This window comes from Ictalurus furcatus, chromosome 4 (assembly GCF_023375685.1).
Source record: "Ictalurus furcatus strain D&B chromosome 4, Billie_1.0, whole genome shotgun sequence".
In the NCBI taxonomy this organism is placed as follows: Eukaryota; Metazoa; Chordata; class Actinopteri; order Siluriformes; family Ictaluridae; genus Ictalurus; species Ictalurus furcatus.
Genome location: NC_071258.1, coordinates 24,576,712 through 24,720,890, shown reverse-complemented (window position 1 = coordinate 24,720,890; position 144,179 = coordinate 24,576,712).

Below are 144,179 nucleotides of genomic sequence, written 5' to 3'. Positions count from 1 at the left end.
AATGACACACAGACACACAAAATTCAAAGGGCAAGATCTCTCTTTTATTCAAAAAAAGAGTATATACTCAGTATATACAATGGGGGAAATATATTTCCAATTAAGCTATTCACATGTAATTTTCACCAGACATCAGTATTAACTGAAGAAATCTGCAAATATAAAGAATTCACAACATTAAAGTCCATAAATAAAGTTGTGTGTAATAAAGTGGAATGACACAGGAAAAAAGTATTGAACACGCTAAGAAAAAGCAGTTCTTCAATGCAAGGAAAGGCAAGGAACCAGCTGAAATATGTATGTAATTATACCCCCTATCTGTGCAGATTAATATCAGCAGGGTTAATAAATTGATGGTCTGTAAAAAAGGATTTTCATTACCAAGGTGTCAGAAAAGAAACATCTCATTATCGATAAAAGCAAATAGCTCTCCCAAGACCTTCACAACCTTATTGTTGCGAAACATATTGATGGAATCGGATACAGACGTATTTCAAAACTTCTGAATCCTCCAGTAAGCACCATTGGGGCCATTATCCGCAAGTGGAAGCAGCATCACTCAGTCATCAATTGGCCATACACAGGGGTTCCTCGCAAGATTTCTAACCAGGGAGTCAGAAGAATAGTCAGAAGAGTAGCCCAAGAGCCAAGAACCACTCAGAAAGAGCTCCAGAAACACTTGGAGGCAGCATGTGCCATTGTCACAGAGAAAACAATATTCAATGCACTCCACTGCTCACGCTCACCCTGCAAGACTTCATTACTAAAGAAAAGGCATGTCGAAGCTTGTTTAAAATTTGCTACAACTCATTAGGAGAAGCCTGTGAAATACTGGGAGAGTGTAGTCTGATCAGACGAGAGCAAAATTGAACTTTTTGTCTGTCATACTACACACCATGTTTGGAGAAGAAATGGCACTGCACATCACCCTAAAAACACTATACCAACAGTGAAGTTTGGAGGTGGAAGCATCATGGTGTGGGGTTGTTTTTCATCACATGGTACTGGCAGACTTCATATAATTGAAGGAACAATGAATGGAGCCCTTTAAAGGGAGATTCTTGAGAAGAACCTGCTGCCATACACCAGGATGATGAAGATGAGATGTGGGTGGACTTTCAAGTAGGACAACAATCCAAAGCATACAGCAAAGGAAACTCTCAATTGGTTTAAAAAAAAAAAAAAAAATCAAGGTATTAGAATGGCCCAGCCATTCACCTGACTCGAATCCATTTGAACAAGATTGAATCCAATTGAACAAGACAATATGTTTAGAAGAATGGGCCAAAATCACACCTGAATACTGCGACCCATTAATTTCTTCATACAGGAAGCATCTTAAAACTGTCATTACAAACAAAGGCTCTTCCACTAAGTATTCAATAAATTTCAGTTAGTGTGTTCAATTCTTTTTTCCTGTATCATTCTACTTTATTACACATAACTTTATTTATGGACTTTAATGTTTGGATTTCTTTACATGTATGGATTTCTTGAGGTAATGTCAAAATCTGGTGAAAATTTCATGTGAACAACCTCATTGGAAATATATTTACTGAATTTGTTTCTGACTAGTTCAGTACTTCTTTCCCCCACTGTATTTATGATTGTTAGTTTTTCCAATGATTTTTGAAGCTGTAAAATTGAGGGACTCAATTGAAAAAAAATATATATATTTTTATTAAATCTCTGGAATTAAAGCTGACTTCATTCACATCTTCATTGTTTAATTTCAAATCCATTGTGGTGGTGTACAGAGGCAAGAGTATCAAAATTGTCACTGTCCAAATACTTATGGACCTGACTGTATATGGTGTGATATGTTACAAGATGTGTGAACAAAACTTTACATTTAACTGCACAACAATTACAGTCAAGAGAATGTCATATTCTTGGAAGAAACTGTAGGATCAGGTTATGAAATCTTTCAAGGAAAGAAGGCTGGTGGTGAGACTCAGTTATGAGATGTACAGTGCTGTGAAATCCTGATTTCTGCTGTTTTTGTGTATATCTCATGGTAAATTGATTCAGAAATTAAAACAAATCAAACATTCAAACAAAGGCAACCTCAGTGAAAACAAAATACAGTTTTTAATTGAGAATTTTATTTATTGAAGCAAAAAAAGTTATCCAATACCAACTGGGCCTGTGTGGAAATGTATTTGCCCCTGTAGTTGCTAATTACCACAAATCAATAAAAATGTATTTGCCTCTATAGTTGCTAATTGCCACAAATCTATGAAACTACATTCATTATGGGTTCAGCTGGACTAGACGCAACCAGACCCGATTACTGCAAACCCTGTTCAATCAAACTCAACACTTAAATAGAACTTTTTCAACAAGTTGGTTTAAGTTGGTTACCCAGTAACACACTATGCCAAAATTGAAAGAAATTCCAGAAATGATAAGGAAAAAGGTGAACAAAACACAGTGCCCTCCATTAATATCAGCACCCTTGGTAAATATGAGCAAAAAAAAAAAAATCTGTTTATTGTTTGTTTTGTTAAAAAAAATCAAGCGTGGACCTCGAAATTTGAAGGATCTGGAGAGATCCTTTTTCACAGCCTTCCTTGCTCATATTTACCAAGGGTGCCAGTATTAATGGAGGGCACTGTACGTGCAGGCACACAAATGGAAAAAACAGAGCTTTCTAAAAAGCTTTGAATTTCTAGATAAGTGCCTTCGTCACTTATTATCCTTTGTAGGATCTCAGGTCGAACCAGGCAGCAGAAATGATAACAGAGAGGGATAAGACATTCCACTTAGACAGCCCTCGACCACTCAAACCACAATTCAATGATGCTGTCAAGACTGGTATCAACAAGTCTGGTTGTAAACACTAACGGTCTTTGTCAGAGTGGCCATCTGGCCAGATGTTGCAGTAAAACCATAAATCAACCCCCAGTATGTGTGTGTTTGCTGAGTGATTTTCTGAAGGATAAGAGTAAGGAAATATAGGTAGAATGTTGTGTTTATGTTAATATTTTGGGGTCAAAGTTTAATCCACACATGATAAAAAGCATGGAACCATCCATCTGCAGAGACAATGGGCTGATTAACATCCAGGGTGGAGCATGGGGCTTACACCCCTCCCTAAGACAATCTCTGGGTGGTTGGAACCCTTAGAGGGCTGGCCTAGCCAGAAAGAGTTAAAATCCCACGACACCCAAGAAACTCTCTCTTCTCTCTTCCTCTTCCACTCTGGGCTCATTCAACAGAGGCAGGGGTCTCCAGAGCCATCAGAGAGTTCTCCCCAATTGACTCCGGGGAGATCAAACCAGATCAAGTGCTCGGAGATCCCACCAGAGAGCCGACAGCTCTCGAAACATCCCTCATACCAGACGCCGTTTCATTCATCATTCTGGTTGGTCTTCCAAGACACCACTCAAACACCGGCCAGACCATGACGTAACGAGGAAATCCCCAAACAGGCAAGCACAATTCATCCAGACTCTAAACTGATGCATATAATATTAAGTTTAAAGCCCTTCTAAAGAAATGAAATTAGATTAATAAGTGATGGTTCGTTCAGGTCATGGTCTGTGAAATAACATACTGTGCAATAAACTCGGAAGATCATTCATTCTGTTGAAGCCATTTTCACCCCTACTTGCATGTGTGTGTGTATGTGTGTGCGCGTCTGTGTGTTTGGGTTAGATTAGTTTCTATGTCATAGAATAGATTAATAGTTTAATAAATTCTTGTGTATTCTCAAATATACATGTCTTATTGTTTACAAATGTATATTGCCTTGACTTGCCGATCTTGCTACATGCTCTTAAAATGATGTTTCACTGTATTTAGGATATTATTGCCGATGGCCATGGAGGTAATATCTAATGCATAATTAATGAATGCGCTAAGGTCAGTTTATTGCTGGATGTATAGTTAATCAAAACTAAATTAGCCAAATTTCCCCTTTCGAGCAGATATGCTAGTCTCCCCTACATATTTCATGGAGAATACAGGTAGCTCAATTTAATTTTCGTTACATATAATGGTGGAGAATGCAGCAACTTAACCCAAACAGCTAATTTTCCCTACACTATACAAACCAAATTTTCACAAATTTGTCCATTATTCAGTTTGCTTATCGGTATAGTGCAAGTGTAAGCTAATTTTCTGTCCATAGCTGGATCTTGGAAAGGAAGAAGTAAAACTTTTAGTTTTTGTAGTTGCTGTTATTGAACGTACAGTGGTGTAGTCAAAATCAGAGGCTACAATTCTGACACAGCTATTTCCAGCTACAAAAATGATAATCAGAACAAATCATAATTACAAAAATCACTGTTACTGTAAGGTATTATAAAGCCAGAAACATAGTGTTTCTTAGCTTTTAACACATCTTAGACTTCATTCATTCATGTCACACTCTTCCCACTTCCTTTTTGTCCTTTTGTCTCCTCATTAGTTTTCATTTTCCGCCTCTCAACGAGGACTTAATCCAAGATTAAAAGCAGGAGATGCCATTTTAAGCTCTTAATAACTTTTTGTCTCCAATACTTGTCCACTAAGCATCCTGTTTAAAGAAGATTTTGTGGAAGAGCTGCATGGCTAAGCAGGACTCATGTTCAGGTGAAAAACATTATAGTTAAAGAAAGGTGAAATGCCATGCAAGTAATAGACCAGTGTGTAAAAACTGCTAAGGTGCTTTCAGAAGTAACTAATGAATAGTCCATATGCAATAATCTAGAGAAATTGCTACAAATTGCTTCTTGAGTTTTGCTTTGAGGGTTAACATTGCTAACCAGTAAGGTAGGGTTAAGGGAGAGCAGCAAGGTGGTGCCAAAATCAGAAGTAATTTTTTATTTTGTCAATTTAATAAATCTGTTTTGGTCAAATATTTAAACGTTGTACATGTTTAAAAAGAGTAGGTGTTATTAAATAGTGTTCAAATATTGACGATGCCATAGCTATCCATGGCTGGGATTCCTACAAAGCAAAACTGGATGTGTTCTCTCTGTGGGAGGGATGACATTACTGTCTCCACTCTCAATCCAAGCACCACTAGTGACACTCATGTACTGTATGTGAAAGAAAGCAGTTAGTATGGCATTTGGAGAGAAAATGGGGCGATTCATGTTACAATTTAAAACATTTCTACTTGTCAGAATAACCTCTAAACAGGCAAACTTTAAGAAACTTGAATGATGAATTTTAGGTAAAGAGAACATACAGTGCTGATTTCTTCTGTTTTTGTGTATATCTCATAATAATAGTTTTAGACTATACAACATACAACATAACACAAAGGCAACCTGTCACGGTTTCCCCTTTAACAGAGAGCATGTGAGTCACGCATTCGTCTGTTTAAGTCATTCGTCTAAGACATTCATCTGTTTAAGTCACTCTGGTTTTTCCGCTCCCAGTTAGTAGTCATAGCTTATGTTTCGTGTTTTGTATATCGACCCTGTTTTCCATGTCCGCGACCTAGAATCCTGCTTTTCCCCGTTTATGCTTGTTTGCCGATCGCCTGACCTTTTACGTGTTTTGAATTACGTTTCTGGATTACGATTTGGATTTATCTACCTGTGTCTCTCTTTAATAAAACTGTTGAACTGCACTTGCATCCGTCCCTACCTGCATTACGTCTCGAGATGTGACACAACCTGAGTTAACACACAATGAATTATTTATTTATTATTTATAAAGTTCTACTTAAGTTTTGATTTGATTTAATGGGGCTGGAAGTAATCAGGCCTGGTTGCATCTAGTCCAGCTGAGCCCCATTATGAATGCAGTTTAATAGATTTGGGGAATTAGTAACTACTGGGGCAAATACATTTTCAAACAGGCCCAGTTGGTATTCGATAACTTTTTTGCTCCAATGAATAACATTAACATTTAAAAACTGCATTTTGTGTTTGCTCGGATTGCCTTTGTTTTACCTTAGATTTTGTTTTAATTTCTGAAACATTCTAGTATGAGACATACACAAAAATGTCTGGGTTATGCATGTAACCCTATTCTATGAGAATGGCACGAGATGTTGCCTGAGCTTCATGCTGTGGGAAGCCCCCTTGCGCACAACCAGTATCTGAAATCTGTGTGAAACTGCTGTAGACAGGTGATGTGGCATTTTGTGTGACTATAAAATGACATCTGTAAACCATGTCATCAACCTCTATTACCTGAAGGGAAAATGCGATTCACAAGCATGCCCTAGTAGGAGAAAGCTACGCAACATCTTGTTCCCATCTCAGGAAACAGGGTTACATGTGTAACCCAGATAATCCCTTTCAAAGGGAACCCAACATTGTGTCATACTGAGGGTATGGCGGTTAAAAAACGTCTGAGTCTGAGGCTCAATGCAAGACACTTGAGCCTGGGGTGGAATCCATGTCCAAACTGTAATATTGATTGAATATGTGTGGCGTAGACCACCCCGCCAAAGCACACACATCCTGTAAGGGTACCCCTTTGGATAAAGCCTTCGAGGAGGCAACCCCCTAGTGGAATGAGCCCTTATGCCCAGAGGCATAATGAGATTGTGCACCACATAAGCTATTGAGATTGCTTCCACTGTCCAATTAGAGATGCACTGCTTTGACACAGCATCACTCTACTTTTGCCATCAAAGCAGACCATCAAAGCAGCTGCTCCGACTTACACCACTGGCCAAAGCGGTGGACGTAAGTACAGAGAGCCATTACTGGACATTAGGTGCAATTTCTCTTGTTCCAATGTGAGGAATGGAGGAGGGCAGAAAGCCTTTAACACTACAGGCTGGGCAGCAGACGTAGGCACTTTAGGAATATAATCCGGCCTCGGATATAGGAAGGCCTTGGCTAATCCAGGGGCAAAGTCAAGGCAAGAAGGGGCAACAAAGAGAGCTCGTAGATCTCCTACTCGCTTGAGACATGTCAAGGTCAGCAGAAGAGCTACCTTTAGAGTCAGAAGCTCCTCTGAGGCTGACTCTAAGGGCACAAATGGGGCATGTGACAGACCTTCCAGGACCACAGACGGGTCCCAGGAAGGTATGCGTGGTCTGCAGATGGGCCTCAGCCATCTGACACCACACATAAACCTCAATGTTAGAGGATGTTGCCCCACAAAGGCTCAATCAGTAGGGGTGTGACTGACTAAATTTGTAGTCACGTAGAAGTCTGTAGAAGGAGCCAACCCTGCTGAGAAACATCCCTGTAAGAACTCCAGGACTGTAGCTATTGTTGGGTCTGGGTTGAAACTGATGTTCCTCACACCACGAGAAAAAACGTTGCCACTGTTTTCCTGTGGATGTTGCTCTAGTGTTCAACATGGCCTCTATAACCTCAGGTGAGAGATCAGAATCTATGAACTGGTGTCGCTCAGGGGCCAGACACACAGTATCCATTGTTCCAGCCGAAGGTGATAAATTAACCCTCTCAGCCGCATGTGTACCATGGGCTCCAGCCCTAATGGTGCGGGAGGAGTGAGGGCGAACCACGGTGGGCAGTGTGTTGTCTCCTCGGAGGCGAACACATCCACCTCTGCTTGGTTGAACCTTGGCCATGTGGACTCCACCACTTGTGGATGGAGTCTCAAATCCCCAGGTCTCAGCCCATGTCTCGACAGGATGTCTGCCCCCACATTCCGGTTGCCCAGAATGTACATTGCACTCACTGATAAAAACTTTCCCTCTGCCCAGAGAAGAATTAGTTGTGCCTGCCTGAACAGGGGGCATGAACATAACCATCCCTGCTGGTTGATATACAGTATCTCACAAAAGTGAGTACACCCCTCACATTTTTGTAAATATTTGATTATATCTTTTCATGTGACAACACTGAAGAAATGACACTTTGCTACAATGTAAAGTAGTGAGTGTACAGCTCGTGTAACAATGTAAATTTGCTGTCCCCTCAAAATAACTCACCACACAACCATGTCTAAACCGCTGGCAACAAAAGTGAGTACACCCCTAAGTGGAAATGTCCAAATTGGGCCCAATTAGCCATTTTCCCTCCCCCGTGTCATGTGACTTAGTGTTACCAGGTTTCAGGTATGAATGGGGAGCAGCTGTGTTAAATTTGGTGTCATTGCTCTCACACTCCCTCATACTGGTCACTGGAAGTTCAACATGGCACCTCATGGCAAAGAACTCTCTGAGGATCTGAAAAAAAGAATTGTTGCTCTACATAAAGATGGCCTAGGCTATAAGAAGATTGCCAAGACCCTGACACTGAGCTGCAGCACGGTGGCCAAGACCATACAGCGTTTTAACAGGACAGGTTCCACTCAGAACAGGCCTCGCCATGGTCGACCAAAGAAGTTGAATGCATGTGCTCAGCGTCATATCCAGAGGTTGTCTTAGGGAAATAGACGTATGAGTGCTGCCAGGATTGCTGCAGAGGTTGTAGGGGTGGGGGTCAGCCTGTCAGTGCTCAGACCATATTCCGCACACTGCATCAAATTGGTCTGCATGGCTGTCGTCCCAGAAGGAAGCCTCTTCTAAAGATGATGCACAAGAAAGCCCGCCAATAGTTTGCTGAAGAGAAGCAGACTAAGGACATGGATTACTGGAACCATGTCCTGGGGTCTGATGAGACCAAGATAAACTTATTTGGTTCAGATGGTGTCAAGCGTGTTTGGCTGCAACCAGGTGAGGAGTACAAAGACAAGTGTGTCTTGCCTACAGTCAAGCATGGTGGTGGGAGTGTCATGGTCTGGGGCTGCATGAGTGCTGCCGGCACTGGGGAGCTACAGTTCATTGAGGGAAACCATGAATGCCAACTTGTACTGTGACTTACTGAAGCAGAACATGATCAGTATGCAGTATTCCAGCATGATAATGACCCCAAACACACCTCCAAGATGACCACTGCCTTGCTAAAGAAGCTGAGGGTGAAGGTGATGGACTGGCCAAGCATGTCTCCAGACCTAAACCCTATTGAGCATCTGTGGGGCATCCTCAAACGGAAGGTGGAGGAGCACACGGTCTCTAACATCCACCAGCTCCGTGATGTCGTCATGGAGGAGTGGAAGAGGACTCCAGTGGCAACCTGTGAAGCTCTGGTGAACTCCATGCCCAAGAGGGTTAAGGCAGTGCTGGAAAATAAAGGTGCCACACAAAATATTGACACTTTGGGCCCAATTTGGACAATCTCACTTAGGGGTGTACTCACTTTTGTTGCCAGCGTTTTAGACATTAATGCCTGTGTGTTGAGTTATTTTGAGGGGACAGCAAATTTATACTGTTATACAAGCTGTACACTCACTACTTTACATTGTAGCAAAGCGTCATTTCTTCAGTGTTGTCACATTAAAAGATATAATCAAATATTTACAAAAATGTGAGCGGTGTACTCACTTTTGTGAGATATTGTATGTACTGTACCAAACTGTCTGTCACAACTAACACATGGTGACCTCTCAACTGAGGAAGAATGAATTTCAGTGTTAGGAATATGGCCCACATTTCTAGGCGATTTATATGCCACTCTAGATGAGGGCCGCTCCAGAGACCGTGAACTGGACGGCCGTCTAAGACCACAACACAGCTCATGAGGGAGGCATCTGTCATTACCGTCTTCTGATAAGGAGATGCGCCTAGAGTGTGACCCAAGGCTAGAAACCGGGGACACCTCCAAATTCTCAGAGCTCATAAGCATCGCTGCCTGACACTGATTACTCTCAGGGGTTTCATCCTTGGATAAAATCCACAAATTTTCAGCCACCACTGAAATGGTCTCTTGTGCAATAGGCCCAACAATATGATGTTGGCTGCTGCTGCCATAAGCCCCAACAGTCTCTCGTAGAGGCTAGATACGATGCCCAGCTTTATCTTGCTCAATGTTGATAGGATTGACCCTTAGTGTGTTGGTGCTAGATACGCCCTCATCATAGTAGAATTCCATATAACCCCTAGAAAAGTTGTCCTCTGCACTGGAGAAAGCATACTTTTCTTGGGGTTCAAACTGATCCCCAAGCTCCTCAACTGGGTGAGAACATCTCGATGTTGAATCACCAACTCCCTGGATCATGCTAGAATTAACCAGGTAATTTAGTACATGGATGCTCTGGTGTCACAAGGGTGCCAGAGTGGCATCCATGCATTACATGAAGATGCAAGAGGATAAAGCTAGACCAAAGGGAAGAACCTGACATTGGTACGTGTTGCCTCCATATGCGAACCTCAGGAATTTCCTGTGACTGGGCAATATTTCCATGTGGAAATATGCATCTTTTAGATCTATCACCACAAACCAGTCCTCGATCTAAATCTGAGGAATGATATGTTTGAGTGTCCAACAACTTGAACCTGTAGGTCTGAAGAGTACAGTTCAGGTGATGCAAATCTAAAATTGGCATCTAAAATCTTTTTTTGCATACCAGGAAATAATGGTTGTAAAAACCTCCCTCCCTCAGAGAAAGAGATACATGTTCTATGGCTCCTTTGTCCACGAGAGATCTTGCTTCCTGTGCTAAAGCCAGTCTCTGCTCTGTGCTGACTACTTTGGTGAGCACATCTGTAATCTGGGGGAGTCGAACTCTGAATTGGACCCGGTAACCCTTTTCTATGGTGGACAGAACCCATATAGACACATTTGGCAGTAGTTTCTAGATGGTCTTTTAGTGACATTAACTTTTCCACATTCTGTTGGAGGGAAAGCATCAGACTTTCGTACCTTGTGACAGCTCGCTGACCAGAGAAGACTGAAAACTTGGGATGACATTGTCTAGGAGGCACCCTACAGTAATACTGGAGTCTAACTGCCATAACAACCTCAAGTCCCCTGATACCTCCCTCCATGGCCCATCAAGACCAGTCCTTCTTTGCCTGCATGGCATTCATGATCATTCTTAGATCAGGCCTACAACAGGCAGCAACTGTGGCCACCTGGTCCACCTGGCTTTCTCTGGGCGGAGCTGGGCCACCACACTTGCCTTCTGTGCCTCCCTCACCCTAGTGCTGGCCCAGGCTCCACTCATGGATGCCTGGGCAAATTTGACACGACGGGGAATGAAATGGCTGAACGCCATCATTTACTATTTTGCCAGAAGGTTCAACAGGGGTGTCCAGAAGGGAGACCTTATACTTATCCCCCATTCCTGATGGTTTTAGACACAAGCGCTTCTCCACTGTGACAAATCCATGGTGCGGTGAAGCTCTGCCACTGCCTTGGGCCCAATTCCCTCCCCACTGTCAGGCTCATTCAGCAAGTCTGCTTGGTAGGCCTGCAACACTGCCATTGTATGCAGTGACCCACAAGCGAGACCTGCTGCCACATAGGCTTTGCCAACCAGTGGCGAGGTGGCCTTACATGGCTAGGATGGCAAAGCTGGCCACCCTAAATTCCCTGCCATCAATGAAGAGAGTTAGCTCGAAAGCGCCTCCTCCACCTTCAGCATAGCCAAATACCCATACTATTCATTCCCCATGATGGCAGAATAATCTGACATAGTGGGGTTATAAACAAAGCTGGTGTACAGGTTTTTCCAGAAGTGCGATATTTCATCAAGCACTTCTGGAAAAAAGGGGAGTTTTCTGTGGTATGAGGGAGATTTATTTTCACTGGGGAGAAAGCGCTTGTCCAGCCTCCTACGAATTCATTTCCGTTTTATAGTGATGTCACCTGACCATGGCAGGCCTATAAATAGGCATGATTTCACAAAGACATTAGATACCGGTCGCGTGCGAGGGCACTTCCCACAGCGTGAAGCTCATGCAATGTTGAGTTCCCTTTGAAAGGGAACAGAAGACATCAGGATGGGAGCAAATAGTTTTTCACAGCACTGTAGCTACATTAAATTTTTTTATTGCTATAATATAGTGTGATAGCGCATGTTGTCAATATCAAATGTTAATCATTAAAAGACAACAACTAACACTGTTGGGAACTGGACATGTCACTGTCTGAATAAAATGCATGGTTTTGTGGCCATTTGCAATGGTGAAATACACACACTGTGAACGGGATAACAGAAGTCATGATATGAATGGCACAAGTTTTGGCAGTATGTGTCAGTGTGTTGGTTTCTGTCTCACTGGGTTTTGTCAGTGAAATATTTTCAAATCGTGATTACCTGAGGAGAATATGTGTGCAACCCATGATGCACTGCAACTGATTTCCCATAGGTCCACAGAGCAGGAGTGACACCTGCAGGTGTGAAGTGAGAAAGAATAATCACTCTCTTTTTTTCACTCTTATGATTTTCTGTCTCTCATTTTCTCCCTTTATTTGTCCATTTGTCACTTAGTCTCTTTCCCTTTCTCTATCTATCTATCTATCTATCTATCTAACTGTTTTGATCTAATCATCTCTTTCTTACTCTAAGAAGGACAAGTGCACTGTGTGATCAGGGTGCAGTGGCTCGTGTCTCCCACTAATTAAAATGCACAACAAGGATTAGTTGACAGAATCCAATCAGGGTTGCCTGTGAGAAGAGACAGCACAGCAAGTGCACACACACACACACACACACACACACACTGAATAATGGACAACACACAATAAAAATTATTCTCATCTTGGCAAGATAAACATTAACAGGGAAAAAAATGCCTAATGTGAATTAAATGGCATTGTTAATTACACATGACATCATGCAGTGAGTGCATACAACTAAAATCCTGTTGGTTCCTTTAAACATTCTGTTCACTCTTTCCCTTCAGTATGGCCACTTTGTTGCAATTTTAGCATAATTTAGTCAAGAATTTACCAGCAATTATCTAACAATCTGCACTAAACCTGCACAAAGTGACTGCAGTTTTTGGTAAGTCATAAAAATAGAGAATTCTTGGCAGTTCAACAGTGGTAAATCTCTCTCTCTCTCTCTCTGTCTGTGTGTGTGTGTGTGTGTGTGTGTGTGTGTGTGTTTGAGAGAGAGCGTGAGAGAGAGAGAGAGAGAGAGAGAGAGAGAGAGAGAGAGACTGTTAATGATCTGAAATTTCACATAAGTGACTCTGATAGCATGATTTGACCAAATCACATAAAACAAACACATCGTGGCCAAATGCTGTATTAAAACAAGGTTGTGTGTTCACAGTGTTTACCAAAATTTTCTGTATGAACTAGTGTTGGGTCCGAGTCCACCTTTGTCAAGTTTGAATTGAGACCAAGTACTTATCCAAACGAGTCCGAGTACGAGTCCAAAAGGGGCTGAGTTGGACTCAAGTCCGAGTCGAGTCCAGCTGAGTCCAGAAAGTAATTAAATTGAAAAATTATTTGATATTGCAACTGTAAACTCAACAGTGAGCTGTGAAATTAATATTGTAACCTTCACAAACCAATGGCAACATAAATGTAACAAAAATTACATTACATTAAAAAACACTATTACATCTTTCCGTTGCCACTTAATATTTTTATTTCATGTCATCAGTACCTCAACTAGTTTCCTATCAAAAAATGGTTTCAAAGAAAAAAAGGATACAGACATATATGTAGAACTTTTATCATATTACAACTGTATGATGTTACGTTATCCAATGTATTTCTGTTTGCTCTATGTGCCATTTGTGTGTTTGTCAGTGGTGGGATGAGTTTTCTTTTGTCTCCTCCCCCTTCTCTAGGTCCCGCCTACTGCATGCGTACGTTCTGGCCTGCTACTGGACAATCACGTCTTGTCCATGCCTGCTCCGGCCTTGTGCGACAGGATTGGTTTCCTGCACGCTTCCAGAAGTGTACTTAAGCCTTGTCAGTCTCCATCCCAGGGCAGATCATTGCCATTGCGTTTTGTGTAGAGAGAAGAACTATTTTGCCTGTGTATAACTATTTCGCCTGTGTATGACTTTTTCGCCTGTGTATGACCATACGCCTGTTTTGACTTTGTTTACGATCTGCCTCATTACGATTCATGTGATACCCATGTGTGTATATATATGTACATATTACTTTTATTAATTAACCCACTAATAGTCACGTTTGTAAATAGTGTACGGTTAAGAGTGGTTGGTAGGAAGTCAGAGCCATTTGTGTTGATTCTTCTTTTCTCCTGTTTTTGGGTTAGCTAGGGAGTGAGGGAAGACGGTGTATTTTTGTTTTCTTTTCTTATAGGTTAGTTAGTCTTCTTTGGTAAAGTTAGAGGGAATTTTTGTTTATTATTTTGGCCTGGCCGGCTTCTGAAGATTTAAACCATCTTCAGGTCTCCGTTTGGCGAATAAACTAAACAAATGCAATCATGGTCTCGCCAACCCTTTTCTTTTTTTTTATTTTTGTATGTTGCGGCCTGACCTAGACCGGGTTCGTAACAATGAAAATACAAATTAACCTGTTTTGTTATTGTATCACAGTATTGTGTCCTCTAGTTCAAGTTGACGTTTCATTTATTTGATGCCTCTCCCCCGCAGTTATATAGGCTTAGAGAGAGTAGAGAGTAGAGTTACATTTAGCAGCATAACAACAAGCTTTATGCTTTATTACTGCTTTTAATCTGTCTATGAATGACAACAAACACATTTCTGAACATAGAACTGATCTTTAATTCCTAAAATGAAAGAAAAATCTCTATCAGTAGGGTTTATGATATTTACTATGTTAAGAAGTACATTTCACATTCTGCATGAAATTCAAGACTGGAATCACCAAATGCTAATGTTTAGGGGTAGGCGATATGACTACAATCTTATTTCACAACAACGATACGTTTTCTCAGGTAGGTCTATCAGTAGTATTCAAGTAAGAAATACTACGGAAATTGAATTTCCGTAAAGCAATTAAATATAAAATAACAACGTTAAAATAATGTATGACATATACAGTGAATGTATGACATATACAGTGATTCTTATTAAATTTACTGAAGTTATTCAGTAAGAGTGATTTTCTCTTTGTCTTTTGTTGTTTGATTAACATTAATGACAGAGACAGCAGCAGGTTTATTAGACTGCTGTCACTTTAAGACCTAATGCACAGATCCTGTATACTGTATTGACACACCTCTGATTTTCCCAACTGTTTACATTGACTTAAGACATAACCGACTGTGTTTGTATGAATACTTGGCCAGATCTGCATTTTGACATGATGTGTGTCTTTATTTGACTGTCTCAGTGTAATAAGCTACTAAAGAGAACTCAATAGACTCTATGCACAAACATTGCTTATGTAGTTCCTGTAGATTCTCAGCCAGCGATTTTACTTCCGTATTGCATGTTCCTATTGCCTATAGCAGTGTACTAGTGGCAAAACTCTTTCATATGTATATATATATATATATATATATATATATATATATATATATATATACAGAGAGAGAGAGAGAGAGAGATTTTTTTTTTATATTTATATGTTTACCCCAAGTTGCTCCTGATGACAGGAGTGTGTGTGAGAGAATGGGTGAATGAGAAACAGTGTAAAGTGCTTTATAGTACCACTAAGGTTAAAATGTGCTGAATAAGTGCAGACCATTTACCATATATATCGTTATAGTAATGGCTTCCAGAAAGTTAAAGTATCAACATAATTAGAACTATCACAAAACTTTTAAACTGAGGCACTTATGAACCCATTTACTGACTATGCCTGTCTTTGTAGACATGTAGAACCCCCACACAAAAAAAAACCCTTCTATTTGTGCATTTAATTCAGATTTCAGCTGTTTTTTGTGGCCTCCTACTCTCAATCTATGGGGTTTCTCGGACTTCCTCATTGACCTGAAACATGTTGCCCTCACAAAGTTGTGTAACTCAATGTAACTCAAAATATATCATTTGAAGCCCTTTCCTTCTTGGGTGTAACAGCTGACTGCCTCACAATATTATTAACGTCATTCACAGAATCTGGGAAAGCTCTTGTAAACAGCGAGTGTTTACCGTGCCATCTTCACACAGTTATCGGCAATAGCAAAAACTGCTTCCGGCACAACACTGGATGTAACTGAGCTGGCTGAGACAAAACGTGGAAGCAATAGTGCATAGGGTCCATTCAGTACTCGCACAATGATGCAGCGTTCTGTGCACACATCTGAATCATGGTGAGGCAGGGAGATATTAATTAATTTCTTGTTATCTTAATATTATGTTGTTAGATATTTATTATCTTTCTTTTCATGTTACACATGATGCGGACTTGATTGTACTCAGACAAATTTCGTTCATAAGAGTTCGTTCATAATTGGACTCAAGTCCAAGATCGAGTACCTCAACTCTAACAAAAATAGTAATAAGTTAATTACTATAAATACCATCACCAAAGGTGCATGTCAATGTGCTCCATCAGATGGTGCAGATTTAACAAATACATATTAGGCTTATTAGTAAGAAATGTAGTAAAAAAAAAATTAAAAAATGGCTATACTCAGTATTGGAATCCATTTCCTAAACTCCTTCACAAGACAGAAATGTGAAAGAGGATGAGTGGGATCTAGCAGGAAGTTTTTAGAGGCTTCGTGGTTATCATCACAAGGTAACATCCTTGCTATTCCTAAGTGGCATGGAAAAATTTCTGGTTTTCAAATTGCCTATTCAGCCATATAAGCGTAAAGTGAGGGAAATAAAATTCTACTTTATTACACATAACTTCATTTATGGACTTTAATGTTTGGATTTCTTTAGATGTGCGGATTTCTTGAGGTAATACCAAAGTCTGGTGAAAATTTCATGTCAGTAACCTCATTGGAAATATATTTACTGATAAAAATGTTCAAGCGTTCAATACTTATTTCTCCCACTGTAGCAGTCTCTCTGTTGATATTCTTGGGACATTACTTCCTAGTTTTTCTCAGGTTTTGGGAGATACAATCAACAATGGTACGAAAAATGAATTAGTCTGGGAATTTGTGTCTTAGAGAAGTTAACCGATCTTTTTTGAGATGTGTTGCTGATGCTGACATCCTGTTGCTGGTGCTGCCATCCTTATGGAGGTTTGCAAATAGAGTCTCTGGATTTTCAGTCAGGCACTTGTTTTTGTAAACTTTTCATTTCATTTGAAATATATTTTGGGTAGTTCAGTGGAATCACATTTTGGGCTTGTGTAGGCCTAGGGTTATGGGCCATTGGGTTGGGTGTGGCTTTCACAACTTCCTTTTCACACCTCCGTCATGTTGGTTGGCTGGTCAGGTAGAACTGAACACTCATAAAGCAAATGTTCAGTAGGGATAAAGACATTGAAGTGAAAAGTAAAAGTAATAATATTAATAATTACTTGAGTAAGAGTAATAAAGTATATGATGAAAAGATTATTCAAGTTACTAGTTACTTTGGATCTGATTAAATCAAGGGAAAATCCTGAATTTCAGACTACATGGAGAACTGTGTGTGTGTGTGTGTGTGTTTGTGTGTGTGTCCTGACATGCTTGCTTCTTCCCGCTCTCCAGGATGCTAAAAACGTTTGTTGTGTCAGACAACTGCAGTGTGTCATGAGGCTCACAACCTCGTTATGCGTGATTTAAACTAATTATTTTAAAATTACATACAGTATCTCACAAAAGTGAGTACACTCCTAACATTTTTGTAAATATTTGATTGTATCTTTTAATGTGACAACACTGAAGAAATGACACTTTCCTCCAAGGTAAAGTAGTGAGTGTACAGCTTGTATAACAATGTAAATTTGCTGTCCCCTCAAAATAACTCAACACACAGCCATTAATGTCTAAACCGCTGGCAACAAAAGTGAGTACATCCCTAAGTGAAAATGTCTGAATTGGGCTCAAAGTGTCAATATGTGGCACCATTATTTTCCAACACTGCCTTAACCCTCTTGGGTATGGAGTTCACCAGAGCTTCACAGGTTGCCACTGGAGTCCTCTTCCACTCCTCCATGAAACCATCACGGAGCTGGTGGATGTTAGAGACCTTGTGGTCCTCCACCTTCCGTTTGAGGATGCCCCACAGATGCTCAATAGGGTTTAGGTCTGAAGACATGCTTGGAGAGTCCATCACCTTCACCCTCAGCTTCTTTAGCAAGGTGATCATTCTGGAATACTGCCCTGCGGCCCAGTCTCCGAAGGGAGGGAATCATGCTCTGCTTCAGTATGTCACAGTACATGTTGGCATTCATGGTTCCCTCAATGAACTGTAGCTCCCCAGTGCCGGCAGCACTCATGCAGCCCCAGACCATGACACTCCCACCAGCATGCTTGACTGTAGGCAAGACACACTTGTTTTTGTACTCCTCACCTGGTTGCCGCCACACACGCATGACACCATCTGAACCAAATAAGTTTATCTTGGTCTCACCAGACCACAGGACATGGTTCCAGTAATCCAGGTCCTTAGTCTGCTTGTCTTCAGCAAACTGTTTGTGGGCTTTCTTGTGCATCATCTTTAGAAGAGGCTTCCTTCTGGGATGACATCCATGCAGACCAATGTGATGCAGTGTGCGGCGAATGGTCTGAGCACTGACAGGCTGACCCCCCACCCATTCAACCTCTGCAGCAATGCTGGCAGCACTCATACATCTATTTCCCAAACACAACCTCTGGATATGATGCTGACTACGTGCACTCAACTTCTTTGTCAACCATGGTGAGGCCTGTTCTGAGTGGAACCTGTCCTGTTAAACCGCTGTATGGTCTTGGCCACCATGCTGCAGCTCAGTGTCAGGGTCTTGGCAATCTTCTTATAGCCTAGGCCATCTTTGTGTAGAGCAACAATTCTTTTTTCCTGATCCTCAGAGAGTTCTTTCCCATGAGGTGCCATGTTGAACTTCCAGTACCTAGTATAAGAGAGTGTGAGAGCGATGACACCAAATTTAACACACCTACTCCCCATTCACACCTGAGACCTTGTAACACTAACACATCACACGACACCAGGGAGGGAAAATGGCAAATTGGGACCAATTAGGACATTTTCATTTAGGAGTGTACTCACTTTTGTTGCCAGCGGTTTAGACATTAATGGCTGTGTGTTGAGTTATTTTGAGGGGACAGCAAATTTACACTGTTATACAAAATGTACACTCACTACTTTACATTGTAGCAAAGTGTCATTTCTTCAGCGTTGTCACATGAAAAGATATAATCAAATATTTACAAAAATGTGAGGGGTATACTCACTTTTGTGAGATACTGTATATTCATTAATATTTAACAGTAATGGAGGAACGGCAGAGAATGTAGCAAAGTAAAAGTACATTTCTGTGATTAAAATGAACTTAAGTAAGAATATAAGTATGGCCAGTTAACTATTAAAAGTAATTTTTTTTTCAAAAAGTTACTGAAGTAAATCTTACGAAGTTAATGTACCACGTTACTACCCACCTCTGAGTATCCGTGATAATCAGGATGTGTAAATCATGTTGTGAATATACTCTTTCTGTAAGAACATATATGATAAATGTTGCCACATGTTTAATTTAATACCTAAAATGTTTGAATATTTGGTTTAATTTTGATAAATTCACACAGTACATGTACTATAATTATAGAATTTAAATTAACATGGGTAAACAGTGTGTGGTAGAATAACACAGTGTTAATGTGGCTGTTGCAGAACGTCAGCAACCGGGGTTAATTTCTCAGCTCAGGTGAAGTTTAAGTTTATTAAGGGCATTGAAAATATATGATCAAATCATTTTTGATGTATAAAAACAAATTATGTTAATGTAACTCTATTCAATCACTTTCCAATGTATGAATTTGAATTAAGTAAATTCAATGGGCTTTTTCTCAGTGTGTGGACTTCTGTGTTCACTCTAAAACTGTTTTTAAATAGTAAAACTTTTAATCTAAGAAAAGAACAAAAGTTTCCACTGGTAATAAAGCAGAAGATGGAATTCATTCAATATTACCTTGAGGAACTTGTACAGAGAGAAAAAAAAAAAAAAAAACCCAAAACAACGCTAATTAAAAAAAAAAAACAAAAAAACACTAAACTGAGCTGAGGCTCAAACCCCGATTGCTGGTGTTTTAAACCTTGCATGTTACAACTGAACTACCCTAGCACACATACTGTAGCCTCATTAATTTAAATAATATAGTTACCTATACTACGTGACTTGACCACGCTCACGCTTGTAATTAGAAACTTGTTTAAATTAGGTTAATCATAAGTTTTTATGAGAAACCTAACATTTTTATGTAAACCATGTGTAATATTTTTATTTTAATTTAACTGACCACACATTCAATTTTTTTCAGGGTCAATAACGTTTGTGGTGGAAATTAAACAACACCAGTAGACTCGTCCTTATTGCAGACCATACAGGAAGAGAAGAATAAGAGCTATCTGGTGTGCTTCACTTCATCCATGATACATATACCGAAGGTGTCAGTTTATATATGCACGTCTGCTACTTTCAACAAGGAAGTCAAAACCGTCAGTCAAACGGTCCTAACTTACTCTGTCGTTACAAGGTCGTAGCAGGTGCGCAGACATCTCTAAGAATAATAACATGTTTGTGTCTGCATAAGTTCAGCATAAGTTCAGAACATTCTGTACTTCTCTAGGCTAGATAACATGACCTTACATTGCCTGACATACAATGGGACATGTAGAGAGATGAGTCTTACTGACATATAAAATACAAGAACTTAATAAATTTCACTCACAGGTTTAATGTGCTCTGCTGCTTGTTGCAAAATGTCTCTGAGAGAGGTTCACAGATCCGCGGGCCAAGCACAAGCAGATCATGGGCTTCAGTACAAGAAACAGCACTGTTTGGTTGGTAAAAGAATATGTGCTTTATACACTATATGTTCAGGCAGAACTATTGTATCTACTAGCAAGCCATATTTAATCAAATAAAACATGAATGCCCCCTATTTCCAGTGCCCGCAGCATGCGCGTTATTCTGTGTGATACCGCATGAAATTGTAGGATACTGTTTCCTTTGACGCGCATTTTAATGGACAAATCTGTACATGCAAGAAAACCATCAAACACATACAATAAGTTATTTCTGCTTAAAAGCTATACTAGCTTCTGAGGTTAAGGGCTTAATTACCTTTTCCACAGTAGAATATCACATCTATTGATATTTCTGTTGAATAAATGATTAAAATAGCTATTTTTCCTTGTGGTTCGGTTCAAGTATATCAACTTCATTAATAGGCACTCAAAGATGATGAAATGTTTGCTTGTCCAAATATGTCAAAAGAAGCCAACAATTTCGATGGGTGTACTTATTTTTTCACACGACTCCTAACTTGGATCACTCCATGGTTCTTCACCACTAACATTTCTTTAGTGTTGAGGATGCAATAAGGCAATTTATGACATGAAATGAATTAATGAATTAATTAATTCACTCACTCATAAATTCATTCACTTTCAGTCCTTCAGTAACCACTTTGTCCTATTCAGGGTGACAGCTGATCAGGAGCCTTTCCCGGAAACACTGGGCACAAGGCAGAACTAATCCCCAGATCAAATACTTCAGAGTTGTTTCTCCTATAACCAAGGAATAATTGAGGAAAACTTCTTAATATATTTTTAAATTATCTGATTTAATTAAAAACATTACCCTTATTCTTGGCTTGATCATAGTCTACTCAATAAAATACAGTGTACAGTAAATATATATGACTAGTTTAAATAAGCTATTGTTTTCTTACAAATTCTGTTGGCTATAATCTGCCAGCTTCTATTAAATTTTATTAAAGCTATGGCTTTAATAAAACTCAATGGATTTCCACTTGTTGTGAATGTCACATATATTAATGAGAAGTTTAAGCTTGACAGAGAAGAAAAAAACAGTGGTTCTATATTTATTGCCTTTAACTGAAATATAGAGATTTCTCCAATTGATTGTCGCCATAGCCTCAATGACTATAGCTTCATGGGAATTAACAGGAACATGTCACACCTTGCATTTTGTTAGTGGAACACACTGAGCCTAGAGCAGTAATAAGGGTGTCTGGCTAATTTTATGCGAGGCTAATCAAATAAGCTTGGACTTTATGAGCATTCTTTGTGAAATACCCCCTTGGATCTGTTAATAAAGTGCTTGCAACTGCAACCAACTGCCTCTGCCTTCAATGACAGTTGGTGTCACTTTATGATGTACACCAGACTCAAACCCCATACAAATAATAAACAGACTCAAGGAAAAGAAACTGACTGCACATGTATCACATGTCCTAGATGCTTAGATGGAAAGTAGAAAAATGGAATAATGTGTGTATGTGAAGGTTCATAGTAAGTGAATCCATAAATCCATGTAGAAATCTGTGCAAATAGCTTTTGCACTTGTAATTCACTGTTCAGTACTAACATTCTTCACTTAGTTAATGTAGAAATGGTTTCTGAGCTTTCTATCCTCTGGTAGTCATCCTCCATATCATGCTCCTCCTCACTTTTCTGACCTTTTTACCTTTTGCAGAGCAGAAACTTGTTTGTCTGAAGCATTCTCTATAACTAATCACATCCATCAGATGGCTTTTCACTTTGGAATATTAGCGGTCTGATTAATGGGCTTTAGCCCCTCATGATCGAGTTGTTTATTCTCTACTGAATTCTCGCTGTACTCAGTGAGGCTCAATAATCAGTTCAGTGTCATTCTTTAGTTTTTAAGATCCCACAGTGATGGCCCACCAGCCGGAGGTTCAATAAAGCTGGCACCTCGACTGATGTTCCTTATATGTTGCAGGCAGCTTATAAAACCATTAATGACCCATTAAGTAGGTTGCCTTTGCCTAGATTTTTCCTACACTTCTCTCTTTCACTTTCTCTTATCATTATTTATAGTGAATCACCAATATTATTAATTTTGTAGCCCTATGTGGGATTTCATAATGACACAAGGAAAACAATTTTTAAAAACCAAAATACATGAATAGTTTGCCCAAAAATTATTTACACACCTACCCCAAATCTAGTCATTCAGCCAAGATGCTGTACATGTTTCTATATTATTTTTAAACATATACCCTTAGTATATGTTTAAAAATAATAGTATATAGTAGGTACCGGATAAACATAGTAGGTACAGGATAAACATCCATCAGATGATATCATTGGTGATTCACACATAAAATGTACTTGGAAAATTGTACAATCATGAGACATTTCTGAATGAGATGACCATTTCAATATATGATTGTAATACTTCATCAAGTATGTTTAATTTACTTCTTTAGTCTAAAATATATCTAGTATGTTAGTTATGACAGGTGTTATCTCACTGCCATAAATGACACCAGATGTTGTTGCAATATTTTCCTCACCAGTGACAATCATTTACATTTACATTTATTCATTTAACAGACGCTTTTATCTAAAGGGACTTACAAATGAGAAAATACAAGCAAAGCGATATATCAAGCAGAGAACAATACAAGTAGTGCTACTATACAAGATCTTTCATTGAGTTCTAGAATAAGCAAAGTGTGCAGAGTAGAGGTGTAAGTGCCAGAGTAGGTGTTTTTATTTTATTTATTTATTTATTTATTTATTTTTATAGGGGTTGGTTACGTGTTCACGGAAGAGGTGGCTCTTTAGCTGTTTTTTTGAAGATTGTGACAGATTCTGCTGGATTGAGGTTGGAAGTTCATTCCACCACTGAGGGACAGATAGTGTGAAGGTTCTACCTTCAGGAGTGTGTTGCGGTAAGGGGGTGCTGTTCCAGACAAGGTCTTGTACGTGAGCATCAAGGCCTTGATATGGGTATGAATTTGATGTCCCACAATCCACAGACTGCATCAGGTTACTTTACATCTCTTAAAAGTACAGTGCCTCTTAAAATGATGCACCATGGTTTGAAAACATGATGTCTTTCAATGGCATGCTTTATTTGCATCATACTTATAGCTACAATGTTGCCACTATTCATTTGATTTTTTAGCATGCATTATTATGGTTGATTATTGGTATGATAATTGTGGCTGATTATTAGCAATCTATTAACAACAACCAATATGTCTTGTCTGGTATGTGTGTGATTGTTGTTTAATTTCCTAAGCATTGGGATAAAGTAAATTTGAGTACAGTGTTATTACATCCATGTTATAAAATTCATAATCAAAGTCCTTTACCTTGTGGAAAGTTTGCAAAGCACATAACTCAAAGACCAGTATGTTAATTAGTGTCAGAGTAGGACATCCAGTTTACACCCCTCCTAAGACTATGTTGACTGTAACAAACGCTTTAGGGTTGGCCCAGCTAGAAGGGTTTAAAACCCCCTGAGACAAAGGAAACTGTGAGTTCTTGTCATTCTAAAACTACAGTGAGTTCTCATCAGCTAACACCTAGAAGAAATTCTTGTCAAGCAAGAACTCCAGAAGTTCTTGCCCCTCAACATCACAAGGGGATAACACTTGCTCTGAACCTCAGCTAAGTCTGTAACGACCGGTTTGACCAGCCAAAGAACTGCTCCCATGCTCATCAAGCACCCCTTTTGCAACCCGCCTACAAGACCCCACTGGTATGCCTTCATTCCATACTTCAGCCTGATTGGTTTCCCAAGATGCCACTCCAAGAGCCAGCCAGACCTCTGGCAAATCCAAATTGCCAGGACTCTGCTCAGAAACAATGATGCAACGAGGGAATCCCCATCCAAAGTGACAATGCAAATGCAAGTGCACTACCTCCAGATTCTCAATTAATTGGTGCATTTAATAACAAGTTTAAAAGCCTTCTAAATTAAACAAAAGTTTTAATTGATAAGATTTTGGTTTGTTCAGTTCATGGTCTGAGAAATAGCATACAGTTCTAGAAACATGGGATTTCATTCATTCTCTGTCCAAAACCCTTCTTTGTGTCATGGATTTCCCCTCGTGCTGAGTGACGATGCATTTAGCGCGCATGAACTGCCCTAAGCACAACAGCGTGCACTTCTTTGCTTTCATTGACACTGACTTTGTTTACTTTTGACACGTGTTTCTGTTCTGTCTCTGCCCTTGTTATGTTATTGGTTATTTCCTAATGTCTCAGCTGTTTTGTGTTATCCATTTGATTACGTTTAGTATTTAAACCGCTCATGTTTTTGTTCAGCTTGAAGTATTGTTTCTGTTTTGCCATCACAAGTAAAGTGGCTGAAGAGCCAACACCCCCCCCCCCCCCCCCACACACACACAAAGACAAGGCTGCCAGACAAACGTGCCAAAAGAGAAATGGGACAAAACAAGAAACAGGACGAAACGAGGGAAAGCTAACGCATTGCAAAATGGCAAAACCCCTGGCCCAGACGATTTCCCTGTGGAATTTTATAAAGCGTTTGTTTCCAAATTAGCTCCGCTTCTTTGGAAAATGTTTGAAAACTCTTTAAAGAATGCAAAATTGCCAGTCTTTAGTTCATTACGCTTCTTTTGAAACCAGGAAAAGATCTGCTTGATCGCAGTTCTTACAGACCACCTTCTTTGTTAAATGTTGACATAAAAATAGTTGCTAAACTGTTAGAATCTATAATGGCTACTATTACAACAGACATCGTTTCTCCAGATTAGACAGGCTTTATTTAGGGTCTTCACTCATTTTCTAATATAAGGAGGCTGCTCCAGAGGTGGTGGTATCCCTGGATCCGGAGAAGGCATTTGATAAAGTGGAAATATTTACTTACAATATTGAAAAAAAAATGGTTTTGGGCCAAAATATATATCATAGATTCAGTTACTGTATTCTGCTTCTAAATTATCTATTATAACAAACAAACTACATTCACAGTTTTTTCCAATACTAAGGGGCACAAGACAGTGTTTCCCTTTAAGCCCTCTTCTGTTTGCTATAGCTATAGAACCACTCTCTATTATACTATTATCTTTGCAGTCTATACAGAGTATTGATAGAAGGGGCACAGAACTCAGGGTCTCTCTATATGTGAATGACTTGCGGTTATACAATTCAAATCAAGTGAAAAATTTCCCAAAAATAGTACAGATGTTATCAGACTTTGGCAGATTCTCAGGATATAATTGAAAACCTTCTAAAAGTGAGTGTTTCCCAACTCACTTTGGGAAGTCACTCTTGCCTTGCAAATCAAGGCAGATTCCCTTCCATTTTGCATTTCTGAATCTGGTTTTAAATATTTGGGAGTAAGTAAGTAAGTAAGTAAGTAAATTTTATTTATATTTTATTTATATATTTATTTATATATTTCACACAGCAAAGCTGACTAAAGTGCTGAACAGAGTAAGGAAAGTAAAATAGAAAACAGAATAAAACCAAATAATAACAGACAATAGAAAATAGTAAAACATAAATTAAAATGCCTGGGAGAAGAGATATGTTTTAAGCCTCTAAGTACATATTATGTGTACTTTTTCAGGTTTGTATGCAAATAATTTACTACCATTTTTAAACAAAATTAAATCTGATATTGAGAGATGTAACACATTGCATTTAACATTGCAGAATGAACCGCATAAAATCTATTGTTTTACCTAGGTTTTTATATTTGTTTCAATCTCTCCCAGTTTTTATTTCAAAGACCCTTTTCCCTCTCTTAATAGAATCTATGCTATCATTTTTGTGGACAGGAAAGAATCCTAGAATTTGTAGGGAGTTCCTCAAAAGGCAACGATCACAAGGAGGCTTAGCTCTTCCACATTTTATGTGCTTCTACTGGGCTGCAAATCTACAATTAGGATACAGTGCCCTCCACTAATATTGGCACCCTTGGTAAATATGAGCAAAGAACGCTGTGAAAAATGGTCTTCATTGTTTAACCATTAGATCTTTTCTTAAAAAAAAAATCACAAAAATGCTCTGTTCTCATGGAAATCAAGCAATTGCAAACACAACACAGGTTTATCAAAAATATCTTTGTTAAATATAGGTGTGCAAGAATTATTGCACCCCTATGAATTCATATGAGAAAAATATATTTTAAGTATATTCTCATTGATATTTTACATTTTTTAGTACACGTGGGTGACAAGAAACAGGGAATTGTTCAAGCATTACTTCCTGTTTCACAAGGGTATAAATATGAGGTAACACATAGACCAAATTACCTTTGCCATTCATAACAATGGGTAAGACCAAGGAATATAGCTGTAATGTGCAGCAAACGGTTTTTGAGCTTCACAAAATGGGAAGTGGCTTTAAGAATTTAGCAGAAGCATTGAAAATGCCTATTTCCACCATCAGGGCAATAATTAAGAAGTTCCAGTCAACTGGAAATGTTATGAATCAACCTTGAATTGGACGTGTATCTATATCGTCTCAACACACTGTGAAGAGGATTTTTTTCATCTTCAGTTTGCCAGATACTGCTGGAACTTCAAATCGGATCAGGTTCTATGGTCAAATGAAACCAAAATAGAGCTTTTTGGCTTTTTGGTGCACACAGAGAGGTAGCCATATTAAAAAGTACCTCATCACCATGGTTAAATATGGTGGTGGCTCTCAAATGTTTTGGGACTCTTTTTCAGCCAGAGGGCCTGGACATTTTATTAGGATAAATGCATCATGGACTCTATCAAATATCAAGATATATTAAATGAAAACCTGACTGCCTCTGCCAGAAAGCTTAAAATGGGCCATGGCTAAATTTTCAGGACAATGATCCAAAACATACATCAGAATTAACCCAAAAATGGTTTACTGACCACAAAATCAAAGTTCCTGCCATGGCCAACCCAATCCCCTAACTTGAAACCCATAGAAAACCTGTGGGGTGAACTGAAGAGGAGATCCCACTACCGTTTGAAGGATCTGGAGAGATTCTGTATTATGGAATGGTCTCAGATATCTTGCCATGTATTCTCCAACCTCATCAGGTATTATAGGAGAAGACTCAGAGCTGTTATCTTGGCAATGGGACGTAGCACAAAGTATTGACAAAAAGGGTGCCAATATTAATTAATTAATTAATTAATAATATATGCACCAGTCTTAGCTAGAGTCTGGGGTAAGGCAAGGAACCAGCTGAAATCCGTAATCTGTAGGATACCCCCTATCTGTGCAAATTAACATCAGCTGGGTTAGTAAATTAATGGTCTATATAAAGGCTTTTCATTACCAATGTGTCACACAAGAAACATCTTGTGATGGGTAAAAGCAAAGAACTCTTCCAAGGCCTTCACAACCTTATTGTTGTGAAGCATATTGATGGAACTGGATACAGACGTATTTCAAAACTTCTGAATCTTCCAGTAAGCACCACTGGGGCCATTATCCGCAAGTGGAAGCAACATCACTCAGTCATCAACTGACCATGCTCAGGAGCTCCTCGCAAGATTTATGACCTGGGAGTTAGAAGTATTGTCAGAAGAGTAGTCCAAGAGCCAAGGACCACTCGGAAAGCGCTCCAGAAACACTTGGAGGCAGCAGGTACCATCGTCAGAGAAAACAATAGGCAATACACTTCATTGCTCAGGCTCACCCCACAAGACTCAATTACTAAAGAAAAGGCATGTTGAAGCTTGTTTAATGCTTGCTATTTCATTGGAAATATATTTACTGAAAAAAATGTTGATGCGTTCAATACTTAATTCCCGAACTATATGCAGTAAGTTGGGAAGTATTCTTCTCTCTTCTCAGATGTGCCCACTGTAACAAATGTGTTAAAGCACGATATTGATGTTGGTGATCATCAACCTGTTACGCAAAATTCTTACAATGTATGTAAGATTATGAAGAAAGAAACTCATTACTTAATTGAGAATGGCTTAGCTGTGCCAAGTTTAAGGCCATGGTGTTCCCCATGTCTTTTAATTCCACAGCCAGATGAAACTTCACACTTTTGCACAGATTATTGCAAAGTTAATCAGTTGTCTAAATTGGATTCTTTCCCACTTCTGAGAATGGATGATTGTATTGATCGCATTGGTCAAGAAAAGTTTGTGACAAAGTTAGTCTTGCTTAAGGGCAACTGGCAGGTGCCACTCACTGATCGTGCCTCCAAGATCTCTGCTTTCGCCACCCCAGATGCTTTTCTGGAATATACGGTCCTTGCCTTTGGCCTGAAAATGCCCCAGCTACCTTTCAATGTTTAATGATTAAAGTGTTGGCTAATGTGCAAAATTGTGAAGCCTATCTTGATGATGATGTCTGCTACTCTGAAACTTGGAAAAGTCATTTTAAAGACTCTAGAGGAAGTCTTTTCTAGATTTCAAGATGCTAATCTTACCCTTAATTTGGCAAAGTGCAACTGCTGTCATGCTACCTATTTAGGTAAGGAGGTCAGCCATGGAACTGTTCGACCAGTCAAAGCTAAAGTTTGTGGCATCATTGATTTCCCTTCTCCTAAATTTAAAAAGTGAACTGTAAAGTTTTCTCGGAATGGCCAGTTACTATAGAAACTTCTGTAAAATATTTCAGATGTAGTGAAGCATTCACAGATAACATTCAAAAAGAACTTTATTTTGTTTGGAATTTTAATTGTCAAATTGCCTTTGATTATCTCAAAAATTTGTTGTGTAGTTCTCCTGTCCTTGCTGCCCCAGATTTCACCAAACCATTTAAACTCGAAGTGGATGCCAGTGGACCCAGTGTGGGTGCTGTCTTGCTACAAGAGGATGACCATGGAATCGACCACACTGTATGCTTCTATTACAAGAAATTCAATCGACACCAGCTAAATTATAGTACTATAGAGAAGGAAGCTCTGGCTCTTTTATTGGCATTACAACAATTTGAAGTGTACATCGGCTCCAGTTCACAACCTGTTTAGGTATTAACTGATTACAATCCAATTGTTTTTCTTCAGCGCATGTGCAATAAGAATCAGAGACTCATATGTTGGATACTCATTTGCCACAGTTTTAATTTACAAAACAGATACAAGAAAGGTGTTGATGCCATTGCAGACTCATTGTTGCAGTGTTATGTGTAAACCCGTTACCATGTTTTTTCTTAGGTGTGGGGGTGTTATTTATTTTTGTCTTGGTTATTTTTCTTTCTCTATTGCAGAAGTGTTTGTGTCCAGGTATGGTGCTGATTGGCTCCTGCAGGCTAATGAATGGTCCATCCTGATTGGTGCAGTTGATTCCAGGCATGCCTCACAAGCCCTGTTGTCGCTTCCTTCAGGGGGGGCATTGTGTTTTGTGGGTAGTAGACGGGGCATAACAATAATTACGGATAATTATTTGTATTTTTATTTGGAAATTTGTTAAAAATAAATTTTTGATTGAATTATCCTTTTGTCACACAACAGCTCAGCTAGCACAGTGCTTAACATTGATGCCTCACAGCTCCAGGGTCCCCGCTTTGATCTTGGTTTACTGTCAGTGTGGGGTTCTGCATGTTCTGCCATTTCCTCTGGGTTTCCTCTTGGTTCTCAGATTTCCTCCCAGTGACTGGCTATTCTAAATGTGAGTTAGTGAGTAAACATGTGTGACCAAGGTGTATACCCACCTTGTGCCCAGTGTTACCTTGATAGGCTCCAGATCCACTGGGACCAGGATAAAGAGGTTACTCAAGATGAATGAAAGAACAAATGCTCATTGTATTGGATTCTCATCATGTGGATATGTGTGTGAATGAATAAATGTAACCTGGTAAGATGGAAAAGGACCCCATTGTGAATTTGGGGAAGGATAAGAGAGGGCAAATGGCTGAAACCCCTCATCTGGGGAATCAGTCAAGGGTGAAATGATTTCTGCTCCTGTAGCCTGTTTGTAGTGAATGAGAGTTTCAACCATATTGCTGCTGAACGCAATACATAATTTTTCAGCTGGACTGCAGATTCTGAGCAGATACTGAGTTCCTGAAACCAAATCGGAATGAGAAAAGGTAAAAATAAATGTGGAACCATGTACTTCCTGTGAAATATTCACATTTATTATAAATAAAATGCTCAATATATTGTTCACTATGTGTTTTATTAGATATTTGTGGACTATTTGTTATTATTATTAATTTACTTAACATTTTTAGTTCTTAACTGTTCTTAATTTTACTTGTTTTAATCTTTGTTATTGTATCCAAATTAAATTTATTCTATGTGAATCTTATCCATTAAACCCATTCTGATGCAATTGCAAGGTATATTAAATTGTACACAATGAGGTAATCCTTAAAAAAATATTTACTATGTAATGCACTATTTAAAAAAGGTTAAATTTGGGACATGAAAAAAACACTACAACAGCTTGTTCATATTGAGGAAAAACCCTCAACCCTTTTAAAAGAGTATAATCTATAAAAATAATATTGACTAGTACTGTAATTTGTAACATACCTTTGCCAGAATTCATTCAGTACCTAATACCTAACATACATTCATGTTACCTGAAGTTATCTAACTGTTACCTGAAGTTATCTAATTTGATATATTATGTTTATTTTCATTTTTTAAACGTACAGTGCATTCTGAGACTGGATTTTTTTTTTCATATTTCTCACTGACAACACACTATACATTCTTTAAGAAACTTTGTCTAGAAGAGCAATATTTAATAGAATAAGAATATTCTATTGAGACGCACCGTTACACACGTATGGCTTAAAAACACAAAGTTATGGATTCTAAACACACTGTGCTTTACACCAGGCACATACAATATTTAAAAAAGAAGGAAATCTGTGGTGACACACACAAAATGTTATTTTCTGTAAATATTGAATATTGATTGGCTTCACATCCACTTTACTGAGAGCATAATGTATTTGAATACATTAGGATCCATCCATCCATCCATCCATCCATCTTCTATACCGCTTAATCCTTTTCAAGGTCACGGGCAAACCTGGAGCCTATCATAGGGAGCGTTGGGCACGAGGTGGGGTACACCCTGGACAGGGTTACATTGGATCCAACAGTCTGAATATATTTATAATGGACAATGGAGTAGGTTAGCTAGACAAAACCCTTTCTTAAAAAAAATACAAGCCTAACTAAATCACCCTAAACCATGTGGCAAATGTGCTATGGTCTCATGAGACCAATTCCAAAATGGATAATAGTTCCATAATTCAATAAGGTATGATAGGACCCCTGCCGTGAAGCACCCTGGGTCCTGACTAAGCTTACCAGTGAGGATGATTTAGAGGTCTTCCTCCTGACCTTTGAGCGGGTTGCTTGGTGTGAACAATAGGAAGAAGAACCCACTTACCACGTCCTTTCACCTGACCAAGCTTCCCACTACCTGACCCAAAAAGTGGAGCTCCTGAGTCGCTGTGGTCTCTCCCCCATAAATGCGGCGGCAGAGTTCCACAGTTGGTCCTATCAGCCAGCAGCCACTCCTCGGGCCCAAATGGATGCCCTACTGCATATCTCTGGAAGGTGACTCCAGCTGGATCGGCAGACTGCCACCAGCATGGTCGAAAGCCAGAACCCACTGCCACAAGCACAAGAAGAAGAGGCTAGCTGCCACCAAAACCCGGGTCTGGCCAGCTTACATGGCCCAAAAAGAAGGGCATGCTGCCGGACGAGCCTCCTCAGGTGAGACACCCACACCTTCTAACCCCAGTCTCCTCTGTGTTCCATCAGGTCGCTTGGGAAGGGAACCTCGGGTGCAGGCAAAAGGAGGATGCATGACTGACGAACTGCTGGGGCCGGGTGTGTCTGATTGACGCCATCAACCAGCATCCAGAGCAGAGTCTCCCTGCAGCCTACTTCCTCGTGTTCAATGGCCTTCTGTACATTAGGACTGCAGCCAACCCTGTGATCTCCAGGTCGTGCCGAGCCCCAGAACCCAGCCCTTGATACACCCACACAGCGGCCACCTTGGAGTCCGCAACATCCTGGTGAAGCTGCGTGATGGGTTCCTCTGGCATGGTATGGATGCCGAAGTCCAGCAGTGCCCCCAGTGCCAGTCAATGGAGCCCCGAAAACCACTTCCTATTATCCATGTCCCCTTTGAGAGGATAAGCATGGATTTGGTAGGGCCACTCCCAAAGTCTGCCTGGGGTCATGAGTACATCCTACTAATCCTTGATTATGCCATCAGGTACTCCTAGGATTTCTGGCTGCGGAAAGCCACCTCCCAGAACATTGCCAGAGAACTGGTGCCCTTGTTCAGCCATGTGGGTGTCCCCAAGGACATCTTAACAGATCGAGGTACGCTTTTTATCTCTAAACCTATGGGTGATTTATGTTGGCTGTTGCATGCAAAACACCTCTGGCCCTCTGTTTACCACCCCCAGACAGATGCCCTAGCAGAGCACTTCATTCAGACATTCAAGAGAAGTTGCTCCGATGAGTGGTGGATGAAGAAGGCCAAAACTGGGACATCCTCCTTCCCTACATCCTCTTCACCACCTGGAGACACCCTAAGCCTCTACGGGGTTCACCCCCTTTGAACTCCTCTTCAGCCAGTGACCGTGAGACATGGCCTGCGATGCTTGGGAAGAGCAGCTCTCTCCGTTCTGCTCATTGGTTGAATACATACAGGAGATGCAGGAACGGATTGACCAGGTTACCCCAATCGTCTCCGAGCACTTGGAGATGGTGCAGTGAGAACTACAGCGGACCTATAGCCAACCAGCCCAAGCCAGGGAATTCCAGCCAGGCAACCAGGTGCTCTTGTTACTCCCAAATGTCTCCTGCAAGTTCCTGGCCCACTGGCAGAGGCCCTATACAGTCCTCGAGAGGGTGGGGCCAGTGAACTACAACCTTAAGCAGCCGGGCAAGCGCGCAGACACCCAACTATATCATATAAATCTACTGAGAATATGGGTCTAGCTTACCTCTGTGCTGTCCACTTTCCCCACTGTTCCTTCAGGGTCCAATGAGTGTACCTCACCCCTACTCTGCACCAAAAGCTAACAGAGCTGGTGGACCAGTTTGCTGATGTTTTCTCATCCACCCCAGGCCTGACCCACCTGGTGCAACACAAGGAAGTTAGCTGGATGCTACAGGATGGGGTGATTGTGGAGTCCACCAGCCCCCGCTCTAGCTCCATAGTCATGGTCCCTAAGCTCGATGGTAGCATCCACCTTTGTAATAATTTCCAGATGCTGAACCAAGTGTCAGAGTTTGACAGCTACCCCCTTCCCTGAGTCAGTGACCTGGTAAAGTGCCTGCAGCACACACACACAAACACTTCTCCCGTCTAGGTACTGAATGGACACGACGATTTCAACACACTATTTGTTTTGGACAGAAAAAAGCACAACCTTGGCCTGCTCCATGGCCCCTGGGTCCCATCTCACTGCTGTTCCAGCCTGCTCATCGCGGCCCCCACCGGGAACACCATGATCCCCAATGCCGCTCCACTCAGCTTTATATATATATATAAATTATATGTGTGTATATATATATATATATATATATATATATATACATACATATATATATATATATATACACACACACACACACACACACATATATATATATATATATATATATATATATATATATATATATATATATATATATATATATATATATATATACACAGCATCTCACAAAACTGAGTACACCCCTCACATTTTTGTAAATATTTGATTATATCTTTTATGTGACAACACTATGTAAAGTAGTGAGTGTACAGCTTGTGTAACAGTGTAAATTTGCTGTCCCCTCAAAATAACTCAACACACAGCCATTAATGTCTAAACCGCTGGCAAAAAAAGTGAGTACACCCCTAAGTGAAAATGTCCAGATTGGGCCCAGAGTGTCAATATTTTGTGTGGCCACCATTATTATAGAGTAGAGTTGTAAGGTTGTTTTTGTTTTTTGTGGGGGACAAGTTATACTGCATATTCACTTGCATCTATACCTCTTGGAATCAACTCCAGATTTTTTATCCTTAATTTGTCATGAAATAACAAGGAAACAGGCCACAGGTTCATGATTAGTGAACTAATATGAATCTGGCCACCATCTCATTGAAACCATATCTCAGGCCAAACATGCATCAGAACTTACAGTCAAGCCCCTTTGGCCCAAAACTTGAATGGCAAAAAAAAAAGAAAAAGGTTACATTTATCCCAATAATGTTTACCAATGCACAGTATTGTCCTGTATTTTGTTTTGTACTATTCTGGTTAATATTTCTTGGTGTAAACTGTCATGTAATATGAGTGGATAGTGATGCAAATGTAGTTTAAGCATTTATTAAAGACAGGCAGACAGACAAATCCCAAACATGAATCAATATCAGGAGCAGAGATCAGGCAGAGGTCTGGTGATTTACAAACAACATTGTCTGGGTAATTCAAAAACATAAACCAGGAAACAGAGCAAGATCGAGAACATTACAGTAAAGATTACTTCACCCTAAACACAGAGACACAAAGTTATAAATTTTCGAACTAATTACCAAGCAAATGGAACAACCACTGACAATACAAGGGAGGAGACTAGACATGAACCAAAACTAACATGGCAAAGTAAACAAAAACAACATGGAAGTGTGTGCTGAGCGAGGGGGAAATCCCTGACAGACAGAAACCCCTGACAATCCCTGGTGGGACTGAGACAGGCTCGCCAGGGTCAGGTGGTGGGACTATGATATTGGCCTCTAGTAGGAGCATGGCGTTGGAGGCCATGCCATCGGCCTCAGACAGACTTGGGAGGCCATGCCGTTGGCCTGAGACAGAAGCAGTACTTGGGAAGCCATTCTGTCAGCATCTGGCATGAGCAGGTCATGGGAGGCTGTGGCACCAGCCTCTGGCATGAGCAGGTCATGGGAGGCCTTGCCATCAGCCTTGAGCAAGAGCAGGACTTGGGAAGCCACGCAGTTGGTCTCTAGCATGAGCAGGTCATAGGAGGCCACACCGTCGTGAACAAAAACACATCACCTCACAGAAGTGTATGAGGGGGAAGTCCCTGACATAAACACACCAAACAGGATGACAAAAAAAAATCATCCAGAGAATGACATGTATGCAGTTTGAGACAAATTTCTGACAATTTTTTTTTTGTCAGACAGCTCATAAAAAGTATGAAAGTAAAAGATTAGTTTTATTTAATATTATCGACAGCTCAGGGGTGAGTTTTATGGATTTTAAATTATGAAATGTGCTTACATGTTCAATATAATAAATTACATTGACATCTAGAATGTATTATGGAAGAGAAGCATCCCTCTCTTTTTGGTTAGCCAAGATAGATCACCGTTCCAAAACAGCTCTCACTGACAATATGAAATATTTCAAGAGCAATCAAGACTTTGAGGCCACTTGAGTTGTTGCAGCATTCATGTCAGAATTTATTAATGATGCTAAAGAATCTAATTCCTACTCACATGCGGCTGTGGGTATAATTATTGCTAATTATCAGATGCTGTTACTGGGGTTAGCTTGGACAGATGGTAGGTTCGGCTCACACAGGAAATTCATATGTGGGTATCTAGCCACCTGTTTTGTTAAAATTTGTTGGTTTTTTTTTTTCAGCAAGAAACATGAGTGAAAAAATAGAGAAATTCAAATAATCAAATTGTAATGCTAAAATGAAAATCATAAAATGATTTTTCTCTTGTCTGAGGTAATAATTAATGTACATGTAAATTACAGATGTAATGAAAGGGGATAGACACAGATTGTGGAATAAATGATGATCGTAATCAGTCTGATTTTCAGTCTACCTATCGCTGTGTGGCTCTATGGCTCTACACTATGTATTTGACTGTCTTGTACCTAGATTTTTGTAGAGAAGTAACATCTCAAATTGAATATTACCATTTTACATTAAATGCCAATGGTAAATTATCATGTGGTACACTGATAGAATAGACTCCATAGGGATTTGAAAAGCTTAACTTTTTTGCTTGCAATTTGTGTATGCAGTGTACCATCATTCTCAAACTGCCGCAGCCTCTGAGGACCATTGAGTGCAAAATGGATCCTCACATAATTATAACACAAAAGCAATGACATTTTCATTTTATTTTTGGATTACAGACTCTTGGTTTCATCTGACAAGCAAAATATATAACTGTTTTATTTTATGACTTCTACATTGTCAGTAGAAAAAATGTTAGATTTCCAGAACAATATTTGAATTTCTACATTATCACGTCAGTGCAATAAAACATTTTAGATTTCAAAACGTTAGATTTCCAGAAAATGAAATGTTACCGAAAAATGTTTGTATGTCAATAAAGAAAGCAGCATATTATGTAAAAAAACACAGTTCAGACAAAAAATCATAAGGAAGCTGTTGTGTTTTGCTGCAAAAATAAGAAGCAAGTGTGACAGTCAAAGTCTCCAGAAGAACTGTCGCTGGTTCTGTAAGATTCTCAGTAAAACTTACAAGCTCATTTCATTATAAAACTACACAAACTGTACCTGAGATTACAATTTTTTTAAAGCAAAGAGTTTTTACACCAAATATTGAGTTGTTTTTTTTTTACATTTATTACTGTTTATTGCTCTTTGTAGTATTTTTTATTAATGTAGACAATTTTACTCATATTCAGGATTGGGAGGGTATTCCATTACAGTTACAAATTACTTCATAATAAATGTAATCAGTAATGTAATGTGATGCAATCTGATTACTTTTGGATTATTTCAAAGTCACATACAGGGCATCCGGAAAGTATTCCCAGTGCTTCACTTCTTCCACATTTTGTTATGTTACAGCCTTATTCAAAAATGGATTAAATTCATTATTTTCCTCAAAATTCTACAAACAATACCCCATAATGACAACCTGAAAGACGTTTGTTTGAAATCTTTGCAAATTTATTAAAATATCAAAAACAAACAAACAAAAAAAACACGTACATAAGTATGTACATACAAACTTCTTTCATGTTGTCATTATGGGGTATTGTTTGTAGAATAATTTACGGATGCACTGTATGTGAATAAAGTCAAGAGAAAAGCAATATGATCTAAATACTTTTATTTAGAGCTGATTTTAGAGCTTAAAAACATGTTAAATTTTTGGATTTGTTTTAAGAAAATCAATAAATTAATTAATTAATAAAAGATCAATGTCCCTGAGTTGGTAACATTATATCACAAAAGTTAGGGTGACCATATTCGGGTTTTCCAAAAAGAGGACACTTTTTTAAGTCTTAATAGCATTCAAAACAGTGTTACTACGAATGCAGATTTTAATACACTGAAAAAGATTACATTCTTTTGAATGTCCATGGAATAAAATAAAATATTAGATGCCACGTGTGTACCTTCTGCCCCTTCTGTCATCATTTACACATTTGAATTGCCATGTAATATGAAGCAATGTGATAACATGAAATTAAAATTTACCTTATATGGCCATGGGCATTGTTTTGACTCAGGACAGCTGTCATTTGCTGCTATTGTCAAGCAACTGTTTGACGCTGTATACAACAGCACTTCAGCTTTGCACATTTGCTGAGAGTAAGCTAATGGTTGAGAGGCAGGAATTTGGCCAATAGTTGCTGCAAGACTTTTATAATCGACCAATCAGTGTGTGAGAAGGAGGGAATTACAGAGAGGAATTAAAGCAATGCAAATATGTGCACACATAATGCAGTTTTACACCACAAGCACATCATAATGAAACTAAAGCCAAATCCCGGACATTTTCTGTTATGAATCGAGACTCGATGCAGAAGCAATTGCGGATGAATGTCTTTATTTACAACCAGAACTTAACAAACAGGGATTGCGGTCTAAACGGGAACAGCTATAATCGAGGTACTAAACATGAGACTGAGTTCAAAGCATGGAACAAACACATGACACGAAAACACGACCGCTAGCATCCAGGTAGCTCACATATACTTGGCGTCTATACATTTAATACTGCGCGAAATGCGCAGCAACACGAGGGGTTTAAGTAACACACATAATCAAACCTGAACATAAACAGCTGAAGAATTAATACACACCCTCAAAAACCAACCAGTGACTAAACAAGGAGGAGACAGAACAGAAACCAAACAAGTGTACGTGTCCCTTCTTAACACAGTCACCATCGTCTATGTGCACTCACCGCGCGTGCACGTGCGCGCCCTCCGGCTCTCGGTGCACTTCGCGTGCCGCAGCACCTTCTGCAAGGGAGATCATGACATTTTCTCTAATTTAGAAATCCCAGCCGGACGTTTTTTTTAAGGTCTGAAAAAGAGGACGTGGTCAGCCTAACAAAAGCATTTCAGCAAACAATTTGTATTAATTACTACAAAATTAACTTTGTGCAAAATTTATTTGCACATGCACCAGGAGGTTGCTCATGTGAGTCATGAGTGGCAAGAGAGAACCAGAACTATAATCAAGCAGCTGTCTATATTGTGTTCTGTCAAAAGAGAAATAAACAATCAATTTGAGACAGATTTATTTCAGCTTTAATTTACTGTATCAGAATTCCAGTGGGTCAAAATTTTACATACAAATCGACTGTATCTTGTCTGAATGATTCCAGAATTGATGTAAATATTCTGACTGAATAAGTATCACAATTAAAAGTCAATTGGTAGTGTACCTGTGGCTGTAAATGGGATTCAAGTATCTTTACAAACAATTGCAAGCAAATAGAAAAACTCCTGGCACCACGCAGATGCTGCATCATTCAAGAAAGAGGTTCAACTGAATCTAAAAAAAAATCTGGAAAAAAAAGCAAATAGAAAAAATCCTGGCACCACACAGATGTTGCATCATTCAAGAAACAGCATCATTCAAGAAACAACAACAAAAAAAGGAACTGGTGAAGGAGTTGGAGGAATCAGATACCAAAGTATGTAATGCACTACTAAGAGAGCCCTATATCACCCTGGCCTGAAAGGCTGTCATATAAGAAAGAAATCCCTACTTTAAGATCAGTTTAAAAAAGCAAGACTTAAGTTTGCAGGTGATCACCAGCCTTTTGGAGGAGTGTTCTATTGTCTGATGAAACATAAATTAACTGTTTGAACAGCATCATAAGGAAGGAGGATTACCTAGAAATACTGAAGCAACATGTTAAGACATCAGCCAGAAAGTTACAACTTGTTCGCAACTGGGCCTTCCAGCATGGAAATGATCCTAAACCTACCTCCAAAGATGGAACAAAATGGCTTAAGGATAACAACGTGAAAGTTTTGGAGTGGACATCACAAAGCTGTGATGTGAATCCCATCAAAAAGAAAAAAATAATTTAACTGAAAAAGAGTGTCTGCTGAAGGAGGCCCAGAAACCTGACTAAGTCTCACCAGTTCTGTTAGGAGGAATGAGCAGAGTATTGTGAGAGACTTGTGGAAGCAAGTGTTTGAACCAAGTTTAAGCAATCAAATGGCAATGCTACCTAATACTAACAAAATGTATGTAAACTTTTGACCCACTGAAAAACTGATGTTGTAATTAAAAGCTAAAAATAATTCTGTCTCTTAGCTATCATTTTGAAGTAATCTCTTAGGGTAATAAAGTAGACAACCTACAGTATATTGCTGATGTGGTGAAGATTTCTGTCATTGAACATTTTTTAGTCTCGGGTGTCACTGCTTGTAGTTTTGCACTACAGGAGAGTCTTTAGGAGAGAGGATTTTGCACTTTCTGTTTTTTTTTTTCTTTCCAGTAACATAACAAGCTGTGAGGTTTTTTTTTTTTTTTTTTTTTTTTGCAAGTCAAGATGCCAAAAAAAAAAAAAAATGCACTGGTCAAAAGATTACTAATGTGAAATGGGGGAAGGGGGCAGGGCTTCCGGGGGTTTCCATTAATATCAGAAGTTATAAACATCTACACAACTGTCAATCATTCCAGATTCATATGTCAATTTGGATCTGCCATTTTTTGGAGAACAAAGAAGATTGGTCATTTTATATATTTTTGATGATAACCCATACCAGTGTACTCTGAAAAATAAAGAGCTCTTGAGCGCTGAAAAGTGAAGACTTAATAAACATGAGCCTGGAGCTCGGTTAAAACAGTGCTGCCAAAACCGGGTATTGGGGAAGACACCATTGCTGCCATAGATCCCTCCACATTTGGCAAAGTCCCTTACCATCCTCCAACCAAACCCAACATCAAGCGCTCCTCAACTAGTACAAAAAGAAGTAGCTGGGCCTAAGAGCCCTTGTGCAGGAGCAAGCCAAGAGCCAGCAGGTACTCCAGAAGCTGCTGCAGCCCATCACATCTCCAGTTGTGTCCCCTGCCACCGTGCCACACATGACGCTCACCCAGATGGCCTCTACATATGATCCAGAGGCCTTCCTGGAGCTCTTCAAGCATGCACCAGCTCTGTGGGACTGGCTGGAGGAAGAATGGGCTCTGTGTCATACCAGCAGAAACCAGCAACTCCATTTCCCAGAACGCACCACAAACTACAAACATGGCTGATAACAACTACACTTCCCAAACACATCCATGGACAAGTTCACCATCCCCAGAGTTCTAATTAGACACACCTGATCCCAATCACACACATACACTCACACTACTCCTTTAAGAGACTTTCATTCACTCATCTAGTTGCAAAGTATGCGCTCAGTTGCATTTTGTCCCTGCCATTACCAAGCCTTGATACCTTGTTTGTTTATTCTGATTTTTGACCTTGTTCTCGTTTATGACCTCATCTCTCTGTCTTGCCTTGTTTGGACCGTTTGCCTGATCGCCTGACCTCTGCCTGTTTATGTTTATTGATTTCTGCCTGATCGTTTGGACTTGTTATTTTATTAAACTGCCATACCTGCATTTGCTTCTGTCTGTGCCTCCATTACGTGACAGAATATTTTGCTGTAACATGGAAGCAGCAGGTATGACATAAGTGGTGACAAGCCATCAATGCCCACGGACGACTCATGAGAGAACACCACCAACAGCTCGCCTATCTTACCGAACAGGTCACTCGTCTTTCCCAGAGTATGCCGGCAGTCATTCAGACTCACACATTCTTTCCTCTGATACCAGCACCAGAGAAGTATGCAGGTGATCCAGTGCAATGCAAAGGTTTTCTCCTGCAATGCTCATTGTTCTTCACCTGCTATGCAGGCATGCCAGAAGCACGCAAGATCACCTACTTCATGGAACTATTAACCAGCAACACTCTCACCTGGGCAATGGCAGTATGGGAATGAGGTGGCAAGCCCATCTGTTCCTACGAAAAGTTTATGGGGTTGTTCCAACATGTCTTTGATCACACTCCTGATGGCAAGGAAATGGGAGAGGAGCTCCTGACCATATCTCAGGGTTCACACTGCGTACCAGAATATGCCCTCGAATTGCGGACCATTGCTGCAAGGAGCGAGTGGAATGAACCAGCACTGAAAACTGTGTTTCACAATGGATTAACCGGGAAGTAGTAACAGAGCTAGCCTGCTGCGCTGACCAACTTACGCTCGACTCACTCATCGACCTGTCCATGTGTCTCGATCGCCTGCTACAGAGCCTCCATGGAACCATAGTGAGGGAGCTTTCACAGCACCGTTTGCCACCTCGGAACCCATGCAGCTGGGGCATACGTAGCACAACGAAGAGGAGAGGGAGAGACATCATCGAGAGTTTCCCTGCTTTTACTGTGGACAAGACACCCATCTCATCCGGCAGTGCCCACTCAAGTCTTGTCAGGACACTGGGGAGAGTGGGGGCTCCAAACCCTGCTCCCACAGTTTTACCAGTCATAGTAGAATGCTTAGGGATATATTCTGTTCGACTCCAGAGCACCGTATCTTCGTCCAGAGCGTTGGTATCTTCATTGACCACGATAACGTGTGCAAACTCAACATCCCTGTCCGACCGTTATTCCAACCATGCAAGATCCAAGCCATCAATGGAGTACCAATCGGGGGAGGATTGATCTCGTACTGCACTGAGCCTCTCTCTCTCCAGATCGGCACCATCCATAAAGAAGCCATCAGCCTTTACGTCACCGTCTCAGCCTGACATCCTAGGATTAACTTGGCTAGACCAACACAACTCTATGATCTCCTTTACTGACAGACAAATCATGCACTGTCCTCCATATTGTCAAGAGCAGTGTTTCCAAAGTGCTGCCATTCCTGTAGCTACTACCACAATCAAAAGTACAGATGAACCGACCCCAGTTCACATTCTATCTGAGTAGCAGGATCTCCAGGAAGTATTCAGCAAGGAGAGAGCCAGCAGGCTACCACCACACCACCCCTGTGATGACTGTGCCATCACGCTACTTCTTGGACTAGTCCACTATGGTGGAGGGTGTATCTGCTGTCTTTGGCTGAGCGGAGAGCCATGGAGGAATACATTCAGGAGGCACTCCAACAGGAATACATCTGACATTCCACATCTCCTGCTTCAGCAGGTTTCTTCTTTGTGGAGAAAAAGGTGGGTGGACTCAGGCCATGCACAGATTACTGAGGTTTCAACCAGGTATCAGTCAAGTACCATTATCCATATTACCACTGGTTCCTGCAGCCCTGGAACAACTCAGAACAGCTAAAGTGTTCACTAAGCTAGATCTATGCAGTGCATATAACTTGATCCTCATCCAAAAGGGGGATGAGTGGAAAACTCAGTATCACTTCAGGTCACTATGAGTATTTAGTCGTGCCATATGGGCTCTCTACCACCCACTCAGTGTTCCGGTACCTAATCAACGAAGTCCTGAGGGACATGTTGGGGAAGAGTGTCATCACATATATCGACAACATATTAGTATGTTCCAGTTCTCTTGAAGAACACACCCTAATCGTATGCCAGATTTTAAAGAAGCTTCTCCAGCATCAACTCTACGTCAAAGCAGAGAAGTGTGAATTCCACCAACACACCATATCATTTCTGGGCTACATCATTAGCCCTGGGGGAGTTGCCATGCACCAAACAAGTTAAAAGCACTGGTGGGTTGGCCCATTCCTCACACAGTCAAAGAGTTGCAATGATTCCTGGGTTTTGCCAACTTCTACAGGCATTTTATAAGAGGATTTAGCACCATAGTACATCCCTTGATGTCCCTGCTGAAAGGAAAACCTAAGTGTCTGCCATGGAACCCAGCCAACAAAATGGCATTTGAACAACTCAAACAGGTGTTCACCACAGCTCCCCTTTTCAAGATCCTTTTGCTGTTGAGTTGTTCTGTTTTGTTGAGATTTTGGAAGATGCGCTGAAAAGCACAGGGAGAATAAATGCAACCCTGGAGCTCAGCTAAAATTCTGCCTGCCTCCCAAGGCTTCCTCCACACTCTCACACACCAGGTTCTACAAGCACATATAGAGATCAAATGAAGAAGGGGCTTAAAGTTGTACATAAATATATGTGTGTGTGTGTATACTATGGTACAATGGTGAGTCTTTTTTTCTTTATTCTGCTTGAGGCATCATGTCAATCAACCATCATTTGCTCAAACTCTTACAGAATAATTCACATCTGTTACTCTTTATGCTGCCCAGCTGCATTCTCTCTCTCTCTCTTGTTTCAGTTAGTTGTTATTCTGCTGAAATTAAAAGTCTTTATAGTCATTAGTGGAAAGCCTCAGAGAGAGGGGATGATAAAAAGTGAGAAGAAGAAAAGAGATAGCGTGAACACATATAGGCACCTCCTTGTGGGATCTTAACAGAGGACAATAAAAAAAAGTTGGCAGGGAATTTTAAGGGAGAATGAGCTTGTTAATCACTGCTGGGCTTACTGATTGTCTTTCACTCTCTGTGCTCTTTTGTTTTATCCACAATTCTAATGAAACGGTCTATTAGTTTTGTTTACTCTATGTATTAAAATGCGATCTGTAACTGCACACATTATCTCGATAGGAGAGCATCACATGTTAAAAATCCTTGGTGCATATGAATGCAGCATGTATTATTATTTAATCTGTATAATGTGTTCATATTAGGGAAAGTTTCTTAATATTATCATATATAAAAAGCCCTCAAACATCTGCTATAATTTAAAACTTGATCCAACAACAGGTCATCTCTGTTTTGATAGGGCTCTATGTTTTCATAAAACTATGTTCCAAGGATTCATTGTATCCATAGCCAAAGTACTCTCTACCCAGATTGCTTGTTTCCAGTCCCCTCTGCATTCAGAGCCTTATATTTCTAGGGTTTCACGTTCCCTCTTTTTTTCTGAATCCCATGTTCCCTCAATTTTATGCACATGATTATGTTTGTTTAAAAAAAGGTGTGTTATGCTTCTAAGATGTGTCAAAAATGATTAAATTTATATTTATTTAAAAGTTGCCATGCAATTCATGATGGTGAGCGGCAATGTTTTGTACATTTAACATAGAGTTAAAAAATAGAGAGTGCGCACTTGTGTAGTTTATTATACAAGTGGTGCAGCTATAGTCTTACCAATATGGTGTCCAAAACAGGAAACAATAAACTTTCAGTATGCAAAGAATAGAGAGCTGGAGTGATTAAACAAAGTCTGTAACCTGGGGAGTTTGAGAATGATCGATGGAAATATAATGAACTCAGTGGCAACACCTGAGAGTGTCATTTTCACCATAAATGGAGCTCCAAAGTTTCCTAAAATGCCCAAAATGTCTGGCCTCTTTCTCTGGTGCCGTAGATCACAGAAGCACATGTCTGGTGTCATTTTAGAGCTACTGAAGAGCTCTTTATGACATTAATAACTTGATAAGTATCAGTCATTGCGATCTGGATTAAGTGAGCTATTAGTACCTTTACAAGTGCAGATAATTCCTGTTCTCTCCATAAATGAATGCAATCATATGTCTAGTGCGCACTCTCTATATTTTAACTCTAAGAATAGGAAACCAAAGCTAGCAGCACAAGTACTAGGGCAGCATTAGTAACACATCTATCTAGCCTGCCACTGCTGACGTTGGGCTGCTGGAGATGCACGTTGGAGAGCAAGTTGAGGAGAGCTTGGCCGAGGTGTGTAAATTGGCAATGGGCCCATCAGTAACTAATCTCCCACATATTTTAATCCTGAACAAACAGCCTACTTAAATTCCGTGCTATGATGCAAAGGTTGAGGAGTATGTGTAGACAGATTTTGGGCAACTGATTATGATTATCGCCTAGTGATGTGTCATTTGCAAATCAACCAACTCTTTGAGATGGCTCTTTTAAATTAAAGTTCATCATGGTATCAAAAATCTGAAATGCGGTTTCATTTTTTTAATAAAGCTAAGACAAATAGTCTATCACATGCAGGGAAATGATGATCATAATTCATTGAATGAATCTTATCAAAGTCTGAGCTCTTGGGCACAGTATATGAATTTTGAGACAGTTCATTTCAAGAATGTTAAGAAGTGTGTTTATCTCTTTGTGAATGAGGTAGCATTGCTATCTGAGTGCACTGCTGCATTTTCTAATGATATGTTTATTATATTGGAAAGTTGAATATGCTGATTAACAGACAAGAATATTTTTAAAAATATATTTTGTAAAAATAAAGTTAATTGCAGACATGGCAGGAATAATTATGTTAATTTCAGAGCCATATCTCCCTGCAGTTCTTGCCTGGTTTACCACTGAAGCTAAGCAGGGTTGAGACTGGCCAGTACCTGGATGCATTTAGCATAACAGTATGGGAAGCGCCATTGTGCGCATGGCCGGTATCTGAAGCTTGTGTAAAATCATGCCTCTACTTAGAGGCCTGCCATGATCAGGTGATGTGGCAATTAAGTGTGTCGCATGATATATATATGGCACCTGTGAACCACGCCGCCAGCATCAATTATCTGAAGCGAAGATGCAATTCACAGGCCTGCCCTGGTATGACAAAGCTATGCAACGTCTCGTTATGCAACGTCTGTCATTACCATCTTGCAGTAAGGAGATGCCCCCAGAGTGTGACCCGAGGCTAGAAACTGCAGACACCTCCAAATACTCAGAGCACGTAGGCATTGCCGCGTGACACTGATTACTCTCAGAGGTTTCATCCTCGGATGAAACCCCCGACTTCTCAGCCACCACTAAAATGGTCTCATGTGCAATAGGCCCAACGGTATGACGTTGGCTGCTGCTGCCATAAGGCCCAACATTCTCTCATAGAGACTGGAGGTGATGCCCAGACCTAGCTTTATCTTGCTCAAAGTTGATAGGATTGATCCTACACGTGTTGGGGATAGAAATGCCCTCATCATAGTAGAATCCCATATAACCCCTAGAAAAGTTGTCCTCTGCACTGAAGAAAGCATACTTTTCTTGATGTTCAACCTGAGCCCCAACCTCCTCATGTGGGCGAGAACAACATCTCGATGTTGAACGGCCTGTTTCCTGGATTGTGCTAGAATTAACCAGTCGTCCAGGTAGTTTAGTACATGGATGCCCTGGAGTTGCAAGGGAGCCAGAGCAGCATCCATGCACTTTGTGAAGGTGCGAGGGCATAAAGCTAGCCCGAAAGGAAGAACCCGAAATTGGTATGTGTTGTCTCCAAACTCAAACCTTAGGAACTTCCTGTGACTGGGCAATATTCCAATGTGGATATATGCATCTTTCAGATCTATCGTCACAAACCAGTCCTCAAACTGAATCTGTGGCATGATAAGTTTGAGCGTCAGCATCTTGAACCTGTATGTCCGAAGAGTATGGTTCAGATGACACAGATCTAAAGTTGGCCGCATACTCCCATCTTTTTTGTGGACCAGTAAATGACGGCTGTAAAAAACTCCCTCCCTTAGGGAACGGGGTACATGTTCTATGGCCCCTTTGTCCACAAGGGAACTTACTTCCTGCACTAACATTGGGCTCTGCTCTGTGCTGACAACTGTGGTGAGCACACCTCTGAATCGGGGGGGTCGAGCTCTGAACTGGACCCGGTAACACTTTTCTATGGTAGACAGAACCCATGGAGACACATTTGGCAGTAGTTTCCACGCCAAATAGTCTTTCAGTGATGTTAGCTTTTTCACATTTCGTTGGAGGGAAAGCATCAGATTTCTGTCACCCTGTAACAGCTCGCTGACCAGACAAGGCTGAAAATGTGGGATGGTCTTGGCCAGGGCAGGCCCTACAGTAGCACTGGGGGCTATCTGCCCTAACAACCTCATATCCCCTGATACGTCCCTCTGTGGCCCATCAGGACTGTTCCTTCCTTGCCTGCTTTGCTTTTATGATCATTCTTAGATCAGGCCTCTTAGCAGGCTGTGGCTGTGGCTGCCAGGTCCCCCTGGCTCTCTGCGGGGGGAGGCGGGCCACCACACTCGCCTTCTGCGCCTCCCTCGCACTAGCACTGGCCCGGGCTCCACTCATGGATGCCCGGGCGAGCTCGACATGACGGGGAAGGAACTGGTTGAACGCCGCCGTTTGCTGTTTTGCCTCGCGAAACCTGTCGGCAATGGCATTAACCGTGCTGCCAAACAGACCGGAAGGTTTAACAGGGGCATTCAGCAAGGAGACCTTATCTTTGTCCCCCCATCCCTGACAGGTTGAGCCATAGGTGCCTCTCTGCCACAACCAGGCTACCCATTGAATGGGCGATATGACGGGCCATTTGTTTGGTCACCCAGAAAGATTAATCTGTGGTGTGGCGCAGCTCTGCCACTGCCTCGGGCCCAATTCCCTCCCCAGTATCGAGCTCACTCAGCAGGTCTGCTTGGTAGGCCTGCAACACTGCCATTGTATGCAGTGACCCACAAGCAAGACCCACTGCCGCATAGGCTTTGCCCACCAACACCGAGGTGACCTTTCATGGCTTAGAAGGTAAAGTTGGCCTCCCTAAATTACCTGCCGTTGATGGAGAGAGGTGGCTTGCAAGTGCCTCCTCCACCTTCGGCATCACTAAATAGCCATGCTGCTCACTCCCCATGACGGCTGAGTAATCAGATGTTGCGGGGTTATAAACACAGCTGGTGTATGGTATTCTCCAGAAACGTGATATATCATCTTGCACTTCTGGAAAAATGGGGAGTTTTCTGCGGTGTGAGGGAGCTTTATATTTATTTTCACTGGAGAGGAAGCGCTCATCCAGCCTGCTACGAGCCACTTCCTCTTCCCCGGGCCACTCGATATTAAACTTTTCAACTGTCCTAGTAATCACCTCAAGCAGCTCTTTATATGCTTGAGAGCTGCTGTCGGTTTTTGGTGCAATGGCACCCTCTACCGACTCCTCGGTGTCAGCGAGGGTGTTTTGGCTTTCCATAGGGTAAGGAGTAGTCGCGACGCAAGCTCCAAAGTCAGACGGAGAGCCGGACCCGGAAGACAGAACAAAAGATAGAGCCGCGCTCGTCTCCGGCTCCTCTTCCAAATCCATATGAGAACCCCACGACCTTAGCCGGCAGGCTGCCTCGGGAGCAGCCGGCCCAGATGAAAACCAACTCGCTTCGGACGAGAAGAGAGTGAGCCGAGAGCATAGTTGCCAAATTGTGAAATGTTCACAATGCTGACAGTCAGACCCCTCGAGGGCTGCTGTCGCATGCTCTACGCCCAAACACTTCACACAGAAAGCGTGTCCGTCTCCTCCCGTGATGAAATGGGAGCAAGGCATAACACACTTTCTAAAATCTTTTCTCGCTCATTCTTTCCCTCTATTTTCTTTTCTTTAAAAAAGGGATAGAAAAGTTTAGAGATTTTGAGAAAATATAGAGTAGAAATGAAGCGTTTATTTGTCACACAAACAACAGATATGCAGTCTCGCTGAAGATAATAAGGTTAGCGGGGTGGTTCACAAGTGCCATATATATATATCATGCGACGCGCTTAATTGCCACGTCACCTGATCATGGCAGGCCTATAAGTAGAGGCATGATTTTACACAAGCTTCAGATACCGGTCACATGCGCTTCCCACACTGTTATGCTAAATGCAACATCGAAGTTCCCTTTGAAAGGGAACTAAGCTTGCTGCTAGAGGTGGTATTAGTGAGGCCAGCAGGAGGTGTTCAGCCTGTGGTCTGAATGGGTCTATAATACCCCAGTATAGTGACAGGGACACTATACTGTAAAAACAGCCCAGTCTTTCGGATGAGGTCCTGACTCTCTGTGATCATTAAAAATCTCAGGACAGTTCAAAGAGTAGGGGTATACCCTGATGTCCTGGTGAAATTACCCCACTGGCCCTTCTTTATCATGGCCCCCTAATAATCCCCATTTCTGATTTGGCTATAACACTCTCTCCTCTCCACTAATAGCTGGGGTGTTCTGGCACACTAGGGCTACCATCCAGGTGGATGCTACACACTAGTAGTGGTTGAGGAGATCCCCCCTCCCGGCATACCATGTCCCCATACTACTTTGTCATGTAATGGAGGCACAGACAGAAGCAAATGCAGGTATGGCAATTCAATAAAATCCAGGCAGAAATCACGGTACATAGGCAGGCAAGGGTCAATCAATCAAGCAAACAGTCCAAACTAAGCAAGGCAAAGAGACAAGGTCGTAAACATGAACAAGGTCAAAACCAGAATAAACAAACACTGGATCAAGGCTTGGTAACTACTTCGCAAAGAGTGAATGCATAGAAAGTCCTTTTAACCTGTGGTTGTGATTGAACTGTGAATTGGATACAGGTGTGCATGATTAGAATGAAGGAGGGTTCTGGGAATTGCAGTCCATGGCAGCCATGTTTGTAGGCCGCAATGCAGGATGGGAAATGTAGTCACTGGTTTGCTGTGATTTGACAGAACCCCTCCAAATTACACTCCCTCCCCTAACGGTCCTAACACAGGCAGAGCAACCTCCTCAGCAGAGCAGGGAGGCGGAGCAATGTCCTCAGTGGAGCAACATCCTCAGCGGAGCAGGGAGGCAGAGCTCTGTCCACAGCGGAGTGATGTCCTCAGAGGAGCAGGGAGGCAGAGCGATGTCCTTAGTGGCATTGGAAAGTGGCGTGACATCCATATAGAACCCTGGTGTAGTGGCATCCAAGGCAGAGTAAGGAAGCAAAGCAGAGCTTTTTGGCTGCACTGGGAGGCGGAGAATCTTCCTTAGCTGAAAAGGGTGGCTGAGTGATTTTCTCAGGTGTTTAGGGATGCTGAGAGGGGTCCTCAGTCATGCAGAGAGGCTGAACGTTGTTCTCCATCAACTCTACCTGCTGAACTTGGTTGGCCATCTTGTCAGTCTCAAGCATGAGCATAACTTGGTTGGCCGTGATGTCGGCTTTGGGCGTGAGCACAACTTGGTTGTCTGGCTCAAAAAATTTAATTGTCAGTCGAAAAGAAAATACTCAGGGTAGTCGAAAAATCCATTGTATGGCTCTGGGGGATCCATCGCAACCCAGTGAGGAAGCTTCATAGAGTTGAGTCTCGGTAGGGTGTTCCTTGTTACCTTGGCATGATGTCTCCTACGCTTTTCTGCTGCTTCCATGTTATCGGCGAAGTATTCGGTCACATAATGGAGGCGCAGACAGAAGCAAATGCAGATATGGCAGTTTAATGAAACAACAAGTCCAATAAGTTCAAAGGATCAGGCAGAAATCACGGTACATAGGCAGACAAGGGTCAAGCGATCAGTCAAACAGTCCAAACTAGGCAAGGCAAAGAGACAAGGTCATAAACATGAACAAGTTCAAAACCAGAATAAACAAACACTGTCAAGGCTTGGTAATGACAGAGACAGAAGGCAACTGAGCATATTCTTCACAAATAGTGAATACATAGAAAGTTCTTTTAACCTGTGGTTGTGATTGTGCTGTGAATTGGATGCAGGTGTGTGTGATTGGAATGAAGGCGAGTGCTCTGGGAATTGCGGTCCATGATGGACATGTTTGTAGGCTGCAGTGCAGGATGTGAAATGTAGTCACTGGTTTGCTGTGATATGACACTCTTGGGAACTGGCTCAACGGTTGTCCTGCCACAGATACAACTAGACATGCCTGTATTAAAAAAAACACACACAAACATTTTCCCTTCAAATACTTTACCACTTTAGATGTAGAACTGATATGCTGTGGCAGTGCATTCAGGCCATCAGCAACTACAGGACATCACCCTCCTGTGGCTGTGATGCCTCCCTTCCAGATTCTCTGAACAACTTCTACAATTGGTTTGAGGTGCAGAATGACATGACAGTGAGGGAGACCACCCCTCCTCCCAATGACCAGGTACTGTCTAACCATGGTTGATGTGCAGAGTCAACCCACGGAAAGCTGCTGGACCAGACAACATTCCTGGCAGAGTGCTCAGAGGATGTGCAGACCAGCTGGCACATTCTACAGAGGGACTATCAAGAGTATCCTGAGCAGCTGCATGACTGCCTGGTTTGCACCATCTCAAATCGCAAGACCTTGTAGAGGGTCTCTCTTCCCTCCATCATAGACATTTACACCACACGCTGCATCCACAAAGGCACCAGCATTGTGAAGGACCCCACACACCCCTCACACAAACTCTTCACGTTCCTGCTGTCTAGCAAAAGGTACCCAAGTATTCAGGCCCTCATGGCCAGACTGTGTAACAGTTTCTTCCCCAAGCCATCAGACTCTTTAACACTCAGAGACTGACCACAACACACACATACACACACACACAGCTAAACAGTATCCCACTCCCCTTGCAATTTTGCATATTTTTGTATTGATTACCTGCATTATTTGCTGCTACTATAATTATAAAAACATTATATTTAAATTCTTGCCACTACTGTACTCTCTACCTGGCTGCTACCGCAATAACTGCTATGTCCATATATGGTATACTGTAAGCTTATCTGCTGCATACTATGTCATAATATGTTTACATTCACAGCAGTTTTACTATATTGTTATTATTTTGCACTACCTGTTATATCTGACACTTCCACACTAGAATTGTGTACTGATCGGCCCTACACTGTCACTATTTATATTACTAGGATAGCCTTCTTTCATCTCAGAAATATTGCTAAGATAAGAAATATAATGTCACTACATGATGCAGAAATATTAGTTCATGCTTTCCTCACCTCTAGGCTGGATTACTGTAATGCATTACTGTCTGGTTGTTCCAGTAGGTGCATAAACAAACTCCAGTTAGTCCAGAATGCAGCTGCAAGAATCCTTACTAGAACCAGAATGTATAACCACATCACCCACATCACTCACACTTATCCACACTGCACTGGCTCCCAGTAAAATTTCGTATTGATTATAAAATACTACTACTGACCTATATAGCACTGAATGGTCTCGCGACATAGTACCTGAGTGAACTTTTGGTCTTTTATGATCCGCCACGCCTACTTAGATCAAAAGGTGCAGGCTTTTTTTTTTTGTGGGGCAGTGGTGGCTTAGTGGTTAAGGCTCTGGGTTACTGATCAAAAGGTCAGGGGTTCAGGACCCAGCACTGCCAAGCTGCAACTGTTGGGCCCTTGAGCAAGGCCCTTAACCCTCTCTGCTCCAGGGATGCTGTATCATGGCTGACCCTTCACTCTGACCCCAGCTTCCTGACAGGCTGGGGTATGCAAAGAAAACAATTTCACTGTGTTCCACTGTATATGTGACCAATAAAGACTCATTATCATTATTTGTTGGTACCTCGAATAGTGAAGGCTACAGCAGTGGGGAGAGCTTTCTCTTACAAAGCCCCACAGTTATGGAACAGCGTTCCAATTAGTGTTTGGGACTCAGGCTCAGTCTTGGTGTTTAAGTATATGCTGAAAACATTTGTTTACTCAAGCTTTCTTTTACGAAAGGTATACAGTCTTATCCATTACGGAATAGTAAGCATACTTAACAAACTCTCCCTCTCTTTAGCTCCCACTCACTCACTCCTTAGGTCCAAGTCAAGCCTCCAGTCTCGGAAGTCCCAGTCAAGTCTCAAGTTCCTGATGTCATGCCCAAGTCTACCGACCCGGTCCCCCCAGTTCAGCCCACGCCCAAGTCTACCGACCCGGTCGCCCAAGTTCAGCCCACGCCCCAGACTACCGACACGCACAGCCAAGTTCTGCTCACGCCCGAGTCTGCCGACACGCACAGCCTAGTTCTGCTCACGCCCGAGTCTGCGGACTCGGCTGCCCAAGTTCTGCTTACGCCCGAGTCTACCGACACGGCCGCCCAAGTTCTGCCCATGCCCAGGGTTCACCTGGTGACCTCAGAGCCCCAGCCTGAGATCTACGAGGTGATCTCAACTCCAGAGCTGCAACCTCGATACGTGACAGAACGAAAGACCATTTATCAGAAGCAGCAGATCACCAAGATGGACGCCTGGTTTGCAGCATATGAGGAGTGGTATAGAGGACTATTGGAGCAGGGAAGTAGGACAAATGAACTAATCGCTCAGAATGACTGCATGCTCGGGCTGCCGCGGCGGGACAGACCATGCACCAGGTCACCACCGGCAATGTTCACAAAGGACTACGCCATGCCACGCCAACAGGAGGGGGAGTCTGTGGTCAGGGCGGAGACCAACTCCCACCCTCTCTCCCCAATTATGGCTCTCGCTCAGCCTTCATGTTCAGTGGAGAACGTCGCTCTGCCTCCACGTTCCGTGAGAGACGTCGCTCCATCTCCTACTGGACTCAAGGATTCCCCACTGTTCAGCTACCTCAAAGTCGCTCAGCCTCCCTGTTCAGCTCAGGTTGTCGCTCAGCCTCCCTGTTCAGCCGAGGACGTCGCTCCGCTTTCATGCTCCACTGAGGACTTCGCTCAGCCTGCCTGCCCTGCTGTGGTTGTCGCTCTGCCTTCATGCTCCGCCGAGGACGTCGCTCCACTTTCGCGCTCCACCGGGGACGTCACTCAGCCTGCCTGCCCGGCGGTGGTCGTCGCTCTGCCTACCTGTTCAGCTGGGGACGTCACTCCGCTTTCATGCTCCAACTAGGACGTTGCCCTGCTTCCCTGCTCTGCTGAGTACAGCGCTCTGTTTCCCTGCTCAGCCGAGGACGTCGTTCTGCTTTTCTGCCCGGCTGTGGTTGTCGCTCTGCCTTCATGCTCCGCCGAGGACGTCGCTCAGCCTGCCTGCCCAGCTGTGGTCGTCGCTCTGCCCTCATGCTCTGCCGAGGACTTCGCTCAGCCTGTCTGCCCGGCTGTGGTCATCACTCTGCCTTCATGCTCCACTGAGGACGTCGCTCCACTTTCATGCTCCACCGAGGACGTAGCTCAGCCTGTCTGCCCGGCTGTGGTCATCGCTCTGCCTACCTGTTCAGCTGAGGATGTCGCTCTGCTTCCCTGCTCTGCCATGTACATCGCTCTGCCTTGTTGTTTCGCCAAGAACGCCGTGCGGTCTCCAGGCTCTGCTTGGGACATTCTGCCCAGGGGGCCGGGGCCGCCAACGGAGATGGATGTTTCATGGCACTCCGGGAGGGGTGCCCTTGGGGGGGGTTCTGTCACGAGTTCCCCTTTAAGCAGCGCGCTGTGGAGCATGTAAGCGCGCGTGCATGAGCAGGTGCGCGAGCACCTGCTTTTCCCTTGTGGACAATCGTGACATTTCGACACGTGCATTTGTTTATGTTTCTGTCATGTCTCCTCCCCGTTCTGTCATTGGTTGTAGTCTCACGTGTGTCTGAATTGCCCTCAGCCGTCAGCCATTACAACGCTGAATATCTCCGCATATATACAGCGCAACTCCCAGCACACAACGCGGAATGTTGAATGAGTTAGATAGTCGATTAGTTTAGAGTCCTTACGATAGACAACCACAGTCACAGTCCATAGTTTCATGTTTCGATTCATAGTCTTAGACTTAGTCTTAGTTCATAGTTCATGTCATATTTAGTTTCGTTTGTTAAGTTCACGCTGGTTTCTCCGCTAACAGTCCCTCGCTGCTGTTTATGTTTCATGTTTGGTATATCGACCCTGTATCCCGAGACCACGACGTTGATTCCTGCCTTGCCTCGTTTATGCCTGTTTGCCGATCGCCTGAACCTTGCATGTTACTGGATTACGTTTTTGGATCACGTTTTGGATTTGTCTGCCTGTCTCTCTTTAAATAAAACTGTTGTTCAACCTGCGCTTGCATCCTACCTTATCTCCGTTGCGTCACGAAATGTGACATATATCCTGTGTTTATATGTTTCTGTAAAGCTGCTTTGAGACAATGTCCATTGTTAAGTCCTATACAAATAAAATTTAATTTAATTTAATTTAAATAATTTTTGTGCCTATTGTCCTGTTTTAGTAGTTACTATACTGTCTTGTGCTGTTTGCAGTTGTTGCTGCATTTCTATATGTAGAAATGTGTAGGTCTTATTTAGTTCTGTGTAGTCTCTTGTAGTCCTGTGTTGTTTAATGTATCTGATCTAATCATTGATCAGATATTGCTATATTATCATCTACAGAGTTACTTATAAAACTGTCTGGTTTTAATTTAATAGCGTGAATTTCACATCTAATATTATATTATTATAATATTTCCAACTTTACCAATGAAAAAATTAATGAAATCTTCACTGTTATATAATGATTGTGTGCCTGTTTCTGTTGTGGTATTATAGATAATTTTGCTATAATGTTGAATAAAAATCTAGAATTGTTTTTGTTTTCTTCTATTAAGTTGGAGAGAGATAGACTTTTCTAGTATCACTAAGAGATTGTCTATAGTTCAGGAGGCTCTCTTTCCATGCCGTCTGAAATACTACCAATTTGGTTTGATGCCATTTACGTTCTAATTGTCGAGTGGTCTGTTTTAAGGTATGTGTTTGATCGTTATACCAGGGTGCCATCTTTTTCTCTCTAATATTTTTCTTTTGAGTGGAGCTACCCTACCTAGGATGTAGTGGAGCGTTGACTAAGCATTCAGTCGCCTGATCGAGTTTCATCGGATCAGACAGTGATCCAAATATAATTGATGTCTCTGGGAAGTTATTGATTTGGGGTATTAGCTGACTTGCATGTATGTTTTATGTGGTAGCATGGCGAGGTGCAAATATTATGATCAATATGCAATTTAAATGAGATGAGATAATGGTCTGAGACAACTTCAGACTGTGGAAGTGTTACTATATTTTCTATGTTTAATCCATATGTTAGTATCAGGTCAAGAGTGTGACCACCATTATGAGTAGGTCCTATTACACTTTGATTGACCCTTACTGAATCTGATATGCACACAACCGCTGTCCTCAGATGGTGAAAGGAAATTCTCTTATGTACTCTCATTTTATGAACTGTATTAAGACACCTTGGATACGGGGAATACTGGGTTATAGTTTCTGTTTGTGTGTCTCTGTGCTATCAAATACCTATGATGAATATATACATTTAATTACCTCTTTGAATAAGCTGATCAACTGCCATCCTTTCTTATAGCTGGCACATGTATTTTCTGTCCCTTGAAAAGACTTGTTTTATAGTGTGCTGTGTGTTTTGTCTATCTGACTGGCCCCTGCACCAGTAGAAACCGTCCACGCACTGCTTGTTATCAATGTGTATAAATACTCTTGGTTTGCATGAATAAACTCAGATGTCTACTTGAGCATGCATTGTGTTAGTGTGTGCTCATTTGGGCTCCCCAGATCGATCTGAAACTCTCTGAGGAGTACCACACTTTCTAAGCACAAAACTAAAAGTTAATAGAAGTAATTGTAGAACAGGCTGGAAGGCATGACAGAAGATCTGAAAGGCATAATCTGAGATTCCTGAGATACATGGAAATCCAACAATTTGGTGTCAGAAGTGTGATTACTCCAAATCAGGGTAAGTGTTTTTCATTCTTCCCTGATGCGGTGTATTCCCGAACCCATTGGGGTATAATTTATAATTATAATTAGAGAATTGAGTGATTATCTGTCGCCGATAATCTGTACTCTTGTCTATGATCCTCTGTAACATCATGCCAGCTTCAGATCATTTCACTCCGTGGCTCCTTTGAGCCGCAGGTACAGGTGAGAATAGAGTGACTAGCACTGTTAAAATAAAAAAGACAAAACCTAGACAAACCTTATATTGGGCTGAGATAGATAATGTCATAGAATTTAAGAATGACCTCCTGCAATATATCGCTAAATTAAGCTCTGCTGCGCAAGATCTGACACAAGTCACTGCTCTCACAATGGGAAAAGGTAAGACTCTACCAAAATTCTTAGAACGGTTCACAACCCAGTGGCGACATGTAGCGCTTATGAATTACAACTCAGGCGCTGCTAATGTGACATTTGTTAATACTTTCCTGTCCTGCTGTCCACCATGTGTTCAGCAGGCACTTAAAATGCATTGTACTGACCATACTAGAATATCTGTCGCAGAATTCGCCGCTAAAGTTCGACAGTTGCAAGCTGATGGTTTATTGAGTGACGCCTGTTTAAAGAATGTCGCCGCCATGATGAGTGAACCCACTAATGACACTGAAGTTAATGTGTCTGCTGTCTCTGACACATCAGGGAAACCGGAGGGAGCCTGTGGGTCCGTAAAAGGCCTATGTCATTATTGTAAGAAACCTGGCCACTGGGCTCATGACTGTCGTGCTAAAAAAACGAGATCAACAGCAAGGGAGAGGTCAAGGTGGCCGTGGTCATGGTTTTATGGTAAGAGGTGACCTGTAGTATTTTCCTGCACAATATGTCCCATATTATCATCCTGGTCAGTATCAGCCCGCTCCTCAGATGTATGACCCACCTCCCGCTGCTGCAGGGATGATGAGGTCCCAATCAAACCATCAATCAAATACGTTTCCACCACCACCACCTCCTGTACAGCAGAATTAATATTACCACAATCAATAGAGAGCCACAGAGCTCTTGTGACCCAGTGTGCCGATCAAACTTAAACGTAGCTCCAAATCATTCTTTTAATTTTAATTTGAATTCCGAGTGTTTCCCTGTTTGGAAACTGAATGAAAGTGTTTTGAATTCCATGATGACATTAATCTAAACACAGAGCGCGCGAGAGAGGGGGAGAGCACGCGCGAGAGAGGGCCCTGTTGCTGCTCTCGCGCATAGAACAGCGCGCTGATATGTCATTTTAACGCTGATCCGACATTTTAACGCAAACAAAAAACTTTCTTATTATTGCCATTGTATATAATATTCAGGGACTGTTATGAATATGAGTACAAATTATTATAACGTTTGGATCATGAATTAATTTTCACACACGAATGTGTAAACAGGCCGGAGTGTCCTTTTAATTTTGCATTCTCGGGCTCTAAATTTCTAAACCTCTGATTGTGGAAATGCAGTAAATCTCCTAAATCAGCTGTTCAATGTGTCAGAATGTGTCTCATTCTCTCTGTTCTCTCACAAAATCAGATCTAAGGTTACAGACTCTGCCTAACTCTCTGGGCAGACCACAAGGACATGCAATGTACTATCAGCTAAGTCAAAACATTCTCATCCTGTGTATGTAAAACAATATCCCTTGTCTGAATCGAAAGCCCTTGGCATTGATTATTATTGTTAATTCTCTGTTACAGCAAGGTGTTCTGAGGCCCTGTGTAAGTCAGTATAACATGCCTGTTAAATCCGGTTCCTAAGCCTGTTCAACACAAGACCTCAGGTGGAAGTTGTGTTTCAATGTTGTGTTTCTGCTGTTGTTCTAATGTGCCTCCTATTATTACATTACATTAATACCTTCACACCATGCATGGTTTACCGTGGTAGATTGTGCTCTGTTGTTTCAGTGTTCAGCCACGTTTGCATTTACGCATGGGGACGCCAGCTGACCTGGACACGCCTGCCAAAGGGCTACGTTGGCCCCATGTTTTCTCGTGTGGTGAGACTCTTTGCAAGATCTCCATGACGACGCCCGTGTACTACAATACAGGACGATCTCCTTATCACTGCTGAGTCAGAAGCTGCTGAACTGCAACCTTGAGACTGCTAGAACATCTGGCTCACAATGGATTCAAGGTTTCACGTACAACATTGCACCTATGTAAAACAGAAGTCAAATGTTTGGGTTTTCTCTTATCAAAAGGACAGAGAAGGCTGTCGGATGGCCGGATGTCAGTTGTGATGATTTCTCAGCTGCCTGCTACAAAACAGCTCAGGGCCATCGACTTTTGACTCCTGGGACACATACTCCTGTGACACAGACTACACGGAACCTTACCATCTGCCCACTCATGAACACTCTGGGGGTGGCACAGGACTACCGGCTGTCTGCGGGCAGTGGCTGGGCAGTGGCTGGGAGTAGTGCTCTGTAGGTAACAGATGCAGAAGGATTGGTCTTGCCACACCCTTTGGTGTTTCACATGGCCCTTCAGGTATTATCCAACATTGAAACACAACACATGATGGCTCAGCGCAGAAGTGGTTATGAAACTATTCTCTGTGCTACTGCAAATTTGACCATTAAATTTGTCTGCTAAATTCACAGGATGACAGTATTCCTTTACCTGAAAATCATGATTGTTTAAAAGAAATTGTTTCTTCATGTAGCATTCAGTCTGATCTGTCTGATACTCCTTTGTTCAATAGTAACTAAACCCGCCACCAATATCACCTTCCACACTAGTTGACAATCTAATCTCTTCCTGTGCTAAACCAACAGCTCTCGCAATCGTCAAAACAAAGACGGCATCTCACATCGTTCTCTATCAGGAGTGTTCTCTGATATGACCTCCAAATTTAGTATACGTGACTTACGTCGTCAAATAAAGACACATCTCTCACGATGTTTGATATGTCTACAAAACAACGCCACTGGTTCTGCTGTAAAGCAGAGGCCTTTTGATGCCTTTTGAATGTCTGCAGGTCAATTTTACCCATATGCCAACCGTTGGACCGCACAGAATGTTGTTGGTCATTGTAGACCGTTTCTCTAAATGGGTTGAGGTTTTCCATGCGCGAGGGAAAATGCTAAAACTGTTGTCAGGATTTTGGCGAAGGAGTACTGCCTGGCCTGACCTTTTACCTGCCGTTCTTAGTGAAATTCGAATGACGCCATCTAAAACCACAGGCCTTTCACCCTTTGAGGTGTTATTTATTCGGTTGACTTTCCCCATGGCTTGGAAAATGTCTACTAACCTTTCTCAATCCACAGGAAGTGGTATCGATATTCATCTAGATAACTACGTGTCTAAATTACTTGATGTGTTGTGTACGTGCTAAATTAAAATTACCTTTACCCCTCACAGAAACCCACACATCCTTTTATTCCAGGAGACCAGGTGTTATGACCTCAGAAGGACTGATCTGGAGACATGTAAGTTAGATAAAAGCTGTTAACAAATGAGCTCTGCCCATTCTATTTTTCCTCCACCTATTCTCTATGACAGGTTGCCCATTCGGGAACATACCTGTACCCCTGACGAGGTTTGAGCATTGGTGAACGTGTCTACAAAGGGAGGAAGTCCTGTCCTGCTGGCTGACCTGATTCACATTTTACTTGCTGCTTCATTTGCTTGCTTCTCTCTCTCTCTCTCTCTCTCTCTCTCTCTCTCTCTCTCCACAACTTCCTGCTGATTCGTGGCCCGAGAGTCATTCAGAGTTACTGCTAAGCTAATTGAAGATGGGAACATGATGAAATGGGAGGAGCTGTGGAGACCAAAGGCTCATGGTGCTGCCCACAAGATGGCCTTTGGATCACCCTTGCTGTCCTTTGTGTTAGTGGGTTGCTTGTGTTTGCTTCATGTTTAAAATAGCTTGCTTCACTGGGCATCTTTGTTATGCTGCTGTGCTTTGCTGTGCATTTAATATACTAACTATCTGTGCTATTTGTGTTGTGTGCCTCTGTGTTGATGTTTGTATGGTAGTATATTGTCTCCATTGTTCTCCCTCCACTGTTCAGTCATGATATACCCCTGGGAAGACAAACAGGTCAGCAGGTGCATGCACTTACATAATCCTCATGCAGCATCTCCTTTGTCTAGACACAGTAGGTAAACGGATGGGTACCACCCCTTGTATTTTTTTCTGGAAAAGGGGTAAGGTAGAATAGCAGCTAGTTTCATCCTGGTAGTTAGGTAAGATGGTGAATCTTAGAATAGGGTTTAGAAGTGTTTACTTGGTTCTTTCCTTTGAGACTGTCAAGTTCTCTCTCCAGGAGGACCATAGGTTAAACTGGGTGTCATTCAACACATCATTTGTTAACAAAGAGTTGTCTTTAAAATAGTCTTTTGTATGTCTTGTGTGCTTTGTACTAATCTTTAAGTATATGCTCAATCCCTCAGTCTCCTCCTTCCTCCAGGAAGCCAGCTATCCACTGTCTAACTCCAGCCCATGTTAGTAACCCTGAGTCCCAATCTTAGCAAGGTCATAAAATCGTGAATAGAACTGAATTCTGTTATGACCCGGTCTAGGTTGGGCCGCAACATACGATAAAATAAAAAAAGAAAAGGGTTGGCGAGACCAGGATTGCGTTAGCTTTGTTTTTATTCTCCAGACAGAGTACCTTTTATATATACAGTGGTTTCACTCTTCAGAAGCCGGCCAGGCCAAAATAATAACCAAAAATACCCTCTAACTTTACCAAAAGAAAACTAACTAAACTACAAGAAAAGAAAAGAAAATAAAAAAATACACCGTCTTCCCTCACTCCCTAGCTAACCCAAAACCAGGAGAAAAGAAGAATCAACACAAATGGCGCCAACTTCCTAAAAACCACTCTTAACCGTGCACTATTTACAGAGGTGACTATTGGTGTGTTAATTAACAAAATAATATATAAATATATACACAAGTGTATCACACGAATCATAACGGGGCAGAGCATAAGCAAAGTCAAATCAGGCATAGGATCATACACAGGCGAAATAGTCATACACAGGCGAAATGCACTTCTCTCAATACACAAAGCAATGGCAATGATCTGCCCTGGGACGGAGACTGACGAGGCTTAAGTACACTTCTGGAAACGTGCAGGCAACCAATCCTGTCGCACAAGGCCGGAGCAGGCGTGGACAAGACGTGATCATCCACTAGCAAGCCGGGAACATGACGCATGCAGTAGGCGGGGCCTAGAGAAGGGGGAGAAGACAAAAGAAACCCATTCCACCACCGACAAAGACACACAAATATCACATAGAGCAAACAGAAATACATTGGATTACGTAACAATTTTATAATCATGAAACCATGGAATAGTGCCAATTCTTTGGGACCGTCCCAAGCAATGTGTTGATGGACTTTTAACCCCATAATTAATTTTTGGTGAATCTAATGGATGGTGTAAAAAAAACAGAATACTATCTCTATCAAATCACTTGAGGATATTATGAAAGTATCGAAAAACTAGTTTGTAAAATGAAAAAAGATGGATACTGCAATGGGGAACCTATAACCCTATGAAAAATAAAATACACCTTGTGACACAAAAACCCTATATTTTAAAAGCTAGTGGAAACTTGAATCCCAGTTGTCTTTTAATTTGCACTGAACCAGAAGCACCTAATCCCACTGATATCGAGGCTGGCTTTTACACAATGTATGTATATACAAACATTGTTGAATATCAAAGAGTCATAGATAGCTTTCTACTCTTACCGCAATGCATACATATAACAGGGGAAAGAAACAAAGTCATCACTATTACAGTGTCCTCCACTAATATTGGCACCCTCAGTGAAAATGAGCAAATAAGAATCTTTTAAGAAACTTTTGATCATTTAATTTAAAAGTTTCACAAAAATACTCTGCTCTCATGGTTATCAAAGAAATGCAAACACAACACACAAAAACATATCTTTGTTAAATATAGGTGTTCAACAATTATTTGCAACTTTATGAATTCATATGAGAAAAATATATTTTAAATATATTTCCATTGATATTTAAACATTTTTAGTACACCTGGGGGACTAGGAACAGGAAATTATTCAACCATAACTTCCTGTTTTACAGGGGTATGAATATGAGGTAAAACATAGGCCAAATTCCCCTAGTCATTCATAACAATGGGTAAGACCAAGGAATATAGCTGTGATGTGTGGCAAAAGGTTGTTGAGCTTCACAAAATGGGAAGTGGTTATAAGAATATAGCACAAACATTGAAAATGCAAATTTCCACCATCAGGGCAATAATTAAGACATTCCAATCAACTGGAAATGTTATGAATCTGATCTTCACAACACATGTTTGTGGAAGTGTATCATGGTATGAACAAAGGATATTTCTGAGTATCTCAGAAAAAGAGTTATTGATGCTGGATCAGGCTGGAAAAGGTCACAAAACCATTTATAAAGAGCTTGGACTCTACCAATCCAAAGTTAGACAGATTTTGAACAAATGGAGGAAATTCAAGACCACTGTTACACTACCCAATGGTTAACCAACAAAGATCACTCCAAGAGCAAGACATGTAATAGTCTGCGAGGTCACAATTGAACCCAGGGTAATTTGATTTCCTCTGGTGTTTGGATTGTGGGCTGTATTTCAGTATAGCCCGTCTGCTTGGTTTCGGGGGGTGCAGGTGTTCCTCTTTCTGTACCCTTTGCAGCAGCAGCATTCTTATCTTCTTTCTGTGTTTGTGCATGTCCATCAGAGGGAGTATTTGTACCCGCTCAGCAGCAGTAGTCGATTCCAATAAATGCTGACAAATACTAATCATGCTTGGCAATTGCTGATAATGCCTTACAGATGCTTATAATGGCCAATAAATACCAGTAATTGCTTATAAACACTCATATATGCAATAATGCACAAATATACACATATCTACGCCAGTAAATTCTGTCTAACGCTGATAAACACTGGTTGATGCTGTTAAATACAAATTATGGCCGTTAAATCCTGATTACGGTGACAAACTCTGATCATTTCTGGTAAGTGCTGATTAATTCTAATAATGGCCCACGACTCTACAAAGGCTGATTAATGCCTATAATCACAGATGATGACATACCTTGATAAGGACTATTAAATGGCAATAAATGCTGATTTTGGCTGATTAACTCTGATCATCTCTGGTAAATGCTCATAAATGCAAATAACAGCAGAGAAAGGCTGATAATGGCTGATAAATGCCACAGACTAGAATCCCCAGCACCTCACTCCACCAGCAGGTTCACACTCAGACAAATTCTAATCATATGCACCTTTTTCCAGTCATTCTCACAACCTTTATAAGCAGACTTTGGACACTGCCTCATTGGGAAATAATGCTCAGTGTGCCTTGCCTCAACTTACCTTTTAAGTCTTTTGAGTCTCTGTTTGATATTCTGGTTTTTATCTCACCTTGTTACTTGGTTTTTGCATTTCTGGATTTGCCCTTTTATTGCTGTTTGCTGATGACCTGTTTGTCTGTTTCTGGCTACGTATTTTGCTTCATGTTATTTATCTGTTTGCCAGTTCCTTCAAATAAATTCTAAGCTGCATTTGCATGCTTCTCTGACTACGTTTACATGGACAACAGTAATCTAATTATTGACCTTACTCTGAGCAAGACAATATTGTGATTAAGGTGTTTACATGAGTCGCTTTTAGAATACTCCTTTCATGTTCCCGTTTTACATGTTCTAGAACATAGTTCGATTAACAGCACACGTCATCATGTCACCGCGCCACACCATCCGACGTCCCTCCAGAATTTCACGTATCAACATACAGTTCGTCTTCGTTATGGTACAGTATACAGTTTTGGGTGTTTTTATTTTTAAAAAATTTATGACCGCTTCAAGTGCGGTTAATTATTTGTCATGCTATACGTGCTAATAGACAACTACTTGAAGCCATGGGCTGCATCCCAAACCACGTACTTACCTAATGTATAGTAGCCGAGATACATGTATTTTGCCTACTATAGGCCTATAGTAGGTAAGGACGCAGTTTGGGATGCAGCCGTGCTCTCTTGTTTGCCGTAAAGTGGTTGAGCACTGCCGTGTGTGTGTACGTGTCCTGTAGCAAAATGCGGTGAAAACTCTCACATGACGTTAATAATGTGATTAAGGTGTTTACATATCTGTAATACACCTCGATAATGCGACTAAAACAGGAGTACTCTACATGTCTTAATTCGATTTGTGTTTACTACGAGTATGACCTTAATCGGATTAAGGTAATTAAAAACTGCTGTTTACATGGTAGTTTCTTAATCAGAGCAATGTCTTAATTGGGTTAATATTGGATTATTCTTGTCCATGTAAACATACTGTCTGAATCTGTTGCATGACAGATTACTTTGCCATCCCCATGGGTGCAGCCAGTGAATCAAACTGCCATAATGCCATGGTGTCCCAGTGAAAGCTGGTAGGAGAACACAAACAACATCTGGACAAGTTGGACAGCAATTTAAACATAATCACCAGTGCTATCTACACTGCCTTCATCTCCCACAGAGTTGCAAACCCCAGCTCACGTATCTCCTGCCCCGACAAACATGTGGGCGAAACCTCCCATTGCAAAGACTTCCCACTACAGTGCTCACTGTACTTTTCTGCCCAAGAAGGTGTCTCAGACCAACAGAAGTTTGCAAAATCCCTCAGCTTACTTACAGGTGTAGAGCTAAAATAGTAAAAAATATTTATAAATCTTCTACACAGGAAAAGCCCTCAAGTGGGCTACATCACTCAAGGAGGGAAATTATTGTCATCATATGACTGCTTCATGGAACTTTTTCAATGAGTTTTAAACCATACCCCTGAAGGCAAGTACATTGGAGAGTAGCTCTTATCAATTACCCAAGGGAAAAGAAATGCAGCTGAGCGTGCAATCTCACTATAGGAAGTGGATGCAATGAACCTGCAATCAAAGCTGCTTTTTGCTAGGGTCTCAAGCAGAAAGTGCTCACTAAGCTGGCCTGCTGTGATTACAAAATGTCATTTTATTTCCTGATTGATCTAATTATTCATCCACAATTATCAATTGCACAAGGGGCAGTGAGCCCCACGCCTGTTACCGCTCTGAGCCCATGCAAAAACAAAGAAATGAAAAGCAGTGTTTCTATTGCAGTCATTCCAAATGTCGGGGTTACGCATGTAACCCTGTTCCCTGAGAAGGGAACGAGATGTTGCATTTAGCATAACAGTATGGGAACACCTTGCGCGCGTGACCGGTATCTGAAGCTTGTGTAAAATCATGCCTCTACTTATAGGCCATGCCATGATCAGGTGACGTCGCAATTAAGTGTGTCACAATTAAGTGGAGGGGGATTCATGATCTTCACTGACCACAAGAATCTTGAGTACCTGAAAACTGCCAAGTGCCTGAACTCTCGCTAAGCCAGGTGGGCTTTATTCTTTGCCTGCTGTTATTTCATAATCTCATACAGACCCAGCTCCAAGAACACCAAAGCTGACTCTCTGTCCTGCCTCCATCCCACTGAAAACAAAGAGCAGAGGCCAGAAACCATACTGTCCTCATCCTGCTTTGTAAGAGCAATAAATTGGGGCATTGACAGAGAGATCATCTGCACACCAATAAAAGAAGTCCCCTCCAAATGCTCAACAGATTGAATATTTGTGACACCTAACTTGAGAAGCAAGCTTATCACATGACCCCAGCCACAGGGCATCCTGGCACACAGAGGACATATCACCTGTTAAAGGTGAAGCACTGGTGGCCCAACACGATTACCAACATCCACAAATTCACCTTGTCATACACTGCTTGTGCCCAGGCAAAAGGTACCACACACCCTCCCAGCAGATAAACTCATGCCTCTACCCACACCTCAGTGACCTTGGTCCCATATTGCCACAGATTTCATCACCAACCTCCCTGAGTCAGGAGGCAGCACTGTGATTTTGGTCAGCATAGACAGATTTTTGAAATTCCTATGCATTGTCCCTCTTCCTTTACTGCCCACATCCTTTGAAACCACTGAACTCATCTTTGGAATCCCTGAAGACATTGTGAGTGATCAAGGCACATAGTTCACCTCCAGGGTCTGGGCTAGCTTTATGGAGATGTTGGGAGTTCTTGATGGATCCCACACCCAATCCCCAGCACCTCAATCCACCAGCAGGTTCACAATCGCCCAAGATCTAATCATGCTAATCACACTCACATTTATAAACGGACCTTGGACTCTAAACAGACTAATTGCGACTTAATGCTCAGTGTGCCTTAACTTAACTTACCAAGTCTTTTGATTCTGTGTTTGATATTTTGATTTTGATCCCACCTTGTTAACTGTTTCTTGCATTTCTAGATTTGCCCTTGTATTGCTGTTTGCTGACCTTCTGACTTTTTGCCTGTTCCTGGTTACATCATTTGCTTCACATTTTCTGTGTGCCAGTTTTTTAAATAAATTCTAAACTGCTTTTGCATCCATTTCCAGCTCCATTATGAAACACAGTATGAGGTCTGCAAAGGTCTTGCATACAGATGTGGCCTTAAAAAAATGCGCATTTGTTCATGCACGATCAGTAAGCCTATCATGCAGAATACCACAAGGCCAGTTTCTTAGAATTAAATACATTTGTTACACTTTCCAGAATATCCACCAGGTGGCACATGGACTCAAGTGCTCCCACATTTGGACCTCAGTGCCAAACTGAATCTCATGTGAGGAGTGCTCCCTCTCTTACGTGGCTGTAATTAATTATCATAAATATCATCATCTGTTGTTATTGGAACATCTTCAGAATATTGAATAAATATTATTAGCTCCTATTATAAATGTATTATCTTATTTTTGAAATGTGCTCTTGTAGCCAGTCCGCCTGCTCAGAGCGGGGCTCGAACCAGCAATGACTGGTATGAGAGGCAGACGCTCTAAAGTAAACTCTAAACTGTACAGCATACTGTAGGTTGCTAGTGTGTCTCTTGAGGCCAGAGGAGTGATGTACTAGCTAGCTTCTGTTACCATTAAATGAAATTATGAAATTACTGTCACTATAACATTAACTCTATAATAAGTTCTTATGATAAATTGCTTGTGATGTTCTTCATTTGCATGTCCTTTTTTTAATCGCATGCTAGGGGAAAAGTATGTTACTCTATTGTTTGTAGAGATGCACTGAATGTTCGGCGGCCAAAATAAACGAAAAGGCTGAATAAATTTGACCGAACAATGACATATTTGATGACGCAACCAAATAGCCTAGCAACCAGAGTGAGACGTGCGAATGTCACGACCTCCACTTCTGGCAGCACGCACCGAGAGATGAGAGGGTGCGCGCATGCATGAGTGCTCAGCGAGCGCATGCTCTTCGGATGTTCACAACCATGACATTGTTTACTCTGGACATGTGCGTTTGTTTTGTTTCTGTTCCGGAGTATTCTGTCACATCGCGAGATGTAAGGGAGTAGAGTACGGAAGCAGGTAAAGATGTATTTATTTAAGGGCAGGCAGACAAATCCAAATCGTAATCCAAAAAATGTAGTCAAGACAGGCAAAGGGACTGGCGATCTGCAAACAGGCATAAACGGGGCAAAGCAGGAATCGAAGTCGGGGTCACAGAAAACAGGGTCAAGACACAAAACAAGAAACATGAACTAGTACTATGGACTGGGAGTGGAGAAACCAGCGGGGACTGAATGAACTGATCTATAGTTTAAACTAACTAAATCTATCAAGGAACACAACATTAACAATGTATCTAACTATACTATATCTACTATACTATATATAATACTCGCGAGGTGTACAGGGACGGGAGCGGTATATATCCCCAATATAATTAGCACTCTTGTCAATGCACTTTTTAGTTGAAGGCTACAGAGTGTTACATTCTTTCAGCAGTCAGTTATAGGCCTAACATCGGCTATTCAAGGGGGGCTCAAAGATGACCACATAAAAATATTTTTATGTTACTAATTTATTTATTTAAAGTTATATTGTGCTTTGTTGGTAGCCTATGCCTGCTGGAATGAAAAATAAGTTAAATAAATATTTTGAAATTGTAGTTTTTGTAATTGATTTTTTCTTTGAAAAGCAAGACAAAATAGTAAAAAGCACTTTTTGATTATTTAATTTATGCAATGGGGGAAAAATGGTAAAATAAATGGAAAAAAACGTGTTCGGTATTCGGCCTTCGGCCAAGAAGTTTCATTTCGGTGCATCCCTCATTGTTTGCATTTCATAATGGGACTTATTGAGCAACTGATAATTTCTTACTGACCTATTTTCACTGACCCACCAGTTACAACGGTGACCAAGAACAAAAAGTTTTTTGAAAATTTAGTGAAAGTATCATTAAAACCTTTTTTAAGAAAAGGAATGCAGTTTGATTCATGGGGCAATCCAGGGTGTAACATACATATGCTCACTTACGGTAGCTTGAATAGCTCAATTTCTTGCATTTGTCAAGCTGCTGCCTAAGGTTTCTATCATGGTGATAATGCTGTTTTTCTACGATTCACATATGTTATTCTCAAAATTGTAGTTTATATTCATAATGGTAGACTTTATTCTCAAAATGCTATGACTTTTCAATAACAGGAAAGGGGGGGGGGGGGGGGGGGCTGGGGGGTATAGCCCTAGGCTAGCTATGCCTTCAAGACTGTGTACTTAATGTCCTCAATGTGGGAATGAACTACAATCCCATGAAGCATTGCAAACAGTGATGTGCGGTCAGGGGAGGCAGAGCCTCCCCTGTGTCATCATAAAATGTAAAAAACAAATAATGATTAAAAATAAATAAATAAATATTTGTCCACTGATTTGTGATAGAAATGTAATTATTGTATGATTCCAATCATTCCAATGATTTTTATAGTCAATATCGCTGAATTTGTGTATTTTCCTGTTCAAATACAGGGGAAAGATGCGAAGGGAGGCAGCGACGAGCTGAGCCTCCTCTCGGATTGAGCAAGCACTCACAAACTGGGTTGAGCTGCTCATTTTTTTTTTGCTCAACTTGAGCTCGTGCAATTGATCTCTCTGTACGTCACCAATGTAATGTTTGTACACACTTTTATTATATGTCCTCACATTCCATAGTCTAGGTCATGTATTTCACGTATGTGTATAACTTATCTGATAAAACACCACAGTGAAAAAGCAGGAGGGGAGGCAGTCAGTACCTCTGCCACCAGGAAGGGGGCGTGTGTGAGCATTGTTCTGCTATTGTTCTTCTGCACATATTACAGACAAATGGCATTTGGGGTAATATGCTAGCTAAAAAAAGTCAAGTAGAGTAAAGAGAATAAACCGCATCAGTCCGTTTATTTTTAATTTTTGCCCTAACTGCAAAAATGGAAGATTATATAGATAAACTAAAACATTTCTCAAAACTGGACTTTCAATCAAAACTGGAAGTGATAAATAATGGAAGACCAATGCCGGAGTTAAAAGATTTGCTTCAAACGACAGGACAGAGGATAACACGCTCTTTTCAAACGTGTTACATTGGTACATCCGAAAAGACTGGCTTTGTGGTTGTGCTACAAGAAACCACCTTTTCTGCTTTCCCTGCCTTTTGTTCTCAACGAGTGACAATGTCTGGACTACAACGGGATTTTGTGACTTGAAAAATATACCAAGAAGCCTCAGCAGACATGAAAGTTCAACTACTCACATTCAAAGCCAAATTGCTTTAAAAACTTTTGGAAGTGCAAGGATAGATTTGGCTTTGAACAAACAGTGGAGACTAAATATTAGCATCCACAATGCTAAGGTAAAGGAAAACCGAGAGATTTGATCATTGAAAGCTAGGTTTGATCATTCTGGTGAGCTAGCTTTCCTTGGTTTGGTCGATTGTACAAAATTTGAGGAAATGTCATACCATTTTGATGACACCAAAATGCAGAGCCTGTCAAAATATGCTAGATTCTTTGACTTTGTTAGGCTAAAGGCTGATCTCATCTGACTTTATAGCTCACAAACGATGAGGAATGAATGTAAATCTCCTGGACAGCTTCTCAGCTTTTTGTCCCAGAAGGATCTGATGAAGACTGTTCCTGAGGCGACAAAGTTACTTCAGCTGGTGCTCACTATACCGGCTACAACAGTGTCTGTGGAAAGGTTATTCTCTGCTTTGAAAAGACTGAAAACATACAGTCGGAATCGGACTGACCAAGGACGGCTTTCATCCCTAGCAATGATCTCTATTGAGACAGAGAGACTTTTAAAACTAAAAGAAGATAAAGGACTTTTACACCAAAGTCATAGAGATGTTTGTCCAGAAGGATAGGCGAATGGACTTCATTTACAAGTAAAGGTAAGCCCATGCATACACTGCTGTACAGTCCATGACAAAAATAAAAGACCAGCCCTTTTTTAATAATAAATAAAAAAATAAATATATAAAACAAGATAAGAAAAAAATTAAGTTATTTTAAAGAATAAAACTACATTTGTCTTTTTTGTTGTGGACTGTATATACTTTAATTTGTATTGAATGAGTATGAATTGTGGAATTGTGATGGCAAATTAAGAAAACACGGAGGGTGCAGAGCAAATGTGCTCTCTCTGAGCCACTATAAATTTAACGTTCTTCTTTGGCCAAATATGTACCTTACCTATATGTGTGTAAAGAATGCTGATATGGGATATGAAACATAACCCGTAGTCAGTGTGCAAGCAGCCAGTTGAATGGTGAAATTATGCTACTCTGTTGAATTCATATATTTGTAAATCTGACTTTGAAAGAGTCAGTGCCTCCCCAGCCACAAACCTCACCGCACGTCACTGATTGCAAATGACGTACTTGAATTAAAAACTATACAGAAATATAAAACTATGGGCTGCTTTTTACTATTCAGTACATGTCATCCATTTATTTGTTTATTTTAATTAAAACTTTAGTTTTATAATGAAATAAATTAATATAGGCTACTGGCAGTATTATATTTTGTCTAAGAAACAGTGATGTTTCGTTATGTTGTATTAAGTATAGACAAGAAGGTGTTGCAATTTAAACATATAATCTAAAATAATGTTTGAATTTGTTAATTCACGAATTCATTCTGTGGCTTTGATGCTTTAAAATCATCCAGTCTGCTGTGGTTTTATTGTTCAGTTTGATATCACACAGAAGGGGGTGGGTGAGGAGTCATTTATCCCTGAGAGGTGATAATAGTGGGGGGGGGGGGGGGGGAGGGGAGATCCAGGCATCAATAAGTAACTGGCAAAAAAAGTAGCACGATTCATCCTCTTCAAAAACACAAAGAATTTCTATGATGCTGAATCCAATCCTACTGAAGCTCTAAGCAGCCATGCATTATTATTATTATTATTATTATTATTATTATTATTATTTGTTTTCTCATGATCTTGACTTAATTTTCTTGTGATCTCGACATAATCAAAAGCTGATTTCTCACGACGTGATTTTACCCAGAGAAAATCATGCACTTTGTGAATGGGACTGGTGTTACATGTACGTTGGCATCTTCCCCGCTGTAGAGATGGACTTCATCTCTGCATTAAGTGAGAGCATTGTCCCATTCCCAAGTGTCAAGTGACACTAATGTGGAAGTCGTCGAACCTGCAAGGATGACATATTTTTGTAGACCACCCCAAAAGTTAGCAGCACCCTGGTTCCTTCGACAAAAAGCCAATAGGATTTTTCCATTGGATTTTGGATTATTGCAGAAAGTTTATGAATCTTACATGTTTTGTTCATCAAGATAATCATCACAAATTAACACAACTTTTTTTTTTAATTTTGAAGCCTAAAACAATTGCCAGAAGCAAAAGCTAATGTTAGGCTATAAATGAACTACACCATGGTCGCATGACTTCAACGTCACCACCGCTACGCTTCCGACAACTCTTTCAATCTTTATTAAAAAAAAAACACTACAATTGGAAAATAAGATAAACTAATAAATCTACATGTTTGTGTTAGGATAGTTTGCAAGAGAGTGAGCATAAACACAGCGAGGCTGTAGTAGATGAGTTTTCCTGTTCGGCCTGATGACGTTTAATTTCCCCGACTGCCTCTGTAGTACCATTTAGCCACTTGTTATCAACCGTCTTTTTCAAGACACATAAAAGCTTAACAAAATCATGAGTGGGGTATTACTGATGTATTTTATGTCATTTTATGTCAAATTGGGGCCACTTGACAGCAAATTCCTGTGCTGCTTTTTGTTGCAAATCTGCTCCTGATTGTTCTCCTGGCTTGCTGGAATTTGAAATTGACCTCCATTTTAACCTCCATTTGGATAATTCTTCCAACCTTTTTACAAGAGACTTTATGGCCATACTTGATTGCTTTGGTTTTACCCAATATATAGGCTTTTCAACCCACAGCAAAGGCCATATTTTAGATCTGGTTTGCTGCACTCGTATTACACCTTGCTACATCAATGCTGCTGAACTACCAATCTCAGACCACAAACCTGTGCTGTTTGAGAACTACCTGCCTGTCATGAAATCAAAAGTTCCGTGCATCATGTCATATCGCAACATTAAAAAGGTAAAACCAGAGGAGTTAACCGCTCTAATTAACTCCTATCCCTGCCCTACTCCTAATGATTCATTACTCTTCTGCACTTAACAGTGGTGCTCCCTTGAAGACATCTCTATCCTACCATTTATTTCAAAAGTCTTTGAGAGGATAGTGACATCTCAGCTTCAGGTTCACTTAAAAACAATAATCTGTTTGAGCCATTCTAATCTGGATTTTGCCCTAAACACATCACAGAATCTGCCATGGTTAAGATAACAAATTACCTCCTTTGCGCAGCTGATTCTGGACTAGTCGCCATTCTCATCCTCCTAGACCTCAGTGCACCCTTTGACACCATCTCTCATAGGATTCTTATAGAATGTCTAGCAAACAATGGAGTCCTTGGCACTGTACATCAGTGGTTCACATCCTACCTCACTGACAGGACACAATTTGTCCAAATAATGAGCTGCAAGTCAGCAAGCTCAACTGTCACTGAGGGGGTTCCCCAGGGCTTAGTTTGAGGGCCTCTCCTAATTATCATCTATCTCCTCCTACTCAGCAATATCTTTTGACATTATGGAGTTCACTTTCGCTGCTATGCTGACGATGCTCAGCTTTATATGTCCATGAAGCCCAGAGCCTCTCTTCCTCCCAGTACGATCATAGCCTGTCTTTATGCCATCAACTTATGGATGACTGAGCACTATCTGAAATTAAACAGTAATAAGACTGAGCTACTCGTTGTTGGCTCTAAATCAACACTTGCGAAGATGAACACTTTCACCTTCTCCATTGATGGCTGCACAATACCCTGCTCCACTCAGTTTAAGATCCTTGGTGTCATTTTAGATCGCACTCTCGCCTTTGCTGCACACATAAACAATGTTTCTTGCAGTGCCTACTTCCATCTATGGAACATTGCAAGTCTTGGTCAATGCTTACGTTATATCCTGCATTGATTACTGCATTTCCATTTTGTCGGGCATCCCTAATAAACTACTTCACCAGCTCCAAATAATCCAAAACTCTGCAGCAAGGATCATTACATGCTCCAAATCAACCAGTCATGTAACACCTCTGCTCATCCAGCTTCACTGGCTTCCTGTTGCCTATCGAATTAAATTCAAAATTCTGCTTCTCACATTTAAGGCCCTACATAATCATACTCCCACTTACCTCACTAACCTCTTGGAGGACTACTCCCCTCCCAGCCTACGGTGATCCTCCTCAGCAGGTCTACTAGCAATACCGGACATGAACTTTACCACCACAGGTGGAAGAGCCTTTACTCACATTGCCCCTAAGGTCTGGAATACACTTCCCCATCACATCTGAAACTGTGAATCCATTGCAAGATTCAAAAATTCTTTAAAAACTTCTAAAAAAAAATCTCTTCATGCTTGCGCTATATATATATATATATATATATATATATATATATATATATATATATATATATATATATATATTTGTGTTTTTTGAATTGTCTTTGAGAAGTGACCTTGGGTGTCATGAAAGGCGCTTTTATATAAAATGTATTATTATTACTATTAGTTTTTCCATGTGACTGATCTGTTTAAATTTAAACTGTGAAAATTACTACAAAATGTTAATTTTATGTGTCATTTGATAGAGAGTATCAACTTTATTAAAAGCCTCTGTTTCCAAGAGGATCAAATGTTTGCTTGTCCAAATATGTCAACAATTTGCATGGGGTGTACTTATTTTTCCACATGACTGTAACTATAAAAACCATAGCTAATCTTCAAAATCTGGACAGACACTGAGCCTCATATTGTGCACATGCCGCCATCTTGTTCTATTAACATTGGTCTAGTAACCTCTAATCCTGCAGCACTCAGCTTGCCTGGATAGAATATGTACACAACTCCCTGTTCAGGGCAGCTATTGGCAGGGGGAGCTATCTGCATCACCTGTTTCCAGTCCAGGAGAACGACATTGCTGTTTGATCTGTCCAAGTTCACATCAGTTGTTGCTTCAAGATTTGGAGGGATGCCTGCTCAGCCCTGCTCCATTCAGCTGACTGCAACTCCTGCCTTGCTGACCGCCATTGGACCCCAGCAGCAAATTACCAAGCTGTCAGAAAGTTTTGCATTCTTCTAAGGACATTCCATTAAAGACTGTCTCAAAGAAACTCGTTACCTAGGTTATTTTGAAGTTGAGAGCATCATCATCCCTCAAACTGCCTACATCCATTACAATTTGAGAATTCACCCTTCATTCCATGCCTCTCAGCTGAAACCTTTCCACATCCGCACACTGTTTCCTCCAGCCAATCCCCTTCCACCCACCTTGGTTGTTGATGATCACCATGCCTACAGCACCAGGCAGCTAATCTTCCATCCATCCATCTATCCATCTTCTACCACTTACTCTTTCTTCAGGGTCATGGGGGAACCTGGAGCCTATCCCAGGGAACATCGGGCACAGGGCGGGGTACACCCTGGACAGGGTGCCAGTCCATCACAGGGCACAATCACACACACACATACACTCACACACCCATTCGCAGCTGATCTTTAGGAGATTAAATTGCCATGTAGAGTAATGGTAGCAATGGTTTATGACCTACCCTGTAAGAGAGTATATTCCACCTCCCTTGAGATATTTTAATTGTCAAAGATATGGACATGCTGTGTGTAATTATCTGTGTGTAATGCTAAGCAATGCTGTGGGAATATGATGAATAACATCAGTATGGAGAGTGTGGAGAAGGAACAAAGCTGAAATGCTGTAACTGTGGGGTAGAGCATAGAGTGGCATATAGGGGATGTGCTGTAAAGAAAAAAAAAAGCAAGGATTCAGAACATTAAAGTGACGGAAGGAATCTCATGTGAGAAGCAATTGAGAGAGTCAAGAGTTCATCAACTCCCATTAAGCATGGCAATCTAAGTACAGTTAGGATACTTAGATTGCATGGAGAATGTGAGGACGAGTCATTGTAGGGTGACAAAGGAATCTCTAATAGTGAACACAAATCAGTTTCTAACATTCTTAGCATAAGTAATTAATTGCTCAGCCCAAACATCTAGTAGAACAGAAAGGATAAAGATCATAATCAGGGCAGCAGAAAAATAGTTGGAATTGAAAGATATCACAATAGAAGCAATTAATGAAGCACTTAGAGAAGGACCTGCAGGCTCACAAATGGCCAGTATTGAATATATTACAGTGGAATGCTAGAAGCCATATTGCAAATGGACAAGAGTTTAAGAAGTTTGTTGATGAATTAGATAAGAAGCCTGAGGTTATATGCATACAATGAACATGGTTAAAACCATATCTTGATTTTATATTAAATGGATATACAAGTGTACGTAAGGTTAGGTCAACAGGCAATAGAGGTGGAGTGATTACTTTTATAACACAAGGTCTGAATTTTAATAATAAAGAGAATAAAAAGGCAGAGTCAGTAGTTGTTGAAATTTGGCCAGATAATAGGAGCATTACAGTGATCTTTTTTTTTTTTTTTTTTATAATACATACAGACTTACTAAAGAGATGCTTGAAGATATAGGGAGATCCAATAAAAATAATAATAATAAGGTAATATGCTGTGTTGATTTTAATGCACATAATACTTTATAGGGAAGTAACTGTACAGATTTTAATGGAACTACAGCTGAGGAAATGTTAGATGAACAAGGATTGATTGCCTTAATTATGTTAATGGTACAAGTTTGGATATAGTACATAGCCAAGAATCAGTGTTGGATCTTACCTTAGTTTCTGAAGATATGGCTGGGAAAAGTTTGTGGGAAGTCTTGAAAGAGTCAACTATTGGCAGTGACTATTACCCTATATACTGTAATACTGGAATAGAGGTAGAGAAAACAGAAAAAAAAAAGATTATATACCTAGTTGGAAACTAAGGAATGTGGATTGGAAGAATTTTAAAATAGAATGTAGTAATATTATTATAAAATTAATTCAATTAAGTGAACTAGATGTTGAAGTAGAAGAGTATAACTCCATAATGTTTAGTGCTACATGTGCATAATTGGGCAATGGAGATAATTGGGAAGGCATTAAAGTCAAAGAAAAGGAAAGCAGTTCCATGGTGGAATAATGAATGTGGAGCAGCAATAAAAGAGAGTAATAATGCATTTAGGAAAGTTAAATCAACATTTGCTTTCTGTAATATTGTTTGGTACAGAAAAACTCAAGCAAAAGTGCAAAGAACTAGAAGAGTAGCAAAGAGAAATATTGGAAGGATTTTTGCAACTCTATAGTATGGAGTATGATACACAGATATCAGGCATCTGGTATATATTAACGAAAATGGGAGGAATTAGGAAAAACATAGATATACCTGTACTTAAACACGAAGGAAAAAGTTCCAGGTAGATATTTAAAAGTGAAAACTCTGATGGTCTAGAGAAATGTAATGGAACTGAAAGTTTCATGGATGTTCCATTCTCTTTATTTGAACTTAAAATAGCTATTGCAGGAACTAAGGAAACATCCACAGTGGAAGATGAGATATGCTACAGCATGATAGAATATCTGTCTGAAGAGGCAAGTCAAGGTATACTGAAACTGTACAATAAAGTGTGGATAACAGGTATGCTCCCCTCTAGCTGGAAACATTCAATTGTTATTCCTATTAAAAAATCTGGAAAGGACCAATCAGAAGTCACAAGCTATAGACCTACAGAACTAACATCAATTATGTGTAAAATTATGGGGAAAAATGGTGACTAAAAGTTTAATGTATTTTATTGAAAACAGAAACCTGTTCTCACCATATAAAAGTGGATTTTGGCAACATCAAAATACTATGGACTCAGTTCTCTAATTGTTATCAGATGTTTTTAAAAAAAAGGCTCAAGTATGCAAGGAATATGTTTTACCTGTATTCTTTGATGTAGAGAGCACCTATGACATGTTATGGAAGGAGGGGCTTCTGATTAAATTAAAATCATTGGGTGTGGTAGGCAGGATGTACAATTGGGTGATGGATTTTTTTAATATAAACAGACAATACAGGTTATATAGTAGGTACATCGGTCTCTAATAGATATAAAATTGACACAGAACACCTCAAGGAAGTGTAAGATAAGATAAGATAAACTTTATTGATCCCACACTGGGGAAATTCCCTCATTACAGCAGCTCAATTACACAAAAAAAAAATAGGAAAGAATACACATTAAATAGGAATAGAATTGAAACAGATGTCTAAAAAATATGTTTCTATTCCTATTGTATATAAGAATAAAAGTAGTAAAAAATCATAATAATGGTAATTTGTACACTATGAACACCTCAGTGGATGTACAGATGAATACAAATTTGAATATATACAGATAATTAACACCTTTTTTATGTACATAAATGGATCAATGGATTATTGCACAGTTAACAGTAGAGGGTGAGCAACAAATAATAATAAATGAATACATGTTCATATTGCAGAATTATTGTGAATGTGTAGGTTGATGATGCAAAACGTCGGGGTTACGCATGTACTAACCCTGTTCCCTGAGAAGGGAACGAGACGTTGCATTTAGCATAACAGTATGGGAGCGCCTTGCGTGCGTGACCGGTATCTGAAGCTTGTGTAAAATCATGCCTCTACTTATAGGCCTGCCATGATCAGGTGACGTGGCAATTAAGCGTGTCGCATGATATATATATATATATGGCACCTGTGAACCACGCCCCCAGCCTCTATTATCTGAAGCAAAGACGCAATTCAGAGGCCTGCCCTGGTATGACAATGCTACGCAATGTCTCGTTCCCTTCTCAGGGAACAGGGTTACATGCGTAACCCCGACGTTCCCTTTCAAAGGGAACTTCAACGTTGCATTTAGCATAACAGTATGGGAACGGGAATACCCACTCCGTCATACCGAGGGTACGGCCTGTTCAAAAATACCCAAGCCCGAGGATCACTGCAACACACTCGAGCCCGGGGTGGAATGAATATCCCGGCTGTAATAACGAATGAATGTGTGTGGCGTAGACCACCCTGCAGCCGCACACACATCCTGCAAGGATACCCCTTTGGACAAAGCCTTCAAGGAGGCGACCGCCCTAGTGGAATGAGCTCTTATGCCCAGAGGCGTGGCGAGACCGTGCGCCTCGTAAGCCATAGAGATTGCTTGCACTATCCAGTTAGAGATGCGCTGCTTTGACACAGCATCACCTTTACTGTCGCCACCAAAGCAGATCAGCAGCTGCTCCGACTTACGCCACTGGCCGGAGCGGTGGATGTAAGTACAGAGGGCCCTTACTGGACACAGCAGGTGCATCCTCTCTTGTTCCAGTGTGAGGAACGGAGGAGGGCAGAAGGCCTGCAACACCACAGGGTGGGCAGCCGATGGAGGCACTTTAGGAATATAATCCGGCCTAGGATACAGGAAGGCCTTGGCTAGTCCAGGGGCGAAGTCAAGGCAGGAGGGGGCAACAGAGAGAGCTTGTAGATCTCCCACTCGCTTGAGAGATGTCAGGGCCAGTAGAAGAGCTACCTTTAGAGTCAGAAGCTTCTCAGAGGCTGACTCTAAGGGCTCAAATGGAGCCCCTGACAGACCTTCCAACACCACAGAAAGGTCCCAGGAAGGTACTCGCGGCCTGCAGATGGGCCTCAGCCGTCTGACACCACGCATGAACCTCGAAGTTAGAGGATGTTGCCCCACAGAGGCTCCATCAACAGAGGCGTGGCTGGCCGAAACGGCGGCCACGTAAACCCTGATTGTAGAAGGAGCCAACCCCGCTGAGAAACGTTCTTGTAAGAACTCCAGGACTGTAGCTATTGCGCAATTCACTGGGTCTAACTGACGTTCCTCACACCACAAGACAAAAAGCCGCCACTTGAGCGCATACAATTTCCTTGTGGATGGTGCTCTAGCGTTTAACATGGTCTCTACAACCTCAGTTGTGAGACCAGAATCTATGAGCTGGTGCCCCTCAGGGGCCAGACCCAAGTTTCCATTGTTCTGGCCGAGAGTGATAGATCAGCCCTCCGGCTTGAGACAGTAGGTCCCTGCGGATGGGAATCTCCCAAGGAGTGCCGTCGAGCAGGGACATTATCTCCGAGAACCATATTTGAGCTGGCCAATAAGGTGCTACTAGCAGCAGACGTAGACGGTCTTGGCGAACTCTTGCTAGAACTTGTGGGAGCAGAGCAACTGGGGGGAAAGCATATAGACGTGACCTCGGCCATGTGTGCACCATGGCGTCCAGCCCCAATGGTGCAGGAGGAGTGAGGGCGAACCACAGCGGGCAGTGTGTTGTCTCCTCAGAGGCGAACACATCCAATTCCGCTTGTCCGAACCTCCGCCATATGGACTCCACCACTTGTGGATGGAGCCTCCACCCCCCGGGCCTCAGCCCCTGCCTCGACAGGATGTCTGCCCCTACATTCCGGCTGCCCGGAATGTACATTGCACTCACTGACAAGAACTTTCCCTCTGCCCAGAGAAGGATTAGTTGCGCCTGCCTGAACAGGGGGCGTGAACGTAACCCTCCCTGGTGGTTAATATATGAGACCACAGCTGTGTTGTCTGACACAACTAGCACACTGTGACCTCTCAACTGAGGAAGAAAGAATTTCAGTGCTAGGAATACGGCCAGCATCTCTAGGCGATTTATATGCCACTCCAGATGAGGGCCGCTCCAAAGACCGTGAGCTGGAGTGCCATTTAAGACTGCACCCCAGCCCGTGAGGGACGCGTATGTTATTATCGCCTTGCGGTAAGGGGACGCCCCTAGAGTGTGACCCGAGGCTAGGAACTGCGGGCACCTCCAAATACTCAGAGCATGTAGGCATCGCTGCGTGACTCTGATTACGCTCAGAGGTTTCATCCTCGGATGAAACCCCCAACTTTTCAGCCACCACTGAAACGGTCTTATGTGCAATAGGCCCAATGGTATGACGTTGGCTGCTGCTGCCATAAGGCCCAACAGCCTCTCGTAAAGGCTGGAGGGGATGCCCAGACCTAGCTTTATCTTGCTCAAAGTTGATAGGATCGATTGTACGCGTGTTGGGGATAGAAACGCCCTCATCGTAGAAGAATCCCATATAACCCCTGGAAAAGTTGTCCTCTGCACTGGAGAAAGCATACTTTTCTTGAGGTTCAACCTGAGCCCCAAGCTCCTCATGTGGGCGAGAACAACATCTCGATGTTGAACCGCCTGTTCCCTGGATCGTGCTAGAATTAACCAGTCATCCAGGTAGTTTAGTACACGGATGCCCCGGAGTCGCAAGGGAGCCAGAGCAGCATCCATGCACTTTGTGAAGGTGCGAGGGGATAAAGCTAGCCCAAAGGGAAGAACCGAAATTGGTATGTGTTTTCTCCAAACGCAAACCTCAAGAACTTCCTGTGACTGGGTGATATTCCTATGTGGAAATATGCATCTTTCAGATCTATCGTCACAAACCAGTCCTCGGATTGAATCTGTGGCACGATAAGTTTGAGCGTCAGCATCTTGAACCTGTATGTCGGAAGAGCCGCATACTCCCATCTTTTTTGCGGACCAGGAAATAACGGCTGTAAAAACCTCCCTCCCTTAGGGAACGGGGTACATGTTCTATGGCCCCTTTGTCCAAAAGGGAACTTACTTCCTGCACTAACATTGGGCTCTGCTCTGTGCTGACAACTGTGGTGAGCACACCTCTGAACCGGGGGGGTCGAGCTCTGAACTGGACCCGGTAACCCTTTTCTATGGTAGACAGAACCCATGGGGACACATTTGGCAGTAGTTTCCACACTGCCAAATGGTCTTTCAGTGATGTTAGCTTTTCCACATTTCATTGGAGGGAAAGCATCAGATTTCCGTTGCCCTGTGACAGCTCGCTGACCAGAGAAGCCTGAAAACGTGGGATGGCCTCGGCCAGGGCAGGCCCTACAGTAGCACTGGGGGCTGGTTGCCCTAGCAGCCTCATGTCTCCTGATATGTCCCTCCGTGGCCCATCAGGACTGTTCCTTCCTTGCCTGCTTTGCTTTTATGATCATTCTTAGATCAGGCCTCTTAGCAGGCTGTGGCTGTGGCAGCCAGGTCCCCCTGGATTTCTGCGGGGGGAGGCGGGCCGCCACACTCGTCTTCTGCGTCTCCCTCGCACCAGCGCTGGCCCGGGCTCCACTCATGGAGGCCCGTGCGAACTCGTTGCAACGGGGAAGGAACTGGCTGAACGCCGCCGTTTGCTGTTTTGTGTCGCGAACCCTGTCGGCGATGGCATTGACTGCACCGCCAAACAGGCCGGAAGGTTTAACAGGGGCGTTCAGCAAGGAGACCTTATCTTTGTCCCCTATCCCTGACAGGTTGAGCCATAGGTGCCTCTCCGCCACAACCAGGCTACCCATTGAACGGCCGATATGGCAGGCCGTTTGTTTGGTCGCCCGAAGAGATAAATCTGTGGCGCGGCGCAGCTCTGCCACTGCCTCTGGCCCAATTCCCTCACCAGTATCTAGCTCACTCAGCAGGTCTGCTTGGTAGGCCTGCAACACTGCCATTGTATGCAGGGACCCACAAGCAAGACCCGCTGCTGCATAGGCTTTGCCCACCCACACCGAGGTGGCTTTACATGGCTTTGATGGTAAAGTTGGCCTCCCTAAATCACGCTTCTGGAGAAAACCATACACTAGCCATGTTTATAACCCCGTCTGATTACTCAGCCATCATGGAGAGAGGCGGCTCGCAAGTGCCTCCTCCACTTTTGGCATCGCCACATAGCTGTGCTGCCCTCTCCCCATGATGGCTGAGTAATCAGACGGGGTTATAAACATGGCTAGTGTATGGTTTTCTCCAGAAGCGTGATATCTCATCATGCACTTCTGTAAAAAAAAGGGGAGTTTTCTGCGGTGTGAGGGAGCTTTATGTTTATTTTCACTGGAGAGGAAGTGCTCATCCAGCCTGCTACGAGCCACTTCCTCTTCCCTGGGCCAGTCTAGATTCAACTTCTGAACTGCCCTAGTGATCACCTCAAGCAGCTCTTGATATGCATGAGAGCTGCTGTCGGTTTTTGGTGCAATGGCACCCTCTACCGACTCCTCGGAGTCAGCGAGGGTGTTTTGGCTTTCCATAGGGGAAGGAGGGGTCACGGCGCGAGCTCTAAAGTCAGGCGGAGAGCCGGACCTGGAAGACAGAGCAAGAGATAGAGCCGCGCTCGTATCTGGCTCCTCTTCCAAATCCATACAAGAACCCCAGGACCTGAGACGGCTGGTTGCCTCGGCAGTGGCCGGCCCAGATCCAAGGGGCTCTGAAACCCAACTCCCTTCGGACGAGAAGAGAGCGAGCCGAGAGCGTAGTTGCCTAATCGTGAAACGTTCACAATGCTGACAGTCAGACCCCTCGAGGGCTGCTGTAGCATGTTCTACGCCCAAACACTTCACGCAGAAAGCGTGTCCGTTTCCTCCCGTGATGAAACGGGAGCAAGGTGTAACACACTTTCTGAATTCTTTCTCACTCATTCTTTCACTCTCTTTTTTTTTCTTAAAAAAGGGATAGAAAAGTTGAGATATTGAGAAATACAGAGTAGAAATGAAGCGTTTCTTTTTCTTTGTCACACAAACCACAGACATGCAGTCTAGCTGAAGATAATAAGGCTGGCGGCGTGGTTCACAGGTGCCATATATATATATATCATGCGACGTGCTTAATTGCCACGTCACCTGATCATGGCAGGCCTATAAGTAGAGGCATGATTTTACACAAGCTTCAGATACCGGTCACGCGCGCAAGGCGCTCCCATACTGTTATGCTAAATGCAACGTCGAAGTTCCCTTTGAAAGGGAACAGCTAGCAGTGCTATATTTTGTTATTTTTTGTATTAAAGAGTTTGACTGCTATAGGGATGAAGGACCTGCGGTAGCGCTCTTTCTTGCACTGAGGGTGCAGCAGTCTGCTGCTGAAGGAGCTGCTCAGGAACCCCAATGTCTCATGCAGGGGGTGAAAGGAATTGCCCATGATAGACACCAGCTTAGCTAACATCCTCCTCTCCCCCAACACCTCTATGCTGTACAGAGGGTAGACCAGGACAGAGCTGGCTCTCTTAATCAGTTTGTTAAGGCTTTTCCTGCCCCTCTCTGTGCTCCCAACTCCCCAGGAAACTACTGCATAGAAGATAGCAGATGCTACCACAGTGTCAAAGAAAGATTTTAGCAGGGTCCTGCACACACCAAAAGACCTCAGTCTCCTCAGCAGGTGGAGACGACTTTGGCCCTTTTTATACAGGACATCTGTGTTTATGGACCAGTCCAGTTTATTGTTGAGGTGAACACCCAGGAATTTATATGTTTCCACCCACTCAATGTCAACACCCTGGATGCTCACTGGCGTAAACCGGGGTGGCCTCCTGCAGAGGTCAACTACCATCTCCTTTGTCTTGCTGGCATTGAGGCAGAGGTGGTTTAATTCACACCAGTTGACAAAGTCAGCGATGACCTCCCGGAATTCCTGATCGTTCTCCTCTGATACTCGTCCAACAATGACCGTATCATCAGAGAACTTCTGCATGTAACAACTGCTAGTGCTATGCCTGAAGTCTGCTGTGCACAGGGTGAAGAGAAAGGGAGCAAGCACTATACCCTGTGGTGCTCCCGTGCTGCTAACCACCACATCAGACATACAGTCCTGGAGCCTCACATAATGTGGTCTATCAGTGAGATAGTTGATGATCCATGTAGCCTGATGGCGGTCAACTCCAGCTCCCAAAAGCTTCTCCCAAGTAGTGATGGCTGAATTGTACTGAAAGCACTGGAAAAATAAAAATAAAAAACATGATCCTCAGAATGCTCCCAGTATTCTCCAGGTGTAGAAGTGATCTGTGCATCAGATAAATAATGGCATCATCAACCCCAATGCCTGGTTGGTAATCAAACTGTAAGGGGTCAAGCTCTGAGCTCACTAGGGCCCGCAGTTGTTGCAGCACAATCCTCTCCATGGACTTCATCAGGTGTGAAGTTAAGGCTACCGGTCTGAAGTGTTTGGGCTTTCTGGGATGCGCAATTTTGGGTACTGGAACCACACAGGAAGACTCCACAGTACTGGAATTCGTGCTAGTCTCAAGCTCAGGTTAAAGATGTGCAGGGTGACCTCACTGAGCTAATCTGCACAGTCTTTAAGCATTCTGGAGCTGATTCCATCTGGACCTGTGGCCATTCTTAGCTTGATATTCTTTAGCTCCTTCTTCACCGGATTGACTGTCAGAGAGAGACTGCAGGGGGGAGTTATTGATGATCCGTGGTGAGTGGTATGGGGGGAGAGGTGTGAAACCTCCTCGAGTGAGGGATGGTGAGTAGTGAGGAGGTGTGAACTGTGTGATGCTGATATCTCAGAAGCTCTGAGGTGTGAGTTGGATGATGCCGATATTCCTGAAGCCCTAAGGGTGGAGGAGGGTGTGCCTAATGGCCCCAGAAGGAACGGTTGAGTCACTGACAGGTCTGAGCTCAGGTAGGAGGGGGGAGGAGATGGAGCCGAATCAAATCTATTAAAAAAAACAGATTTAATTAATTTGCCCTGTCACAGTCACCGGATACAAGGTCCCTCCTATTGTCTGTTCTGACCTGAGATTGTTTTCAGTCCCCTCCAGACCTCCCTCATGGTGTTCTGTTGAAGGTCCTCCTCAAACTTTGTTCTGTAGCTGTCTTTTCCTTTCCTTATCTCCCCTCTGAGCTGTTTTTGAACCCACCTCAACTCCTTCTTTGTCCCCCAATCTGAACAGTCTCTTTTTTTCCTTTAGCAGGGCTTTGAGCTCAGGAGTCACACAGGGTTTGTTGTTGGAAAAACACCAAACCTTTTTCTTAGGCATGGTGTTCTCCACACAGAAGTTAATGTAGTCTCTTACACAGTGAGTGAGACTGTCAATGTCCTCCCCGTGCGAATTACAAAGCATTTCCCAGTCTGTAGACTCAAAACAGTCTCTTAGTGCCTCACTGGTCTCCTCAGACCATTTTCTCACATACCTTGTGATTGGAGGATGTTAATTCACCAAAGGAATGTAGACAGGCAGCAGATGGACAGGTTGTGATCTGAACGGCCAAGCAGGGGAAGGGGTGAAGAGCTGTATGCATCTTTTGTGTTTGCATACAGCAGATCCAATGTTTTATTGCCCTTAGTGTGGCATTGAACATACTGTGTGAAGGTGGGGAGAGTTGAGGACAGGGAAGCATGATTAAAGTCCCCAGAGATGAGAAGGAGGGACTATGGGTGCGATACCTGCAAAAGTGACACAACAGTGTGTAGTAGCTTACATGCCACTGTAGCATCAGCTGAGGGTGGGATGTAGACAGTTATCGCGATGATGTGCGAGAACTCCCTTGGCAGGTAATATGACTGCATGCTAACCACTAGAACTCAATATCCTTAGTGCACCGCTGCTTTTTAACCCTGATATACCCAGGGTTACACCATCTTTCATCCACAAACATCGCTATTCCCCCACCCTTCCTCTTACCACTTTCCTTTGCTCTCCTGTCCGCTCTCACAAGTTGAAATCCATCCATTGTAACCAGTGAATCCGTACTGAGATATTTCAACCACGTTTCTGTGAAGCATATGATGCTATACTCCCAGTACAGTCTCTGCAGGCTGTTAAGCGCCGTTAGCTCTTCCATCTTATTGGAGAGCAATCTCACATTCCCTATAATAACAGATGGAATGAACAGTTTGTACCGTCTTTTCCTCTCCTGGCATTTAAGTCCAGATCTGCTTCCCCTTCTCCTTCTCCTTGTCACGAACCGGAGTTGGCACAGAAGCAGAAGCGGGTGCGTAGTAAAGGGTAGTTCCAAAGACGTAGTCGTAAAATAAGCAAGGGTCAGGCGATCGGACAAACAAAGCACAAGGGGACAGGCAGAAAGCGTAGTCGTAAACGGGAAAAGAGGTCGAGATAACAAAGATAGCAAACGAATATGAAAGGCTTGGAAATGCAGAGAACAAGTCTACTGAACGTATACTTCGCAATGAACATTTGGTGAATGACTCTCTAAATACTAGTGGAGAGAGTCTGTGTGTGATTAGTGACAGGTGTGGGAGATTAGAACACCGGGGATGGTGAGCTCATGTGTGCATGGGAGGTGAGTGTTGCTTCTTGGGAAACTGAGTCCTGGCCGGGTTGAGATATGACACTCCTAATTTCCTCAGGGATCACCGGTTTTTCTGTAGGAAGTATTCTGGTGTTGTTCAGTGCTAACAGCTGCTCCCTAGTGTAAACAATGGAGCAGTCTCCCAGTGCAGAGCAGTACAGTACAACAAACATAAAAATAAATATTGCTAACCTCCACTATTGCGTATCCATATCTGCATACGCAACGACGAAGATTAGTGTAGAAAAAATCACGAAGAAAGCACAAAAAACAAGGGAAATATACTAAACTTAACTGAAAAAAAATCAGAGCTGCTGCAACAGGCTGTCACTCCTGTTCACAGAGACGTGGTTGACCGATCTCTGTACAGATTCACTGGTTACATTTGAAGTCATGTATGTAGTCTTCTTTTATTCAATATCATGATTATAATGATATTTTTAAGAATGTTGAGCCAAGTATGGGTAAAACTCTGTATGCTGACGATGGGGCAGTGTGGAAGAGAAGACAAAATATTAGGTACACTGCAAAAAAGGTCCAGATAGCAGTACATCAGTTTGAGGAGTAGGCAAAGAAATGGGGATTTAATTTATTCACAGCTAAACTTTTTTTTTTCTTTCAAAAAAGTAAAACACAGATGTAAGGATCAGAATACATGGTCATATTCTTGAGCAGGTCGATTTGGTGAAACTTTTGGAAGTAAGGCTTGATAAAAAGTTGACTTTTAATATACATATTGAGAAACTGATTACAAAGTACAAAAGAGCATTAAATGTTATGAGATGTCTGGTAGGTTGTGAGTGGGGGGCAAGCCACAGTTCACTCAAGAACATATATTGCTCAATTATAAGATCAGCAAATGATTATGGCTGTTTGGTATATGGAACAGCAAGTGATACACTATTAAAGAAAATAGATGTGATTCAGATGCAGGCTTTGAGAATGTGTTGAGGGGCTTTTAGTACTTCTCCTGTGAATGCTGTACAAGTTGAAATGGGTGAAATGCCACTAGAAGTGAGAAGGCAACAAATGCTATGAATTATTGCATAGCATTAAAAGGACATTGGGATATACACCCAACTAAGTCTGTGTTTCATGAGCGTTGGGAACACAATCAAGGCAACATCAACAGCATAGGATGGACAGGAAATATCCCAAATAATGGGTCTAGATCAGTGGAAATATAGTGTGCCATTACCTGAATTGCCTCTATGGTTGTTTCCTATGCCTTGTATACACATGTACAAGAACTAATTAAAGAAAATAAGGAAATGGCAGTAGAATATTTAGACAAAAAATAAAACATAAAACAAAAAGACAGAAATTTTGAAGATATTTTACAGATGGATCAAAAGACCCAGAATCTGGAAAAGTAGGAACAGCAGTATTATGTACAAAAAATACCAGGTAGCTATTAAAAAGAGAATTGCAGATAATTTAATGATGTTTACAGCTGAGCTTGTGGCAAGATATCTGGTTCTACAGTGGGTGGAAAAAATGAGGCAAGACAAGGTAGTCATATGCTCTGACTTTTTAGCACCTATAAAAAGTCTGAAATATGGTCATTCTTAATGTAGACAGGATATAATATATGATATATTGCAACTAGTGTACATACTGCATAATCGGTTAAGTAACATTATTATTATTTTTTTTTTTTGATTCCTGCACATGTAGGAATAGAAGGAAATGAGATAAACCAGCAAAAATCCATTAAAATGCAATAATGTTGAAATCACAATTCTCATGAGCAAATCTGAAACCAAGGTAATTATTAGAAAAGCTACAAATAATATATGGCAGGAAATGTGGTATAGAGGAAAAAGGGAAACATTTCTATAGTATCTGGTATTGGAAGAGGATTCAGTATTAAGAAGATACTGTATTAAGAAGAAAAGAAGAATCGATTATAACAAGATTATGTATAGGTCATACTGGACTAAATGGTAACCTATATACAATAAAAAAAACATCATAATGGGTTGTGCATCATTGTAATGTATAAGAGACAGTTGAACATAATATATTCTACAGAGTATGAAAATGAAAGACAAGTGTGGCTCCTAAAATTGCAGCAAGATATGTCATTAAAATATCTCTTGGCAAGAAAACAAGGTATGAAAGATAAGATTCTGCAATATATAAAAGCAATAAGATTTGAGAATATAATAAAGTAACTTATTATTTTTTTATTATTTAAGTTAGCAAGAGTAGTCCTTCCGCATTGCTGTTCCACACACCAGTTCAGGTGGTGGTGGTAATGCACCTAAAAGCTGGTTTGCCAACCACAAATAAATAATAATAATAATAAGAAGAAGCTTCTCTGCATTTGCTCAGTTTCCTTTGTGTCCTGTCATTACCAAGTCTTTACTACCACATTGCTATTCTGTTTATTTTACTTTGATTGTTCCCTGGTATTTTGTGTTCTGGTTTCTCTACGATATCCTGTTTGCTGATTACCTAACCCTTTTGCCTGCTTTTGACTTTGAACTTGCCTTACGTATTGAATTTGTTTGCTGGACTTTATTAAATAAAGCTCTTAACTGCATTTGCATCCATCTCTTCCTCTCCATTGTGACATCCCTAAAGATTTAAAAATTTATCCTGGATGGCATTTTCGAACATTGTTAGAAAAGATTCTAATTCAACAGTACCGTTGTTTAACATGTGATGAAACCTTAAGCATATCTCCTTGGATTTCCATTGTGTCAAAATCGCTAGGGCCTATTTCATTATTTGCCACATCCATCATCCCGTTTATTAATATTAAATTATAAAATTATAAAATTTTGCAAAACTGTTGACATTACAGATTGAGGAAAAATTTACTGTCATTCTTATCTGGGGGTGGCTGTGTGCTACCTGTGAAAGTGATCATCTGGTAAATTTCCATCTTTTTACGCCAATCCCAATGGACAGGCAAAGATGGACTTGCCAGTCAAAACATGTTCTCAAAGATAGATTCAATCCAATCAATATGGCTTAAAGATGGACTCGCCAAACAAAACGGCTTAAAGATGCATGAATTGATCATTATAACAAGTGTTTTAATGTATGTATATAATGTATCCATTTTAATTAATTTACTTATTATATATTATAATTTTATTATTATTCATCATAATGAATTTAGCTTTCACTTTGCCTATTGTCTCAAACTTGATAGACCCTGTCAGAACCTACAGTGGGCAAGTCATGGGCAAAAATGAACAAACAAAAACTAAGATGGTACAAATGGAAATTGAAAGAACCAGGGCTGTTTTAAAATCATAACAGTAGAATTTGTACAACTTTATAAGAGAAAATATGTCAGTGTAGTAGTCAGTGCAGTGTGATATGATCAGTGTTTATTTTCAATAGGAGCGTGGCCCTCTGAAGCTGTCAGCAGACCTGATCCTCACCAGAAGTGGCATGACCAGTTTAAGAGGGTATGCATAGGCAAACATTCATAGGAAAACAGCCATACAATGTAATCTATATCTTGCTTGTCAACTGACACAGTGTTTTTAATGTTACAGATAAATAAATGTCAAACAAGAGGCACATCACATCCACATCCCCCGAGACCTACCTAAGAGGACCAGACCAAAGTGGGCACCCCAGAAACAGCTGCTTCCTAGACCTCCAGACCCATGTTAATCCCACTGGGCCCAGCACTTTCATCATGCTTGCTCCCCAACCAAACCCCACATTCAATGTGCTTGTAATCATTGGATCCTCATCCACCACAACTCCTCAGCCCAGTAGCACTCCACACCATTCTGTGATGCTCACATCAACCCAGCAGTGTTCCTCCAGCTTCTGACATCCAACCACATGTGCCATGTCAACCACGTGTATACAGTATATTAGAAGAATGGAGGCCAAGACTTGCAAAAAAAAACTGTGCTCACTACAGGACAGCAGAGATTGGACATAGCCAATTCAAGGGCACTATTTACTGTCTAAACACAGAGACTAACAAAAGAGCAGTGGCTGGAGCAAATAAAAGAAGAAATAGAATATAGTTATATGTATATATTATTATTATAAGTATACTGTCCTTAACCATTACAGGACAATAAGCATACCTAACAATCTCTTCCTCTCTTTCCCTCTCTCTTTCGGTCAAGCTACATATGATGCACCTGAGATACCAGTGATCTTGACCCCTTCCACTCTCCATACCTGCCTGAGCCATCCTGTTTCCCTACCTCTGGTTGGAGGTCTTAACAGCTGGAAGTTAGATGCTGTTGTTAAGTATGGCCCCACCATGAGATGGCTTTGGACTTCAATTCATATGAACAGTTATGCTGTGAGGGCTAGGACTACAATTGCTATTATAGCCTTAGCACTGCAATTACTGCAAACAGATTTGCACTCAAGTCTCCATCAGTGAACAGTGGATAAATTCAACCAAACAGACTTCGTGTAATAACTGTAATGTTTTTTTTCCTGGTTACACAACTGCACTATTTGACCATGTAGTATTAGCACATTTATAGAAGAAACTTATTTATAATTATACTATCCGGTGTCACCCAGATGAGGATGGGTTCCCTTTTGAGTCTGGTTCCGCTCAAGGTTTTTCAGGGAGTTTTTCCTTGCCACCTTCGCCTCTGGCTTGCTTAGGGACAAAGTCATACATTTAAAATCTATACCCTGAATTTATATATTTCTGTAAAGCTGCTTTGGGATAATGTCCATAGTTAAAAGTGGTATACAAATAAAACTGAATTGAATTTAATTTAATTGAATCAGCCATGTCTTTGGACTGGAAGAGGAAATCGGTGTACCCAGAAGAAACCCCCTCAGCATGGGGAGAACATGCAAACTCCGCACACACAGGGCCGTTAGGCCAGATTCCCTTAGTCATAATCAATGGACCCATATCATAATGATTATAATCAAGTTATGCATTGATTTAGCAGTTTCTGTTTTGGCTTAGATGATACACATTTGGGCTAATAATGAATCTGAATTAATCATTTTTTTGAACATCTCAATTAATGGGGCTCAAAAAGTTTAACACTGCTTTACTGCCTCTTTCACTAACATTGTGTCACTCAAATTGTTATACAGAAACCATGTGGACAAGCATTAAGCTTGTCCACATGCAGAGTAGGAAAATACTAACAATAAATATACAGGCTAACAGTCTACTAGAGGATAGCAATCCTCTAGCAAACTCAACATGCAACAAACAGGCAAAGATCAATACACTGGTAAACTCTCTCCCTCTCTGAGACTGCCAACCTGAGAGACGAGGTTTGAAAAAATCATATAGGATTCCGTTGGAAGTCTGTAATGTGAAGAGACTGGGAGCATCCATCTTATTCAGCTGAGCATCTAGAGAGAAAGACAGAGAGTGAGCAATGAGAGAAACAGCGAAGTGAAGCCATATTGGCTCAGCAGGGCCTGAGCATATGCAAATCTCAATTACAGCGTGTATTTAATGTTTTGTTGTTGTTATTGAGAGGATTGTTGGGATGGAGTGGTGCTTTTCCCATTTCACCATTGTGCCTCTTTAATTCGTATTTTGTTTTGCAGAGACTTAGGGTTCAATTTGTCAATGCTGGGATTTTGTCACACAATTCCCACAGTGGCTTGATGGTCGAAAGATGGATAAAACAGGAAGACAAAACCCAGTGAGGAAAACTAGGTTAGGGTTGTTTTTTTGTTCATTGGCCTGAGCCTGAGTGTGTTGTATAGTCTTGTCTCAGGTGTGTTGAGGTGGAAACAGAATGGTACTTCACTTAAATCACCCATTGAATAATAAGCAATATCCATTCTTCATTGATATACTGTAAGTGGAATAGCCAGTGTACTTGAACATTATTTTCTGTGTCTGTTTCATTACATGCACATGGTAAACTAACACTTTGTTGAAGCACCTTTTTGTTTTTATTACACCACTCAGTCTTTTAGGTAAGAGTATATCAGTGTGGCACATATTGACTTTCCATTCTTTCTTGCAAAAGCATTATAGGTCCATCAAATTGTAAGGGCATCTTCTGTGCACCACCCACTTCAGGTCACCCCACAGATTTTTAGTTGGATTCAGGTCTAGGCTCTGGCTGTCATTAAAAAACATTGATCGTCTTTTGGTTAAGCTATTTCTGTATTGATTTGAATCTATGCTTTCTATGGTCATTGTCATGCTGAAAGGTGGAATTCATTTTCATCTTCAGTTTACTAGCAGACACCTGAAGGTTTTGCACTAAAATCGACTGATATTTGTTGCTATTCATGATTCCTTCCACCTTGATAAAAGCCCCAGTTCTTGCTGAAGAAAGCAGCCCTAAAGCATGATGCTGCCACCACTATGTTTCACCATGGCTACGGTGTTCTTTTGGTAATGTATTTATTTTGCACCAATTATAACTTTTTGAACTATGGAACTATTATCCTTTTTAGAATTGGTCTCATCAAACCATAACACATTTTGACACAGGTTTTAGGGTGATTTAGATACGCTTCTATGATTTTTGTGAAAAGCACTTTTGTCTAGATACCCAACCCCATAGTCCAGACATGAAGAATATGAGAGTCTGTTGTCACATGCAGAAAGTAACCAGTACTTGTCAGATATTCCTTCAGCTCCTTTAATGTTACCATAGGTCTTTTGGCAGCCTCCCTGGTGAGTGTTTGTCTTGTCCTTTTATCAGTTTTGGAAGAGACGGCCTGTTCTTGGTGATGTCACTATGGTGCTCCATTTTCTCTATTTGTTGATGATGGCCTTTATGGTGTTCCATGTTATACCTAATGTTTTGGAAATTATTTTATACTGCTCTCCTGATCGATATCTATCAACAAATGAGAATCATGCATGCTTTGTAAGTGGACCATGGCTTCAGCAGATAAATGAACCAATAAGATGTGAAGAAAATCCTGCAGACACAGATGATCTTTATTTGGGATTAATCAGAATCATTTCAGTGATGACATCTGTATGATAATTACTTTTGAACTTGAAATTGATTGGTTCATTCTGAACACAGCCACATCCACAATTATAAAAGAGAGTGCACGCTTATGCAACCAGGTTAGTGTAATTTTTTTGTTTTTCCCCTAAAATGTTTCTGATTGTTTTTCACCTAATTTTTAATCTTTGTAATTTCACATTGAAGGTGAAAACTGCTGCTGTGATTTATTTCATTTTGTTTTTTTAAATCACAAAATCCTGCCTTTTTAACAAGGATGTGTAGACTTATCTATTGTAAGTACATATATACTGATTGCACTGTTACACACTGCACACGGTCACATTTGCAAGGATAATGCAGGATGCAAGTGCAATTGAGACCTTATTTATTATGAGGTAGGCAGATAGCTCCAAAGCATGTTTCACAATTGTAGTCAAAACAAGCAAAAGGTCAGGTGAATGGCAAATGGGACAGACTAGGCAAAACCAGAATCAACAACCAGGAGAACATAAACAAGATTAAACCATAGACCGAGAAATGAGGATCAAAATGCTTGGTATGGTATAAAGACTCAATACTTCGCATTGAACAAAGACACACAAGGGGTTTAAAAACTACACATCATCAAGGGTAAAATGTGCTGTTGCACTTTGGGCTGCTGAGCATACTGCTCATTTCGGCACTCGACGCAAGGGGAAATCTCTAACAGATCCCCCCCACCAAGGGCTGGAGCTCAGCAGAGGAGACCACCTCCTGGGTCTCAGGCTGGAGCTCTTTAGATGAGGTCACTACGTTGACCTCCGGCTGGAGCCCGGCTATCGAGGCTGCCCTATCAGCCTCCTCATCTCTAGCCTTCTTCTCCTCGTAGAAGATGCCGAATAGTTGAATGGGTTAGGTAAGTAAGTAGGTTGGCCCACCCCAAAAATTTTAGCAAAAAATCACCCTCATTAGGCAAATGAACTTAGCCATGCTCCCTAGGCCAAGGTTACCTGTGGTAATAAGAGCTCCGCCCATTGTCAAGCTGAGCCAGAGAGCCAGGACAGCAGGAATATGAGCCATTGTCTCTTGGGTTTGGGGTTTGATAAGCTATCAAAATGGATTTGGATGAAAATAGGGTCAAACCATGAATCAAAAAGGCTTGGTACGGTATAAACACTCAATACTTCACACTGAACAAAGACACACAAAGATTTAAATACGACACGTAATCAAGGGTTAAAAAAAACAGCTGAGACACATTAGGAGACAACCAATAACATAACAGGGGTGGAGACATGACAAACCATTAAAAAAAAAAAAAAAAAAAAAAAAAAAAACACACGTAACAAAACAAAGACAATGTCAAAACCCAGAAGTGCCTGCTGTTGCACTTCAGGCTGCTGAGCGTGCTGGGTGAGGGGAAATCTCTAACAATTAGTTAAAGTAAGGTTTGTTAGATAAGCATCTGACTGTTCAAAGGATGAAGTCAACATCACTTTAGAACTTAGAAAGGAGTCATTGAGATCAGATTTAGTTTCCCATTAAAAATAGTGCAAAATGGCAGACAATTTACTTAATTCAATATGTCAAACATACATGCCATGTTCACAGTTATTCTTCTTACTCCAGCTTTCCAAGTTGTACATGTCATGTAAAGGATGTGCTGACAGAAGTAAATGCAGTATGGCAGTTTAATGAAACAACAAGCAGTCCAAAGGATAAGGCAGAAGACAATAATCATTAACAGGCAGAGGTCAGGCAATCAGGCAAACAGCACAAACAGGGCAGGGTGAAGAGATAGTCAAAATACCAGAATAAACAAACACAATATAATGCTTGGTAACAACAGAGACAAAGCAACTGCGTATATACTTCACAAAGATTAAGTGCTTGAACAGGCTCTTATATGTTTGGTGTGATTATGTGTGTAAATGGGAACAGGTGTCTCTAATTAGAACTCCAGAACCTATGTGTGTGTGGGAACTGTAGTCCTCTTTGGCCAAGTTTGTAGTTGTTGCTGTATTCTGGGAAATGGAGTTGCTGGTTTGCTGTGATATGACAGTACATAACAGCTGACATAATTTCATAATTTTATTTTGTAGTTTATGAGCGCAATGGCCACCAGCTAGTTTGCCTCTGTATTTATTCATCTGAAAGCTTCTTTTATGCAAATCAACTTGAACTTGATTGTTACAGATTACTCCTTCATATCGCAAATCCCATGGTGACAAACATCATATGCTAATTATCAGGTAACGCAAAGCGGAGACGGATCTAATCGCAGTTAAAGCTTTTAAGGGCCAGGCAGAGAAATCCAAAAATGTACAGGACTGGGTGATCCTGCCAATCTGGGCAAAATTTCCACCCAAACCCCAGGTCCCGAGGTAGGCAATGTCTCTCCCGCCAGTTTCATCTAGAAGGGCTGGGAAACAGACATGGGACATATTGGCAGGAAGCAGGCAGTGGTTTGAAGACAGGCTGGCCATCTGATCCCGGCCAGCCTGTCTTCGAACTGCTGCCTACTTCCCGCCAGTATGCCCCTGCGCAGTCTCCCAAGCCTTGTTCCTGCCACCTGATACCAGTGCAAGGGACAGGGGGACTCTAGCCTCTAGCATGAGCAGGTCTTGGCAGGCCCTGCCATCTGTCTCAGGGTTGAGTAGGTCATAGGAGGCTGTGTCATTGGCCTCTGATAGGAACAGGACTTGGGAGGCCATGCTGTGAGCCTCACCCGCTTCTAACCAGAATGTGTCATAGAAGGCTGCACTGCTGTCCTTTAGGAGGATCAGGACTTGGGAGGCCTCACCATCAGCCTCAGTCATGAGCAGGTCTTGGGAGGCCATGCAGTTAGCCTTAGGCTTGAGCTCTGTAGCGGAACTTGCCATGTTGGCCTCTGGCTGGAACTTGGCAGGGGAGGCCACCTTGTCAGCCTCTGGAGAGCATTCTGCAAGGGAGGCCGCCTGTTGGAGACTTCACTTCCTCTTCATCTCCAGCCTTCCTCTACTTATAGTATACGTTGAATGGCTGAACAGGTTAGTCCAAAAGGCTGGCCTTCCCTAAAAAATTTTCAAGGTTGAAAAAGAGTCCCCCGTCCCATAAATTACTGTCTTTAAATTAACTCAGCCATACTTCCTAGGCCCATGGTTCCCATGGTGACCAGAAGCTCCGCTTCTCTTTGGGTTTTGGGTTCGACAAGCTTTGAAAATAGATTTGGCTCTGAATCCTTTAAAAAGGTTGTCAGAGCCATTGAAGGGGTCTGGGGGATATATGAATGTTCACTAGGAAAAGTGGACTGAGTCAAATGCCAGCATGTTCGTCATGGCGTTTCAACCCTCTCGCATTCCTGCTGCATCCATGGTGTAGGCACAGTATTCTGGCAGTTAAGGCGAGTCGAGACAGATGCAATTGCAGTTAAAGCTTTTATTAAAGGGCAGGCAGACAAATCCAAAAACATATGGCAGAGGAAGATTACAAAACAGGCATGGCTCAGGCAATGTACAAACAATGCAAACTAGGCAAAACGAACATGAGAATCAAGAAACAGGCAAGAAGCAAAAAAAAGTAGAACAATAAACACTGTACAAAAGTTCTTGGTACTGATCAGGCAGCAAACACTGACTAATCAAGGGCAAACTGAACATAGGTGAGAATGATCAAGACTCATAAGGGAGACAACCAATGACAAGACATAGATGGAAACAGGACATGAATCAAAACAAAAAGACAAATGGCAACATAAACAAAGACGTAACCTGGAAGCACGTGCTGCTTATGTGTGCTTCAGCGTGACACGCTTGGCACTTGGGGAAATCCATGACAATAACTTTTTGGTTTTTGTTATAGCCCTGTCTCTGCCACTGTCTAGGCCATTGTTTTGTTCCCTAAATGTGTGCACCTAATCTGTGTTTGTGCCTTCTCTTTTTTTTGTAAGGTTTAAGTAACATGCAGTGACTTTAGGCAGGATGCAAATGCTGGTGCTTTAGGTGTGTTTTATGTAGGGCAATTCAGAATTTACAGTCAGTGTCCACAGTGGGGGACAGAATACAGGCAGGGAAAGGTAAAATAGGGTAATCTATAATCTACAGTGAAACAGGTAATGGTCAGAACCAAGAAGTACAGTAAAATCTGAAACCCATGGCTCGGATTTAATATAAAATTAGAGCATCATCACACAGTAGCAAGAAACAACAGGCTATAAATAGACAAACTAATCAGAAAGTACAGGACACGTTCTGAGACAGGACTAGAACAAAAACCAAGACATAAGCATACACCACTTACAGTTGTTCATTTGGCTGTTGTGTGGTCACTTGTCAGCATGAGATCCACAACATCATAGTGGAATTTGTGATAGTGTGGCATGATCCAATCCAAAAATGAAAGTAGTTTAAGCATTAGTTAGTACATCAAGGATGTTTGTGATTACTAGAATAAGCTGTCTAGAAAGTTTGTATGGCTCTGTGCAGGATTCAAAGGAAAGAAACTGTTCAAATCTCTTCAGCTATATTTTGCAACACTTATGGAGCTAATTTGATGGCATTTGGGATCAAGACTGTTTATTCTAAGAAGTAAATGAGTGACATTAAATATGTATTGAGAAATGTGCTTTCACACATACAACTGTATATTGCTTTTGCCTTTCTCTCTCTCTCTCTCTCTCTCTCTCTCTCTCTCTCACTCACACACACACACTCACACACACACACACACATACACACACACACACACACACACACACTCACACACACACAAACACACACACACTTTATGCAGTGGCGGTACACTAAATGTGCATTGCATAGCACAAAGGCACAAGACATTGCCATACAGTTATATGGATGTATCATCCACCACTATCACCATCTCATAAAGCATTATTGGTGATTCTGATTGGTCAGAAGGTGTTGAATAAGTAAGTGCAACAGCAGCTTGTACAGTAGTGCTGGCTGTATTTCAAACCACAGGGTTATATTGATGTTCTTTGTAACAACCTGCACAGGGACTTTATTTATTTATTTATTTTCCAAAAGCAAAAAAGAGAGGTTGGCAAGGGAACAACTGTTTATAGCTATTATAACAGGAGCTCATTAATAAATTATATAGTGAATAAAAAAAAATGAATCACTGATGAATGGTTGTGGTATTAGAGAAATAAAACATTTTGGTACATGGAATTATTAGAAAATAACCATCTTTCAGGTGGTAACAGCATCACACCATCCCTTTGTTGATTATTTTCATATAGCAGTACACCCCATTGTGTTTATTCCCTTACTTATCCCATTAAATGCACGTATGACATTAATAAGCAAATGTAAGCAGTCTTAGTTGAGCAAATTTAAAATCCAACCATCGGCTGTAAGTTAAGGAAAACATTATTTATTTATTATATCCATTTTGTGTGTGTATGTGTGTGTGGTGGAGAGGGGTGGGGGTTAAGAAACATAAAGGGTGAAAAATTCAAAGTAGTAACAAGAATTAGGGAAATCACAGTATCCTAATATCCTTTGGGACATGGCACTTTTTACACAAAAACCACAATAAGGAGATGTAGAAGATCTCCGTAGAAGAGCACTGTGGAGGAAACATTAATGGGGGAGCAAGTTTTGCTAAATGAATTGCATTATTTGAAAACAGGTCATGTTCTTAAACTTATATAATTTTTTCTTCCATTCTGCCAGATTGAACCTTGGAATACTGAGGTCATGGGGTGTCTTTTGATTAGACATACTATCAGCTGAAAGGAAAAAGTATTTTCCTCTGGTGTACAACATGCAGTAGAAAAGGTGTGTTAATCTGTCGTCATCAAGACCTTCTATGTCCTATGATAATTTTTTCTGGACACACTGGGAAACTAGAGTGATGATGCACCCTTGACTTGCCATCCACCGGTACAATCGCTTTTGTTGTATTGCTGTTATTACAGCATTGTACAAATTTGTACTTTCACTCCCTAAGCTTATTATCGTGACACTTTATAAATGAGCTGCCATGTTCTTTTGAGCCAAGAGGCTTATGTGAGAGTTTAGAGTTCTGAGGGTTTGAAAAATACCAAATCTCAGTGTGGACCAAACAACTGAAGTAGAGAAAGACAAGACCATTGTATAAAAAGAAGATAAATTTGGTAAAACTAGGTAAAACATAGGTAAATCTCAAATGGGCATTGCTGAACAATTTCAGAAAATATGGACACAGCTCTTGCTTTGGGAATAAAAGGAACAGATGGCACACATAAGTGTCCCCGGTACCCCATACTCCCTCAACACCTCCACAAGACATCCCAAGGAACATGGTCATATTGCCTTCTCCAAGTTCACAAAACACATGTAGACTGGATTAGCATATTTCCATACCCCCTCAAATATCTGTGAAAGGACGAAGAGCAAGTCCGTTGTTCCATGGCCCAGACGGAATCCACATTGTTCTTCCTGAATCTGAGGTTCAACTATAGGATGAAGTCTCCTCTACAGCACTCTGGCATAGGTTTTACCAGTCAGGCTGAGGAGTGTGATCCCACTGTAGTTGGAACACACCCTCTGGTCCCCTTTCTTGAAGATGGGGACCACCACCCCAGTTTGTCCAGTGGAACTGAACCTGCTTTCCATGCAACATTGAAGAGGCACGTCAGCTGCACCACCCTAACATTGTACAGCGTGTTCAACATCTTCAGACGAATCTCGTCTACCCCTGCAGTTTTACCACCACGGAGGTCCTTGACCACCACAGCAACCTCAGCTACAGCGATAGATCTGATCTTACCAGAGCTATCCAGCACTGCCTCGTGTACAGAGGGCATGTCCACTGGGTTGAGTGTTGTTTACACCTCTCGACAGTCTCCACAGTAGTGGACAGTGTTTCCCCACCCTTGCTGAGAACAGCTTGGGTACCATCCTGCTGTCCCCTTCTATACTAAATTTCTCAGCCGATACCGATAACTGATTATTCAGAGTGATATCGGCCGATACCAATAAGCAATACCGATTCTGCCTTTTATGCATTCTTTTAAATTAAATTATATTAATAATAATTAATTCCACAATTCTGAAAGAAACTCAAATAAAAACTTTATTCTCTCCATTTCAACAAGTTGTTTCACAGTAACTGGTCTCATAAACGGAAATCACATTGCTCAAATTAACATTAACACATTAACTAAATTCTGAAGATTAAAGTAAGATTTCTTAACTTATTGAATGTTACTAATTCATATTAACAGAATTAATTGACTGAATTTTATAATACCTCCTGTTAGACTCACATTCACTCACCACAAACAAAAGCATTTCTACTTCATCATTGACATCAAACTGGTAATTTAAACTTTTTTTATTATATTAACTCATATTAACATTAACTGCACATGAAATATCCATCCATCCATCCATCCATCCATCCATCCATCTTCTATACCGCTTATCCTTTCTTCAGTGTCACGGAGAAACCTGGAGCCTATCTCAGGGAGCATCGGGCACAAGGCAGGGTACACCCTGGACAGGGTGCCAATCCATCGCAGGGCACACAAAGGATACTTTGGACATGCCAATCAGCCTACCATGCATGTCTTTGGACTGGGGGAGGAAACCGGAGCACCCGGAGGAAACCCCCGCAGCACGGGGAGAACATGCAAACTCCGCACACACAGGGCCACAGCGTGCTAACCACTAAGCCACCGTGCACCCCTCACATGAAATATACTACTCTACAAATATTTTTTCTGTGCAATATATACTTTTTTCACTCATTCATATCTTACAATGGTTCACTGGCCCTTGAATTCAGAGTGAGAGAAGAGGGGTGGGGGCGATTGGGGTTAGGGTTGGGGGAGAACTCCTGTTTCCCATTTCCCGTAAAATGTTAGCAGTGCCGAGATTACAAACTGCAGTTTTTGTTAACATCATCTTAACAGACCGCATCAATGTGCTTTCCCTCCCTCTTTTTATTGACAGGATATAATCTGCCCTGATCATCAGATGTTTCTAAACTATCGCCGATAACCGATAGAGGGAAAAATAGCCTTTATCAGCTGATAATCGGTATCGGTGCATCTCCACAAATAATGGACCTTTTTAAAAACATAAACTTAAAAACAGTTACTACTGCCAAGTCACTATCTGTCACACAGAATAATGAACTTGAGTGCAAACACCATCAAGCCCAAGAAAAGCAGAGACTTCTTCTCCAATCATGAGTAGGAAAATAAGGGTGTGTTGCATACAACAAAAATACTTGAACTTGTGAAATTAAATTCAAACAATTCAATTACTCTAGTGATTGCATTGCTATGTGGTCATATTTGGTTTATTTCTGACTCCCCTGTCACACCACTTGTCAGGTCATCATACATCTCCCAGACACATGGAGACCTCCTACAGTAGTCCACATAATGTCCAAGCGCATCCTGGGTTAAGCCTTCTTTGAAAGCAATGACTGCCCTTGGATCATCAGATTGTAGGAAAATCCACACAAAGGAACGTCTGTGGAGTCGCTTCCTAGGTCAGTGTCAGTCAACAGAAGTTCTCCCAGACTGTAACTGTGAGAAACGTTCCCTGCACAGAGCACTTTTCTTCAGGTAGAGTCTGTCTTGAATGCACAGGGACATTGTGACGGACTTTGGATTGGCCTGAGGCAGGGGGACGCTGGAAGATTAAGGCCTTCTTCCACTGTGGTCTGAAGACGAGCCATGCCAGATGCATTCAGTACAGCAACAGATGTACAAACAAATTGAATTTCTCTTGTAACTTGTGTGCTGAGACTGCAATACTGTGAGGAGCATTGTTTTGTGAAGGAAACACATGTATGTTTTGTCATTGACTTTTCAATGATAGTGTAGATGTGGCACTCTGAGTTGATTTGGAGCACACCAGCTTTGAATATTCCATTCATCAGTTCTGCCCTCTGTATGTAGGCCTGTGCAATCAGACCCTTTGTGGTGATGGTTGTCACTAGGTGGAGGAGGTTGTTGGAGTCCTCACCACAAACAATATCGCAGAAAGCACAACATAAGCATTGACAAAAAGTGTCTAATACACGTGTTCAGCACAGAGATTCTTGATTTCCTGAGTTTAACAGGCTTTTGATTATTTCCATTTTTCAACAGTTCCACTTTCAGTCTTTTCCCCTTCACAGATGGATCTGCATGAAGTCATTCAGCACAAGGAGAGAGGTATGAATTCCTCTTCTTCTTTTTGGGTGGAACCGCTAGGCTTCTCCAGTTTTCAACAGCATCTTCATCTGTTGGATAGGTGCTTGTGACAGTGTCAGACTTCCCAGAACTGGAAGCATCCATTTCTGGGTTTACATCTACACTGCAAGTTGTGGTGGGTAGTGGATTGGCTCCTGTGATGATCACCGTTGCAACAGCTGCATCTTCTTCACCTATTTCTTCACCATTTTGTTTTGCAGAACAAATTCGCATATTGTCTACAATGAAGGACAGATGTCAAGCAATGAATCGATCTACCCGCATAGGCAAGTTTTCATGCTTGAAAAGGTCACGTTTGATGTCTTTGAAATCTGCTTCAACATTGGCTGAACTTGCGGTGATACTGGTGCATTGGAAGTGAGGGAGCATTACCCCTGTCCAGAGTGGTAAGTAAATGGTAAATTGTCTGCACTTATATAGCACTTTTTTTCCAAAGCACATTATACTGTGTCTCATTCACCCATTCACACACACACACTCACACACCAATGGTAGCAGAGCTGCCATGCAAAGCACTAACTTGCCATTGGGAGCAACTTGGGGTTCACTGTTTTGCCCAAGGACAGTTCGGCATGAGAAGTCATGTGGTCAGGGAATCGAACCGCCAAACCTACGACTAGTCAACAACCCGCTCACCCACCTGAGCCACAGCCACAATTAGTCTGACAGCTTCAATAAAGAAACTGTTCAGAGTCTTATAGTCATGACACAGATGCTGTGGTACATTTAGCCAGGCAGTAGGAGGGTGATGACTCCATGAGAGGGGTGGGAGAGGCCATATACAAAGCTGGTAGCTTTGAAGATACAATACTTTTGGTAAGAGGTTGTAAGACTTCAGAGAACCAGGCAATAAATAGTATAAAGGATTAGTGGCAATGTGCCATATTCCACTAAGGGCAATCCAAACCCACCCCCTTCAAACATCCAAACAATAAGTCACAGATTCTCTCACAGGATGGGGCCGAGCTAATGTGGTTTCCGGAAAGGTGACACCTTAAAGTAACATTAACCATCCTTGTTAAAGAAGCTATCTGGCAGGATGTTGCAGCACAGTGATCAATCACCCACCTGAGCCACACATGCCCTGTAAGTAAATTGCAAGCCAGATTAAATTGGGAATAATCTTAGGGAGGAAGTGCATATTATCATGATCACCATTATTGATCTATCTATCTATCTATCTATCTGTCTATCTATCTATCTATCAATCAATCAATCAATCAATCAATCAATCGACAGCAAGTGACCTGCTCACATATGTCCATCACCCACTGCTGTAGGTCTGTCTGTGTTTGGTCACATGGTTCACTTTTTCCAGGTCCTCACCCTCTACATCTGGAATGATGACACACTCTTCTGCAATTTTGGCTTTTTTGAGCTGAGCTCAAAGTGATGGGGGCACTTTTCCTGATGGAAACCTGTAGTCCAGGCTGTAGCTTATCTCCATGACATTGCTTACTGTTTTGCTCATTCAACAGAAGTTGGAGATTGTGCAAAAAAAACAGATCTCTGTCGACTCTCTGGAAAGAGCAGAGAAAGAAATAATCAGAAATGTGCAGCAGGATGTATATTCAGAGGAATTTAAGTACATCCGAGCAAATCATAACCTTCCTAATCAAAGCTCACTCATTAAGCTGAATCCCACCATTGACAGTAGTGATTTACTTTGAGTTGGTGGACGGATTCACCATGCAGGCCTTGAACTGAAAGAGACAAACCCTGTCATTATTCCTAAAGGGAATTATATAGCAATTCTTATTGTAAGGCATTACCATGAAAGGGTCCTACATCAGGGAAGACATTTTACAGAGGGAGCCATAAGAGCAACTGGCCTATGGTTGGTAGGCGGTAAAAGGGTCATCAGTAACATGCTTAATCAGTGTGGTGCCGGTAGGAAATTCTGAGGGAAAGTTAAAGAACAACAAATGTGTGATCTGCCAGCAGAACGGCTCCAAGTTGACCCCCCTTTCTCCTTCGTTGTAATGGATATGTTCAGCCCATGGGAGGTGTCAACAAGGACCATGAAGGGAGGCCATGCAAGTGGTAAAAGGTGGGCAGTATTAGTTACCTGCTTATGTACAAGGGCGGTTCAAATAGAAGTTGTGGAAGAAATTAGTTCTTCAAGCTTCATTAATGCTCTGAGACGCTTCTTTGCACTGCATGGTCCAGCCAAACAGTTACACTCAGACTGTGGCACCAATTTCATTTTTTGCATGTAGAGAAGTGGGGATAAGCACTCCCCAGGAACATATTGTGCAAGAGTTATTACAAGACCAGAGGTGCACTTGGATCTTTAATTCTCCTCACTCCTCACACGTGGGTGGAGTGTGGGAGCGTATGATTGGAGTAGCACGTCACTTTTTTGTACTGTATGTTGTTACAGGCTAGTAGAACATGACTTACTCATGAAGTGTTAACTACATTCTTAGCTGAGGTCACGGTCATAATGGATGCATGCCCTTTGATACCTGTCTCAACTGACCAAGAGAATCCTCACATTCTAACACTATGCTGTAACCCAGAAAACAGGCACACTGTCCTCATCTCACAGTGATATTAGCCCAAAGGATATGTTAAAATGTCAGAGGAAACATGTTCAACTGCTGGCTGATGAATTCTGGTAAAGATGGCATAAGGAATATCTGAATACCCTGCAATGTTGTCAAAAATGGCCACATAAATAACTTGACATCAGAGAGGAAGATGTAGTCCTCTTTAAGGAGAACCAAGCCAGAAGGAACGAATGGTCTATAGGCATCATAGTAAAAGCTGTAACAAAGATGAGATGGTAAGGAAAAAGAAAATGAGAGTCGCTAAACAGGGTCTGTCAAAGATCTGCTGCAGGCCAATCTCAGAAATGGTCTTCCTAATGTCTCCAAAATAAAGGTTAATTATTCAGTTTCATATCTCTAGCTCCTCCAGTTATTTTCAATATGTAGCCAAGCGACCTCTTGTGGTCATATGAGATATAGCAGGGAAATTAGAGGAAGTAACCTCATTAGTAAGAGACAGTGAACTTGCAAGTTAATCAGAAGTTGCATGAGACTGCTCGTGCTATGAGTACTCTTTAATCCAAGGACATCCTCTATTTAAAGTTATCCAGTTTAGTCACTGTTCATGATTGTGTTGAGTGCATTTTGTGCAGTACAAATTGATGTTTGATGTTACTTAGAACAGCATGCTTCTAATTGTCAATCTAATGCATATTTTCTCATTGTTAAACATGAGATGTTGTTTTATAGAAATCATTTTATGTCTTTAACGAGTGTAGTTCATAAATTCCAGTTGGATACAATAATTTAGCCCATCTAAAGCATTTGTTATGTTCACATGCAACATGTTAAACAGCTATAGTATATGTACATATAACTTAGATCGATTTATGAATTTGTATTTTCAGTTTCACACCATCCCTACAATAAAGTAAAACTTTGTGTTTCCGGGAGTCATTGTGTGAAGGTGTTTAACTTGCTGGATAATTGAATTAGGATTCTGTGAGGCCAGTACACTGTTAGTGTTTGGTGTAAACTGCAGTGATTCATGTGACATGTTGGTGTTTGTTGGAAAATGCTGGTATTTTGAGAATTCTAGGTTTGTATATATGTAGGAGTCTAATGGAGATTTGTTGTGTTTGTATTTGCTGGCCTTGGATGAGGATGTGAAAGCATTAATGTTGAATGTCGATTGATGCAAATGTTAGTTTTTAATCAGTGAATATGATTTTAGTGAATGTTGTGTGGTCTGCAGGGATCTCTGTATGTTAGTGAATTTGTGGAATTTTTTTTTGTCATATGAAAGCTATCTAGTATAGATCTCACACTAAACTGTGCTTTATAGCATATGATATAAATGGGTTCCATCACTCCATCACTCAGAAACTGACCATAAAAAGCACCCCTTCTGCCACTAATGTAATGAAGGCCTCTGGACTAATATAAAAGCCACATTTCATATCAGCTTAGGGTCCCTTGGGTTCAAAGGAACTCAGGGCTAAAGTGATGTATATGGTGTGTTAACTTCCAAGCCATTCAAGTGCTGAACATGCATGTAGGAGAGCAGTCTTGTAGAACATGATGTAACCAATGCAATGAATTAGCATTTTATATCAGAGCAGGTGTGTTTCTGTCCACAGCTGTGACACAGTTGTATTTTGCAGTTTTTATTTTATCTGTTGTTATCTAGGCATACACGCAGCTTGTCATTTGTTTTCTTCTGAATATTTTGGTAACATATGTGTACATAGGTGTATTGTGCAAGGTTGATGAGTGTTTGAAAACACCCATTGTCACTTGTATTATGGACATTTATGTGACATGGAGAACGTAAAGTGAAAAAATAAGTATACCCCATGGAAACTTTTGGACAGATGGCCTCACATTACCTTCAAGCAGTCTGATATGATGCAGAATTAATAGTTGCATCAATTAATGCAAGCTTTCCATTCCCTGAATAAGCAAAGTAACCCCAAACCAATCACTGACACCCAATCTTGAACAACTGATTCTAATTTTATGGATTTGAAGGTGTGATTAAATGTAAGGGTGTACTTACTTTTTCCATGTGACTCATCTGTTTTCTTTTGTTAATTTAAATTGTGAAAATGACTGCAAAATGTTACTTTTATGTGTCAATTGACAGAGCGTATCATCTTTATTAATTGTCATTGTTTCAAAGAGGATCAAATGTTTGCTTGTCCAAATGTGTCAAAAAAAAAAAAAAAACCCACAACAATTTCCATGGGGTCTAACTCTTTTTTTTTCTCCATATGACTGTATGTTGATGTGATTTGAAGAATTTTTGTTCATTGAAGAATATTGGCATGTCATGGGGAATGTGTCTTGATGCAAATTGGAGTATATTTTTGTGCTGGTGTCAGCTGTATCGTGTTACATCTCTTGGAAAAAATAAAATAACATTGGATAATATTCAGGTTTATTGGAGAATTTAGGATTAGATTCTACCAGAGAAACAAACTAAGTGTATTAATAGCTAGATAGTGTACTTGGTGGTAGATGTTTGGTGGCGAATTGTTGATGTCTGATGATAAAAGTTGGTGATTGATGTGCTGGTTTTATAGGTGAATGTTGGTGTTTATTGGAGAATGCTGATCTATATGTTGGTCAATGCTGTGGAATGGTGTGTATGTTTGTTTTGGGATGTTCATTGTTTGATATTGATGTTTGATGCTAAATTGTAAATCTATGTAATCTTTGTGGTTCCTTTTTTAGGTGAATGTTCAGATGTGTGGAGAATTTGTAAGAGATATATGAAGCTGTATCTCATGAGTGAATTAAGATAACTGGATTTACTTTTTTAATTTATTTTCCAAAAATGGAAGAGTCATAATTTCCCTGTTCACATAAGGCCTATAAAACCTCTCTTTGTAAATGTCAAGGACATTAAGTGAGAGTTAAGTAAGATTTTGTTTGAATTTTATCTTGCTTGTGTACGAACTGGTCAGGGCCAGGTGGCAGACACACATGAAGCTCTTGAGGATTGGAGTCATGTTATAATTTGATACGGCCTCAGGCTTGCCTAAATTTAATGGCCTGCTTATGGAAAAGCTACCTGCGAACTTCAAAATGACACTTGGCACCTGCTCACTCTCATCATCCCCAATTTAACTACTGTCTTGTTCTAAATTAATTACTCTCACACTGGCTCACCTGCTCCACTGAAGTTCCCTATGGAGAGCTATAGAGAGCTTGTCTGTCAGTCTGTAGTAAGTGGGTTAGGCTGATAATTAGACTGACATTGCCTCAGGTGTATATTTACATTGAAGGACAAAAAAGTGTCTACTAAGACACTCAAAAACCCTGAAAACAGAGTGTGTGGATAAAAGTAGTATAGTGTGTATTGTTCTGAACTAGATCATTAGCTAGTTGAAGAGTGTAGTCTGCTAAGTTTCAGTGATCATTATGGTGTCTCTACAAAAGGGATATATCAGAACACATAAAAACATAATTATATATAATTATTTATTCTTTCATTCAGTCATCTTCAGTACACCGTTTATAATGGATGAGTTCTAGATGGTTACAGATATAGTATTTATATTATTGTTGCTGTTGTTGGGTTTTGCTTGTTTGTTTTTTAAAGCTTACCAGAACGGTTTACAGGGTTACATCTGGTTGAGACATGAAGTGAATCAGGACTGGGAACCTGTGGGATTGATTAAAAAACAAGATATGCAAGCAGGAGTTTTTTACTTTCATTCAGTCAGATATGAAGACAAGGAAAATATATTATTATGTCAGTGTATACTATTCAGTTAGCACGTTCGCCTCACACTTCCAGGGTCCGGGGTTTGATTCCCGCTGGGGCCATGTGTGTGCGGAGTTTGCATGTTCTCCCCGTGCTGTGGGGGTTTCCTCCGGGTACTCCAGTTTCCTCCCCCAGTCCAAAGACATGCATGGTAGGCTGATTGGAGTGTCTAAAGTGTCCGTAGTGTATGAATGGGTGTGTGAGTGTGTATGTGAGTGTGCCCTGCGATGGACTGGCACCCTGTCCAGGGTGTACCCCGCCTTGTGCCCGATGCGCCCTGGGATAGGCTCCAGGTTCCCCCGCGACCCTGAAGAAGGAGTAAGCAGTAGAAGATGGATGGATGGATGGATGGATATACTGTTCAGTGTAAACTCCTAATTTCGATTCAACTCACTGATCAAAGTAACCATTAAAACTGACATACTGTCTGTTTTCAGGAAATCTTTTGGCTACTGAGATTACCCTATACATATAAAGACTTGAGGAAAAACTACTGTGTGATTAAGTATTCTCATTAGAAAGGAATCTACCTATTCAAGCTCTTATTTTCAAATAAAAAGCATAATCTTGACAGTCATCACTTCTTTCATCTCTTCTACACAAGTTTCTGCTGTTGCAGAACAAGAGATTCATAAAGCAAAATTGTAAAGTGGAAAGTGGGTAAAAATAATGATGTGCAGTTTCAGTGAAAACAGTGTATTATGCAGCTTTTTCACATATACTTTTGCACAAATGTATCTATATATTACAATATTTATGAGATCAGGACTAGACAATATACAAAAAAAAAATTACAGTGAGAAGCAAAAATATTGGTCAAGTGGTTTTTTATTGTCATTTCAACCATAAACAGCTGGTACAGTACACAGTGAAATGAAACAACTTTCCTCCAGGGCCATGGTGCTACGTAAAGCAACACACTAAATACATGAGAAGACAGAACTAAATAATACCTACACATTTTTACATAAAGGGCATATGCAAACGTGTGCAAACAACACAAGATAGAGGAGTCACGTGACGCCATGCGAAGGGCAGACGTGTGAAAGACAGCTCTGCGCACTTTGCTAATTTTTCTAATTATTTTCATGATATAATCTGGTGAAATTCGGTACACCCAGTCACACTTTTGCTGTTTGAGGTAAACATGGCAAAGAAGTCAAAATCCTCAAGCTCTGGAGACATTAAAAGACACTTATGAGTTCAAGATGGAAGCCCGGACAAGCCTGTGGACTGCGGACTCGTTTTGGGTGGTGCGGCGGGAGAAGAAATCCAGTGCCAACTGTCCAACATGTCGGGGATGTTGATGAAGGTTGTTGCTGACTTGGAAGATCTCGCTGTAATACGACGTTTGATTACCGTGATAGAAATACAATTCTCTGAGTTAGTTACAAGAGTGGCGGATGCTGAGAAACGAATCGAGTATCTTGAATCTTCGGAAAGGGCATTATCCACTAATCCGCCTGCGACCAAGAGAGACGTGGAAAAAATATTTGAAAGATTGGAAGATTTGGAAAATCGAAGCCAAAGGAATAATTTGCAGATTATTGGAGTTCCTGAGCATGAAGAAGGCAGAGATATGGTGAAATTTCTGGACGAGCTTTTCCCGAGTCTGCTCGACATAACAGGCCATAAATTAGAACTCGAGCGGGCCCACAGAGTCCCGGCTCAGAGATCTGGCGAGGGAGACAGGCCGCGACCAATCCTGGCCGGATTTCTGAGATCATCCGATAAAGATCTCGTGTTGCGCCAGTCGAGGAGCAAAGGAAAGCTCTCTTGGAAGAATCACAATATTTTCTTGTTCTCGGACTTTGCGAACTCGACAAGAGAGAAACGCGATCAGTTCAAGGAATGCAAGAAAGTCTTGCACCAACGTAAGATCACTTTTGCACTGATGTTTCCGGCCAGACTGAGAATAAACACCAAAGACGGCAGCAAAGTATTTACGTGTCCCAATCAGGCAATGTCTTTTATTGAATCAATGGGTGAATAATCCATTGGATGTTTCTCTTGTGAGTGGGTCGACTCGCTGTGCGTACTCTGGCTTTCGGAGGAAAATGGGCGCCGTTTTTTATTTCTTTTTCCGTTGACGCCACCGAACGGCTAGAGGTTGTTTTGTTTTGGGAAATAGCACTTCCTTAAAGAAACTTTGGTATGGACGGAAGATCACTTTTACAATGAATTTCCAGCCCAGATTGATAATAGATACTACAGACGACCGTAAAATTATGCGGCCTCCAAGTGAATTGGCTCTTGACCATCAGAGGAACCAGGATGCGGTTTTGTTTCCTTTTGTGCTGGCTCCGCCTAGCGGCGGGGCTTCTTTTGTTGAATAACACTGCTTCGGGACAGTGGCAGATGTCTCTGCTCGCTCCTTGCGCTTGTGCCTCCTGTTGGCTGAAGTCCGATTTGTGGAGTACTTCCACGGGACTTTGGAATAATGACGTCATTCTTTCTTAACAGCCGGCTCGCTGATTATTCGTTTGTCTGTCCGAGGAAACTGAACGGCTCTATATTGGCTGGAATTTGTTTTGTGAAGGAACACCTTTGAGGCAGTTCTGTGAATTAGTCTATACATTATTTGTGTTTACTTTGCTTATTGGTTGGGGTGTATTTTATCTAGAAAAATATTTTATGTTATGTAATTTTGCCTCACAAATTTGTGAGGCAGAATCGTGCAATCCGATGGCAGAGTTGTCGCGGAGGCTCTCGTAGGCGTACATGGACTCTTTGAGTTTAGGGGGATTAGTGCTGGTTGGCGCTGTCATGCGCGGGGTTGATGCGCATGTTTTTCTTTTTTCTGATTGTTTTGTTCGGGGGGAAGCTCGGGGTTTTACTGTTGCATTAATGTTGAATTGTGGTCTTCGTAATTTTGTTTTTGGCACACAATTAATTTTTTCTGTTATATCAAAATGTCAGATGTTAATATGAGTGTACTATCTCTCTCCACGTGGAATGTGAATGGGTTAGGACACCCCATAAAAAGAAGGAAGGTCATTACTTTTCTTAAGCGTAAGAAATATGATAATGTGTTTCTTCAAGAAACGCATCTTTCCCCGCAGGAAGCTGAAAAATTTGGGAAGATATGGGGTGGTCATGTTTTCTTTAGTGCTGGCTCAAGTAAGAGCAGGGGAGTCATTATATTAGTAAATAAGCATCTACAATTCAAGTGTCTCAAACAGTTTAAAGATAAATTAGGGAGAGCAATTATTGTTTTCGCAGAAATTCAGGGGCAAAGTCTTATTTTGTCTAATATTTATGCACCTAATGCTGATGATCAGGGTTTTTTTTATAGATCTTGAAGGGATGTTGCAATCTGCTGGCACCCCACATGATATAATATTGGGAGGAGACTTTAATCTTTTGATGGACTCAGTCCTTGATCATAGTGTTGCAAAAGTGTATAAGCCCCCTAGAGCAACAGTGACACTTCACAGGATGTGTAAAAATCTTGGTCTTGCAGATATTTGGAGACTTTTGAACCCATCTGGTAGGGACTATACAATTTTTCATCAGTCCATAAGATTTATTCTAGAATAGATTTTTTTTTTATATCCAAATCACTCATTTCATCTGTTGCTGATTGTTCAATCGGAAACATTCTAGTCTCAGATCACGCCTTGGTGAGTTTAGAGGTGTGGCCACAAACGGAGAAGAAGAAATCATTTAGTTGGCGCTTTAATGTATCCCTTTTACAAAATCCTGATTTCCGACAAATGTTAAAGACTGAACTTGATGTTTATATGGAGACCAACTGTCCTCAGTATCCTCTGTGGGCGTGGCGTGGGAGGCACTTAAGGCGGTTCTTAGGGGTCGGATCATACAGTATGCCTCATTCATTAAAAAATACAAAGCACGAGAACTCGTGGAGTTGGAAGGAAATATTAAAAGTGCAGAGGCAGAGCTGAAGTGCCGAATGTCGTCTGATGGTCTCAGAGAATTGACCAGATTGAAATATAGATACAATACTATTTTGTTGAGAAAAGTGGAGTTTTGGTTATTCAGGGCAAGACAGTCATACTTTGTGTAGGGGGACAAAGCAGGAAAACTTTTGGCTAGATATATAAAACACAGGGAGGCCCTTTCTACCATTCCTGCAGTGAAGTCTGTTAGTGGTGAAATTTTTACCTCGGCCATTGATATTAATAATGCTTTTAAAGAATTTTACTTTGATCTCTATAGTTCAATGTCTTCGTCTACTGATGAAGATATTAGAAACTTTGTGGAACCATTAGAACTCCCGAAATTGATGACGGAGCAAAAAAATTATCTTGATTCTGAGATAACCCTGGAGGAGCTTGGCGAGGTAATTAAGGCCCTGCCTACAGGCAAGTCTCCGGGGCCAGATGGCTTTGCCGCTGAGTTTTTCAAATCTTATGCTACAGAACTGGCTCCACTTCTGTTAGAAGTTTATACAGAATCATTAAGGAATGGAAAGCTTCCTCCAACCATGACACAAGCCCGGATCAGTCTGATTCTTAAAAAAGACAAAGGTCCAAGTGAGTGTAAAAGTTATCGTCCAATTTTCCTGATCTTTTTTTGGAAATTTCCTTATTTCCAAAAAAATTGTCCGATTTAGTTAGAGTTAATGTTGACCCGTTAATAAAAAGGTTTTCGAGTGATGTAGACAGGTGGTCTTCTTTACATTTATCTATGATCGGGAAGGTTAATGTTATTAAAATGAGTTGTATTTCAAAATTCAATTACCTGCTACAATCTCTCCCTATAGATGTCCCTCTTTCTTATTTCAAGCAATTTGAGAGTACAGCGAAGTCTTTTATTTGGAATGGTAAGCGTCCCAGGTTAAATTTCAATAAGTTACATAGGCCGATTGACAAGGGTGGGCTAGGCCTACCCAAGATTCTGTTTTATTATTATGCGTTTGGTCTCAGACATTTGGCTCATTGGTCACTTCCACCTGAGAAAGCCCCTCCCTGGTTCTGCATTGAACAAGAAGTTCTTGCCCCTATTTTGCCACTGCAACGCCTTTCCATTAATCTAACCAGAGAAGTTAAATCACACCCCGTTATTTCACATCTGCACTCAGTGTGGACAAGAGTGTCCAGAGTGTTTGATTCTGATATTTATCTCAATGTTGCCTCGAGCCTATGGCTAAACCCCAAACTACGTATTAATAAGTCCCCTTTTTGTTGGTCAGAGTGGATCACGAGGGGGGTTAATACACTCGGTGATCTTTATGAGAGTGGTGTGATGATATCTTTTGAAAAATTGGTTCAACATTTTGGGATCCCCAGATCTCAGTTTTTTAGGTATCTTCAACTATGCCACTTGCTCTGTACTATTTTTGGGAGTAGCATGCACCCCCCTAAAGCAGCAGATACTCTGGGAGAGGTGATTTCTGCTTTTGGAAGAGGACATGAAGCATCAGTGTATTACTCCTTACTGATTCAGAGTCTAGGGGACAGAGTCTCAACCACTCTTGAGATTATCGGAGAAAGATTTAAATTTGGAATTGGGGGAGGGAGAGTGGGCTAGGATTTTAAAAAATATAAAAACTGCATCTAGAGACGCAAGGGTGCGCCTTATACAATTTAAGATTTTACATCGGTTCTATTGGACCCCCTCTAAATTGTATAGGCTCGGTCTTACAGACACACCCTCCTGCTGGCGATGCCATTCAGAAGATGGAGACACCATCCATGTTTTTTGGGGGTGTCGTAAGATCCAAGAATTTTGGTTGAAGGTGCAGAGCTTTGTATGTGAGGTGTTGAACACTCAGATCTCGTTATGCCCTAGACTCTGTATTTTGGGAGATGGGGAGGTCACAAAATTGGAGGATAGGTACAAAAAAGATTGGGTTTTGACCAGTGTGATGATTGGTAGGCAGGTTATTTTAAGGGGATGGAAATCAGATGGAGCACCCTCGTTTCCAGAGTGGTGTGTGGAGTTGGGGAGGGTGGCTGCCTTTGAGGAGGGGTCGAACAGAAGGATGGGAGTTGGGAATTCCTTCAGGAAGAAATGGAGTAGTTATTTGGCGTTTTTGGGGGACTCTCGAGGAGGGGCAGTGGAGAGTATAATTTAGAGTTTAGTCTATGATTATACTTGATTATTGTATTTTCCTTTTTTTTTTAATTGTGTGTGTTTTTTTATTATTATTATTATTATTATTATTATTATTATTATTATTATTTTGGATATGTGAGTTTATATTCTATTGACCACAGGGGTGTTTGTGGGGGGACCAGGGTGGGGTGGGAGGTTGGTAGGGGGATTGGTTATAGTGGGGATTTATGTTAAAATAGTTTGATTCATTATATATGTTGTTTGTCTCTTTGTGTTAACTTGTGAATCAATAAAAGTGTTAATTACAAAAAACAACACAAGATAGCACAGTAACTACTAAAACAGTAACTACTAAGACAGTAGGCACAGTAAGTGACAGTGTAGCGCCGACCAGTACACAGTAGTATGGAAAGTGTCCGATTTAACAGGTAGTGCAAAAGGTAACAGTATAATTTTTAAAATGATGTGAATGTAAACATAACATGCTATGACTTAGTATTCAGCAGATAAGCTTATACCAAATATGGATATAGCAGTTATTGTAGTGGCAGCTAGGTATAGTGTATAATAGTGAAAAGAAATTAAATATAATATTCTTACAAATACAGTAGCAGCAAAAATGCGCAAATATTGCAATGGGAGTAGGATGGCGTTCAGTTCAGAGTGTGTGCAAGCATGTGTGAGTGTCAGTCCAGTCTCTGAGTATTGAGGAGTCTGATGGCTTGTGGAAGAAGCTGTTACACACTCTGACCCTGAGGGCTTGAATGCTTTGGTACCTTTTAACAGATGGCAGGAGGATGAAGAGTTTGTGTAACGGGTGTCTGGGGTCATCCACAATGCTGGTGGCTTTGTGGATGCAGCGTGTGGTGTAAATGTCTATGATGGAGGGAAGTGAGACCCCAATGATATTCTCAGCTGTCCTCACTGTCCGCTGCAGGGTCTTGTAATCCGATACAGTGCAATTTCCAAGCCAGGCAGTGATACAGCTGCTCAGGATGGTCTCAATGGTTCCTTTGTAAAATGTGGTGGGGATAAGGGATGGGAGATGGGCTTTTTTCAGTCTTCTTAGAAAGTATAGGTGCTGCTTGGCTTTCTTGGTTATCAGTACAATGAAATTGGTTATATTTGTAATTAAATGTGTGTTCCAGGTTAAAAGATGAACATGAGACTGTGGTACAGAATGGCATCTTTTATTACTGGGTTTTTTTTTTTTCAATACAACATAAACCCTAAAGGAAAAAAGGCATTGCATTTAGGCCTCCAACTTCAGCTTAAGTTTCACTATAAGCATTGGGAAAAAAAAAATTAGAGGCAAATTTAAAAATACCCATGGGATTCAATGGGAAGTCAAACAAGCAGGAGGTTTTTACTTTTAATATAGATCAAACACTCAGTCAAATATGAAACTCACAGGACAAACAAATTCTAAGTTCATTATGTTCATTCAGACGGGACCTTTCAAGAGGTTATTATGTTTGCCTTGCACCTCCAGGGTTGGGGGCTCGATTCTGACGTTTGCCCTATGTACGTGGAGTAAGCATGTTCTCTCTGTGCTTCGGAGGTTTCCTCGAGGTACTCCAGTTTCCTCCCCGAGTCCAAAAATATGCATTGTAGGCTGCTTGGCATTTCCAAAATTGTCTGTAGTGTGTAAAGGGGTGTGTGATTGTGTCCTGCAATAGTTTAGCACCCCATCCAGGTAGTCTTCCGCCTTGTGCCCTGAGTCCACTGGGATAGGCTCCAGGCTCCCTGCAATCCTGCGTAGGATAAGCAGTACAGAAAATTAATGTATGGATTATGTTCATTCATTCGTCAATAGTAACTGCCTGATCAGGGTTGCAGTAGTTTAAATTAGGCTAATTTGCTGCAAATTTGTTTATATTTTAGGATAAACAACCATCTAAATTCAGCAGAAAATATCACAGGCAACTACAAAACAATAATAATGGCGCAAGTGGGATTGACAGTCCTGTGCACATATTTCATTGAGACTGCTACACATCACTAGTTGAGGTTGAGTAACAATCAAAGCTACTCCACAGACCATGCTGATAGTGCTGGCTTTTCAACCTGGATGTTTTTTTTCAGTGTTTCCATGGGCATGGTATAGTTTGTATTTAAAAAATAATAAATAAATGCAAAATATTACAGAAAATAATAAAAATTCTAGTTTAGGCCACACCCACTTTGTGAACTTTCTGTGAATGGTGAGTAGTGACATGATCATCCCTGCCCTCTGCAGCATGTCAATTAGTACTTTGGATTTGGGTGTTTTTCTTCGCACCTGCTTTGTGGGATGGCATGATTGTTGTGAATTGCTCACACCAATAGTTTCCTACTATATAACAATATTCCATACTGTCATTTTTTGGAATATCAATGTACAAAAGAATGTACATTGTATTGTCTAAAAAAACAAAAAAAAAAAACAATTGCAGACCCATACAGTATCCTGATACTGATATAGAGACATATGAGACATTTGCACTCATTTATCTTATCTCGTTCATAATACGTATTGATCATAATATTTCCACCTTGCCTCGCTACTGTGTAAAATGTACATTCACATCAGCTACTGCACCGAGCTTCATCTATAACCTCCCAGAAGCATCAATTAGATTTGGATCACCGTCTGATCCAATAGAACTCAATCAGGTGACTGAATGCTTAGAGTCAACGCTCTGCTACATGCTAGATAGAGTGGCTCCACTCAAAAGAAAAATAATTAGAGAGAAACAGCTAGCACCCTGGTATAACAATCAAACGTGTATCTTAAAACAGACCACTCGACAATTAGAACGTAAATGGCGTCAAACCAAATTGGTAGTATTTCAAATAGCATGGAAGGAGAGCCATCTGAACTATAGAAAATCTCTTAGTGATGCTAGAAAAGTCTATCTCTCCACCTTAATAGGAGATAACAAAAACAATTTGAGATTTCTATTCAACACGGTAGCAAAATTAACTAGGAATAAAACCACTACAGAAAGAAGCACACAATCATTACATAGCAGCGAAGATTTCATGAAATTTTTCATTTGTAAAGTTAAAAATATTAGATGTGAAATTCAGGCTATTAAATTAAAACCAGACAGTTTTATAACTAACCCTGTAGACGATAATATAGTAATTTCAGATCAACGTTTAGAATGTTTTACTCCCCTTAGAGAGACCGAACTAGCTTCATTAATCTCTTCAGCGAAAACATCAACTTGCATACTAGAATCTGTATCTACATGTTTCTTTAAACAGATTTGTCTTGGAGTAATTGAACCGCTTCTAAATATAATCAATTCTTCCCTTAGCACTGGCTATGTAACAAAATCATTTAAATTAGCAGTTATTAAACCCCTGCTTAAAAAACCTGATCTTGACCCCTCTCAACTGTCCAGCTATAGACCAATATCAAATCTCCCCTTCACCTCCAAGATATTAGAAAAGGTTGTACCACAGCAGCTAGGTTGGTTCTCTTTTAGGGCCACTGATTTTTACTTTACATATGCTACCTCTAGGTAAAATTATTCGTAAACATGAAATTAGCTTCCACTGTTATGCTGATGATACACAGCTGTATGTTTCAGCGAAGCCAGAGGACAGACAGCAGCTTAATAAAGTTGAGGAATGTGTAAAAGACATTAGACGTTGGATGCTTATTAACTTCCTATTACTTAATTCTGATAAGACAGAAGTACTTGTACTAGGACCATGTGTAGCTAGAAGTAAGCTTTCTGATCTCATAGTAACTCTGGATGGACTTTCTGTTTCGTCATGTACAGCAGTAAAAGACCTTGGAGTAAGTATTGACTCCAGTCTATCATTTGATGCTCATGTAGATAATATTACTAGGATAGCCTTCTTTCATCTCAGAAATATTGCTAAGATAAGAAATATATTGTCACTATATGATGCAGAAATTTTAGTTCATGCTTTCATCACCTCTAGACTAGAATACTGTAATGCCTGACTGTCTAGATGTTCCAGTAGGAGCATAAGCAAACTCCAGTTAGTCCAGAATGCAGCTGCAAGAGTCCTTACTAGAACCAGAAGATACAACCACATCACCCCGATCTTATAAACACTGCATTGGCTCCCAGTGAAATCTTGCATTAACTTATAAAGCACTAAACGGTCTCGCGCCACAGTATCTAAGCGACCTTTTGGTTTTCTATGATCCGCCACACCTACTTAGATCAAAAGATGCAGGCTGTTTGACGGTACCTTGAATAACGAAGGCTACAGCAGGGGGAAGAGCTTTTTCTTATAAAGCCCCACAGTTATGGAATAGCCTTCCAATTAATGTTAGGGACTCAGACACAGTTTCAGTGTTTAAGTCCATGACTAGACTTTCTGTTACGCTAAGCACAGTCCTAACAATCTCTTCTCTCCCTCTCTCCTTCTGTTGAGCCACACACGATTTTATGGAGATACTAGAGATCCTGGTCCTTTCTGCTCTCCGGGCCTGTCTGGTCCGTTTCGGATGCCCTACCTGTGGATGGAGCTCTCATCTTCTCCAATTCCAGATTGCAGGATTGCTTCTAAGGCCAAACAGACTTCATATAAAACCATAATGAACTTTTTTACACTATCTGTTGTTATCCAGATGAGGATGGGTTCCCTTCTGAGTCAGGTTCCTCTCAAGGTTTCTTCCTCTTAATATCTTCGCCACCGGCTTGCTCAATTGGGATAAATTTACACATTTAAAATCTGTATCCTGTGTTTATATGTTTCTGTAAAGCTGCTTTGAGGCAATGTCTATTGTAAAAAGCGCTATGCAAATAAAATTGAATTGAATTGAATTGAACTCATAGAACTGTAACACTGGAACAAATAAATTAAGGAAAAGAAATGAAAATCTTTGAAGTTGTTCTGCACACATTTCCAGTAATTCTGCCATAGTTCTAAATGGTATTTGCCATGGTTTGCAAGATTCAAGATTTATTTGTCACATGTGCATTCATAGCAGATACAAAAGTGCAGTGAAATGAGATGCAGCTACTCCAAACACTGTGCATAAGAACACCTATGTATGCATGCATGTATGTATGTATGTATGTATGTATGTATGTATGTATGTATGTATTCATGCGTGTATGTACACTCACCATCCAGTTTAATAGGAACACCAGTACACCTGCTCATTTATACAGTTCAATTATCCAATCAGTCAATCATGTGGCGGCAGCACAATGCATAAAATCATGCAGAGACAGGTTAAGAGCTTTAGGTAATGTTCACATCAAACATCAGAATAGGGGAAAATGTGATATCTGTGACTTTAACCGTGGCATGAATGTAGGTGGCAAATGGGCTGCTTTGAGTATTTCAGAAACTGCTGATCACCTGGGATTTCCACATACAACAGTCTCTAGAGTAGAAAATTAAAAAAAAAATAAAAAATAAAAAACAATGAGTGAGTGACAGTTCTGTGGGTGGAAATTGGTTGTTGAAGAGAGGTCAGATAGAAAATGGCCAGATTGGTTCAAGCTGCCAGGAAGGACATAATAACTCATATAATCCCTCATATAATTCTGAGGTGAGCAGAAAAGTATCTCAGCATGCACAAAACATCGAACCTTGTGGTGGATGAACAGAAGACCACATCAGGTTCCATTCTTGTCAGCCAAGAACAGGAATGTGGGGCTATCATGGGCATAGACTCAATCATTTTCCAGTCTTTAACTGATCAGGTGCCATGTGTTTGTGTGTGCGTGCGTGTCACATGCAGAGAAGCTGAAGGAAGGTGGTAGTCATGAGTTCAGGGTGCTAATGGCTTAGGGAAAGCAGCTTATCCATAGTCTCTCAGTGTTGGCTATGTGGTTGCATTTCCCAGACCGCAGCCACCTAAACAATCTTTGGACATCCGGATAGCTGTGATTTGGTCCTGCTGATCATAAGAGCTGTTTATACGCTCCGTTGTTCCCTCTGCACTCCACAATCAGTTCCTTAGTCTTGTTGACATTTAGGAGTACGTTGTTGGCCAGGAACCATTGGAACAGCCTCTCCACTTCATTCATATAGGCCTCATCATTCTAGGTGATCAGGCTTACCACCACAGTGTCATCCACAATCTTCCAAAATAGTGTTTGATTTGTAAGTGGCTGACTAGTACTGAATGGTATTTACCCCTAATGCAAAGTCAAATGACGACATCCAACCCTACTACAATTATCACTGTGTTTACTACACAAAATTTATTGTTTGTTTAATGGAAAATATTGACATTCTGTTCTTTAGTCTCATGCTCATCTTTAGATCTGGAACACAATAAATAAATAAATAAATAAATAAATAAATAAAAATAATTAAATTCACCTCATTGTCCCAATATTTTTTATTCAAACTCTTCAGCAATCACAACAAACAACAACAAACAAGTTAACTGATCAAACCAATAAGTAAATGTAAGCAAAAACATATTCAGTAGCTTATTATTCACAAGCTATTATGCTTCTCTAGATCTCTACTGATTTTCAAGATTAAGGATATCACCATCTGTGAAGGATTATTGTAGATTATGTGTAAGAGGTTGCTGACATGTGAATACATTGTACTATTGTTAAGCCCTAGATCCAGCTGCACCAATTCAAAACAGTATGCACTGGCCAAACGTTGGGAGGCTTCTGCAGGAGTGGTGCAGAATATAGAAGTAATTAAGGGATGAAAGTTTTAACAGCAGGTTTGTGATGAATGCATTTGAGTGGGTACCCATGATTTTGGAAGATGTTGATGAAGTTTATGTGCATGTAACTGTGCACATTGTTGTACCAGACTGTTATGTATCTGTGCAATAATGATGTCATGGCCTCTGTGACTTAATCCACTTCTCATAATAATCAAACTTCCCACTTCATTAAAATAGCTCTAATTGTGGAGCTATTTAATTATTTGTATGTTTAATCTTTGGCTTTAAATGCAATTAAAGTCAATAGAATGGACTGTGATCTTTGTGTTTTCCCTCAAACTGCTGATTCCATTTAAACCGGCAGAAAATTCACCATATTTGTGTTTTCCTGATATATGCATATTCATCTCATACACAACCTCTCTCCCTATTCTGGAAAGTGCCATAAAGTATTTAAGAGCACAGAAGCCCACTCAAGACTCTTTATATCTGGGTAGGTAAAGAATACCAGTGTGTTTCATACGGAGGAGGAAAAACTCATTATAGGCAAGGTAAGTCAATATAAGCTAAGTAAATTTAGCTATTGTTAGCAATACTTGCTGTCAAAATAAACTTTCCAGTACTATAACATAGCCTTCTAACAAATGTAGCTATTATACAGCATGTCAAGGAGGATCTGCTGCTTATAGAAAATGTTTTATATTAGAGCAGTTGAATATTAGTATAAATGGATTGACTCTTCTTAATGAAGCACAGACACAGTAACATTGACACAGTCTGTTATGTTCCCGCCGGCAGATGGTACTGCGGCGTCGACATGCCCGCGCGGCTGTAGAGAGCGCGCGTGCTCGAGACCGAACTGTGGCATACAGACACGTGTCTTTGTTTTGGTTTTGGTTCTCCTTCTGTTTAAGCATTGGTTGATGTTCGAGGGTGTGTCTTTATTTGCCCCAGGTGTCTGTGTTTTAGTTTGATTGTATTTGCTATTTAAAGCCCTCATGCTACGTTATACTTCGCAAAGTATTGTTTGAAAAACTGAATGTAATGGTGAATGCGTTAGGCATGCTAAGCGGTCTTGTTTGAGTGTCCTGTTCTGTTCCCTGCTTCGCATCCAGTTTCTTGTTTAACCTCGTTAATCTTGTTCAGTATTGACCGCGTTTAATGTGTCCTGATTTAAGTTTCAAAATAAAGACCATGATCTGCACCTGCTCCCGCCTCACCTCCCTGTAACGTAACAGTCCACTATCCAGTACCTGAAATAGGAAGTGATCAATTGTGATCACATGTGATCAACTGTGAGCCAATTCACATGGAACACAAAAATGTACACTGTATTATCTCAAAAACGATTGCAGACCCATACAGTATCCTGACATTGATATAGAAATATATGAGACATTTTCACTCATGTAACTGTAACATTGGAGCAAATAAATTATGGAAATGAAAATGAAGATCTTTGAAGTTGTTCTGCACACATTAAATGGACTACACAACTGATCTTATTAAAGTATCAAAAGTTAATTGGAATTTGGCGACCATGAAGACCACAATGCACAGGTTTCTGAACATAATTAGCACCGGAGATCATGAATAGAATGTATTCAACCTTTGTAAGGTTTTACATGGGACGTAATATCCACTCTCTTGTACTTACATTCTCTAACTGCCATACAGTTGAGTCAACTTTACAGAGACTGAATTAATTCAATAGTTGCAATTCCATCATCTTGGTTCTGTCAGGAGAGCATCCCACATTTACATTCCAAAGGAACCTTTGATTCACCAAGTGTGTGTGTGCATTCTGTCTGGGAAATGGTCTTTACATATTAATTCATCTCGGTTAGAAGTGACTTATCTCCTCTTTCTCTCCGTCTGTCCCTTAACCACTCATTTATAGACATTACCTTTAGATATTTGGTTATTCTGTCATATACATTAAGCCACCTGATGTAATTGCTCAATGTTTTGTTAGAGCTTCTCCAATCAACATAAGCATCCAGAAAAGGCAAACAAGGTCATCATAGACAAATCCATATTCATATGTGAAACATTGCATCAAATTAAAAAATGTCAAGAAACAAAAAGCTAGGAGTTCTGACTAGGAAACAGAAGCATGAGCAAACATGCCATAGATATTACAAAACATACCAACAAAAATTTAGATCATGCCAATCATACCAATAAGAATTTAGCAATACCCCTTTACTCCATTAATCAGTGGAAAGATCCACCAATGGCCAGATACTAGTCAAGATAGATGTAGCGTATGCTGCTTAGTTTCATTATTGGCATCCACTAACATAAAATAAAAGAGCAATGTAATGGCATTTAACATATGTAAATAAATAAATAAATAAAACAAAAAAATCCCAGAAACACTCTCACTGCCTTCTTCATTTGTAAAATAAGCTTACATAGTGAGGTATTTTCACTATAATGAGAAATATAGTTAGTGCTAGTTGCATAGTTATGGACGTCAACTAACATTTAAGTGATTATTCATAACCAAAGTATCATTGGTGTAGGTACAGATTAATGCACATAATAATGAGACTAATAATAAGAAATAAGTGGTCACAATAATGGGGGGATGTGGTGAAGGCATCCTTGACCTGCAAAGAGGAAATAAACAGAAGGCCTTGATGGCAATAATGTGTTAATTGTTACTGTTATTGATTGTGCACATTCACTTTCTTTTATTACTTCACCATTGGAAACAGCACTCGTAGAATTGTTCCTGCCAATAAAGCTGTCATGAATAGACCTGATTTGACAAAGAGGAAGAGTGTGTGGAGAGAGAGCGAGAGAGAGTGAGATCATCAGTAATGAGTGAAATTCAGCAGTGACAGTTGCAGAGCTGATAAGAGACCAAGGGGAAGAGATGAGAGTATGAGAGCGCACAAACGACAGGAAAAATATAGCAGAGGGAGCACAGAGAAGACAAATAAGTGAGTGAATGGTACAGAGGGGGAATAAGTGACAGGGAGAAAGATAAAGAGAGGAAAGGGAGAGAGATATGAGGTTACTTTCGATTATCTGATGCAAGAAAATTCGCTCTTCCACACTACACTGTTCCTCTTCTTTATGACACCAGATCAAATGCCATCCATAACTCTTTGTCAGCTAATAAGCTGCCATGGCATTCCATCTCATAAAAATGATCACAGCAATGGCATTATGACAGCCATTCATAATGACAGGACTATAAATTGTGTGGCGATATAAAAGAGATGTAAGGTTCATAAATGAGTCAAAATGCAGGATACATTTAAGATAGGTCTCTCAGAAATTGGGCTCAATCAGTAAGCCATCAATCTAAACTAAGAGCAGAGCAATGTAAAACTATTAAAAAGAATGGATTAGAAAATACATCAAAGTTCCATGAAGCTAGTTCCCATATACTTCACAATGTAGTCTGTTTCCTGATTAAGACACCAAATCCAGCTCATCCACACATTTACACAGAATTTAAGAGGAAAAAAAAAAGTGCATGTTTACATGTTCTAGTGTAATAATGTTTAGTAGACTATTAGAATATTAGTTATATTAGTCTCTATCCTGCTCATTAAGGTCCTTTGCACTGAATATTTGCATGCTTGAACACATATTTTAAACATGTTAATGCTGTTGCATTGAATTAGATGACACACAAAAAGGTAAAACACAATATGGTTAGTCTGTAGTCCACCTGTATCACAAAATAAACATGAAGGACACTAGGATGGACACAAGTGCAGATAAGAGATTTACTTAAAGAGAGGCAGGCAGGCAGACAAATCCAAAACATCAGACAATATCCTGGTCAAAAAACAGGCAATGGGTCAGGCAATTGGCAAACAGGCATAAATGAGGCAAACCCAGAAAGAGGGCGAGATCAGAACAGTGCCACATGAACCAAGAATACTCACATAATACTTCACGAAGTCATAACGTTAGAACAGTCTCTTATATACTGTGGTTGTAAGCGTGTGTGTGTGTGTGTGTGAGAGAGAGAGAGAGAGAGATTGGATGCAGGTGTGTGTGATTAGAACGAGTGTGAGTGTTCTGTGTGTGTGTGTGTGTGTGTGTGTGAGTGTTCTGGGAATTGCAGTCCATGACGGCCATGTTTATAGGCCGCCATGCAGTATGGGAAATGTAGTCACTGGTTTGCTGTGATATGACACTATGTGGTACAGTTGTCATTAAGTTACTTTAATACAAACACAGCTTTATCATGCCCATGTTACATTTATGAATGATGTGTTAAAGTATTAGAGTCATGGGAATAATTAGAAAGTCTACCTTATACAGTGTTGGTGTAAATACACATGAAAAACTTATATACTTTCTTCAGTTATATTGTTAAGTGACACAATTGTGACAGAAGTGGCATGGTTGAGCAATAGCTGTGAATGGGAAGATTCCATGGTAGCATATCCTTCCTCAAATTATGGTTTTGCCACCACTGTGACACGTCTGGACAGTGGTGAGGGGGGATGAGGATACATGAGGCAAAGGATGTAGATAGGCCTGTTTCCTTTTTTTTTATTAAGCAATGTTTTTCCGTATTTTTTGGTACTATGTATTTAAGAACTCAAGCATCCACCAACAAACAAACACAAAACTAAACAAAGTCAATCTGGGGAGTCCAGGTCAGCTGGGTCAAGACAGGTAAAGTCTTCTTAGTCACTCTCAAGCATCTGTGTGATCACAGGATGATCAGTGTAAATTGTTATTATTTTGTTTAAAGATCTTTTTTTTTCATTTAGTACTGCCCTACAGATGCTAAATGAGATAGTTACATGTCTCCCAGAAGACAAAATAATGCCGATTTACACCGATAATCCTGTTCAAAAATTTACATCCTCCTGGCTCTTAATGTATCATGTTGCCTTCTGGAGCATCAGTGAATGCTTGCACCTCATGTAATAGTTGTGTACGAGTCCCTCAGTTGTCCTCAGTGTTAAAAGATGGATCTCAACATCTATAGCCACTGTTGGAATGGAGTCAAATATGCAGAATATGCTGGAAAAGCAAAGAATGTGCAGGACCTGGAGGATTTTTCTGAAGAACAGTAGGCAGTTTAACAGCTCAGGACAAACAAGGGACTCATGAACAACTATCACAACACAAAATAACAGTCGTGGATCATCCAGGTAACAACACACAGTATTAAGTAACAAGGGTATGTAAACTTCTGAATGGGGTAATTTTCATAAATTCAGCTATAATCTAGTCTTGTGGACTATATGTAAACCTCTGTTATGTGAAATCACTTTCAGGACAGAACTAACTAAAAAATAACATGGGATTTTTATGATCCCTCTTATTTTGTTAAGGGGGTTCTGCAAGGGGTATGAAAACTTTTGGGCACAACTGTGTGTGTGTGTATGTATGTATGTATATATATATATATATATATATATATATATATATATATATATATATATATAATTTTTAGCAAGGTAGTGGTCGTCTTGGAGGTGTTGTTGGGGTCGTTATCATGCTGGAATACTGCATACTGATCATGCTCTGCTTCAGTATGTCGCATTACATGTTTTCATTCATGGTTCCCTCAATGAACGGTAGCTCCCCACTGCCGGCAGCACTCATGCAGCCCCAGACCATGACACTCCCACCACCATGCTTGACTGTAGCAAGACACACTTGTCTTTGTACTCCTCACCTGGTTCCTGCCACACACGCTTGACACCATCTGACCCCATTCACACCTGAGACCTTGTAACACTAACAAGTCACATGACACCAGGGAGGGAAAATGGCTAATTGGGCCAAAATTGTACATTTTCACTTAGGGGTGTGCTCACTTTTGTTGCCAGCGGTTTAGACATTAATGGCTGTGTGCTGAGTTATTTTTAGGGGACAGCAAATTTACACTGTTACACAAGCTGTACACTCACTACTTTACATTGTAGCAAAGTGTCATTTCTTCAGTGTTGTCATATTAAAAGATATAATGAAATATTTACAAAAATGTGAGGGGTGTACTCACTTTTGTGAGATACTGTATATATGTATATATATATATATATATATATATATATATATATATATATATATATAATGGAACCCTGTAGAAAATACATGGTTAAGTTTCCTTTTGTTTTGTACGAATTTAAATACACAGACACTGTATTTTGGAATTCTGTATTACCATGTTAAATAATTGTATGTACAAATTCATGTGGAAAAGATTGCTACTTTGTTCTACGAAAATGATAGAAAATATGAAAGATATAAAATTATTTGTTTCTAGGTTAAAATGTTAGCCAGTCAATAGGAAAGGTGACGCTCTCTTTCGGCTGCAGGCAAGACACGGAGAAGATCACACTGGAGAACTGTAAAGTGATTAATTCTACTTTTCGTGCTTAAGTAACACTTAATGGTTGTCAGACCGATAACCTATTCACTACTTTGCATGCGGAAGAAGTCGGTATCACATAGAGACATTTTCAAAACGAATTTGTCGGAATAGCTCAGCTAATAGTATTACCTCAGTTAACAAGCTTACACATAAGTATACCATTTAAAAAAAAAAACATTCATCTAGTTAGTGACAGTTTATGACATTGAAACACATACAAGGGGAATTGCAACCATAGACAGTGAAGTTGAATAGGGTAAGAGAACCCAGGGCATCTTTTGCCGCACTAATTATATAGGCAAAAGTCCACTATATATATATATACAGTATCTCACAAAAGTGAGTACACCCCTCACATTTTTGTAAATATTTGATTATATCTTTTCATGTGACAACACTGAAGAAATGATACTTTGCTACAATGTAAAGTAGTGAGTGTACAGCTTGTGTAACAGTGTAAATTTGTTGTCCCCTGAAAATAACTCAACACACAGCCATTAATGTCCAAACTGCTGGCAACAAAAGTGAATACACCCCTAAGTGAAAATGTCCAAATTGGGCCCAAAGTGTCAATATTTTGTGTGGACACTATTATTTTCCAGCACTGCCTTAACCCTCTTGGGCATGGAGTTCACCAGAGCTTCACAGGTTGCCATTGGAGTCCTCTTCCACTCCTCCATGATGACATCACAGAGCTGGTGGATGTTAGAGACCTTGTGCTCCTCCACCTTCCATTTGAGGATGCCCCACAGATGCTCAATAGGGTTTAGTTCTGGAGAAATGCTTGGCCAGTCAATCACCTTCAACCTCAGCTTCTTTAGCAAGGCAGTGGTCGTTATCATGCTGGAATACTGCCCTGCGGCCCAGTCTCCGAAGGGAGGGGATCATGCTCTACTTCAGTATGTCACAGTACATGTTGGCATTCATGGTTCCCTCAATGAACTGTAGCTCCCCAGTGCCGGCAGCACTCATGCAGCCAGACCATAACACTCCCACCACCATGCTTGACTGTAGGCAAGAGACACTTGTCTTTGTACTCCTCACCTGGTTGACACCACACACGCTTGACATCATCTGAACCAAATAAGTCTATCTTGGTCTCATCAGATCACAGGACATGGTTCCACTAATCCATGTCCTTAATCTGCTTGTCTTCAGCAAACTGTTTGCGGGCTTTCTTGTGCATCATCTTTAGAAGAGGCTTCCTTCTGGGACGACAGCCATACAGACCAATTTGATGCAGTGTGCGGCGCATGGTCTGAGCACTGACAGGCTGACCCCCCACCCCTTCAACCTCTGCAGCAATGCTGGCAGCACTCATACGTCTATTTCCCAAAGACAACCTCTGGATATGACGCCGAGCACGGGCACTTGACTTCTTTGGTCGACCATGGCGAGGCCTGTTCTGAGTGGAACCTGTCCTGTTAAACCAGTGTAGGGTCTTGGCCACCATGCTGCAGCTCAGTGTCAGGGTCTTGGCAATCTTCTTATAGCCTAGGCCATCTTTATGTAGAGCAACAATTCTTTTTTTCAGATCCTCAGAGAGTTCTTTGCCATGAGGTGCCATGTTGAACTTCCAATGACCAGTATGAGGGAGTGTGAGAGCAATGACACCAAATTTAACATACCTGCTCCCATTCACACCTGAGACCTTGTAGCACTAACAAGTCACATGACACCGGGGAGGGAAAATGGCTAATTGGGCCCAATTTGTACATTTTCACTTAGGGGTGTACTCACTTTTGTTGCCAGCGGTTTAGACATTAATGGCTGTGTGTTGAGTTATTTTGAGGGGACAGCAAATTTACACTGTTATACAAGCTGTACACTCACTACTTTACATTGTAGCAAAGTGTCATTTCTTCAGTGTTGTCACATGAAAAGATATAATCAAATATTTACAAAAATGTGAGGGGTGTACTCACTTTTGTGAGATACTGTGTATATATATATATATATATATATATATATATATATATATATATATATATATATAGTGTTGATGACATGTTAATAAAAGCCAAGTACTGAAGAAGACACCTTGTTTGGTGTGTGTATTATTGATCTATACCACATTTTTAATATGTTATGAGTGGCAGACATAACATAATTGGTGACCGAGATGTTAGTAGGTAACAACCAAGCAGTGTTTAAAGGAAAGCAGACGCAATTGAAGACGTGCATGTTGTTAAAAAAAGAAAACCGTATGAAGAGATGCTGGGTACCATTGGCCACATGGATACCTTTTGATGAACAAAGTTGAACAGTGGACAACATACATTGAAAGGTACGAACATTTTATTGCTGCTAATGATATTGCTGATGCGAAGAAAACATCTGTGCTATTGAGTGTCATTGGCTGTAAAACATATGGATTATTTCACAGTCTCATTGCTCTGGATAAGCCAGGAGGCAAAAGTTACACAACTATTACAGCAGTTTTACAGCAGCATTTCTCCCCAAAGCCCCTTGTTATTGTGGAGCATTTTCGCTTTCATAAAAGAAACCATGAGGAGGGAGAGACGGTAGCTCAATATGTGGCCGTGCTTAAAAGGCTTTCAGAACACTATGAGTTTGGGGAATATTTGAAAGATGCACTGTGGGACAGATTTGTGTGTGGACTAAAAAGTGAAGCCATGCAAAAGCAACTTTTAACCGAGGTGGCACTCATGTTTGAAAAGGCTGTGGAGGTTGCCGTTTCAGTCTCAGCAACTTAGTGGATCACTGAAGGTAAATGCTTTCTCTTTATATTCAAGTACACGTCCAATTAAATGCAAACATTGTGGCAAAACAAATTATAATGATGAGTGTTGGTACAAAGATAGAAATTGCAATGTCTGTGCAGACAGGGGCATATTAGCTACATTTGCAGAATGAAGAAAAATGTGAGTGTCTAACTCAAAAAGTTGAGAAGGAAAAATGTGACTTCTTTAAAAACCTAACTAGCGTATCTTAGACACATCATTGACTACATTTACATGGACAGCATTAATCTAATGATTGACCTTACTCTGAGCAAGACAATAATGTGATTAAAGTGTTTACATGAGTTACTTTTTGAATACTCCTGTCATGTTCCCGTTTTATATGTTATAGAACATAGTTCGATTAACAGCATGCGTCATTACGTCACTGGGCCACACCGTTTCCTCCAGAATTTCACATATTAACATACAGCTCCTCTTCCTTATGGTACCGTATACAGTTTTGGGTGTTTAATTTTTAATTTTATGAAAGCTTCAAGTTCAGTTAATAATTTGTCATGCTGTACGTGCTAATAGATGACGGCTGATACAAATTCTCCAGCAACAGGCCTCCTCTGTACTTTCATTCGGCAACATTTCATTCATGCCACCGCAACAAACTCGGAGGTACTAGATGAGAGTATGAAGTAAGGACTGGTGGGAGAGAGTTGTTTTAATGGGATTTGATGACACAGAATGGAAAGAAAATTTTCACATGTCCCGGAGATCATTTGTAAAATTATGTTCCATGATGGAGGGTGTCATGAGTCCCCAGGAAGTCACTGTACGTGCACCTGTGCCCTTGGAGATGTGGGTGGCAGTGGTCCTGTATCGACTCGGAAGCTGCCAGGAATACCTAGTAATAGCTAATCAATTTGGCATGCACAAATGCACAGTCAAGAAGTTTGTGTACATGTTTTGCAAAGGAATGTTATCCTTTGCAAAAAATCTAATCCAGGTTCCTAGTCTGGAGGAGGCAAATGCAATTGCTCACCAATTCGAAATGGAACATCACATACCACAGATAATCAGATGCGGTGACGGGACGCACATTCCCATACTTCTGCCAAAAGATGGATATAGGGACTTTGTTAATCGTAAAGGATGGCCCTCATACGTGCTTCAGGCAGTCGTGGATGACCGATATTGGTAAGTAGCCAAGAATATGTTTATTTACCTGTATTAGCCCACATGAATCTTGCCTTTATTGTATATAGCGTGTATTATGTATTTATTGTTTGATAAATTGTTTTTACTGGTCCTATCATAGGTTCCATTTTAAGTATTTATCTGCCCTGTGAAGTGTTTTATGACTTGTCTGTGACAAGCACAATACACATTTTTTATTTACTTTAAAATATAAGTGCTTTTCACTTAGATATCTACCTTTCATTCAAACCTACATATCATATGTAAAACACTAGCGCCTAAGTTGTAGTGTACATTGTTTATCTGCTAAAATGACCAATAATCTCAGCTATACTTCTGTAATGCTGACGTTATTTTTTTCTTTTTTATCTAGCTTTTGGAGTGTCAATTGCCACGTTCCTGGGAGCGTGCATGATGCCAATGTACTGTGGCAATCACAGCTATGCAAAAAGGCCCATCTACTCCCCAGGGTAAAAAATATTTTGCCATGGTCTTGGCTGGTAACATTAAATGATCACAGTGACATCAATAGCTTTGTGTTGTTGTATGACCTTTAGGGAGTGAGGGTGATTCAGGGGAAACCTGTGCGTTTCTTTCTCCTCTGAGATCCAGCTTATCCACTCATGGACTGGCTGATGAAGTGTTACCCACAGTCTCCAGGCCTAACACCTGAACAAGAGTCGTTCAATGTTCACCTCAGCTTAGCAAGAACAACAGTGGAGATTGCTTTTGGGAGACTGAAGTCTAGGTGGAGGGTGCTCCTGAAACGCAGTAATTTTCACTTCACTTTCTCACGTTGCATGATTACAACATGTTGTGCACTGCACAATTTTTGTGAATGAGAAAAGAAGAAGGTCCCCCAATGCTGGTTGGAGGAGGCAACAGTTATGGAGACAGCTTTACCCCAGCCCCACAGTGCACCACAGATCCACACTCCCAGCGCAGATGCTTATGTCACGAGAGATGCATTATCAGCATACATGGTAGCAACCTTTCCCCTTCGGAGGAATATACATTACGGAGGTATACATTAGGCACAAGTGGTTAACTTCCAGCATATTTGCTTGCTTTGAGGAGCTTGGAAGGTCACACTTCTTAGTATTTGTTCAACATTATTATCTCCAGTCTCTGATGTTAACTGCATTCAAGAAATTATTTTATGAAGACGTGCTGCACTTTTTCTTTTAATGTGAACTAGGCAATTTTTTAAAGTACTCTGTGTTACTCATTAATCACAGAAAGAAACACCATTTCTGTTAGGTTTTATATGGTTTAATTCCAGGAACACTGCACACAGGTTTGAAGTGCAAAAAAAGACACAACAAAAAGGACAATAAAAAAGGGACCTCTTCAAGTTCTGCTCACTTATGTTAAATATTACTTTACAAAAAATAGAGGTTTAAATAAAAAAAAACATTTCAACCCCATCCAGGGTGTAAGTTTCACTTACAAAGCAATTTTATATAACAAAAGAAAAGCACATTCTTTCCTGTAACACACCCAAATATGAGGTAGGCAAACATATCTAAACTCAAGCCAATACAGGCATTCACAAACTATTATACATAAGCAGGTTTTCTGTTAACCTAATGGCAGGCTGCTCAAAGGCTAGTATATGATCAAGCATAGTTATTTACTTCTTCTGACCCGTGTTCAGCAGTGGATGTGTTTGACACAGTAGAACCATGCATGGGATAGTTAGATGGCTGTGTATGATACCCTTGAAAGTGTGAGGGGTGCAGTGAAGGAGGTACAAACATTGGCTGTGGCTGGGTGCTTCGGAATCCCTCAACAATTATTGATATCATGCGCTCGGTGGAACGGACATTGCTCTCAATTAAAGCACTAAGGAGTCTCTCCTCTCTTTGCTTGGATTTCTGGATTTGGTCTTGAACCCATTCATTTTGTTGCCTCATCATCTGTATCATGAACTGCTGATGCTGAGAGACCACAGTACATCTCGCAGTCTTCTTTCTTCGAGAATAACCTACACAATATGTTTCCAATATGAACGAGGATAGTGATGAAGATAACGCATCATCAGGTGATACGTCTGGTACTCAAGAGCAAAGCTTTTCAGCCACACCACCAGATGTCGACCCACCCAGGACACACGGTGACATGTTTTTGATGTAAATGCTATTTCAGTTAAATAGGCGCTATGTGTGTATGTATATGTGCAGTATCTCACAAAAGTGAGTACACCCCTCACATTTTTGTGAACATTTGATTATATCTTTTAATGTGACAACACTGAATAAATGACACTTTGCTACAATCTAAAGTAGTGAATGTACAGCTTGTATAACAGTGTACATTTGCTGTCCCCTCAAAATAACTCAACACACATCCATTAATGTCTAAACCGCTGGCAACAAAAGTGAGTACACCCCTAAGTGAAAATGTACAAATTGGGCCCAAAGTGTCAATATTTTGTGTGGCCACCATTATTTTCCAGCACTTCCTTAACCCTCTTGGGCATGGAGTTCACCAGAGCTTCACAGGTTGCCATTGGAGTCCTTTTCCACTCCTCCATGAGCTCCATGATCACGGAGCTGGCAGAGGTTAGAGACCTTGTGCTCCTCCACCTTCTGTTTGAGGATGCCCCATAGATGCTCAATAGGATTTAGGTCTGGAGACATACTTGGCCAGACCATCACCTTCACCCTCAGCTTCTTTAGCAAGGCAGTGGTCATCTTGGAGGTGTGTTTGGGGTCGTAATTATGCTGGAATACTGCATACTGATCATGCTCTGCTTCAGTATGTCACAGTACATGTTGGCATTCATGGTTCCCTCAATGAACTGTATTTCCCCAGTGCCGGCAGCACTAATGCAGCCCCAGACCATGACATTCCCACCACCATGCTTGACTGTAGCAAGAAACACTTGTCTTTGTACTCCTCACCTGGTTGACACCACACACGCTTGACATCATCTGAACCAAATAAGTCTATCTTGGTCTCATCAGATCACAGGACATGGTTCCACTAATCCATGTCCTTAATCTGCTTGTCTTCAGCAAACTGTTTGCGGGCTTTCTTGTGCATCATCTATAGAAGAGGCTTCCTTCTGGGACAACAGCCATGCAGACCAATTTGATGCAGTGTGCGGTGTATGGTCTGAGCACTGACAGGCTGACCCCCCACCCCTTCAACCTCTGCAGCAATGCTGGCAATACTCATACGTCTATTTCCCAAAGACAACCTCTGAATATGACGCTGAGTACACGCACTCAACTTCTTTGGTCAACCATGGCGAGGCCTGTTCTGAGTGGAACCTGCCCTGCTAAACTGCTGTATGGTCTTGGCCACCGTGCTGCAGCTCAGTGTCAGGGTCTTGGCAATCTTCTTATAGCCTAGGCCATCTTTATGTAGAGCAACATTCTTTTTTCAGATCCTCAGAGAGTTCTTTGCCATAGGGTGCCATGTTGAACTTCCAGTGACCAGTATGAGGGAGTGTAAGAGCGATGACACCAAATTTAACACACCTTCTCCCCATTTACACCTGAGACCTTGTAACACTAACAAGTCACATGACACTGGGGAGGGAAAATGGCTAATTGGGCCCAATTTGGACATTTTCACTTAGGGGTGTACTCACTTTTGTTGCCAGCGGTTTAGACATTAATGGCTGTCTGTTGAGTTAATTTGAGGGGACAGCAAATTTACAGTTACACAAGCTGTACACTCACTACTTTACATTGTAGCAAAGTGTCATTTCTTCAGTGTTGTCACATGAAAAGATATAATCAAATGTTTACAAAAATGTGAGAGGTGTACTCACTTTTGTGAGATACTGTACATATACATACACACATAGGGCCTATTTAACTGAAATAGCATTTACATCAAAAACATAATGTAAACAAAAACAGAAACTTGTGTTCTGGGTGGGTCGACATCTGGTGGTGTGGCTGAAAAGCTTTGCTCTTGAGGACCAGCCTTATAACCTGATGATGCGTTATCTTCATCACCATCCTTGTTCATTTCCTCCTGGCGAGCTAGAGAACTCACTTCATCCCCAACGATACTCTCTATATACCAAAGTAAATACATAAAATTAGCAATGTATTTACTGTAACCTACTAGTTAGCTAATAGCAGAAAAGCAAATACAACCAGCTCAAACATACTTACCATCCATTGCATTCAAGTGTTCCGCTGCATCCTCGTCCCCGTCAAGACCAATGTCCACTCCATTCTCGGATATGTTGGACAAAGGTCGATGACCAAGTATGTCATGCATACATTCAAAATATGGGAAAAGGAGGGATTAGAACCACTGGTGTTGTTCTGTTTTTTCGACTGATAGTAGCTACTTTTCAGGATTTTCCAGCGGGTGCGCACTTGTTCAGCTGAACGTATGTAACCTTCCTCTCCCATTCTTTCTGCAACTCTTTTAAATATGTCACCATTCCTGTTCTTACGGCCATCACGGCACTTCATAATATCCATTTCTTTCAGAATGCCTAACATTACCATCGTTTCCTGCTCGGACCTAAAATGTGCCTTCTTGCTTTTAGCCATGCTCTCTTGTTTGCCATAAAACGATTGAGCACTGCCGTCTGTGTACGTGTCATGTCGCAAAATGCGGTGAAAACTCTCACACAATGTTAATAATGTGATTAAGGTGTTTACATGTCTGTAATGCACATTGATAATGCGACTAAAAAAGGAGTACTCCGCATGTCTTAATTCGATTCCTGTTTACTTCGAGTATGACCTTAATCGGATTAAGGTAATTAAAAATGACTGTTTACATGGTAGTTCCTTAATCAGAGTATTGTCTTAATCTGGTTAATAGTGGATTATTGTTGTCCATGTAAATGCACTGAATGATGCTACTAGGCTTCACAAATCACCAGAGAAAGTGAGAGCCATTATTGAGGCCCTGACTCTAATCTCACTCACCTAATATCATTCCTTGGTTTGATTAATGATTATGGACAATTTATATTTAATCTGTTGTCTATTTTGAATCAACTGAATGACTTGTTGGGGAAAGGAAAACCAGGGTTGTGGTCAGCAGAATGTGAAGTAGCCTTTAGGAAGGCAGAAGATGAACTGTTGTGTAATAAGGTATTGACCCACTATGAGCCACAACACCATATTCAATTGGCATACGATGCATCACACTATGGTGTGGGTTGCGAAACCTGTCGGCGATGGCGTTAACCATGCTGCTGAACAGGCTGGAGTCCAGCAGGAAGACCATATCCTTATCCCCATTCCTGAGAGGTTGAGCAATAGGTGCCCGAAGTTGGTCCCCCACTGCCTTTGGCCCAAATCCCTCCCCACGGTCGATTTCATTCAGCAGGTCTGCTTGGTAGTCCTGCAACACTGCCACTGTATGTAGCAACCCACAAGTGAGGCCCGCTGCCACATAGGCTTTGCCAACCAATGGCGAGGTAGCCTAACATGGCTAGGATGGCAAAGCTGCCCCCCCCCTAAATTTCCTGCCATCACTGAAGAAAGTTAGCTCACAAGTGCCTCCTCCACCTTCAGCATAGCCAAATATCAGTGCTGTTCATTCCCCAGAATGGCCGAATAATCTGACATCATGGGGTTATAAACATGGCTGGTGTATGGTTTTTCCCAGAAGCGTGATATTTCATCATGCACTTATGGAAAAAAGGGGAGTTTTCTGCAGTGTGAGGGAGATTTATTTTCAATGGGGAGAAAGCACTCATCCAGCCTGCTATGAGCCACTTCGCCTTCCCCGGGCCAGTCTAAACTCAGCTTTTCTACAGCCCTAGTGATCACTTCAAGGAGCTCTTTATATGATTGAGAGCTGCTCTCTGTTTTTGGTGCACTGGCTCCCCACTCTGGCTCCTCGGAGTTAGAAGGGTTGGGTTGACTCTCCATACTGGAAGGAAGAGTCACACCACGAGCTCCAAAACCCGGAAGCGAAGAGTCAGATCCGTTCAACAGAGCAAGAGATAGAGCAGTGCTCATCTCTGGTTCATCCTCCAGATCCATACAGGATCCCCAGGACCTGAGAGCCCCGAGGCTCCGAAACCCAACTCCCATGTTAAACACAAGTTAAATATATATTAAAAAATAATTATGAAAAAATTATTAAACTACCCCAAGGTACTTGAACTCCTTCACTTGGGTTAAGTACTCATTCCCTACCCGGAGTAGGCACTCCATCGGTTTCCTGCTGAGAACCATGGCCTCAGATTTAGAGGTGTTAATCCTCATCCCAGCTGCTTCACACTCAGCTGCGAACCGATCCAGTGAGTGCTGGAGGTCACGGACCGATGATGCCATCAGGACCACATCATCTGCAAAGAGCAGCGATGAGATCATCAGGTCACCAAAACGCAACCCCTCCCCACCATGACTATGCCTCGATATCCTGTTCATGAATATCACAAACAGGATTGGTGACAAAGCGCACCCCTGGCAGAGACCAACCCCACCTGGAACAAGTCCGACTTTTTGCCGAGCATCTGGACACAGCTCTTGCTTTGGGCATACAGCAATTGGATAGCCCTAAGAAGGGAACCCCTCACCCCATACTCCCTCAGCACCTCCCACAGTAAACCCCTGGGGACCCGGTCATATGCCTTCTCCAAATCCACAAAACACATGTAGACTGGATGGGCATACTCCCAGGCCCCCTCCAAGATCCTTGTGAGAGTAAAGAGCTGGTCCGTTGTTCCACGACCTGGAAGGAATCTGCATTGTTCCTCTTCAATCCGAGGTTCAACTATTGGCCGAACCCTCCGTTCCAGCACCCTGGAGTAGACTTTACCAGGGAGGCTGAGAAGTGTGATACCCCTATAGTTGGCGCACACTCTCTGGTCCCCCTTTTTGAACAGAGGAACCACCACCCCGGTCTGCCACTCCTTGGGCACTGTCCCCAACTTCCACGCAATTTTAAAGAGGCGTGTCATCCAAGACATCCCCTCCACACCCAGAGCTTTCAGCATTTCTGGACGGATCTCATCAATCCCCAGGGCTTTGCCACTGTGTAGTTGTTTGACTCAGTTTACTTTCTGTACTCTGTTCAGCACTTTGGTCAGCGTTGCTGTGTGAAACGTGCTATACAAATAAATTTTACTTACTTACTTACTCAGTGACCTCCACCAGGGAAATTGACGATGATCCCGGATCAGCGTCCACCTCTGCCTCTACCATAGAGGGTGTGTTAGTCAGATTCAGGATAAGATAAGATAAGATAAGATAAGATAAGATAACCTTTATTGATCCCACACTGGGGAAATTCCCTCGTTACAGCAGCTCAGTTACACAAAAAAACAGATAGGAAAGAATACACATTAAATAGGAATAGAATTGAAATAAAGTATCTAATATATATATATATATATATATATATATATATATATATATATATATATATATATATATATATATATATATATACACACACAATAGGAATAGAAAAATAAGAATTAAATTAGTAAAAAATAATAATAATAACGGCAATATGTACACTATGGACACCTCAATGTATGTGTATAATTTGAATATGTGCAGATGTGTAACACCTTGTTTATATACATGAGTGGATAAATTGATTATTAATAATAATTATAATGTGTGGGTTGCTGATGCAAAAAAACTGTTAGCAGTGCTACATTATGTTGTTGTTGCATTAAAGAGTCTGACTGCTGTAGGGATGAACGACCTGCAGTAGCGCTCTTTCTTGCACTGAGGGTGCAGCAGTCTGTTGCTGAAGGAGCTGCTCAGGGACCCCAGAACCTCATACAGGGGGTGAGAGGAATTGCTCCTGATAGACGCCATCTTAGCTAACATCCTCCTCTCCCCCACCACCTCTAAGCTGTCCAGAGGGTAGACAAGGACAGAACTAGCCCTCTTGACCAGTTTGTTCAGGCGTTTCCTGTCCCTCTCTGTGCACCCAACTCCCCAGCAAACTACTGCATAGAAGATAGCAGATGCTACCACAGTGTCATAGAAAGTTTTAAGCAGGGTCCTGCACACACCAAAAGACCTCAGTCTCCTCAGCAGGTGGAGAAGACTTTGGCCCTTTTTGTACAGGACATCTGAGTTTGTGGACCAGTCCAGTTTGTTGTTGAGGTGAACACCCAGGAATTTATATGTCTCCACCCTCTCGATATCAATACCCTGTATGCACACCTGTGTAGACCGGGTTGGCCTCCTGCGGAGGTCAAATACCATCTCCTTTGTCTTGCTGGCGTTGAGGTAAAGGTGGTTTAATTCACACCAGTTGACAAAGTCAGCAATGACCTCCCAGAATTCCTGATCGTTCTCCTCTGATACTCGTCCAACAATGACCGTATCATCAGAGAACTTCTGCATGTGGCAGCTGTTAGTATTATATCTGAAGTCTGCTGTGTACAGGGTGAAGAGAAATGGAGCGAGCACTGTACCCTGCGGTACTGCCGTGCTGCTGACCACCACATCAGACATACAGTCCTGGAGCCTCACATACTGTGGTCTGTCAGTGAGATAGTTGGTGATCCATGCAGACAGGTGGTGATCAACTCCAGCTCTCAAAAGCTTCCCCCTAAGCAGTGATGGCTGAATTGTGTTGAAAGCACTGGAAAAATCAAAAAACATCATCCTCACAGTGCTCCCAGTATTCTCCAGGTGTAGAAGTAACCTGTGCATCATGTAGATAATGGCGTCCTCAACCCCCATGCCTGGTCAGTAAGCAAACTGTAGTTCCTCAAAGTAGGAGTTCCTCAAAGTGTTCCTTCCACCGTGCAATTACTTCCTCAGTTGAGGTCAACAGCGTCCCATCCTTACTGTACACAGCTTGGATGGTTCCCCATTTCCCCCTCCTGAGGTGGCGGATGGTTTTCCAGAAACACCTTGGTGCCGACCGAAAGTCCTTCTCCATGTCCTCTCCGAACTTCTCCCACACCCGCTGCTTTGCCTCTTTCACGGCAGAGGCTGCAGCCCTTCGGGCCTGTTGGTACCTTGCAACTGCCTCCAGAGTCCTCCGGGATAACACATCCCAGAAGGCCTCCTTCTTCAGTCGGACGGCTTCCCTGACTACCAGTGTCCACCACGATGTTCGAGGATTACCACCCCTTGAGGCACCCAAGACCTTGAGACCACAGCTATCCGCTGCAGCTTCAGCAATGGAGGCTTTGAACATTGCCCATTCAGGTTCAATGCCCCCAACCTCCACAGGGGTGCCAGAAAAACCTAGCCGAAGGTGTGAGTTGAAGATCTTGCAGACAGGGGACTCCTCCAGACGTTTCCCAGTTCACCCGCACTACCCGTTTGGGCTTTCCAGGTCTGTCCAGAGTCTTCCCCCACCCCTTGACCCAACTCACTACCAGATGTTGATCAGTTGACAGCTCTGCCCCTCTCTTCAGCCGAGTGCCCAGAACATGTGGCCTCAGATCAGATGATACGATTACAAAATCGATCATCGACCTTCGGCCTAGGGTGCTCTGGTACCATGTACACTTATGAGCCTCCTTATGTTCGAACATGGTATTCGTTATAGGCAGTCCATGACTAGCACAGAAGTCCAACAACAAACACTCGCTCGGGTTTAGATCAGGGAGGCCGTTCCTCCCAATCACGCCTCTCCAGGTATCTCCATCATTGCCCACATGCGCGTTGAAGTCTCCCAGCAGAACTATGGAGTCCCCTACTGGTGCCGAAATGGGTTTTCTCAGGAGGGTGGCTGGTCTCTCCCTTAGAGATAGGGTGAGAAGCTCGGTTATCTGAGAGGAAATCAGAATAGAGCCGCTGCTCCTTTGCCTTGAAAGGAGCCAGTTGAGGTGGTTGAGGTGGTTCGGGCACCTGGTAAGGATGCTCCCTGGGTGCCTCCCTAGGGAGGTGTTCCAGGCATGTCCAGCTGGGAGGAGACCTCGGGGAAGACCCAGGACCAGGTGGAGAGATTATATCTCCACACTGGCCTGGGAACGCCTCGGGATCCCCCAGTCAGAGCTGGTTAATGTGGCTCGGGAAAGGGAAGTTTGGGGTCCCCTGCTGGAGCTGTTGCCCCCGCGACCCGATAAGCGGTTGAGGATGGATGGATTATTAAACCAAATTTTATTTAGTCAGGCTATTTGCCTGGTAGTCATGTTAGCATTTATTTAAAAAAAAAATTAAAAATCATTGCCCCCTAGATACTCCCACTTTTGTTCTTAGTGAATCAATATTGTTTTTATATTTTTTGACCTCATGTGACTGGACCTTTCTCAACAACTCTCTTTCCTGCTACTGCAAGATATTGTTAACAACGTAGAAGTAGGCACAGCATTTCTTCGGTTTTATCTTTACAAAAAAAAATCCTTTCACAAGGCATTCAAACGAAGGAGTGTTGACCAGATTGACCCAAGCTTACAAATTCAGCAGCAGCAGTCAAATGATCATGGACAAGCTTACACCCAGGGTTTCCCTGGCATTTTTTATGGCAAATGGATTCGATTGACTGGATGTGATATAAGTCATGCATTTTATTGTTTTCCTTGTTTGCTGTTTCAAAGTCCTGGCACTGAGATATTGTGGTCAACAACAGGGGTACAAGACTTAAACATCTTTCTGAAAAATGCAAACAGTATGAAAGTAGCCACAGCCATCTTGACAATGTTATGAGGCTACAGTTTTTTTGGGAAGCTTAGCATTGTTGAACATTAAGTCCCACATTCAGAACGATGTGATTTTCAGTTTGTTTGTGCCCCCCCAGCCGCCACTGCTTATAAAGGCAATAACTATCACTGTGTCTAAGTCACATTGTGTTGCAACTCAAGCTCCTAGCCAGTGCTTTGCCTTGTTACCATTGAATATTTTATTCAAATTGAACTGTAGTCCTTGAGGAAGTAGGTTTGAGGAAAAGCACTGGGCAGTCACAGCTTAGAGAACTGGTCCAAAGTCCAAATCAAATTCGATCAGGCTTAAACTGTGTCTGCTGTGTGTGTGTAGGTGTAGGTGTGTGCATACTGTGATCACTGACCAGGATCACACACATCTACACACACCTTAACAAAAGAAAGAGGAATTCCTCCATCATAGTGATGGCTTTATACACACATTCATTCATTATTACAGCCTGGATATTCATTCCACCCCAGGCTCGAGTGTCTTGCAGTGACCCTCGGGCTTGGATCTTTTTGAACAGGCCGTACCCTCGGTATGACAGAGTGGGTATTGTCGTTCTCATACTGTTATGCTATACACAACGTCAAGTTCCCTTTGAAAGGGAACGTCTGGGTTACGAATGTAACCCTGTTCCCTGAGAAGGGAATGAGACACTGCGTAGCTTTGTCATACCAGGGCAGGCCTGTGAATTGCGTCTTTGCTTCAGATAATAGAGGCTGACAGCGTGGTTCACAGGTGCCATATTTATATCACGCGACGAACTTAATTGCCACGTCACCTGATCATGGCAGGCCTATAAATAGAGGCATGATTTTACACAAGCTTCAGACACCGGTTGCACGCGCAAGGGCGCTCC